The 144,179-nt window shown below is 36.5% G+C and overlaps 1 long non-coding RNA gene across 1 annotated transcript; it reads right to left on the bottom strand.

The window, feature by feature from the left end:
- Nucleotides 1-46,735: 46,735 nt before the first annotated feature.
- LOC134757137 (uncharacterized) lies at nucleotides 46,736-136,975 on the bottom strand. The gene is made up of 3 exons (XR_010130809.1): nucleotides 136,871-136,975; nucleotides 79,969-80,135; nucleotides 46,736-47,413 (listed from the first exon to the last, which is right to left on the bottom strand). It is a non-coding gene; the product is annotated as an uncharacterized lncRNA (long non-coding RNA).
- Between the last annotated feature and the right edge of the window lie 7,204 nt (nucleotides 136,976-144,179).

The raw sequence follows: 144,179 nt of genomic DNA, 5'->3' as shown, positions 1-144,179 counted from the left end.
CCTCGGCCGCCTCACAAGTAGCTGGGATTACAGACATTCGCCATCACACCCGCTAATTTTTTGTATTGACCTGCTGGCCAGGCTGGTCTCGAACTCCTGACCTTAGATGATCCACCTGCTTAGGCCTCCCAAAGTGCTGGGATTACAGGTGTGAGCTACCACGTCAGGCCCGCAAATTTAATTCTTGGTTTCTCTTGAACCCACATTTGAATGCTTTCCTTACAAGTTTTTAATTTTTACACTGCACCTGGAGTTGATGAAGAGCAAGTAAGCCCCCAAATTGGGGCTTAGCTTGTGATATGGTTTGGTTCTGTGCCCCCACCCAAATATTATTCAAATTGTAATCTCCAGTGTTGGAGGAGGGGCCTGGTGGTAGGTGATTCAATCACAGGGGTGGACTTCCCCCTTACTGATCTCATAATAGTGAGTGAGTTCTCATGAGATCTGGTTGTTTGAAAGCATGTAGTACTTCCCCCTTCGCCCTCTTTCTCCTGCTCTCACCATGTGAGATGTGCCTGCTTCCCCTTGCACCATAATTGTAGGTTTCCCGAGGCTTCCCCAGCCATGCTTCTTCCTGTAAAGCCTGCAGAACAGTGAGTCAACTAAACCTCTCTATGAATTACCCAATCTCAGGTAGTTTTTTATAGCAATCCAAGAACAGACTAATAACAGCCCGGGAGGGCTCTTGGCTTTGCCCAGGAAAGAATTCAAGGGCAAGCTGGTGGTGTTAGATAGTAAACTGTCTAACTTTTATTGAAGCGGCAGTGTACAGTACCAGCAGAGGTCCTGATCCTTGCAAAGCATGGCTACCCCACATGCGGTGTGCCCACAGCAGCAGCTCAGAGGCATGTCTGCACTCATATTTATACCCACTTTTAATTGTATGCGAAGTAGGGGACAGATTTTGCAGATATTTCTACAAAGAGGGTGGTAAGTTCCAGGTTATTGGGTCATTGCCATGGAAAGGGGCAATAACTTCCTGGTGTTGCTGTCACAATGGTAAGCTGATGGGGCACACTGGCGGTCATGTCTTATGGAGAGTGGCTTCTGCCGTGTCCTTGTTTTAGCTTGTTGTCAATTTGGTCTAATATCTGAGTCCTGCTTCCAGAGTTGACTCCCTCCTGCTACCTCAGATTCATTTGATTTTTAAAAAGAAAGGGAAAGAATGGGAAAGGAAAGCACTTAGTATTAAGCCATTTTGAAAACTTTCTATATTATTGGACATGTGCATGACAATTCCTAAGAAATTATTCTAAGATCTTTCATAGTGTTGTCAATCTCAGAATTCAATAATCGAACTTCGCAATTATATAGTTTAGGGGCTACAGAATCAGTTTCTTTTTCTACGAATTGATAATTAGACAAAACAATAATTCAGACATTTTGTGGAAAATACTTCAAGCTATTTGATTCTCAAAACAAGGAGTTAATGACATAAGAACTTACAAAGTACTGTAGGCCATTAACTAATGAGAGGCAATCAATGATTTCTTCAACTAGCATTGTGTCTCCTCTTCTTAATTAAAAGAGTTAAACTTGCAGCAAATATCTTGAACTTAGGAAGATATCACTGTCTTCTTTGTATACTAAATGAATGAGGGTAGAAGAAAATAAATGCAAGAAAATGTTTCAGATGAAAGCACTGCAAATAAATAGAGCATTTGGATTATCATCAAGTAACCTTTCCTGTCTCTGTCATGTGTGGCTCTGGGAATGTATTAATCTTTAAATCCTTTTCACATTATAAATATTGCTTATGGCACAAATCATGCAAATTTATCCCCCCTCATTACTTCAGAGCTTCCTAGATCAAGAGTTATCATTCCGACCACATCAACTGCTTCGACTAAACCGTATTATATATCTGTGTCAGCTCCTATTCAAACGCATGATGTAGCACCATGATAAATCCCTCCTAGCCTTTGGCAAAGGTAGCAACGTGAGGGTCTGTTTAGAAGAGAGGCTTTTATGGTTTAAGTGCACAGTTCCCAGGGAGTTAAGAAAATAATAAGCAACCTCTATGACCAGAGAACTTTAAAAATAGAAAGAAACAATGTCACCAGTGATAGGACCACAATGTGTTAAGGAAAATTGTGCTATGGCTACCCATTAGAGAGGGTGGGAGAATTTTCAACTTATAATGAGCTGTCAAGATGTCTAGAGAAAAACAACATACTACAGTAAAATTTATGGTAAAATGGAATTCAAAAACACTATCTACAATTGCTGTTAAAAATTTATGAAACTGTCATGTCGAGAGTCAAATATTCTCTCACACATATTCGTCATCTCTGGTGTCTCAAAATACACGAAATCAGGACCAACACCCAACTTCATCATTAAACATTTTAAATTTGTTTAAATCCTTTCTAGATTAGCAGCTCCAAGATGGCAGAACAACTTTGCTCTCTTAAGCAGTATGTAGAAATTGTAACTAAAAAGTTTAAAATAGAATTTATTAACCAGTGAATCGATAGGATACTTGTAACCCATGTTATGTCTTTTAGCATCATGATCTTGGATGTCCATATACTTGTTCCAACTATGCAATTCGTTTCGTAGATTATTCTTGAAAAATTCTTCTAATGTATAAAACAAATTCAAGAAGTAAAAGCATCTTTTATTCAACTTTAGTATTACTGAACCTACCCCAAATTACCCAACTTGACTTAGAATGATTAAACCTAACACTTAATTACCTTGATTAGGGACTGGTCACTCTATGAAGTGATTTCCACGTGTTATATTTCCTCCTGTATTACTTCCTACACTCCATGGGCTAACTAATCTTGATGTTATCATTTTGCAAGTGACATTAGTGAAGCTGGGGAATGTTGAGACAAAGTCAAGGCCGCACAGCCCGTACATATAGTGACTGGGATTGGGTCCCAGGAACTGGAGGCCCCATGACTCTGATCTCATCTCTATATGCCCTCAAGGGAACCATAACAAAGTACATATTAAATGACAAAAATTTACCCTCTTTGAAGATATTAAAAATAATTTATTGAAGTCAACAACTAAGTCCAGGGCAAGAACTGCCTCATTGGAGTAGGTGCCTAGTTACTGATAGTTAAAGATAAAACTCATTAGAAGATGTAAAGCTTGATATCTTTTTGAAGGAAAGAATTATATGACCTTTTATGTGCATTTCTTATAGTTCTAGGTTGGCATCACACACGTCAGTGCTAGAAATATTTTTTTCCAGTGATGATGATATAATGATAAGGCAAGCGAAAATGACAAAAAAAAAAAGCTTCTCTTTCTTAATTATGAACTAACATATACATGGTTTGTTGGACGACATGAAACAAAAACATTGGCAGAGAATTAATCTTTCCATTTATGTTTGTGGATGAGAAAATACCAGAAATTTGAAGAGCGAAGCTGAATTAAATGTGGTCCAAAATACACAATATTTTAATGACCGGGGACTTCTTTGCAAAAGCTTATCAGTGCAGTAATTTAATTTATTGTAAAGAAGATAAACTGGGCTACGTTTGTCATATGAACCTTAGGAGTAGGGCTGCATCCCAAACAGAGGAACTCTATATCTTTAAATATGACTATGTGGCCTGGAAAGCCTTTGTAGCAATTCCTGGTGAGATTCAGAGATCAAACAGAAAATACAGCAAAAATACTAATAATAACCTTTCTATTGGCGATTGGCACTTAGTAGGCTGGTCTTATTTTCAATTTCTGTTACTGCATATGGGCCAACAATACAAATGGGAGTAACACATGATTTTACTTTAAAGCAACTGATCAATAACATCATAATTATTTTCTGAGCACACATTTAATCCACTGCTATATTCAATTAAAGGATCTTCTTAGAACTATATAGTTTCAGTTTCAAGTTTGGTTCAGAATATAGTTTAAATTGAAAATTCTCTAAAAGCTTTCTGCAACAATTCTTTAAATAACTTGAACTTATACTGTAACACTGATGACCCCCCAGACCTTCTTGCCACAGTAGGGCCAGCTTCATCTTGTAACATTAAACCTGAAGTTAGCATCACACGCAAAAACAGTCTTACAGGTCCCCATATTTTGTTCTCTGACTCCAGAGATCCTGCAGAGAGCATACAACTGGACTAGATCCAGAAGTCTCAGAGGCAGTGACAGCTGGGAAGCCTTGCTAGATTTCCACCCTCTGCACATGGATCCTTATAGAGCAAAGAGACCAAGAACCACTTCCCCTTCCTTATCACTTCTCTGAAACCACTCTACCCCACTCCACCTCTAAGACCTTCTGCTTACACACATAAAGGGACTTCCTGCTGGTCACATGAGTCTACAGCTGTGTGGACTTTAGAAGTAATGTTAATAGGCACTTAATAGGCATCTCTCATTTCAAAAAATGTAACTGAAATGTAGGGTTCGAATATTGGTGAAGTTCTTATTTGATATATAATAAATATAACTGCTTTACATTAAATATATATTTACTTTTGTATTATTACTCTACAGATGTGTTTGTTCTCTTCCAGATTGCTTTTAAAAACCAGTGAGTCAGTAAAGCAGTATCTCTCTTACACCTTTGAGTGTTCAAGCCAATTTCTCAAGCATATATCTTCCCAATGTTTATCCTGTTTCCTTTCCTTCCATAAAGCTACCGGAACATACCGCTACTTAAACCCCTTCTTCGTTTAACATTATAATAAGTCACAAAAGTCCAAAACTCCTTGAACTAAATTTAGTTTCAGTGACTGTTAATTCTGGAGACACGGAGTCCTAGAAATCAAGTGTTGGGTTGCTCAGTAACCATGCACTACATATTTAGGTTTCTGTTAGCCCTGAGAAAAGGCAGGGATATTTTTCAGTACAAAAGTAAATTACATGAAATCCATGAAAGTTAAACTAGTGAAAGGAAGAAAAAAAGGAAAAGGAAGGGGCTTGTTAATTTACTCCTTCAGTAGCTCAATAATTTGTAATTTCAATACATTTACAAATTTATTTGAAACCTATTTAGATAGAATACATTTCTATATCTAAAGGGAACTACAGGCATACCTCCAAGATGGATAGGTTTGGTCTAGAGTACCACAATAAAACAAACATTGCAATCAAGCAAATCACATGAATTTTCTGGTTTTCCAGTGTATAAAAAAAGTATGTTTTCATGATACTGTAATCTATTAAGTGTTTATTAATAGCATTATGTCTAAAATCAATGTGATACCTTAATAAAAAATAATTTATTGCTACAAAATGTTAACAACCATCTGAGGCTTCAGCAAGTTGTAATCTTTCTGTTGGTGGGGTGTCTTGCCTCACTGTTGGTGACTGCTGACCGATCAGGCTGGTTGTTGCTAAAGGGTGGGGTGGCTATGGCAATTCCGAAAATAAGACAACAAATGAAGTTTGCAAATTAATTGGCTCTTCCTTTCAGGAATGATTTCTCTGTTGCATGCAATGCTGTTTGATAGCATTTTACCTAGAGTAGAACTTCTTTCAAGTTCTACTTGAAAGTTGTATTTGGAGTCAATCCTCTCAAACTGTGCCACTGATTTATTAAGCAGTGCTTTATGTTATAGTAATGGTTTATTTCCTAGTGACATAAGTTTATGTAATATTTAAAATCCTGTGTTGTCATTTCAACAATGGTCACAGCATCTTCACCATCAGTGGATTCCATCTCAAAAATTTTTTCTTTTTTCTTTTGCTCATTAATAAGAAGCAACTCCTCATCTGTTCAATATTTATGTTGAGATTGCAGCAATTCTGACACATATTGAGGCTCCATTTCTAATTCCAGTTATCTTGCTATTTCTACCACATCTGCAATTACTTCCTCCACTAAAGTTTTGAACCCCTCAAAGTCACCCATGATGGTTGGAATCAGCTTCTTCCAAGCTCTTGTTAATGCTAGTGTTTTGGTATCTTTTCATTAATCACAAATGTTCTTAATGACATCTGGAATGGTAGATCCTTTATAGAGGACTTTCAGTTCACTTTCCCTAGATCCATCAGAGGAATCACTATCTATGGCACTTACAGCCTTACTAAATGTACTTCTCAAATAATAAGACTTGGAAGTCAAAATTAATCCTTGATCCATGAGCTGCAGAATGGATGTTCCCTTAGCAGACAGGAAAACAACATTAATCTCCTTGTACATCTCCATCATAGCTCTTGAGTGACTAGGCATATTGTCAATGAGCAGTTCAATTTTTAAAGGAATCTTTTCTGAGTAGTAGGTCTCAATCATGGGCTTAAAATAGTCAGTAAACCATGCTGTAAACTATGCTGTCATCCAGGAATTATTGTTTCATTTATAGAGTACAGGAGAGTTGATTTAGCATAATTCTTAAGGGCCTTTGGATTTTCAGAATGATAAGTGAGCATTGTCTTCAACTTAAAGTGACCAACTACATTATCCCCTAATGAGAGAGTCATTCTGTCCTTTGGTGATTTAAAGCCAGGCACTGATTCCTCTTCTCTAGCTATGAAAATCCTAGATGTTATTGTATTCTCACAGAAGACTGTTTCATCTATTTAATATATTGAAGAAACTACACCAATTAATGGGCAAACTAACCAGCTAACGTCATAATGACAGGATCAAATTCACACATAAAAATATTAACCTTAAATGTAAATAGGCTAAATGCCCCAATTAAAAGACACAGACTGGCAAATTGGATAAAGAGTCAAGACCCATCAGTGTGCTTTCTTTAGGAGACCCATCTCACATGCAGAGACACGCATAGACTCAAAATAAAGGAATAGAAGAAGCTCTACCAAGCAAATGGAAAGCAAAAAAAAGCAGGAGTTGCAATCCTAGTCTCTGATAAAACAGACTTTCAACCAAGAAAGATCAAAAGAGACAATGCCATTACCTAATGGTAAAGGGATCAATTCAACAAGAAGAGCTGACTATCCTAAATATATATGCATCCAGTACAGGAGCACCCAGATTCATAAAGCAAATCCTTAGAGACCTGAAAGAGACTTAGACTCCCACACAATAATAATGGGAAACTCTAACACCCATGGTCAATATTAGATAAATGAGACAGAAGATTAACAAGGATATCCAGGACTTGAACTCAGCTCTGCACCAAGTACACCTAATAGACATCTACACAACTCTCCACCCCAAATCAACAGAATATACATTCTTCTCAGCACCACATTGCACTTATTCTACAATTGACTACATAGTTGGAAGTAAAGCACTCCTCAGCAAATGTAAAAGAACAGAAATCACAACAAACTGTCTCTCAGACCACAGTGCAATCAAATTAGAACTCAGGATTAAGAAACTCTCTCAAAACCACACAACTATATGGAAACTGAATAACCTGCTCCTGAATGACTACTGGGTAAATAACGAAATGAAGCCAGAAACAAAGATGTTCTTTGAAACCAATGAGAACAAAGACACAATGTACCAGAATCTCTGGGACACATTTAAAGCAGTGTGTAGAGGGAAATTTATAGCACTCCATGCCCACAAGAGACAGCAGGAAAGATCTAAAAATGACACACTAACATCACAATTAAAAGAACTAGAGAAGTAAGAGCAAAAAATTCAAAAGCTAGCAGAAGGCAAGAAATAACTAAGATCGGAGCAGAACTGAAAGAGATAAGAGACGCAAAAAACCCTTCAAAAAATCAATGAATCCAGGAGCTGGTTTATTTTGAAAAGATCAACAAAATTGGTAGACTGCTAGCAAGACTAATAAAGAAGAAAAGAGAAAAGAATCAAATAGACACAATAAAAGAATGATAAAGGGGATATCGCCACCAATCCCACAGAAATGCAAACTACCATCAGAGAATACTATAAACACCTCTACGCAAATAAACTAGAAGAAACTACAAAAATCTAGAAGAAATGGATAAATTCCTGGACACATACACCCTCCCAAGACTAAACCAGGAAGAAGTTTAATCTCTGAATAGACCAAGAACAGGCTCCGAAATTGAAGCAATAATTAATAGCCTACCAACCAAAAAAAGTGCTGGACCAGACGGATTCACAACCAAATTCTACCAGAGGTACAAAGAGGAGCTGGTACCATTCCTTCTGAAACTATTCCAATCAATAGAAAAAGACGGAATCCTCCCTAACTCATTTTATGAGGCTAGCATCATGCTGATACCAAAGCCTGGCAGAGACACAACCAAAAAAGAGAATTTTAGACCAATATCTCTGATGAACACCAATGCAAAAATCCTCAATAAAGTACTGGCAAACCAAATCCAGCAGCACATCAAAAAGCTTATCCACCACGATCAAGTCGGCTTCATCCCTGGGATGCAAGCCTGGTTCACCATATGCAAATCAATGAACCTAAACCATCACATAAACAGAACCAATGACAAAAAACACATGATTATCTCAATAGATGCAGAAAAGGCCTTTGACAAAATTCAACAGTGCTTCATGCTAAAAACTCTTAATAAACTAGGTATTGATGGAATGTATCTGAAAATAATAAGAGCTATTGATGACAAACCCACAGCCAGTATCATACTGAATGGGCAAAAACTGGAAGCATTCCCTTTGAAAACCAGCACAAGACAAGGATGCCCTCTCTCACCACTCTTATTCAACATAGTGTTGGAAGTTCTGGCCAGGGCAATCAGGCAAGAGAAAGAAATAAAGAGTATTCAATTAGGAAAAGAGGAAGTAAAATTGTCTCTGTTTGCAGGTGGCATGATTGTGTATTTAGAAAACCCCATTGTCTCAGCCCAAAATCTTAAGCTGATAAGCAACTTCAGCAAAGTCTCAGGATACAAAATCAATGTACAAAAATCACAAACATTCCTATACACCAATAACAGACAAATAGCCAAATCATGAGTGAACTCCCATTCACAATTGCTACAAAGAGAATAAAATACCTAGGAATCCAACTTACAAGGGATGCGAAGGACCTCTTCAAGGAGAACCACAAACCACTGCTCAACAAAATAAAAGAGGACATAAACAAATGGAAGAACATTCCATGCTCATGGATAGGAAGAATCAATATCGTGAAAATGGCCTTACTGCCCAAGGTAATTTATAGATTTAGTGCCATCCCCATCAAGCTACCAATCACTTTCTTCATAGAATTGGAAAAAAACTAAAGTTCATATGGAACCAAAAAAGAGCCTTGCATTGCCAAGAGAATCCTAAGCAGAAAGAATAAAGCTGGAGGCATCATGCTACCTGACTTCAAACTATACTACAAAGCTACAGTAACCAAAACAGCATGGTACTGGTACCAGAACAGATATATAGACCAATGGAACAGAACAGAGGCCTCAGAAATAACACCACACATATACAACCATCTGATCTTTGACAAACATGACAAAAACAAAAAATGGGGAAAGGATTCCCTATTTAATAAATGGTGCTGGGAGAACTGGCTAGCCATGTGTAGAAAGCTGAAACTGGATCCCTTCCTTAAACCTTATACAAAAATTAATTCAAGATGGATGAAAGACTTAAACGTTAGACCTAAAACCATAAAAACTCCAGAAGAAAATCTAGGCAATACCATTCAGGACATAGGCATGGGGAAAGGCTTCATGACTAAAACAACAAAAGCAATGGCAACAGAATTGAACAATGAGAACACAGGGCGGGACACATCACACACTGGGGCCTGTCAGGGGGTGGGGAACGGGGGGACGGATAGCATTAGGAGAAATATCTAATGTAAATGACAAGTTGATGGGTGTAGCAAACCAACATGGCACATGTATACCTATGTAACAAAACTGCACGTTGTGCACATGTACTCTAGAACTTAAAGTATAATAAAACAAACAAACAAAGCTCATGTGAAACACGATTTCTTTGAAGGAGTTTTTTTTTTTTTCTTTTTTTCCCTATTCCTCCCGGCAGGAATAGTTTTTCCATCTTAGATCTTAGCACCAGATATCTTTACAGCATTTATCAAATCATGCTGTTATCATTTATCAGCATGGACAATAGATTTTAAAAGCAGAATGCACTTTCTCCACATCTGATTTTTTAAAACCTAATTTTTTCAAGCTTGTAAGTGAAAGAAAGAAAGAAATTAATTAAGGCTGAATATGAGAAACAATCGCATTAATTGAATGAAGCGCTATGCATTTAACAGTATTAACATTGTTTGGTTTTCAGACACTATAGGTGATATTGTTAGTCACTCTGTATGTACAAGATAACATTTTAATATAAAACTTTTTAAGGAAGTTAGGTTTAGAATATTGCTCCTAATTATTTCATAGAAAACCGTTGTAAAAATTATCAATAATCACAAATGGTGTGTTTTTTAGTGCTATTAATTCAAATAATTGATTGAGAACAAAATTTTTTTATTATTATACTTTAACTTCTAGGGTACATGTGCACAATGTGCAGGTTTGTTACATATGTATACATGTGCCATGTTGGTGTGCTGCACCCGTTAACTGGTCATTTACATTAGGTGTATCTCCTAATGCTATCCCTCCCACCTCCTCCAACCCCACGACAGCCCCCGGTGTGTGATGTTCCCCATCCTGTGTCCAAGTGGAGAACAAAATGTTTTTTAAGCACTTTCAGTACTCAAATTTTTTGCCAGGACAGATAGGTTTGTTGGCAAATAAATTCACTTACCAACTAAACATCAAATTTCTCTGTTCTATTACTCTTAGGCTGAATAAATAAACTTAAATACTTAATCATTTTGTTATATCTTCAAGTGTTTTCTTCCAAGATTATCAGTTAAGTAGAACTAAGATGAAGAAATAATAAATTAGATGATTATTTTTAAGGATATATTTTTAGTACATTGAGCATAAAAATCACAAACTGATAGAAAATTTGTTTATCTTCTAGTTTCAAAATTATTTTAGGCAGCTGAGAAACTAAAGTCTGAAAAAAGTACTCCAAGTAATAATATTTGTTTTATAACTTTATTTTTTCTCATGTTTCCTACTTTTTCTCTTTATGCTATTTCCAAAAAATAAAATATACCGAAGATAGCTGAATGCTGTTAGTTATTTAAAATAACAATAATAATGGCAATAATAAAGAGAAACTAAACATAAAAGTCACCTAGTAAATCTGCCTTTATCCAATTCATTCCCTGGGAAAATAATTCCTAAAACAGTATATTTACAGGGTTGTTGTCCATCTTGAAACGATATCATAATAGATTGTTAACCAAAGACATCTTACTGGTTTTCTTGCTATTCAAATTCTAGTGTACCTGAAACAGTTGCATATCAGGAAACCAATGTGACAGAAACCTTATCAATATAATTTGTCATAAAATTTAGCAGTCTCTCTCTCATCCTTCCTTATCTGTGTATTGACTACGATTGTAAACATTGCAGAGTTTTCACTTACTTTTAGTGTGTTTAATTTATCTTCATGCTTTTTAGTCTTGGGAAGTACAATAAAAATGTTTTCTTCTCTAGAAATGTGTCCCAACCTTTTTCCAGGTGATCTTAAAATTCCAGCAGATAGCTGCATTCAAAAAGCGCCTGGCTATTAGAATGCTCCCTGGCATAATATCCACGCAGGTTGGGAGCAGACTTTTGAATCTCATTCCACTCTCAAAAGATGTTGAGTTAGCAGTTCTTGTTGGCTGCCTGCCACTCATTTTTCTTAGTGCTCAGGGCTTGCATTTATGCTGAGCCCACTTTCTATTTTACATTTCAAGCCTTTATCTCTTCTTCCTTCAGTGATTTTTATGGATGAACAAACCAGGTCACCTAAGATAAGCCACTGTCGCTCTCCACTCAATCATCCCACTTTTTAAGAACTGTCCTAAAACTGAACTTCTGCTAAGAATTTCTGATTAGGACAGGGACACATGACCGTATTTTAGCAGTGTTGTCCTGCATTAAGGAGAGAAGTCAGGGGTCTCAGTTTTAGCCATGCTTAATACCTCTTTGACCGTCAGGACGTCAAACTTCTCTGTGCCTCAGCTACTTGATTACAAAGCAAGAATAACAATGCCCATCTTGCTCATCTCCCCAAATCCTAGAAAGACTTAAGTTATATATATATATGTACATACTCATAAACTATAAAACACAAAAGAACAGAACAGAATTTACTTTTTCAACTTTCTGATCAATCAGACATGAAGAAATAAACTGCACTCCTTAAAGATTCAATACTATTTTGTAGTTTCAAAGAGGTTTTTTTTTAAATCTTTTTAAAGAATAAACTCAAACATATCCTGTTTAAAAGAAAAAAAAAAAACGGGAAGCCTGGAAGTTAAATTAAACCCTGTTTTTGATCCTAGTAACAAGAAAATTATTGAATTTTTAGGTGCTGTCTCTAACTTTATGTTGTATCTTTTATGTTTCTGTTTGTATTACTACCAGTGAAGACCAGAAAATGTGACTGCTGTCAGAAAGACTCTAGTGTCAAACTCTGCGGTGTCAGAGCTGATGACAGAATCTACTGACAAAGAATATTGTGTTTGTGGCTATGTGAAATAACAAAGATTTCTCTTAGCTAAAGTTCACTCCTTGAAAAAGATAATGAAGGCCAGGTGCAGTGGCTCACGCCTGTAATCCCAGTACTTTGGGGGGCCAAGGTGGGCGGATAACCTGAGGTTGAGAGTTCGAGACCAGCCTGACCAGTATGGAGAAACCCCAACTCTACTAAAAATACAAAATAAACTGGGCGTGGTAGCACTTGCCTGTAATTCCAGTTACGCGGAGACTAAGGCAAAAGAATCTCTTGAACCCGGGAGGTGGAGTTTGCAGTGAGCCAAGATAGTGCCAGTGCACTCCAGCCTGGGTAACAAGAGTGAAATTCCATCTCAAAAAAAAGAAAAAGCAAAAGAAGAAAAGATAATGAAAATAATAATAAGTTAATTGATTCAATTCATGTAGCTAGTCACCACCTGAATATATCATGATGAATTCCACTCATATACAAAATTTTGAATTTGTTTACTGTTTTTTATACCTTTATTAAGGTATAATTGACATATAATGAACTGCACATAACAAAAATGCAATTTGATAAAATATTTCTTATATATACAGCTTTAAAAAGATAATATACTTAGAAGATATATCTTTTTTCCTGTATCCATCCACCTATTCGTTTATTCATATCTTCATTCATTTATTTACTATCTATTGAGCATTTCCCATGGGTCAGGCACTGACCCATGGTAAGCAAAACAATGTTCCTACCTTGTTGCAGCCTGCTTTCTATTAGGAAAAATGAGGCAGTGCTAAGAGAAATAGAGGAGCTAGAAAGGGAGTAGTGGCTACTATATTACATAGAGAAATCAGGAAAGTTCTTACAAATGTAAAATCTGAGCAAAGAACTGGATGAAATGGAATAGTGAGCCATGTGACTTTTTGGTGTTAGTGTAAACAGCAAATGCAAAGGCCCTGAGGCAGTTTTGTGCTTGTGGTTTTTGGAAAGCAACATAAGGCCAGTGAAGCTGGAGTGAGAGATGAGGAGAGAGATAGTTGATGCGAGCAAGGGATCATGGCAAACCAGATCATAGAAGGGGTTTTTGAGCCTTTGGGAGAACTTTGTCTTTTACTTTGAAAGCAATGAAAAACTGAAAAGTTTTGAGCAAAACAGTGACACAGTGTTACTTATATTTTAACTCATTACTCAAGGCACTTAGTTGAGAATAGAAAGACTTAGAGAGGTTGCTGTTGCAAGGATCCAGGTAAAAGTTGATGGTGACACAAACTGTGGTATTTACAATGCTGGAGGTGGTGAGGGTAGCCTCAGTGTGGATAGTCAGATTAGTTTAGTTTGGTTTTCATTATTTAGAAGATATTATATTAGTTTCTGTAATCAAATCCATGTATATAAGACCTTACCCACCACGCCCGACTAATTTTGTTTTTGTATTTTTAGTAGAGACGGGATTTCACCGTGTTAGTCAGGATGGTCTCGATCTCCTGACCTCGTGATCTGCCCACCTTGGCCTCCCAAAGTGCTGGGATTACAGGCTTGAGCCACGCAAGTAATTCTTAAGTAGATAAATCTTGAAGACAAAAATGGGTTTATAAATGTTGAATTTCTGATAAGGGAGCAGAAAAACATAGAAAGAGAAGTAGGCATAATTAATTACCATTGTGTACTTTATACATTACACTAAGATATTCCCTTAAGAGACATTTAATGTTGCCCTAAATAAAACGACATCAGTATGGGCTTCGATTTCATACATGCTTAAGAGAGAATGACCATAAAATAATTATTTTCCAAATTACTAAAGTATGAATGATTTTTCTTCAGATAAAATTCCACAGCACATAATATTCAGTGGAATTATAAAGGAAGGAGAAGGGAAGAGGATTTAGACTGTGAGTCAGAGCAAGACTCAGTCTCAAAAAAAAATTACTTGATGAGCTATATTCTGGAGGGAATTATGGAAGAGTGAGTATTATTGAAGGAGGTTGCTAGAAGACATTGCCATCTTTCGAATGAGTAGGAACTTATCCTGATAAAGTTGATGAAAAAATATCCCTTGCTGATTTTAACATGGGTAAATATTAGGCCAGTTTATCATGAATTTATTAGTGACATAATCATCCTAAGCATAGTATGTTAGACCTTGAATGAAAGTATTTGCTTTTGATTTTGTCCCTCCAATAATAAATATTATTTTTTCTGCCTTGTGCAAAAATATATCAAGAGAAAATAATAATAATGACATCAAGGAAAAATCAGAGAAGGCAAATACATTGATCTTATGCATCTCTTTTCAAGGATGTTGTCATAAGCATTTTTTAAAATGTGTGCATATAATTTTAGATTCCCAATGAAAAACCACAAGAAAACACAATTTCTTTCACAAAGAAACCTGGAATGGGTTTAACCTTCCTCTTTCAGAGTGTGTATGTGTGTGTGTGTGTGTCTGTGAAACTTTTTAAAATTTTTCTTTGCCGCATTCCTAATATATTTTTAAGGGAATTTTATCAATCTCTAAAATCATTTTAGCCTTAGCAAAAGAAATATTAAAATGCAAAATTAGTTTTTACCATTCTTGGTTATCAGGGACTTTGCTTTTCTTTTGTTTCTGTATTACAAAAGAGCCACTTGTATTTATTTATTAGTTTCTATTGTGAATTACTATATTTGAAAACATTTGCTTTCTTCCTAAATCTATTTGGTGACAGCTAATTTTATGAAAACACACCCTATCAACCAATCTTAAAGAAACAGAAAAATATATGTGAATGTCAAATTGAAAGGTATTGTTTGAAACTATAGGATTGAACCACAAAATGTTGGCTCATGCCATTGTTTTCTATCTGACGTAAATACTGAGCTTATTATCAGGATGGTTCTGCATGCCATCCATAGACATTTCCTTGGAGTTGGAGTTCCCCACCCCTCTGCCCCCAGCTAGACATGCCCTTCTGGATTGACTCTGTGACACCGGAACTCTGTATTCTTTTTCATCAAATCTTGTCCCAGTTTTCCTTATTTTCACAGAAGGTTCAGGTTGTACCTGCTCATGCATTAAACGTGGTGACACCCGCAAAGACCCACTTTTAGACTACTTCACCTCTTTCTTGACTCTTAAGCAATCACAAATGTGTCTGAAACATCAGCCATAACTTCTGGGAAAATGCTTCACAAAATTTAAGGTTCATTAGAAATTCTCTTCAAAGTTGTGAACTCTTTTGGAAAGACTGCAAGATATTTCCATTTTAATATTCAGTATACTCTCCAAACTTTACGTGTCTCCAAGTATATTTTCCCTCTAATACCGCATAAGTACTGAATACAAATATGATGATTAATTTTTTTTTCACCAACTTGACTGAGCCACAGAGTGCCCAGATTGATCAAACATTATTTCTGGTTATGTCTGTGAGAATACTGGGTATGTTTGTGAGAATACTGGGTATGTCTGTGAGAATATTTCTCTTCAATACAGATGGGCCTCATGCAATCCTTTGCAGGCCTGAATAGAAAAGGCTGACTAAGAAAATTTTATTTCTCCTTGCCTGTCTTCAAGCGGGGACATTGTTGTTGTTGCTGTTTTCCCCCAGCCTTCAGACTTGAACTCAGACTGAAACTTACCTGCTTGATTCTCCTGGTTCTCAGGCCTCAGACTTGGGCTGAAACTATATTATTGGCTCTCTTGCATCTCCAACTTGCTCACCACAGATCTGCGACATCTCAACCTCAAAAATCATGTGAGCCTGTGCTCACATAGTCAGTCCCTTTCTATACACACACACACACACACACTCACACAGTTGCATATATGTAAACTATTAGTTTTTCTTTTTCTGGAAAGCGCAGATTAATACAACAAATATTCGGATTTCCTAAAATATGATTTGACTGTCACACAGTTTCAAATTTTTGAACAGCTTTTCCAATAGTTCTTCAAGTAGCTCCTGAAAACAATAACAGTGATGAATTCTTTTACTAATAAACGATGACCTCAGAGGCCTGGGAATGAATCATCCTATGTTAAGGGCAAGGAGATATCAGGAAAGTTCTTTATCTAACTTTATGCTTTAATGTATTTTAACTCTAAAACACACTTTCCCAAAACTAATATTTATATACATGCTGCCTTAAGATAGTTTAATTTTAACGATTGGAATGTTTAGCTTTGCTGTCACTTTGCAAACGTAAATGATTTGCCATATGCTTTGTGAAAAATAGATTGACTTTTGTCCAAGTTTCCTGGATAATTGGGTCTCAAGTAATTCAGATTAGTTTTTTTTTTTACTTTTAAATTAAATCTCATTTGATTACGCTTGTCTGTATTTTTGAAGGGTCATTTATGTTATTACTCAGGCTAATTGATGTTCATGATGTCTATGAATAAGAGGCAAGCTGCATCTTCCATTATAAATATTCTGATTACCCCAACTTCATATCATTAATAAAATGTTTAACAGAGATTTAAGCTGTCAGCTAATGCTTGAAAGAATGATAATTTTAAAAAGAAAAAAAAGGAAATCAAATCTAATCTTTGCAATCAGTCAGTAAACCAAGCATTAAATTGTTTTGCTTTTGTTTTTTTGGTAAATCAAAGTAATGCATAGATTTGCATCTTCATGTATCAGCGTTTGCATCACCAACACTGACAAAAACATAATGGAACACTCTATATATATCTTCATACTCCAAAAAAGGATATTTTTAAAATAAAAAAGTGTCTACATAGAACTATTTATCATATTCCATAGAATTACAAGCCAAAAGACCAGCCAATAACCAAACAAAGCAAAAACAAATGCTCCACATGTGTGATACATTTTGAAATACTTTTGAAACATGAGGTGGCAAAAATGTGCTAAATAGCTAAGATTCCTAAGAGACTACCTGTTATTTCTTCAAATATTCATCAGCCTGTGTAGTAGTAACCCTACTGAATTATTCAGGAGGCTCTTGACCTTCTCAAGCTATGGAAGGAGATAATTAATACTATCTCAGTTTCTTGACTGGATAGGTTTATTCATGATTAGAAGATCTAGATAAAACTGGTATGTAACTGTACTTTATGTGATCTGAGTATTATATAAAATTTGACATCAAACTCCTCTCATGTAAGACTAGTGAGCAAAATTATGATGTGAAATAAGATACATAACCTCAAAATATCTTCTCACAAAACCCTTAATAGTTTCATAGCAAAAAAGAGAAACATTTTAGTGCAGAAAGACAATGCCTTACTCAAGTGATCAAAATTAATTATATGTGTAATAAGATCATGTGCCTCCTGATAGGATGCACGAAAAAGAGCAAAAACATCACCACTCTGGTATTTCTGCCCAAAAGTGCACAACCTGAATACAATCCTAAGCAAACATCATGCTAACTGAGGGACATTGTACAAAACTCCCTGGTACTCTTCAAAATTGTCAATACCTTGAAACACAAAGAGAAACAGAAAAACGTTTCCAAAGTAAAGGAGATTAAGGAGATATGGTAATTAAATGCAACATATGATCCTGGATTGGTTCTGGAACTAGAATATTTTTCTGTTACTATAAAGTACATTTCAGAAAAAAAGAGAGAAAGATAAAGATAGAAGGAGTAAAATTGCAAAAAAAAACGAGTGCGAATGTAATAACATTGTAACATTTGGAGAATCTAAGTGAAGATTATATGGGAAAAACTTGCATTATTTTGAGACTTTGGAAGTTCAAATTTATTTCAAAGTAAAAAGTGAAACAAAAAGCATTAAAAATATTTACATTGGAATCCATTGCACTTCTGCTGTGCACAAATAGTTTTTCCTTCTGTGTTACCACAAAAACATATTGCAAGTGATTCTCACTGGACTTCCAGGCCGGAAAGGATTTTTGACTTTATTTAGCCCATTCCTCCTCCACCTCATCATATTTTTATTCTTAGAGAATAAAGATACATAGGCCTACACAGATAAAGCCACTAGCTCATGTTCATTCAAATATTAAATGAAGGAGTCATAACAATATATATTATTCATTTTTCATGTTTTCTTTAACAGAGTTTGATCTTTATAAAGGTAATGTTAGAACTATTTATCTCTGTATTTACATTTCCCTAACATCTAACCTAAGATTTTGCATAAAGCACACAAAATGATACCCCTGACCATTGTAATTTATGATAGTCCTTTTACTAGAATTCCATTTCTTCATTATTTTAGAAAATCATCAAGTATGTGTGGAGTATTTTCTCAATAGTAAACTCCATGCCAGGAACATTATTAGTATGTCACGTTTCTCTCCCTCACCTTCTTAAGAAACCCTCAACTTGGAGAAGATAGTTCTGTGAACCAAGAGTTAAAATATGAGAAAAGTAACATGGTGGGACCAAAAGATAAAAGAAATATCTGAGACAATAATTAATACTCTGCTAACTTAAAGAACTAACACGTTGGTTAGCATGCTAATGTATGACTACATTGAAAACAAAGTTATGGTGGGACGTGGTGGCTCATGCCTGTAATCCCAACACTTTGGGAGGCTGAGTCAGGTGAATTGCCTGAGCAGAGGAGTTCGAGACTAGCCTGGGCAACATGCCGAAACCACATCTCTACCAAAAAGTATATCTTTCTATATATACATTAGCCAGCTGTAGTGGCACATGTCTGTGGTCCCAGCTGCTCAGGAGGCTGAGGCAGGAGGCTCGCTGAAGCCTGGTAGATAGAGGTTGCTGTGAGCCAAGATTGCACAACTGTACTCCAGCCTGAGTGACAGAGTGAAACCCCATCTCAAAATAAAATGAAATAAAATTACGTGAAGTGAACCTAAATGTCCATCAATGATAGACTCGATAAAGGAAATGTGGTATATATGCACCATGGAATACCATGCAGCCATGAAAAAGAACGAAATCATGTCCTTTCAGGGACATGGATGAATCTGGAGGCCATTATCCTCAGCAAAATAACAAACAGAAAACCAAATACCACATGTTTTCGCTTTATAAGAGGGAGCTGACTGATGAGAACACATGGACATAGAGAGGGGAAACATGCACACTGGGGCCTACTGGTGGGCAGAGGATGCGATGAGGGAGAGGATCAGGAAAATAACTAAAATAACTACTGGATAAAAATAACTAATGGATACTAGGCATAGTACCTGGCTGATGAAACACGTGCAACAAACCCCCATGACACACTATGTAATCTTTACCTATATAACACACATTCTGTACATGTATCCCAGAACTTAAAATAAAATAAAGTTGAGCAATACATGTACTATTATGGTAGAGGATAGTTTCAGTAATCTCTAATGCCGGCTTGCAGACTGAGACTGGGAATTAGCATAGTTTTGTTGGTCTAGGACAGCACTTTTTTTTTTTTTACTATAAGTTTTAGGGTACATGTGCACAACGTGCAGGTTTGTTACATATGTATACATGTGCCATGTTGGTGTGCTGCACCCATTAACTCGTCATTTAGCATTAGGTGTATCTCCTAATGCTATCCCTCCCCACTCTCCCCACCCCACGACAGACCCTGGTGTGTGATGTTCCCCTTCCTGTGTCCAAGTGTTCTCATTGTTCAATTCCCACCTATGAGTGAGAACATGTGGTGTTTGTTTTTTTTGTCCTTGCAATAATTTGCTGAGAATGATGGTTTCCAGCTTCATCCGTGTCCCTGCAAAGGACATGAACTCATCCTTTTTTATGGCTGCATAGTATTCCATGGTGTATATGTGCCACATTTTCTTAATCCAGTCTATCATTGTTGGACATTTGGCTTGGTTCCAAGTCTTTGCTATTGTGAATAGTGCCACAATAAACATACGTGTGCATGTGTCTTTATAGCAGCATGATTTATAATCCTTTGGGTATATACCCAGTAATGGGATGGCTGGGTCAAATGGTATTTCTAGTTCTACATCCCTGAGGAATCACCACACTGACTTCCACAATGGTTGAACTAGTTTACAGTCCCACCAACAGTGTAAAAGTGTTCCTATTTCTCCACATCCTCTCCAGCACCTGTTGTTTCCTGACTTTTTAATGATCACCATTCTAACTGGTGTGAGATGGTATCTCATTGTGGTTTTGATTTGCATTTCTCTGATGGCCAGTGATGATGAGCATTTTTTCATGTGTCTTTTGGCTGCATAAATGTCTTCTTCTGAGAAGTGTCTGTTCATATCTTTGCCCACTTGTTGATGAGGTTGTTTGTTTTTTTCTTGTAAATTTGTTTGAGTTCTTTGTAGATTCTGGATATTAGCCCTTTGTCAGATGGGTAGGTTGCAAAAATTTTCTCCCATTTTGTAGGTTGCCTGTTCACTCTGATGGTAGTTTCTTTTGCTGTGCAGAAGCTCTTTAGTTTAATTAGATCCCATTTGTCAATTTTGGCTTTTGTTGCCATTGCTTTTCGTGTTTTTGACATGAAGTCGTTGCCCGTGCCTATGTCCTGAATGGTATTGCCTAGGTCTTCTTCTAGGGTTTTTATGGTTTTAGGTCTAACATTTAAGTCTTTAATCCATCTTGAATTAATTTTTGTATAAGGTGTAAGGAAGGGATCCAGTTTCAGCTTCCTACATATGGCTAGCCAGTTTTCCCAGCACCATTTATTAAATAGGGAATCCTTTCCCCGTTTCTTGTTTTTCTCAGGTTTGTCAAAGATCAGATGGTTGTAGATATGTGGCATTATTTCTGAGGGCTCTGTTCTGTTCCATTGGTCTATATCTCTGTTTTGGTACCAGTACCATGCTGTTTTGGTTACTGTAGCCTTGTAGTATAGTTTGAAGTCAGGTAGCGGGATGCCTTCAGCTTTGTTCTTTTGACTTAGTATTGACTTGGCAATGTGGGCTCTTTTTTGGTTCCATATGAACTTTAAAGTAGTTTTTTCCAATTCTGTGAAGAAATTCACTGGTAGTTTGATGGGGATGGCATTGAATCTATAAATTACCTTTGGCAGTATGGCCATTTTCACAATATTGATTCTTCCTATCCATGAGCATGGAATGTTCTTCCATTTGTTTGTATCCTCTTTTATGGTCTAGGACAGCATTTTAACACAACTTGATTTAGACTGAACCTGTTCTCTTCAGTCATAGTCCTCACCACTCCCTATTGCCTGTACTGGATGCTTCATTCATTTATAGGATGGCACCTGAGGACATTTGAATCTGTGAAGCCTAGTGTAGCAGGATAAGAAAGACAGGCACATATATAACAATGAAAACCAATTTTAAAAGGATCAGAAGTAAATATTCTATACTTATTTATAAAGTATCTTTTAAATAAAAAAAAAAGAGATTACTTTTAGCTTGAGAGAAGTGAACATAGTACTTCCTTGAAGAGGTAGAATTTTTTTCCCAGGACTTGAAAGACATTGATAAAGGTGGGTGTAGGTGTTGCTGAAAATAATGATAAAGGAAACCAGGAATAAACTTTAAAGATCTATAATTTCCTCATTCTGGAATTTGTATGAGGCCATTAGAGTTTCTGTAAGATTTCTATGGAAAAGTTTCAGACTTTAAAATAAAATTCCTTATATTATTCTAAATTTGATATTATAATACAGCCATAGAATTTTATGGCTTTAGTAGACTGCAGGTGAGTGAAAGAAAAGAAGAAAGAGAGAGAGAGAGGAAAGAAAGAAAAAAATAAAGAAAGAGAGAGAGAAAGAAAAAAGGAAAGAAAAAGAAAGAGAAAGAAAGAAAAAAGAAAGAAAGAAAAAGAAAGAAAGAAAAAAGAAAGAAAGAAAGAAGGAAAGAAAGTCAGGAGGCAGGGAGAGGGGAGGGAGGGAAGGAAGGAAAGAAGGAAGAAAGGAAGGAAGGAAGGAAAAAAGGAAGGAAGGAAGGAAGGAAGGAAGGGGGAAGGAAGGAAGGAAAAGAAGGAAAGAAGGAGAGAAGGAAAAGAAGGAAAGAAGGAAGGAAAGGAAGAAAGGAAGGAGGGAAGGAAGGAAGGAAGGAAGGAAGGGAAAGGAAGGAAAGAGAAGAGAGATAGGGACACATGGCATCACTACTGCCTGCAGATGAAATTACATCTAAACATCTTGGAAAAACAGGGGCTCTAGATTCTTCCTGGAAGATCTCCATAAGTAGGAATTCCATGCTCTTCTCTGCACTCACATTCCAGAGTCTAACAGGTCACTACCCACCTACTTACTCCCACTCATACAAATGTAGATATGGTCAACACACACTCACACACAACTAAACATACACCCCACAAATATTAACATACATGTCATTTTAGGCTCACTAACGTTCATATAAATGTAAAATGCCAACAAATTTACAGTTAAGTATACAAGAACCAGGGCTCTCAGGATTACTCAGCTAGTTTTAGAAACCAAAGAGGCTACAATATAAAAATCACCTTAATATATCAGAAATACTAGTGTTTAAGATTTTAGTAAAAATGACTATGGAACAATGCAACAATGCCAAGGAGATAAAAAGTGTTTGTGAAATGTTATCTCTGGCCAAATATATGTCACTGGGGATAACAAAAATAAGAGAATGCTTTACGTTCTCATTGTTCTTCCATCTTTATTCTGAGAGAGAAGACAAAATATTATGAAGACAGCAGAAGAAGGCATAATTGCTATCATATTTTCTTTCTTACAACCATGGAAAAATAAACATTGTATAGCACTCCTTTCTTGACATGATTTTCTTTGGCTGAGTCTTGGATCAGATCTATCATGGATACGAATAATGGCTTTTAAACACTATTTAAGACCAAAGCTCAAAATTTTGTGAATACTATCCATTCATGTTTAGAAGAAATAGCCACATATTCAGAGTCAACAGAGGAAAAGAAAAAACATTTACTCATCACTACTACTCGAATATAAATGGAAACACACATATCTTATCCAAGGTTTCTGTGTCACAGGCCTCCATGCTCTGACACATTCATTAAATGAAAGACTTCACCTCTTTCTATTCAAAGCCTTACTTTCTTAACCATCAGCAAAATGCAAAAATTATAACTCAAACTACAAGTAATCATTAAGTATCCCAATATCCTGCTCAAATTCTCCATTTTGGATTTGTTTTCAATACAGGCTTTGTCTGTTCAAACCCGTGGCATGTAACTAGGACATGTAATTGTTAAACTGGTCTCCATCATTTGTGCCATCTGCACCTCCTGAATAATAAAACTATTACACAATTAAGAGGCAGTCAATTAGGGATGATTACTAATTACTCTAGACACCTATTAGAGTTGCTTCAGGGAGACCATTGACTCATTTTATGGATGCGTTATGAATGCTTTTTTGTATCTCTCCATGAGTACAAGTGAAACTGTGATTTTCAACAACTGCACAAATAATTCAAATTATAATTTAAGATAGCTTATTTCAATATGCTCATTTACCTGGGTCACACAAATATTACAAAACTGAATTTCTAGTTTATGATTATATAATAAACCAAATCAGAATCAGTGAATTTATTCTGAGTCATCTTCCTTTTTTTCTTCCACCTTGCCTCCCTCCCTTTTTCTCTACCCCTTTCTCTTCCTTTCTTCCTTCCTTTCCTTTCTACACATTTCCTGTGTGACTCAAAGTTTAGAAATTTAGCTGTATAAGAATTCAGCAAATTGAAATCAAAAGATTTGATCCTAACCTTTTCTCATTTTATTTTTCACTTTTTATGTTAAAATAAGTAAAACATGCACATTGTAAAGTGTTCAGACAATACAGAAGTAACACGCTCTGGTTAAGCACTGTTAAATTTTGGATGTATGCCTTTTCTAACTTTTTTGAAGTTTTTTATTGGATCAAATTAAATAACATTTATTAAAAATCTAAATTGCACTGGACTCTGGTAAATACCAAAGGTGAATGGGATTATCCTTGACGTCAGATGCCAGTCACATAGTACAAGGAAATAGATTTATTTACACTATAATAAGTGTGTTTGCTAAAAAGTATACTGAAGAGTGGTGAATTAAATGGGTTTAAGTGTCAGAAATGATACTTTCATGACACGTTTGTATAGAAGGTAAACGTTAATTCTGTAAAGGAAAGAACATGACTTCTTCCCTGCAACCCTTCCTCTGTTAGACTGTATTTAAAAATATACAGTTTAGGTGCTATGTGAGAAATATAGTTGAAAGTGTGCAAAATTAGCACTTTGGGAGGCTGAGGCAGGTGGATCACAAGGTCAGGAGATCGAGACCATTCTGGCTAACACGGTGAAACTCCGTCTCTACTAAAAATACAAAAAAAATTAGCCAAGTGTGGTGGCAGGCACCTGTAGTCCCAGCTCACCACCCAGCTCAGCTGTACTCGGGAGGCTGAGGCAGGAGAATGGCATGAACCCGGGAGGCAGAGCTTGCAGTGAGCCGAGACGGTGCCATTGCACTCCAGCCTGGGCGACAGAGAGAGACTCCATCTCAAAAAAAAAAAAAAAAGTGTGCAAAATTAAAACACTGGACAAAATTTAGTCTTATCTCATTTCTGATCTTCATCCTTGCCTAATTGTATCCATGACTGACAATTCATCAAAGGCATCGTGCATCACCAACTCCTAATTCAAATCCCATGTTACCATCTAGTTGAGGATCACCAAAGGATTGACATAAATCAGGGATGAGAAAAGACTCAGGGTAGGGATAAGTGTTGACGTGGGGATAAGTGTTGACTTACGCCAATTAAAAGATTTTAAAGGACTCCCTATTCAATAAATGATGCTAGGGCAACTAGCTAGCCATATGTAGAAGATTGAAGTCATACCTCTCCCTTTCACCATGTACAAAAATTAACTCAAGATGGAAGAAATATTTAAATGTAAGACTTCAAACTATAAAAATCTGGAAGACAATGTAAGAAATACTCTTCTTGACATTGGCCTTGTCAAAGAAATTTTGGCTAAGTCCACAAAAGTAGTTGCAACATAAACAAAAATAGACAAGTGGGACCTAATTAAACTGAAAAGGTACCTCATAGCAAAAGAAACTACCAACAGAGCAAAAAGACAACCTACAGCATGGAACAAGATAATTGCAAACTATGCATTCAACGAAGACCTAATATCCAAAATATATAGGGGCCTGAAAAAAATCAACAAGCAAAAAACATATAACCCCATTCAAAAATGGTCAAAGGACATGAATGGACACTTCTCAAAAGAAGATATATAAGTGGCCAACAAACATATGAAAAAATGGTGAACATCACTAATCATCAGAGAAATGCAAACCAAAACCACAGTGAGATGGCCATCTCACCCCAGTGAGAATGGCTATTATTAAAAAGTCAAAAAATAACAGATGCTGGCAAGGCTGCAGAGAAAAGGGAACACATACTCTGTTGGAGAGGGTGTAAATTAGTTCAGCCACTGTGGAAAGCAGTTTGGAGATTTCTCAAATAACTTAAAACAGAGGTACCATTCAACCCATCAATCCCATTACTCAGTATATACTCAAAAGAAAAGAAATAATTCTATCAAAAAGACACAAGCAGTTTAATGTTTATCATTGTGCTATTCACAATAGCAATGACATAGGATCAATTCACATGCCCATCAGTGGTAGGTTGGATAAAGAAAATGTAGTACAATGCACCATAGAATACTACACAGCCATAAAAAAGAATGAAATCGTGTCCTTTGCAGCAACATGGATGGAGCTAGAGCAATAATCCTAAGCAAATTAGTGCAGAAACAGAAAACCAAATATCACATGTTCTCACTTATAAGTGAGAGCTAAGCATTGAGCACACATAGTCATAAATATGAGAAAAATAAAAATTGTGGACCACTAAAGGGTTGTGGTGGGGTATAAAAACTACCTATCACATACTGTGCTTACTATCAGGGTGACAGGATCTGTGCTGCAAACTTCACCCAACACCCAATATTCCCATGTAACAAATCTCCATGTCTCCCTGTATCTAAAATAAATTTGAAATAAAAATAATAAAGACTTTTATTAGTCTGTATCAAAATATCTTAGATGAAACTGTCTACATCCAAATGGCCACTAAAAATGATTGCTTTGAAATGTGATATACACAGTAACTGTTTATTTATACAGTATCAGTCAATGAATAAACAAAGAACACTATTGTATCAAATGTTTTACTAATCATTGCCACTATAGAGACATTTATATTGGATAGCTCAAAAAATTACAGAGATAGAAATAACATAATTCTTAAAACATGGCCCAAAATGACCTTAACAAAACATGGGTGAAGGCTATGAAGTTTACATGAGAATGAGGAAGAAATGGAGATGATAAAAATGAAGGGAAGAGAAAGAGATCTCATTCTTAAAATTTACATTTAAAATATCCCCAATTCTAAAAGGTTTTGGTAGGCTACTAAGCATGGGACAAAGGGCTATTCTTCAGGGTACCCACCCCTTTCTCTGTCCTTTAGCCTGGGGCTCAGAGCCCTTATGTTATCAAGATTTGCATATACAATTGAACTAATAAGTTTCCTAGGGCTGCCTTAAAAATTTCTACAAAACAGGTAGCTAAAATAACAGGAATTTTTGGTCTCACGGTTGTGGAAGCTAGAAGTCCTAAATCAAGGTGTTGGCAGGACTCGGCTCTCGCTGATCGCTTGAGGGGAGAATCTATTCCATTGCTTTCTCTTCGCTTCTGGTATGGGCAGCGGTAATTTTGCATGCCTTGGCTTGTGGGTATATCACTCCAATCTCTTCTATTGTCACATGCCTCCACCTGCATGTCTCTTTTCTTCCCTTTCCCCTTCCCCTTCCCCTTCTTCCCCTTCCCCTTCTTCTGCTTCTGCTTCTGCTTCTGCTTCTTTAGAGAGATGGAGTTTCTCTCTTGTTGCCCAGGCTGGACTGCAGTGGCACGATCTCGGCTCACTGCAACCTCCGCCTCCCGGGTTCAAGTAATTCTCCCGCCTCAGCCTCTCCAGTAGCTGGGATTACAGGTTCGTGCTACCACACCCAGCGAATTTTTGTATTTTTAGTAGAGACGGGGTTTCACCATCTTGGGCAGGATGGTCTCAATCTCCTGATCCCGTGATCTGCCCGCTTCAGCCTCCCAAAGTGCTGGGATTACAGGTGTGAGCCACCTTGCCTGACCTCATTTTCTTAAGAGGGCAACAGTCAGATTAGATTAAGGGCCAACCCTGTCACAGTTTGACCTCATCTTAATTAATTACATCTGCAATGAACCTACTTTCAAATAAGTCACATTTTGAGGTTCCAGGAAGGACATGAATTTGTGGGTGGCAAGGGGGGACATTATGCCACCCATACACGGACTAACTTTGCTCAACACAAGTTCAACTTAGCTCCAATAATCTTCCTTAACTCATGGGCATTTGCTTTTAAATACTAATCTCTAACAGTAGAATAAACATGAATAGTAAAATAAAATACTTTTTTCTACCTGTTAAAACGCTTTGAAGTATCAATAGGGAATTATCTTAAGGTAGAAAAGAAAGGACAGAAGGGCTGTCTTAGGTCCTTAAAATCACACCATTGATGCTCAAATCCTCTCTACCTAATTGTTCATTGTTAAAAAGAGTGTGTATATGTCCCCAGGCCACACTCTTAATCAAATAACATAGAGAGCAGCCACATCAGAGAATTCACAATGGCCTGCGGAATAATTGCTTGACCCCATGGCTAGATGGTCTGTAAGCAGACTTGCAAATTGGCAAGCAGAGCTTAAGTGTCAAAAATGGATAGTGATTTCACAGTAAATTATATCGGATCACAGAGGGTAGGGCCATCATCAATTGTAACTTACAATGCTTCTCTGGCAGCAAGAAGAGAATATAAGCATGACCCTTATGTCTTGCACAAAAGTGTCAGTCGGGAAACAAAGCCTCCATTTTCAGGGCATGACCACATGAGGCTGCATTTCAAAGACAAGCATAGAGATCGTTAAGCTCATGGAGGATGAGTGATGGACTAAGATTTACCTAGCTCTGGGGAACTAGAATCCAAAATAAAATTAAAAAAAAAAAAAAATCTTGGCTTCCAGTACCTAGTTGTCAGTTTCTAGTCAGCACTCTTGCAACACAAGGAAAAAAAAAGAAAAAAGCTACATAAAGCTCACCATTTATAAAATGGTCCTTGCAGTTTAAAACTAAATTAAGAAAAATGTAAAATTGAAAGAAGAAAACATCGTAGGATTGGTGCAGGGGTTTGGGACAGAGTGAGTTAGTTTTGGCAGAAAGATTGCTTCAGAACTCAGGTGACAGTGACTGCTAACAAATGCTTTGAGATTCTTGTTAAATAAATGCTTGTTTGGTGGGTGTGTTTGAAGTTGGAACTGAAAAGTGCTCCAGTTGGCTGGATGTTTAACAAGCCTCTCTTTGGGAGTTCAGCATCTGTCAGGTGAATCAGAACAAGGGTTCTACTTACATGAAGCAGGAGAAAAATTATATCTAATGAGCTGCTAACAACAAGTGTTTATTGAGTTCTCCGAGGCATGTTCAAATCAGGCACAAGTTAAAAGGCTAATGTGAGCTTTTGATGATCTGAGAAAACTTCACAGAAAAAAAAACTAGATGGAAATTTTTATTAACTAAAATATTTGTTGAAAGTGTATTACATGATTGGTAGTCTACCAAGTGCTTTACTGATACTATTTAATCTTCACAACTGCGTTAGCCTGAACGTTTTTTGTTCCATTTTACAGATACGGATACAGGTCATGTGTAATAGAGTAATTTGTCCATAGTCATATCACAAGTATATTACACAGTTGGAATTAGAAAAGCACCAAGTTCAATTATTTTGGGGCTTAATCTACACTAATGTCCCCTGACCTGCCCCAGAAAATGATGCAGCTAACAAAAAGAGTTAAGGAAGTATTCGATCCTGCCTCTCTCATTCTACAAATAAGGACATTTAAAACCTAGGAGTTAAGTTATAGTACAAAAGTCACATGGCACAAAGGACTGAAAATATATTTTTTTGTGTGTTCATATGTGTGTGTGTGTGTGTGTGTGTGTGTGTGTGTATTTATGTATTCTGACTCTATCAGAGGAACCATATTTCTTTTCTTTTTGTAACACTACTTAATACGGGACCTACATAGAGATTTAAATGTTTTCATCAGAACCAGACTGAACCATTATGGATATAGCCAGTTCATAAATTTAGAGCTAGTAACAAAAATACACTCAGTCGTTTTAAGCCATGCTAATATAGACCAACAATCCTTTCTCACCTCATACTTGGCTACCTGATATATGATGGTTGCCTTATTGAACATTATCTCTCATAGGCTTTTAAAGCATTACCACCATTTTGGATCTCAGATGCAAAGAGTTGATCTAATCTCACTCCTCTGTTCATTGCCACTGGTCATCTCGAATTATATAAATACGTTTTTCCCCTTATCATCTCAACTTTTCTCTTTCTCTCCCCTGTAATAAGCACACACTACGTTGTTTTAAATTTCTTATTTGATATTGCTGCATAATATGAAATGCTTTGTATTTATGTTTTTAATCTACAAAAATAATGCTGTAATACAAAATTTCTAATTTTATCACTCAACATTTAATTATAAGACATGTCAAATGTATAGCAAAGTTGTACAAAATGTACTGTGAGTATCCATAGACCCATTACCCAGATTCAACCATTAATGTTTATTATCCATCTATTTATTCTTCTTTCCATCCATTAATCTATCATATTGGGGTCATTTCAAAGCACATTGCAGGTATCAGCACACTTTGGTCTATTTATATAATATGTGTATCATTACCTAGAGTTTAGTATTTGCCTACAGTATTTAACATAAAACTTTAAAAATAATGGGCAAAATTTTTAATTGTACATTCGCTGAGTTTTGGCAAGTGTATATATGTGTTTAACTGAAAAACTGTATCAAGATATAGAACATTAGTTTACCTTAAAAAGCTCTCCCATCTTTCTTCCCAAACATTACTATTCTGTTTCTGCTAAAGACAATAATTTTTCTGATTTTTTTATACTCTCCTATTCTAGAATCCTAAACAACAGATTCTTACAATATGTGCTTTTTCAGGTGAGAGATCTTTCTCACAGCATCTTGTAGTGTATTTGGAATTTTTGTGACTGCTCCATGGTTCCTTGAGGTTTTGACCATTGTTTTTGATCTCGTTTCATATTAGATGCATTCTATAAATCTACCTTCACATTCACAGATTCTCCATTCTATTATACAGCTATCCAGTGAATTTTTAAATTTCTGATACTGTTTGTTTTCAGTTCCAGAAATTTTCTTTTCTTGTTTTTAGTAGTTTATATTTATCTGCTGCATTTTTTCTTATTTTTAATAAATTTAAGTACGTTGCACATTGTAGCTTAATTAATTGAGTATAGTAATAATATGTGCTTTAAAACTCTAATTCAAAATCTGGAGGCATTTAAATATTTATTTTGGTTGATTGTTTTATCTCTTGAGAATAAGCCACATTTTCCTAATTATTAATTTGAGTACTTTGGATTGTGTCTTGGACATTAGGAATGTTTTGTTGTGGAAACTCCAACATCTAACCTAGTTCTCTGAAGAAATTTTTGATACATTGTATATGTACATAATTATGTTATAGGCATAGAATGTGTCATCATCAAGTCAGGGTATTTAGGGTACCCATCGCCAGATTATTTACCATTTCTATGTTTTGGGAAAATTTCAAGTACTCACTTCTCTAAATATTTTGAAAAATGAAATACATTGTTTTTAACTATAAATCCCCCTTACTCTGTAATATGGTTTGGCTGTGTCCCCACCCAAATCTTATCTTGAATTGTAGCTCCCATAATTCCCACATGTTGTTGGAGGAACCTGGTGGGAGATAGTTGAATCGTGAGGGTGGGTTCCCCACACTGTTCTCATAGTAGTGAATAAGTCTCATGAGATCTGATGGTTTTATCAGAGTTTTTTCTCCTTTCACGTGGCTCTCATTCTCTCTCATCTGCTGCCATGTAAGATGTGCCTTTCACCTTCCGCCATGATTGTGAGGCCTCCCCAGCCACATGGAACTCTGAGTCCATTAAACCTATTTTTCTTTATAAATTACCCAGTCTCAGGTATGTCTTTATCAGCAGCATGAAAACGGACTAATACAATCTGCTATCAAACATTACAACTCATTCCTTCTACCTAACTGTTGGTTTGCTTTTCCCATTAACCAATCTCTATTCACCCATCTCCCCCCAACTCGCTCCCCCCCCCGCCCCGCCCACCACCCACATACACGCTCTCCAGTCTCTGGTGTCTATTATACCACTATGTACCTCCATGTCATCAACTTTTTTAGTTCCCATATATGAATTACATGTTCTCTGAAGACTTGTGATGTTTTTATTTTAGAAGGGAAATAACCCGGTTGGACTCAGACTGAAAGTCTGTGTCTTGAGCAGCAGGACAAACAGAGTTCAGCTCTTTTTATCTCTAACTGAGCTGTTTGCAGTCAGCTGTACCCCAGGCATGTGTCAGGGGTCAGTCAGAGAGGTGGTCACAGTTTAAACACAGGTTGTCAACCTCTCTGGCTCTCTTATTTTCCTAGGTGTCCTCTTCACTTTCCAGCACCTGTGGGCTACCCCACATTCTATCCTCTGGTTCTTCAGGTCAGAAAGACTGTAAGTTTTCTATCAAAGTTGCAATCACCCTTTGATTAAATTTTGGCCTGCCTTCATGTTAAAAATCATAAAACAGAAAACTCATTCTGCACTAGTTCTTTCTCCCAAATTTGAACTCTCCTTCCAACTCTCCATGCTTTTGTTTACTCTCAAAGAGCTTTCCTCTTTGTTTATTGTTCAGGGTTTATAGTTATTATCTTTGTGAGGGTCAGCCATACCAGAAATGGCAAAAGTTTATTTTGTGTATTCATTTTACTGTATGTGCAAATATTTTGTTGCTTCAGACTGTTTTTTAGTACTGCATATGGATTGAAATTTTACTAATTTTTCCCATAGCAAATCTTTAATACCCATAATTATGTTCATTTTCCCCTATAATTTATTGACTTTGTGAATATTCTAGACTTTTCTATAAACCAAAAACAAAACAAAGAATCCTATAAACTTTCTCTGCTATATCCTATAAACGAAACTGACCACGATACCCTAATATTGTGTAAAGTTTTATTTCTTATTATGGATTTTCTTTTCTCCTCTCTCCCTCCTTTCTCTCTCTGCCTCCCCCCCTCCTTTCTCTCTCTGCCTCCCTCCCTCCCCCCTCCCTCCCTCCCTCCCTTCCTCCATCCCTCCCTCTCCCCTCCTTCTCTTCCTCCCTCACTCCCTCCTTCCCTTCTTTCCTCCCTGTATTAGTCCATTTTCACACTGCTGATAAAGACATACCTGAGACTGGGCAATTTACAACAGAAAGAGGTTTAACTGGACTCACAGTTCCATGTGGCTAGGGAGGCCTCACAATCATGGCCGAAGGCAAGGAGAAGTAAGTCACATCTTACGAGGATGCTGATAGTCAAAGAGAGTTTGTGCAGGGGCACTCCTTCTTATAATACCATCAGAGCTTGTGAGACTTATTCGCTATCATGAGAACAGCATGGGAAAGACCCGCTTCCATAAGTCAGTCATCTCCCACCAGGTCCCTTCCACAACACATGGGATTTATGGGAACTAGAAAATGCGATTTGGCTGGGGACACAGAACCAAACTATATCATCCTGCCCCGGACCCTCCCAAATCTCATATCGTCACATTTCAAAACCAATCATCCCTTCCTAATCATCCCCCAAAGTCTTATTTCAGCATTAACCCAAAAGTCCAAGTTCAAAGTGTAATTTGAGATAAGGCAAGTCCCTTCTGCCTGTGAGCCTGTAATATCAAAAGCAAGTTAGTTACTTCCTAGATAAAATGGGGGTACAGGCATTGGGTAAATACAACCATTCCAAATGGGAGAAATTGACCAAAACAAAGGGGCTAAGGCCCCATGCAAGTCCAATATCCAGCAGGGTAGTAAAATCTTAAAGTTCCAGAAAGATCTCCTTTGACTCCATGTCTTGTGTCTGGGTCACACTGATGCAAGAGGTAAGTTCTCATGTTCTTGGGCAGCTCTGGCACTGTGGCTTTACAGGTTACAACCTCCCTCCTGGCTGCTTTCATGGGCTGGTATTGAGTGTCTGCAGCTTTTCCTGGTGCACAGTGCAAGCTGTTGGTGGATCTACCATTCTGGGGTCTGGAGGATGGTGGGCCTCTTCTCACAGCTTCACTAGGCAGTGCCCCAGTAGGGACTCTGTGTTGGGGCTCCAACTCAACATTTCCTTTCCACACTGCCCTAGCAGAGCTTCTCCATGAGGGCCCCACTCCTGCAGCAAACTTTTACCTTGGACTCTAGGCATTTCTATACATCTTCTAAAATCCAGGCAGAGGTTCCCAAATGTCAATTATTGAGTTCTGTGTACGGCAGGCTCAACACCACGTGGAAGCTGCCAAGGCTCGAGGCTTGCACCCTCTGAAGCAACAGCCTGAGCTGTACCTTGGACCCTTTTAGTCACAGCTGGAGCAGCTGGGATGCAGGGCACCAAGTCCCTAGGCTGCACACAGCACAGAGACCCATTAAACAAGTCTCTAGGAAATTCCAGACTTTCCCACATTCTTCTTTCTTCTTCTGAGCCCTCCAAACTCTTCCAACCTCTGCCTGTTACCCAGTTCCAAAGTCACTTCCACATTTTCAGGTATGTTTTCAGCAATGCCCCACTCTACTGGTACCAGTCCACCGTATTAGTCCATTTTCATGCTTCCGATAAAGACATACCAGAGACTGGGCAATTCACAAAAGAAAGAGGCTTAATTAGACTCACAATTCCACATGGCTGGGGAGGTGTCACAATCATGGCGGATGGCAAGGATGAGCAAGTCACATCTTATGTGGATGGCAGCAGGTAAAGTGAGCTTGTGCAGGGAAACTCCTCCTTATAATACCGTCAGATCTCTTGAAACTTATTTGCTGTCACGAGAATGTCACGGGAAAGACCCACTCCCATAATTCAATCATCTCCCACCAGGGCTCTTCCACGTGTGGGAATTAGGAGAGCTGCAAGATGAGATTTGGGTGGGGACACAGAGCCAAATCATATCTATCTCTCCCTTCCTTCCTTCCTCCCTCCCTTCCTTTTTCTTTTACCACAATAAACTTTTATAGGTTATGTATTATATTCATTTATTTTTATCTCTTAGCCCTGTATAGGACGTGTTTGTCTTCCTAGTGGAGATCTTCATCTAAAAGTGTTTTTATTTTCACCCAAGATTGTCTTTTTACAGTAAAACTTTTGAAACTTTGTATGTGTTGATACTAAGGTCAAAGTTAAGTTTACACCTATTTGAAAATAATACTCTTTATTGAGTTACCTTAAGTATTAATGTTATTCTTTGTAAGAAATCTGTGTCTAATTTTCAGAAACTCGATTTTTCTTCTGTTCCGATAAACATATTTAACTATATTATATCTAGGTACGCATTTCCTTTTCTATTATATTTTGCTCTCCACGCGTTTTCTAGGGATTTTCTTCTTTATTTAATAATGTTAAAATCCCAGTAATAGTTTTTTCAAATACTTCCTCCCCTACTGTTATTTTATCCTCTTTTGGAATTCTGTTTACACCAATACTTTTTTTTTTTTTTTTTTTTTGAGACGGAGTCTCTGTTTGTCACCCAGGCTGGAGTGCAGTGGTGTGATCTCAGCTCACTGCAAGCTCCGCCTCCCGGGTTCACACCACTCTCCTGCCTCAGCCTCCCAAGTAGCTGGGACTACAGGCACCAGCCACCATGCCCAGCTAATTTTTTGTATTTTTAGTAGAGACTGGTATTCACCATGTTAGCCAGGATGGTCTCGATCTCCTGACCTCGTGATCTGCCCACCTTGGCCTCCCAAGGGGCTGGGATTACAGGTGTGAGCCACCGTGCCTGGCCACACCAATACTTCTAGACTGTTACTCTTTCTCTCTCTCCGTATGTATGTATACTTTTGAATTATGGCCTTACTTCTTCACACTGACGTTTTGAAATTTTCTAAATGTAATCTTCCATTTTACTGGTGTGTTTTATGGCTATATTTTTCAATGTAATAGCTTCTTTGTTAAAAATAGTGTGTTTTAATATCAAGTATTTCCACTGGAGTCTTTATTTTTAACTCCACATCCTCCTTAATATAATCAATATTTTTTTCATAGCAAGCTGTTCAGTAACAGTTTATTTTTGTCTGTGAAAATATTTTTTTCTATGCAAATATCAGGGAGACTGATAATTAGTTTAAAAAATCACTGTTTCAGACATACCAGTAATTTCTGGCTGGCATCAGTTTGCAGTGTTCGGTAATGTTTTGTAATTTGTGTCAGTGCCTTGTGTTACTAGTTGACACTTTCTTAAGCTCTAATTATTTTATTTTATTTTATTTCAACAGATTTTGGGGAACAGGTGGTGTTCAGTTGTAAGCATAAATTCTTTAGCAGTGATTTTTGAGATTTTGGTTAACTCATCACTGGAGCAGTGTACACTGCACCCAATGTGTATTCTTTCATCTCTCACCCACTTTCCACACTTTTCCCTGAGTCCCCAAAGTCCATTGTATATTCTTACGTTTTTGCATAAAACTAATAAGTGAGAACACATAATGTTTGGTTTTCCATTCCTGAGTTACTTCACTTGAAATAATAGTCTCCAAATCCATCCAGGTTGCTGTGAATGCCATTATTTCATTCCTTTCTATGGCCAAGTAGTATTCCATAGTATATATATACCATAGCTTCTTTATCCACTCAGTGATTGATGGGCATTTGGGCTGATTCCATGTTTTTGTAATTGTGAATTGTGCTGCTATAAACATGCATGTGCAAGTACCTTTTTCATATAATGACTTCTTTTCCCCTGGGTAGATACCTAGTAGTGGTATTGCTGGATCAAATGCTAGGTTTACTTTTAGTTCTTTAAGGAATCTCCACACTGTTTTCTGCAGTGGTTGTACTAGTTTACATTCCCACTGGCAGTGTACAAGTGTTCCCTTTTCACCATATTCATGCCAATATCTGTTATTTTTGATTTTTTGGTTATGGCTATTCTTGCAGGAAGACGGTAGTATTACATTGTGATTTTGATTTGTATTTCTCTGACAATTAGTGATGTTGAGCATTTTTTCATATATTTGTTGTCCATTTGTATATCTTCTTTTGAGAATTGCCTATTTATGTCTTTAGCTCACATTTTGATGGGATTGTTTGATTTTTTTCTGGCTGATTTTTTGAGTTCCTTGTAGACTATGGATATTAGTCCTTTGTCAGATACATATTTTGTGAAGATCTTCTCCCAGTCTGTGGGTTGTCTGTTTACTCTATTTACAGTTTAATTCAGTTTTAGTTTAATTAAGTCCCATCTGTTTATCTTTGGTTTTGTTGTATTTGCTTTTCGGTTCTTGGTCATAAAGTTTTTGCCTAAGCCAATGTCTAGAAGGGTTTTTTCTGATGTTATCTTCTAGAATTTTTATGGTTTCAGGTCTTAGATTCATGTCTTTGATCCACCTTGAGTTGATTTTTTATAAGGTGAGAGGTGAGAATCCAGTTTTATTCTTCTGCCAATTATCCCAGCACCATTTGTTCAATAGGGTATCTTTTCCCCACTTTATGTTTTTGTTTGCTTTGTCAAAGATCAGTTGGCTGTAAGTATTTGCCTTTATTTCTGGATTCTCTACTCTGTTCCATTGGTCTATGTGCCTGTTTTTATACCAGTACCACACTGTTTTGGTGACTATGGCCTTATAGTATAGTTTGAAATCAGGTAATGTGATGCCTCCAGATATGTTCCTTTTGCTTTGTCTTGCTTTGGCTATGCAGACTCTTTTTTGGTTCCATGTGAATTTCATAATTCTTTTTTTCTAATTCTGATATGATGATAGTATTCTTCTAATTCTGAAGAATGATGATAGTATTTTGATGGGGATTGCATTGAATTTGTAGATTTCTTTTGGCAGTGTGGTCATTTTCACAATATTGATTCTACCCATCCATGAGCATGGGATGTGTTTCCATTTGTTTCTGTCGTCTATGATTTCTTTCAGCAGTGTTTTGTAGTTTTCCTTGTAGAGGTCTTTCAACTCCTTGGTTAGGTATATTCCTAAGTATTTTTTTCTGCAGCTATTGAAAAAGGGGTTGAGTTATTGGTTTGATTCTCAGCTTGGTCATTGTTGGTGTATAGCAGTGCTTCTGATTTGTGTATGTTGATTTTGCATCCTGAAACTTTACTGAATTCATTTATCAGAACTAGTAGCTTTTTGGATGAGTCTCTAGGGATTTCTAGGCACATTGCTATATGTGCAAATAGTGTGTTGCTTTGTGTTTTTTAGTACTGCATATGGGTTTATATTTTATTCATTTTTCCCATAGCAAATCTTTAATACCCATAATTATGTTTTTTCCCTTATAATTTATTGATTTTGTGAATATTTTAAACTTTTTTATAAACCAAAAACAAAAAAATCCTTTTTTTCTCAGATACATCCTGCAAACCAAACTGACCATGTTAATATTGTGAATTTATTTATATGATCCCTAGTATGAGTTTAGTTATCTGCTTTCATCAACAGAATAGAGGGGCACATCTCTGGTTCTGTTTTTTGTGGATGCTAGTAGATTTAAAGGGGGTCATGATTTCAGAGTAGCCGCAGAAGTTCTACAACTTGCCCTTATTAATCTGTTTTGCATTACTATGAAGGGATACTTGAGGTTGGGTAATTTATAAAGAAAATAGGTTTATTTAGCTCACAGTTATGCAGGATGTGCAAGAAGCATGGCACCAGCACCTGCTTCTAGTGGAAGCTTCAGAAAGCTTCCGCTCATGTTGGAAGGTAAAGGGGAGCAGGCGTCACATGCGGAAGAGGAAGGAAGCAAGAGGGAAAAGAGAGGAACAGCCAGATCATGTGGGAACAAATAGAGAACAGCCAAAAGTTGTGTGAACAAATAGAGAACTCAGTCATTACTGGAAGAACAGCACTGTATTAGTCCATTTTCACACTGCTGATAAAAACCTACCCGAGACTGGAAAATTTACAAAAGAAAGAGGTTTAATGGACTCACAGTTCCATGTGGCTGGGGAGGCCTCACAATCATGGTGGAATGTGAAAGGCACAGCTCACATGGCGGCAGACAAGAGAAGAGAATGAAAGCCAAATGAAAGGGGTTTCCTCTTATAAAACCATCAGATCTCATTACCATGAGAACAGCATGTGGGAAACCAACCCCATGATTCAGTTATCTCCCACTAGGTCCCTCCTACGACATAAGGTAATTATGGAAGCTACAATTCAAGATGAGATTTTGGTGGGAACGTAGTTAAACCATATCAAGCACCAAGCCCTTTTTGTGGGATATGCCCCCATGATCCAAATACCTCTCACCAGGCCCCCCATATAATACTGTGGATCACATTTCAACATGATATTTGGAGGGGACAAATATAAAAACTATGTCACTGCCTTTAGCAAATTTGTTGTGCTGTACTCTCAATAGTTTGCCAGACCCCTTCTGCAAAGCCTTCCCTATTAATTCCTCTGTAGTTGCTCCCCTCGGAGTTCAGTCCTTCCTTTATTGAAGCTAACAGTTAGACTTCATCTGTCAATATCCTTCTCATGCTGTCCAGGTGTCTGTGCTCTTTTTTGGATGCACTCTTGACCCCAAGGATATTAGGCTAGTTCTGCTGTTTTTCTTCATTTAAAGTGGTAAAGGGCAGGGAGGGATGTGTCCCGTGCTATGTGGCAGAGAGAACAGAATACAAGCCAATGCTCTCTCTTTCAGCCATCACGTAGCTGTGATAGATGACCTCTTTAGCACTGAGTTGTTGCACCCTTAAAATGCTGAGTCAAGACTGCCTTCCTGCTGAGAAGGCAATGACGAGCAGCTTCTTGTCCCTTGCACAGTAGCATAAGTGTGGCCTTGGGCCTGAGACATTTTCTTTCTTTTTTTGTTTTTGTTTTTGTTTTTGAGATGGAGTTACACTCTTGTTGCCCAGGCTGGAGTACAATGGCACAATCTAGGCTCACCACAAACTCCGCCTCCCAGGTTCAAGTGATTCTCCACCCTCAGCCTCCTGAGTAGCTGGGATTACAGGCATGCGCCACTACACCCAGCTAATTTTGTATGTTTAGTAGAGATGGGATTTCCCCCATGTTGGTCAGGGTGGTCTCGAACTCCGACCTCAGGTGATCCACCCACCGTGGCTTCCCACAGTGCTAGGATTACAGGTGTGAACCACAGCGCCAGGCCTGAGACATTTTCTTATAAAGAAATGAGGAGTCCTCATAGACTGTGCTCTGCACGTGACCTTGTTTGGAAGGAACTTTCTCTGTCTGGATGTGTACTCCTTTGTTTTGCTGATGGGTGTGTGTCATATGACACGTGGCCATCCTCGGTGCTATATCCGTTCCTGGCAGGGAGGCAGTAGGGTTCTTCACTTGCAGCACAAGAGGGATGCATGCAGAACATGTCCCTGAGATGGCAATGAGCCAGGACCTGCTGGTCACAGGGGACTGGTGGTCACTACTGAAGATCTTTCTCTGTGTTTTCTCTATTGATTCACCCAGTGCTTGTGTGACTTGTGTCTTTCTTGGAAACCCCAACACCTGCAAATTGTACAGTGATGACACACTGGAACTGATCCTCTAGAGGGTAGGCAAAATGTGTCGCTTGCATGCTACTTCCCTTACCCCACACATTTCTCAGAGATTTCCCAGTTCATACACTGAACTTTCAACATCTAAGGCACCTCCAAAATTGGGTTGGAGAGCATCACACTAGCCCATTATTAATTTCCATCTAGTTAGAAAATGGTTATTATAATAAATAGTGTTTTATTTCTTTTTACCATTTGAAATTACCATTACATAGATTTTGTCAATTTTATTACTAATTATGGGTATTTTCTGTCATTTAAAATGCATTACAAATTTTACTCCTACTGGCAGAATAATATCCAATTGGACAAATGTACCATAACTAATTTAACCATCTATATAGTTTTGGAATTTGAACTCTTTGACTTTTTTTTTTTTTTTACTTTTATAACTGATGTTGTGATGAACATTTTTATCAAAATGTACTAGTTTGCTGTGCCCACTGTTATGAATTACCACACACTTGCTAACTTAAAACAACACAAATTTATTATTTTACACTTCTGGGGGCCAGAAGTCCAAAATCAGTATCAGTGAGCTGAAGTCAAGGGGCAAGCAGGGCACCGCTGCCTCCGGAGGCTCTAGGAGAGGACTTGCACGTAACCTCTTCCAACATCTGGTGGGCGCTGTCATTCCTTGCTTGTCACCACATCACTGCAGTCTTCAATGTCAACATTTTTTAATCTCTCTCTGCTCCACCTCCACCTCACCTTCTCCTCTGTTCTTGTGTGTGTGTTTCTGCTGAATCTTCCATTGCCTTGCTCTTATAAAGAATACACTTCAGAGAGCATGTGGGACTCACCAGATAATTCAGGTTAATATCCAAACCTCAAGATCCTTGACTTCACATTTGCAAAGTCTCTGCCGCACAAGGTAACATTTAAAAGTTCCAGTGATTGGGATATCTTTGGAGGTGGTTTTTCAGTCTACTGCACTGCCCTTACAGTTTTACTCGTTATTTCTTCTCAGAATTAGCAAAACCAGATTGATGGGGGCTAAAACTTTAAGGCACCAATATACATTGCTATTATGTTTTCCAAAGTCATAATTCTTATGTACATCCAGCACAGCAATGTATAAAGACACTCCTTTTATTGTCTGCACTTTGATTTTTATAGGTGAGAAATAAGGTATAGATTTTATCTTTTTCATTGTCAATAAGGAGGACTAGTTTTCTGTGTGCTTGCTTATTAATTTTCTGCTTTTTAAACATCATATCTTTTGTCATCTCCTTTCTCAGTATATTGTACAGTTTTTTAATTGGAAATTATTGAAAGGATATTCTAATTTTTACATACACTGATCCAGGCTTTTGTCAAAGGCTAAAAATATCTCTTATCTTCAGAGATCAGAGGCATTGTATTTCAATACTATTCTGTTCAGTTTTTTCTTCAATTATATTTTGAATGGATGAGAATGTGCCCAACATGAGATAAACTAAGTACTATCTTCATTCACAAATCTGACCTTATACAAACAGAAAGAGGCACCAGAGGTCTCTCTCTTTCTGCACACATCATGAAAAGGCCATGTAAGGACACAGTAGAAAGGCAGCTGCCTACAAGCCAGGAAGAGAGGCCTCACCAGAAACCAACACTGCTGGTGGCAACTTGTTCTTGGACTTCAAGCCTGCGAAACTGTAAAAACATAAGTTTCTGTTATTTAAGCTACACAGTCAGTCATTGGTATGTAGTTATGGCAGCCTGAGCAGACTAATACAATGTATATGCTCCAAATAGAACTGTACTTAAATATATCTTCTGCCTATTAGGATTTCACAGTTCAATTGTGGGTGTGGAATGCAAACATGTTAGCCACTTAATAAAACATAAAACATGATCTGTTTTCTTCTATTTTTGTATCCATGTGTCCTATTTACCCATGGTGTCTGTATCTAAGTGTATGTTTGTCTGATTCTTTGCATTATCTAATCCATTATTTTGAACGATGCAGTTGTCCATTCCCTTATTCCTGAGACTTGTCTTAAATAAAAAAGACATTTTTGAATTTGAAAAAGAAAGAAGAAAGTTAATTTATGTTGATAAGTTTTAAAAATATGTTCCTAGGATATTTGAGCACACTATTATTGCAGAAAAAAAAATCTACAGCTGTAATATTTTGCTTACCTTAGGCATTTCCCTAATGTTCCTGACTCTGTAATAAAAGGCATTTGACTCAAAAGTCAGTTCTTTTAACTCTCTTTTTCCTCACTTCTTTAATAATGTCTATTTTCTCATTTCCTACAGTAGTGTTATTTGATTCGTAGCAGCAGTTCTGCATAGTATCATTTACCTGTAAGCTAAACCAACAAATTCAAAGAGTTTCAAATTGTGAAATTTGATTTTGTAGCATTATGCTAAATGGCAATCAGATGGAAAAGACATTGAAATAAAAATGTACCAAGAAAAGTGAACCAGGAGGTGTTGCGTTATTTTCCTCATAAGCAGAAATTTCACTGCCAGAAAACGATAGCAAAAAATCTAATAATGTCAATCACAGCTCTAAGGTTTACAAGAGAATTTTTAAAATCCCATTTTAAGTTGGAGAATATTAAGATTTAGAGAGTTAGGCTATAGTAGAAAGACCACAACTTATGAATCACAAGTCATGAACTAGGTTTATGGGCCAGTTATACCAATTATAATGAAAGGTTATAGACAATGTCCTTAACTTTCTGTGTCATGGTTTCCTCTAACTACTGAGATGACTTGTTGTAAAATAGTAGTATGCTATATTATACTGCATAACAAATAGCGTGGAAAATGGAATCAGCTCTGGGAAGGCTATGACGTTGTTGGAAGAGCCAAGGCTATAAAGGTCAGGGGAACTGCTGATAGCATTTCAGAAATTTTGAAGTACAGAAATCACGGATGAAACCAAATAAAGGTCTTAGTTTTAAGTGGGTTGATTCACATTTTGACACTGGAAAGCTACTGGCAAAATCTATTACCTGCTGTCTTCCAAATTCCTCATGCCTGCCCACTAATGCCAATGCAACTCTCCATCTCTTCAATTTTTGTTTAAATCGTCAACAGGAGTTTTTCATTTGCAGAGCAAAAACTGGAACCCCAATGGCAAGAGAGTCTAGAAAATGTAGTTTCCAGGCTTTTAGCTCCTCTAACAGAAGTGATAGCAGAGAACAGTGTGGGAATTGACCTGAGACTTCAATAGACTATTCATGAAACAAACTCATTCCACATAGGAACCACTTAACAACCCAATCCAATCCACCCACTAGTTTTGTGTGGTTTACCTACAAAATGCAATTTAAATTCACTTTACTTTGACCTTCTTACACTGCAACCACTGTAATTCAAGACTGTTTCTCACTTGGACTAGTATGATAGTTGTCTTGCTTTCTTCTTTCCAATTTGCTCTTTGTATTATCTGTATGTTTGGTTACGCTGCAGTTGCCAACAATCCTTAAATTGCAATAGCTTAACCCAACTAGTATTTATTTCATGCTCATGTATTATGTCTCATATAAATTTTCAAGAGACTCTGCTGCACATAGTCACTTAGAGTCTCAGAATGACCGAGACTTCACCTCCTTTATTGCCACACCATTAGAAGTGAAGAATAGAGAATCTTTGCTGACTGAGCCCACAAGTGACATGACCCTATTCAACTCCAAGAAATATAACAAATTGAATATTTGGTTGAAACTACTGTTTATGCCATACCTCCTGTAATCAGGTTTCTACATTTAGCCAGAGTAATAGTTATAAAATGTAAATCAGATTATATTGTTTTCCCTTTTGGAAACCTTCAGGGTGACCATTGTGTACAAAATACAACAAAACTGATTATATCCTACCAGTCCCAACAAGATCTAGAGTGCCAATTTTTTCATCATGCTTCTTATCACTCCCCTTCTTGCTCACTGCAGCTTAAGATGTTGGTTTTCTTTATGTCCTTTAAACAGGCCAAGGTAGTTTTTTGTAAGCTCTTGACATCTGTCATTCTACCTGAGCAGAGTTGTTTTCAGTGAAGTTTCTGAATAACTCCTTCCCATTCCTCGGGACCCTATTTAATTGTCAGCTCCAACCTTTACTCTTAAGTGTAACAACTTTACATCACTTTTTCTCATCTACAAATTTACATTAAGCTGAGACTATTGAGTATCTATTTACGTGTCCTTCTTTCAGGGTTAGCCAACTTTGAAAACCCTGCATGTTTTCTTGGTTGTTAAATGATGATAACGTCTGTCGGTATTTCTTATACAGACACACACACACACACACACACACACAAACTAGTTAAGAAATCAATATGATAACCTTCCCCAAATAGAAAAAAAGTCAAACAAAAATAATATATTTGCTAATTCAAATTTATTGTGTATCAAAACACAAATTATCATATTTAGCAATTAGCTAACATCTGTTGATAAGGGTGATATCATTTCCTTTTTTCTAATATCAGCTAATATTTATTTCTCTCTATATATGCACACACGCACATGCATCTTATAGATGAGTGTATACACACACACACACACACACACACACACACACACATACCCTTACATGGCGTAGCACTTAGCCATTGTGGTCTTAGTTGGGTTATTAAGGAATTATCTGGAAAGTCTGACAAGTAATATTTCGTTGGTTAATACTAAATTGAGTCATCCTTAGCATTTTATTAATAAAATAAGGCATTATTTTACAGAAATATGATCACATACTTGGACTCAGACAAACTTGAATTACAGGCAGGGCTCTGCTCCTTTCAGCTGCCTGATATTAGGCAAGTTTTAGGGCCCCAGACTTTACATCTATATACTTCCAAGGTATGGAAGGATTTCTGGGACATTTTTGGATGATATCACTATCATGATTCTTGTCTCAACAAATATTGATTCTCTAATAATGTCTCCCAAATATGAACTGGAAAGGATTTATAATGTAGTATATGATTAATTTTGAAAGAAATATAAAGAAAATACATCAAAAATCATTATTTCTCCAAGTATTTGAGAATGGAGGTATTTTTATTTAAAAATGAACTTGAATGGCAAAAGAAAGGCCAGAAATCTCAAATTAGAAAAAAAAGAAGAGATGATCCCAACATGGGATATATGAAGTTTTTGGCAACTTTGGGGACACTTCAAGACATAATGAGCAAGACAAAGCAAGTTTGACCAAGCTCATACGAATCTAATACTTCATGTCTTTGGAACAGAGCAAATTTTTTAATATAAAACAAAGATACATTAATGACTACACTTCAAAAAATTGTTTGAAATCTTTTACAAGTGTATATATGGCTAAATTGAAGAACTCTTGACCTAGAAGAGATCTTAATGAATTTACATATTGAAAAAGAAAATTTAAGCTTAATTTATGAAAAACTATCAATCCTTAAAATGTTACACAATATACATAGTACAAAAGAATACCAGTTTAAACATATAACTTGAAGATATATATTAAAAAGGTAGAGAAATATATTTTTGATATTTAAACTTCAACTTTAATTTTAGGGGCGCATTAAAAAGTAAAATGCATGCACAAGTTTTCTCCCTAATAGGATTGGTTTTCTCATAGTTGATTACTAGATGGGCCAATTAAAATAATACAAAAATGCGAGATGATATTAAACATACTAATAGCTTTTCAGTGACACATAAATTGATTTGATTACATGCCAACAAAATATCAATGCAGATGAATTATTAGCTACTTACCCCTCTCTGATTTTGTCTAGTGGTAATTTAGGAAGCAAAATGCTTTCCTTAGAAAAAGTGCTATGGATTATGGTTGTTTGATGAAGTTAAAGCTTCTTTTCATAAACCATAAATTAGAAAGCAAAGTTCTTAAAGAACCTCAAAAACAACAGAAAGGTGTTCAATAATCAAATGAATTTAGGAGACCGTGAGTTGGAGAATATTAATATGTTTTCTGCTTCAATTTTGATTGACTTACTATTATTGGAGACTGATCTCAGAGGATGGTGTAGTATGCAGTGCTTTCCAAACCTATTTGTCCATGGAGTATATTCTGTGAAATAGAAACATGTATTCTACAGAATATAATCCATGAACAAATATCTTTCAAAAGCTCGTGGCATACTGGAACTATTTAGTAAAAGCCAAATTGGAGTTTGTTTCTCAAGCTGTGAGAAAACTTTTTCATCAGAAAGGCCCCTGGAGAATTCTGAAGATGTGTGTAAGAGAAAGCTTTCAAGAAATCAAGATAAATAGCATTGTATACCAAATGGAGGCAGGGTAGAGGTGAGATAGCTCCAACTGCTATAACTTTATGGCATCAGGGCATTCAGAGCAGGAATTGCAAAATAAGCTCAGGAAGCACCTCTTAAAACATTTTGCTTTGGATTTGCAGCCAGCAAAATAATGGAGTGCACACAATGCCCTCCCAGGATATTCTCAATGGCTTTAGTGAGCATCAAGCTTATTTACCCCCACAGATCATTTATGTTGTGCTTGTTGTACAAATTCTTTCCTTTCTTTTAGTCTATCTGCATCCTACTCATCTTTCAACACCCCACTCAAATCCTGCCTCCACCATTAAGCGTGCCCATTAAGCTTTTCTTGACAATTCCAATCTCATCATTTACAGTGTTTAGATTACTTGCCGCCTACTCTTCCACTCCGTTTTTTTTTTCTTTCCAATGTTTATCTTAGGCTCAAAGGTTATATGTGCAGGTTTGTTTCATGGCTAAATTATGTGTCATAGGGGATTGGTGTACAGATAATTTTGTCACCCAGGTATCAGCATAATATCCAACAGGTAGTTTTTTAAAAAATTTTATTTCAATGGCTTTTGGGAGCAGGTGGCTTTTGGTTACATGGAAAAGCTCTTTAGTGGTGATTTCTAAGATTCTGGTGAACCCGTCACTTGAGCAGTGTACACTGTACCCAGCGTGTAGTCTTTTACCCCTCACTTCCCTCCCAAACTTCCTCTCAATTCCCCAAAATCCATCATATCATTCTTATGCCTTTGTGTCCTCATAGCTTAGGCCCCACTTATGAGGGAAAACCTACAATATTTGGTTTTGCATTAATGAGTTACTTCACATAGAATAATTGTCTTCAATCTCCATCCAGGTTGCTGTAAATGTCATTGTTTTTTTTCTTTTTTGGTTGAGTAGTATTCCATTGTGTAGATATACCACATTTTCTTTATCCACTTGTTCACTGAGGGGCAATTGGGCTGGTTCCATATTTTTTCAATTGCAACTTGTGCTGTTATAAACATGCATGTGCTTATCTTTCTCATATAATAAGTTGTTTTCCTCTGGGTATATACTCAGTAGTGGGATTGCTGGGTCAAATGGTGATTCTACTTCTAGTTCTTTAAAGAATCTCTATACAGTTTTCCATTGTGGTTGTACTAATTTCCCTTCCCACCAGCAGTGTAAAAAGTGCTCCCTTTTTACCACATCCACACCAAAATCTGTGACCAGGATCTGAAAAACAAATGCAACAGAAACAAAAATAAATACATGGGACCTAATTAAACTAAAAGGATTATGCACAGCAAAATAATAATCAAAAGAATAAACAGACAACCTACAGAATGGGAGAAAATATTTGCTAAACTATGCATCCAACAAGGGACTAATATCCAGAATCTACTATGAACTCCAACAAATCAGCAAGAAAAAAAAAATAATCCCATCAAAGGCCAAAGATATGGATAGACAATTCTCAGAAGAAGATATGCAAATGGCCAAAAAACATATGAAAAATACTCAACATCATTAATTATCAGGGAAATGCAAACTAAAACCACAATGAGATACCACCTTACCCCTACAAGAATAGCCATAATTAAAAAATAAAAAAGAATGCTTTATTATTATGTAATGCCCTTCTTTGTCCTTTTTGACCATTGTTTGTATTAAACTTGAATGCAAACTGGTTAAGCTCTTCACTTAAATGGCACAGAGAGTCTCACTAAAAAGTCCACCCAGTTCCATCAAGGATCTCAAATTGGTCTTAATCTCCTCCCTAGAATCCCATTGCTTTAGTGTGGCAATGTTTAGTGAGGGGTAGGAAGAAAAGAAAACTAATTTTGTTTTAATTACAATACTTCTGGTATCTACAATGTGGAGAAGAAAATGCACACAAATATATTAGTTTTATTAATGCAAGTATAGTCAATTTCAACTCCTTTGTAGGTGCTGTTGTTTGTAAAAGTGATGCTCAAATTGTAGCTGATACAATTGGGTGCTTAAATTCATAGCAGAAAAAAAAGTTCAAGCCTTTGGAAGAAAAAAAGCTTGAGGCACATCAGCTCTGCCTGAGCATCCACTCACATCTGTCCTAAATCAGTAACTCCCTTAAACTCTCCCAGCTTTATTCAACCATCTCTTCTTTAAATAAATATTTATTGAGAATGTGTGATGAGACAAAACCTGTGGATAAGACAGTGAAAGAAATACAATCCCTAAGCTCAAATAATCTCTGGGAGCAAAGAAGAGGTAAAGCTGACAGAAATGGGGAGAACACTCATAGCTATTTTTTTCAGGCTGAGTTTCCTATGCCATGTTTTGCAGCACAGTGTAATAAATACCAGAGACTTGGGAAATATCTGATAAATACATTAATCAGTTTAAATTGATGTAAAATTTGACAAGACATATAATTAAAAACCCATCAAAAATCACATACAATACAAATAATACTTCCTCTTCAAATATAGCCAACATTATTTATATAACCATACACCAATGCCTATTTATATTCAGCTGACATTCATTGGAAATTAACCATGAAGCAGGATTTTCACAATTAATGTAACATCATATAAGAAGAAGATGATGTCCAGTGGAGTAATGTCATGTAGTTGAGATAAAGAGATTAAAGGTGAAAACTTTCTTAATGTTATGAAGTAATAAATGGTGGGATAAGACTTCAAATTTAATCATTTTGTTCAGTGCTACCACCTTCACACTTACACAATGCTTTATACTATACAACTGATAAAAAAAGAAGGAGATCTGGGGAAGGAAACCAAAGTTTAACCTTTTGACAAAAGACAAGGTGCAAGAAAGAAAGGAAAGGAAGGCGGCTAATTTTCAAGAAAAATCAAGAGATAGAGCTAATCTGTGAAATTGTTATCTGTCCTTGTATATGCCACCCCCACTCCCACCACACATACTCACAAAAGCTTCTTGATACCACCTGGAGTACTTTTTGCCCCGTCCTGACATACATAATCTGTGTTGGAAATTTCCCTTATTCAGCCACTTGAAGTAGAGGCGGTACCATAGAGGGTTGCTATATGTTCACCCAGAGCTGTAGTAATGAGCAACACTATACTTTTCTTTTAAAAATAATTTTAAAAAGAAAGTGTGGGTGCAAAATTAGGTTGCAGGACAAAAGTAATAAGGTGAAGTTATAAAATCCCAAGAGACACTTTATAATATGGGGATGAAGCTCTAGTCATACACATACAGTAGGAAACTGTCTATTTTTCTACAGACTAGTATTTTCAACTGTAATTGAAATACTCAAATTATTATAATTTGCTTTCAAGTGTCATCACTACTTAAAAGAAGTAACTGTTGGTAGTTTATTTTAAAGGCCGCTATTAGCATGCTGACAGTTTGATTTGACTGGAGCCAGCACTTTTTAATGTTTTATAAGAATTACCTAAAACTTGTTTGAATTTAAAAATGAGTAAACTCGGTACGCTAAGAAAATAATCATCTTAAATCATTCATTTAAACTTTTAAATAAATTTCATTGAATTAAAAATTAGCATATAATAATATTAAACATTAAAGATAATAACATGAATAAGACAGGTATATACAACATCCTTTAATTATTACAGACCAATCATTTTCTGTACTTGCATAAATTCTATCTGTAATTTGCAGATGAGGAAAGTCACTGACTAAAGGACTCATTTCCCCATGTGGACCACACTACTTGGTAATATGGATAGAATTTGAATTTTCTTAGTATGAATAGATAGAACATTTTAGAATTCACAATGTTCTGATATAAACAACTCATAATAACAGTTTAAGGAAAGATCAAATGAGGTACTTATTGAGGGGATTACTTGAAAGACCACATCTCTGGCTGGGCGCGGTGGCTCATGCCTGTAATCCCAGCATTTTGAGATGCCAAGGCGGGTGGATCACCTGAAGTCAGGAGTTCGAGACCAGCCTGGCCAACATGGTCAAACCCCGTCTCTACTAAAAATACCAAAAATTAGTCAGGCATAGTGGCGGGCACCTGTAATCACAGCTCAGGAGGCTGAGACAGGAGAATTGCTTGAACCCGAGAGGTTGCAGTGAGCCGTGATCATGCCACTGCACTCCACCTGGGCAACAAGAGTGAAACTCAGTCTCAAAAAAAAAAAGAAAATCTCTTATGACCATAGTGGCGACTGAGGGCCTCTTGAAACAGACCTTCTCGTGTAGATAATATTCATTAGCCATAGAATACATAAAAAAAATCTCATCTCTACGAAAATGCAAATAATTAGCCAGCTATGGTGGCATGCACTTGTAACCCCAGCTACTCAGGAGGCTGAGGCAGGAGAATCGCTTGAACCCAGGAGGCGGAGGTTGCAGTGAGCTGAGATCGCACCACTGCACTCCAGCCTGGGTGACAGCAAGATTCTCTCTCTCTCTCTCTCTCTCAATCAAATTTAAATTTGACTGTGAAAACTTTTTTTTATTAGTGTTTTGAAACGGAGTCTCACTCTGTCACCCAAGCTGGAGTGCAGTGGAGCGATCTCTGCTCACTGCAACCTCCGCCTCGCGGGTTCAAGCGATTCTCCTGCCTCAGCTTCCTGAGTAGCTGAAATTACAGGTGTATGCCAGCAAGCCCAGCTAATTTTTGTATTTTTAGTAGAGACGGGGTTTCACCACGTTGACCAGGCTGGTCTCGAACTCCTGACCTCAGGTGATTCACCTGCCTCGGCTTCCCAAAGTGCTGGGATGACTATGGAAACTTTTGATGAGGTTACCTGAGATACTTACCTTCTGGACAGCTCAATTTGCTTCAAATCTCAGTGACTCCTAAAGTACAAGATAGCAGATCCTGCTTCCCAGAATGAAAATTTGCAGTGAAGCAGAGTGAACCCAATCAAAATTCAATGACAGAATCCTGAAATAAAATGTTTTGAGTAAATAAAACTGACTAGTAACCTAGGCTCATTACAATGGCTTAAGGGTCCAGGGTGAAGATTAGTGTTGTCACCCAGCACAGCTGAGGCAGAGGAGTCCTCTGAATACAGCTGTCAGGCCAAGATGTTGTACTTTGTGGAAGAATATGAATGAGAACTGAGAGAGAGAGAGAGTGAGAGATAAATGCAGACCCTGTGTTTGGTCCCACGGACCTGGCATCTTCAACGAGTAGACGAGGTTTATGAGATGAGGCACTGTTAGTCTTCAATGCAGACTCTTTTGGACAGTGAGAAAAAATGGAAATGTATCCAAATTGCTTTCCTCTCTGCCTGCCTCAAAAAGACAGGCACAAATAGAAGTGACCCTTTTACCAGGTACCTGGAATTCTTGGACAATTCAAGAGTAGAGCAGCTCGATATTGCAGTATTAGATTCTCTCTTCATAAGTTATAAAGGAGCTATGGCAGTTAATGCTATGCTGCTATATTTACTTCTTGAGTTTATGGAGCAGTTTATGAAAGTAAGCAAAAGAGTAATGAGTGGGAGGAGTTTTACCACACAAATTTTGAACCTTTTTAATCAGTTTTCAAAGGCAACAAAGAAGGCATAAAAAAGTCAAGTGGTTTATTTAGGGTCACAAGTGACAAATGGGTCAGTGCTGTTCCTACTTGCCTAAGCAATCTCAAAAATTATAAAAATAAAACAGTTGTTTCCAGAGGGAAAAGATATGTGGGTAAAAGGTAAACTTGACAAGTGAAAAACTTTCTCTTAAGTTTTATTAATACAATTAAAATATTACCTTCACAAAATATATAGGATAATTTTCTTGAAATCTACTGCTCATTTCAATACCTAAATATGCATATGTCACTAACAGTAAGTAATTTCAATCTGAAAATTTAGACATATGATAGATGTATTCACTTGCTGAATAAATATTGACTAAAATGTTATGTATCAGGGATTATTGAATTATTTAATTGATCACTAGCTTTAAAAGGTATCTAATTTTTTGTCTTATAAAAGTATTCACTGTAGGATCTTAGAAAAAGACTCAATCAATGCCTTTAACATTGTATTGTTTACATAAAGATCCAATTTGTTCACAAAATTTAATGATTATGACTGGTCTATTAGGTATAGATTAACACTTACTTGTGTTTTAATTAAACCTATCCAAGAAGATAGGGGTCAGGTGCTGGCTCTTGTTCCAAAAGTTGTATTTCTCAAACCGTTCTAGTATTTTCCGCTCAAGATATTTCTATGCCTTGCCCATTATAAATATTAAAGTATTTTGAAACACATTTTACTTGAGTATTAATGAACTCAAGTGGTAGATTACGCGAGTTATTAGCCATTTGATTATTTACCAGAGGCCAATTACTCTAACTTAATACGTAAAATAATTGGATAACTTAGTGAAATGGTACCTAGAAAGTCACAATAGTTGAAAAGAATACCTTTCTAATATTCACCATTTCAGAATAAATAACAGGATTATATATATTTATTTTTACTTAGTTATTTTAAAGTGACTATTTAGAAAATAAGCATAATCATAATTTGATGTGTCACCAACATGCCTTTTTTACCAACAGGAACTTTGTGTTCATAGAATTATAATTAAATTAAATATTCAACAATTTTTATTCCATCCAAAAACAGATTCACTTATTTACAAAGCTATGTGAATATGTGTTTCATTGACTTCAAGTTTGTGCTTCTAACAATATTGCCGGTTCAGCAAACATAGTCTAAAAGAATGGAAATTGCTGGTAGGTTTTTTTTTTTAAGTTTATACAGCTTTGACCTATCTTGATGGACTGAAGGGATGGTGATGAAAATTGTAATCTTAATAAATCTCCCACAGCTAGAGGTTTAAAACTCATACTGTTTCAAATTAGTGAGGACAGCAATATTTATTTGCTGCCGAATTCCAGTCAGCGTGGCATTTCAGCAGGAAACACTTTATAAGACTTAAACTTATGAGTAGCAAAGTTGAAAACTCATGTTAAAGAAAAGGAACAGAAACTAAGCACAGTCAGTGATTCATTCTAAATAAAAAAATAAATAAACTTTATAATTCCCTTTTCCTTGTCTTTCTTCACTACCATTATCTTCTTTTACAAATATAGCAATGAATCCTGGCATTACTTATAATATTCCAAGAGCTTTGAAATGTATCATCTCATTGGACTAGCATGGATTTAGTTAGAAAAGCACAATGATCCCCAACCGTAGAAGAGGTAATTCAGGTAACATATCCAGTTGTTCAAAATTGCATCTTATATTCTTTCATATGTTAGAGATAATAAAAAACTATCTCAGGTGAAGTTGTCAGAGGATTGGCTCTCTGCCAACAACTCATTCTGCTAGTGAACATAGAATCTACCAGAAGGTCAATTAGCCATAGTAATTACATGGTGAGAAAGAGAGACGCAGGTAGAATGGTTGGATAGTACCTAGTAAGAGAGAAAACAGTCGAGCAGCCTCTTCTCATGGCTTCAACCTTCACATGTATTTCCTTACCAAGACTGAAAACCATTCTTGGTTTTCCTTCCATCTCAATGGCTTATTGTCTCAGTCTCATCATTTGTCTTATTGTCTCAGTCAATATCATTTTCTTCCTCTATGAAGGAGAAGCCCAGAATTAATCCTCTAGCCTCTTTCTCAGCTACACTTCTTGTGACTTTATTCAATCCCATGGATTTTTAACACAATCTCTACACAGATGTCTCTCAAATTGACAGCTACATACCCATCTTTTTCTTGAACTCTAGATTTACATAGAACTACAAATCTACGAAACATCTCAAACTTAACATGTCAACACTGAACTCCTGATTTTCTAGCCAAATCAACTATTCCCCTTTTAAATAAATAACATTGCCATTTACCATGTTGTTGAGAAATGGTAAGAATGGTAGAATCATTCTTGATTTATCTTTCTCTCATAGCCCATAACTAATTCGTAAGCAAATTCTGCTGGTTGTAACTTAAAAATGTATTCCAATACTCAACATCTTTATGATTGAAGATCATAACCATTATCATCTCTTGCCTGGACTACTGCAGGAGCCTCCTGTCTGGTTTCTTGCCTCTACCTTTGCCCCCTGACATCTGTGGCTTACACAGTAACCAGAGCAATCCTGTCAGAATGTATATCGGATTAAGCCATTTTCTTGTCAAAACATTTTAATCTTTTTCTGTAAATTTATAGTAAAATACAGAGGTCCTACATGGTCTAACTACTGGTTACATCTCCAACAGCATTTCCAACACCTTCCCTACTTACTAAGCTGCCATCCTTGTTTGACTTGAATATGCCAAGCACACTGGCACCTCAGGATACTTATACTTCCTGCCCCCTTTGCCGGGAATGCTTTCTACTAATAGAGATCTGTGGTTCCCTCATGTATTTGGTTGCCTGTCTTTTCTTCTTGAATGCAAGCTCCACTAGAGCAGAAGGGTTTTCTGTCTTGTTTGCTGTTCTATCTCTAGTGGCAGGAAGGCAGAAGTGCAGGAAATAAGAAAGGAAGGCAGGGGAGGAGAGAGAGAAGAAGGGAGAAATGAAGTGAATGAGTGGAAATGTGGCCTATAGTGGCAAGGGACTATGAAAAAGATTTTTGTACCAGTAAAGTAGAAATCAGGGCCCAAATATCTAAGACAGCTTGCTAAATTGTAGAAATGGTTGACGACTGGAACACTGTTCTGTCAAACCCAAGCTTGCTAGACTAATTGGTTCTGTTACAGAGAAAATAAGTTCCACTGGAAGTAGAAATAAATAAGGACAGCATCTTTGAGAGACTTTTCCTGAGCATTCTATTTAACGTGAAAACCAATGAAGAATATAGAAATTCTATCTCAAAATGATAACCATAGCAGAAATAATATTAACTATATGTATGATGTAAATAACTGTATTGAAGATGATGGGGTATTTCATCAATTCATTTACCATCCGATACATATTATCTATCATGATTCAGGCTTTGTTCTGCCCTCACTTTTTGATAAACAAGACCAACTTCCATGGTCTCATAGAACTTATAGTCCAGTGAGAAAGAAAGATGGCACTATTAAATGGATTAAATAGTATCAGCTAATGAGTTAGTTCTAAATAGAAAAGTCCTGGAATAGAGCATCTGAGTGAATGGATAAAACCTCCATAAGTAGGTGATATTTAAATTAGCATCCTACAGATCAAGGACAATTATACCACGTGAAACTGAGCAGAGTACAAAGCCTCAGAGATAAGGAACACAGGGGTATGTTCCAGAGGCAAAGACAAAAGCCTCCGTGGTTGAAGGGCAATAAGAAAGAAGGAAAATGAACAGAATTGGAGTTATTAATGTGGACACAAGCCCAATCAGGAAGCACTCCTCAGGTCATGTTCAAAAAGTTGAATTTTATACTAATTAATAAGGGGGAAACTTTGTATATTATAAATGGTATCTAATAAAAGTAAAAATATAATCCCAGCACTAGGAGAGGCTAAGGCAAGACCCAGTATTTACGAAAATAAAAAATACATATATTCAGGCCTGGCATGGTGGCTCAAGCCTGTAGTCCTAGCACTTTGGGAGGTCGAGGCGGGTGGATCTTTTGAGAGTCGGGAGTTTGAGACCAGCCTGACCTACACAGTGAAACCCCATCTCTACTAAAATACAAAAATTAGCCCAGCATGGTGGTGGGCACCTGTAATCCCAGCTACTCAGGAAACTGAGGCAGGAGAATCGCTTGAACCTAGGAGGTGGAGGTTGCAGTGTGCCAAGATCGCACCATTGCACTCCAGCCTGGCCGACAGAGTAACTCCCTCTCAAATACATATATATATATGTATGTATGTATACAGGCATGGTGATACATGCTTGTAGTCTCAGCTATTAGGGAGGCTGAGGTGGGAGAATCCCTTGAGTCCAGGAGTTGGTTCTTTGGTTTTGAGCTGTGATTGCGCCACTGCACTCCAGCCTGTGCAAGACAAGGAGAGACCATGTCTCCAAAAGAAAAGAAAAAAAAAAAAAATAAATTTAAAACCATAACATCTCAAAAGAACTTTAAATAATAAATTTTATTATGTATAGAAGGAAATTGAGAGGGAGAGGTTACACAACTTGTCTAAGATCGGAGTCAGTTAATAGTGGAGCCAGGATTCTCAGTATTTTCCATAGTCTCTTCTTGTAAAAGGAGATTACATTCTCATTCCCCAAAACTGCACTTATTATGTATAAAGTATACATTTTGAGGTACATAAATATAGCTAAAAACAGGAGTAAAACTAGATTTATGACAAAAACTTTTAGGTGTAATTCTGAAGGAGTTCAGCTTTTTCTACCTCAGCATCCATTCTCTCTTCACTGTTCCATTTGTAACATCTTAATATTATTTTCTTGGAAACGTTAAGTATTAGACTAAATTTGGCATCTTTCCATAAAGACCTAAAGGGTATAGGCTCTAGTGACTCAGAAGAAAGACTAAATTATCCATGAAACTACAAATTCGTTTTGGTTCTAAGTATCACAGTGATCATCGAAGTCAAATGGACTAGAACATATCTCTTAATTGTAACTGATTTCAAAAATAGTTGACCCTCAGACTTTCTTCATCTCACAATCCAACATTACCATTCTATTACATTGATTGTGATATTCTTATGCAATCCCAGATTTCTCTTATTTTCTTACTTCTTACATCCAACCCACCGTAAAATGTTGTTGATTATACCCCCAAATCTATAGAATCACTCCAACATGACCCAAATCTGGGTCATCATAATCTTTCTCTACTATTGGGATAGACTTAACAAGTCACCGTGTTTTCACTCTTGTCACTTTGTAATCAATTATTCCTTGAGCGGCCACAGTGAACTTGAACTTTTATAAATGAAAATGCTTCCTGGAAGCAGAAAGGAAAATTTGCTCCATTGGACAAGAGCTGGTCAAGCTTCCTCGTGTGTCACAATTGCTACCATGCCATTGGCCAACACATGCGTGAGTCCAAGCCCAAAACAGACAGGAGGGGCACACCGAGCATACAAAAGGAATTACGGATACCTGTATACCAAGAATTTGAGACCTAATTTACAATTTGTCATGACCTTAAAATATGATCCAATCTTTTTATTTTGATTTTCCCCATATAAACCTACCACAACTGTGATTTCTGCTTTATTTCATACCACTCTTTATCTAAGCTATAAGAGTACAATCATTGTAGTCTTCTTTGGATTTCTTTTAACATGTCAAGTTTGTTTGCATGTTAGGACCCTTATGCTAGCTCAGGGATTGGTAAACTACAGCTTGAGAGCCAAATCAAGCCCACTGCCTGATTTTGTAAATAACATTTTGTTGGAACACAGCAGCACCCACTTATTTTTGTATGTTTGATGGCTAATTTTGTGCTACAACAGCAGAATTGAGTGGCTGTGACAGATACTGTCCCATCACAAAATATTTCCTATCTTGCTCTTTATAGAAATAGTTTGCCAGCGTCTGCGATGGCTGGCCCCTCTATCTGTAGTGCAGTTCCCTCAACTCTGCATAGTTTTTTTTTTCTTTTTTCTTCATTTTATTCGAATTCCTGGCAAAATATATTGCCCTATAGAGATTTGGTTGAACAGTCAATATAAAGCTACTCTCTATCCACTATCTAATTTAAATCTATGCATAGGATATTTAATTATATACTTGTATGTTATATTTAACATTTTAATTATTCATTTATCTATGTATTATCTCTTCTTCTTGAAATGTAAGTTCTCCTACAGAAGAAAGTTTTTGGTCTTCATAACTTCTTATAACAATGCCAGACACATAGGAGATTCTCAAGAAATATTTATTGAATTAATGGATAAATAAATAGAATGAACATAACAACCATCTCAGAGGGCATATGCTGCTTTAATCCAAGTGACTTCTTTAGGTATGTATTAAAGAAGCAATATACGAGGCAAAATAATTAATTAAATGATAATTTGAATAAACAAATTGGTTAACTGATAAACTAAACAGATTCCCAAATTCCAGAAATGTCTGGAAATTTAACACCATAATGAAAGTTAGAAATGCTCTCACAGGCACCTTAAAATGTTCGCTGAAAGTTTACTTCAGTCATTTAAAACATGGTAAGGCAACAGGCATCAAGTCCAGATTCAGTGGCTCTTCAACTTAATTGAAAGTGAAATCCCCTTGATGTAGAGAACAAATCTGCAAATCAACAGCTGACCTAGGTGGCTCAGATTCACAGACATTGACAAAATGTCAAAGTGACAGTAAAATCATCTTGGCTTTCACATAGGTCCTGAGCTGTGATAGATTTGAGTCATTTAATTGTTACACTGTTAAGCCCTGAGGTAAAATCATTGACTCCAAAGCAGTAGATCTATTCCAAAGAAGGCAATCTGGAAAAGCAAGTCACGCTTTCTGTTCAAGAATACTATAAAAGTTTAGTCTCACTGTGCACAAAATGAGCTAGGCTGTTACTCATTTATTTATTCATTCATTCATCTGGCTTAAACATCAAAAACACAGATGTAGAAGAACATTCCTGCCTCTAAATATATTTGAACCACAGATTGTTGACAGCTTAGCATCATATTCTCTCCCTTTTGTATTTTCCTCTGCAATTGAAGAAAATTAAATAACATACGTGGTTGGTAAAAGAATGTGACATGCATGCCAGAGCTGAGTGAGAAGCTAAAACAAATCAAGAATCCCGCCATTTTGGTGAAGTTTCTAGGTATGTGGTGATGTGGGGCATGTCACACATTTCGAAGAAGATATCTTCTTCAAAATGAGGGATAGATGCTGAAATTTCCAATCTCATTGCTGAGCAAGAGGCACAATGCTTGATATTCTTGGAGTGTATGTAGGGAACATGTATTTTGGTGTGGTGAATAATCACTTATACTATGAGAAGCAAGAGAAGATTCTAAACTAGGCTGAGACTCAGTGAACATTGATTTTTCATTTAGGCCTTGCTATGGTTTGAATGTGTCCTCCCTAAAGCATGTGTTGAAAACATAATCCCCAATGCAATAGTGCTGAGAAGTGGGGTCTACTGAGAGGTGTTGAGGTCATGTGGGCTCAGCCACCTTTGATGGATTAATGCTGATTACAAAAGGGCTTAAGGCATCTAGTTCTGTCTCTCTTTCCATCACGTGTTCCTATTCTCACATGTGTGCACATGTTCCTATTCTCTTGCCCTTCTGCCTTCTGCATGAGATGACACAGCAAGCAAGGCCTCACCAGAGATGGGCCCCTCAACTTTGCACTTCTCAGCCTCCAGAATTGTAAGCCAAATAAATGTCTGTTCCAGTCTCAAATAAATGTCTGTTCCAGTCTCAAATATTCTGTTACATCAGCCCAAAGCAGTCTTAAACAAGTCTTATAACCAGGAGATTCACTGGTGGTTAGTGTGACCCAAGCAGATATGGATCCTTCTGTCAAGCCACAATTGTGGGATCACAGGGCACACTCCCTCTTCTGAATATCATTTTACTGCGAAACTTTTGTTACATAGCATCTGGCATACTGCCAGGTCCTGGTTAAGATTAATCTTTGTCTCAGAGATACCAAGCTTATGGAAAATGAGCTGTCCATCCAGAATGGAGTGTTATCTGATCTAATCTACAAAACTATAGACTTGGCCATGGCAACAGAATTTCATTGCCAAAGTAGAAATCATATATATGGTGTTGGGTTTCACTAGATACTATAGACAGAAGTAAGTTGCATGCCTTAGATTTCTATGGTTCCTAAACCACCAAAATCGCCATCTTTTCTTCTATCCATACGTAATGTGACCTTGGGAATTTTCTTTCAATAAATTCACTAATAAAGTTTAAAAATGAATAAAAATGCAGATAAACTTCTCACATCACCCAAAAGCAGTCTACTTCAACTTTACAACCCTACACTGGAGAAGAGAAACCAGTGGGAGAACATTGAACAGCACAATTAGTTATCTCCTCTCTTTCAAAGAAGAAATAATGAGAGTTAAGTTTCCACTTTGATTCATAGCAATGATGAGTGTTTGTTGGAATGGTCAAGGAAAAGACAAGAACAAGATGGAATACTAATAACAATAAGCTCTGTGGGAAGATCGGTATGAATGGGCTCTCTACAATGGGCATTGGGTGTGAGGATCTTTGTGTTCTATTTCAGTTACTCACAAAAACCATTACAAAAGATATCCAGTGTAGAACTGGTGGTCAGAAAAACTCATTCTAAATGTGTAAACTTCTTTCCCTGCTGCCATCCCCCCATTCCATGCTTGTACAATGGGCTCAAGAAAGTTACACTAGGAAAAACAGAGATGACCCCTGGGCTACGTGGCATATATTTCTTCTCATCATTGTTGATCTTTCTATTGTCATCACTTAGAACTAACTTATGGTAGGCTGAAAAATGGCCCCCAAATATGCCTTCTTCCTTACTCTCAGAACTTGTAAATATTACTTTATATGGCAAAAGAGAATTTGTAGATATGATTAAATTAAGGATCTTGGAATAGGGAGATTACCCTTGATTGTCTGAGTGAACCATTACCAGAATATGGCTCAGAAACTAGAAAGTTTTCCTACCTGTCTCTGCAACTTTGGCTTAGGATCCTGTTATTTTAGACATCTTACTGCACAAAGGTGGAATATTTCCACAAATAAATAATGGTTCTAGTCAACTGAAAGTTTAATCTGTCACCTGACCACTTTAGGTTCCTCACAACTTTAAGGGTGATTTTCCTGACAGAGGGACAAAGAAGAATTCCTGTATTTCAGAGAAAGCTCTAAAGTGCATTTAATTTTTATCACATAATAAATGTAAATAAAATATCACAGTAACTAAATATTAGCAGAACATGTAATGGCTTATAATCTTTCAGAACGAAGTTTTGGAAAACACTATTTTTATAGTGTTAGATACATAGGAACTCTATTTACTAAGGAAAAAGGACACAAATATGAGTTTTTGTTAAATACCAGGCACTGGCTAATTACTTTACAGAGGCACTATCTTATTTTTTTCAAAGATCCATGTATTGTGTTATATCTTAGGCTTAAATTAAAACTTTGGTTCTGGAATTAGTTTCAACTTCATTGACTATCACACCTACATTAATGTGTGCATGATATCTATTAATTTGCAAGATGTCTACAATAAAAGACAACTGAAAAATCTCCCCTATTGCTGTATATTTATTATCTTGCTTTGCTACCTCAAAATTTAGTGTGGTGCTTGGGTTATAATGAATCATCAATATTAGTTGATTAATGAGTTAAAGAAAATACTTGCCCAATTATTTTGTTTCAAAGAAATCTACTCTTTTCTTAAAATTTTGGAGAAATTATCATCAATTGGCATGGCTGTCACATTATTTAGTGTTGCTGTCCAATTTTACACAGCCCCCAGGACCTAAGGCAGTGCTTTGCATAAAGAAAACACTCAATGTATTTGAATAGATTGAAGGGATAGTTCAGATATGAAGTCTAATAGGTCAAAATGATAATGAAAGCAATGATATAGAGATATTACCATAAATAGACATTGACTCAATGATTTGCCAGAAATGAATGACATAGCTTCTCACTGGTGGAAAAAAAAAAGGCAGTCCTTCAGAAAAAAAAAAAAAATGGATTTTAGCCAAACAAGACACATCATGTTGGTCAGTATCTATCTATCTATCTATCTATCTATCTATCTATCTATCTATCCATCCATCCATCTATCATCTGTCTATGTATTAGTCCGTTCTCACGCTGCTATGAAGAAATACCCAAGACAGGATAATTTATAAAGAAAAGAGGTTTAATTGACTCACAGTTCCTCATGACTGTGGATTTCTCAGGAAACTTACAATCATGGTGGAAGGGGAAGCAAACACATTCTTTTTCACACAGCATTAGGAGAGAGAAGTGGGGAAAGACCCTTATAAAACCATTAGATCTTCTGGGAACTCACTATCATGAGAACAACATGGGGGTAACCACCGCCTTGATTCAATTACCTCCCACCAGGTCCCTCCCACAACATGTGGGGATTATGGAAACTACAATTCAAGATGATTTGGGTGGAGACACAGCCAAATCGTATCAGTCTACTACTTATCCATATACTTGGTATGTTTTATAAAATGCTATTCAGTGCTTTATTAAAGAGTATCTTACTGAGATGACTCAGCTAACTTACTTACCCAGAACCTATCACCCTTTATTGGACTGAGGCAGTTAAATTTCAGCACTTGCTGAAGTAAGTACCACCCTAGTGCTACACAGAAAAACTGAGTCCCAACCAGAGTCTGTCTTGTTACTCTTAAATACAACAGAAACCTCCAGGGTAAAATCCATTGCTTTGTATTATCTTAGTTTTCCTTCTAAAATTTCAGCATTTCAAAAAGCTTAGGTACAAAAAGTCTTCTCTAGATGTGTCATTATCAGAATATGTTTTCTTACTCTACTTAACATTCTTTTATCTTCAGTAGTCAGAATTACTAAGGTAATACAATTCCTACTGAAAAGAAATTGAACCTAACTCTAAAAATTGAGGTACCTGTTCACAATTTATATTTATTATGGGCTTAAAAGAGAGCACTGTGATCAACCTATTTCATTTTCCCTGACCCTTCTTATGAGTCAAACTCTTTATATTACATGCGTTGCTGACATTACTAAGGACAATTTAGAAATAGTACATACACAGCATAAGTTTGAAGCTTAAGGAATGATTAAATTCAAGAGAAATAGAAACCACTGTCTCAGCCAGTGAGCCATTTACCATTATGTGGCATTATCAATCAATGGAAAGTCAGCCAAGATATTCATTACATTTTTCTTATTATCAAAGATCACATAAAGAGGCTATAGGATACTTTCCTAATCCCTAAATATGAGGTTGTTTTCTATTTTCTTCATAGTTTTATACATTGAACAATATGATTGAATTCAACTGAAGAAATATCATTCTTATTGTACTTTAGTGCTCATTGAAAATACATCCTAGGGGTTCTTTTGGTCAATGTAATCTATACCTAATGTCAGTGAAGAAAAAAAGTCATATTTTGATACTCACTGTCCCAGAAAGTGATTGGCTCACTGATATTGTTTGAAAAATAAAAGTACCAGGAATTTCATGGGAGGGACTCTCTTGTTTCTAAGGGCAATGATCTGCCAGAAATTCATTCGTTTCTCAGAATTCATTAATTTACTGACAAAAACATAATCATTTCTCTACAAGCTGTGGAGAATCAGTTAAGACGATAATCCAACTGGAGATTTATAAACCAGCGAGTTAGAAGTGATTGTCGTAAGTATTCTTACTCATCTGTTCATTGTTAAGAGTTCTCTGGCATACATAGTTAAGAGTGGAATTGCAGTAACAGTACCATACCTACAATCAGCTAAAAGCATTCATTAAAAGGATAGAATCCATCAAATTAGAATTCCCTCTTTTTCCAAACATCAAGTTCACAAACGGCTTGCTTCTGCTCCCATAATATTCCCTTCTTCTATTACTCTTAATGAATTGTCTCTTTCCTTTCTGAAGATAACAACTTCATCTACTATTTGGATTTGAGGTTCTATCTATCTGTCTATCTAGATTTTTTTTCCCAGAGAGGGTCTCCCTCTGCCACCAGGGTAGAGTGCAGTGGCATGAACACAGCTCACTGCAGCCTCCATCTTCTGGGTTCAAGCAATCCTCCAGCCTCAGCTTCCCAAGTAGCTGGGACTATAGGTGCATATCATCACACCTAGGGAATTTTTTTTTTTTTTTTCGGACAGAGTCTCGTTCTGTCGCCCAGGCTGGAGTGCAGTGGCACTATCTCGGCTCACTGCGACCTCTGCCTCCCGGGTTCACGCCATTCTCCTGCCTCAGCCTCCCGAGTAGCTGGGACTACAGGCACCCACCACCACGCCCGGCTAATTTTTTTGTATTTTTAGTAGAGACGGGGTTTCACCATGTTAGCCAGGATGGTCTCCAGTTCCTGACCTCGTGATCTGCCCGTCTCAGCCTCCCAAAGTGCTGGGATTGCAGGCGTGAGCCACCGCACCCGGCCAGAATTCTTTTTTTTTAATTCTAGTTAGAGACAAGGTTTCACTATGCTACCCAGGCTGGTTTTGAATCCCTGAGCTCAAGCAATCCTCCCACCTCGGCTTCCCAAAATGTGGGGATTACAGGTGTCAGCTGTAATTTACCGTAGCTGGCCAAAATCTACATTTTTTTTTTTTTTAACAAATACACTTCTTAACCCCTTTTACCTTTTAACTCTTTCTTTGTGCATTCTCTGCATTTGAACACATTTTAAAATTTTATTGCAAAAATTATTTGCTCCTTTTTACAGCCAGGCTTTTTTCTCAGTTAGGATAATATTCAAATTTATAGGATAGAAAATTCAAAAATATGAGAGATTTAGCAGATAGAAATGTACTTCTCTCTCTTAAAGTGAAATTGGAATGCTTACAATCCAGGGCTGGTATTACAGCTCTGTAAGATTGTTAGGGAACTGTGCCCTTCCAATTCACTGCAGTCACAATGACAGGATGTGGTTCTCATCATCTTGGCCAAGAACAACAGCTCCATATTCTGCCATTGCATTGCATTTCAGATGACAGGATGGAAGACAGGACAAAGGACAAGGACAACAATCAGTGTTTGGCAGTGTTCTTTCAGGAAGACTTTTTGGATGCCCTCACCCAACATTTCTTCTTATAACTCAATGGCCAATTGTTGGTTACAAAGCCATAATCAACTGAAAAAGAAGATGGAGAAGGAAATCTGTATTCCACGTAACCATGGGGTTTGCCCAGTTTAGTGGGTTGAGTTTCTAAGAAATAAGAGAAAATATGGAGGCAGTAACTATCATCTTTACATCACTTTTCTGAAGATACATTTTTACTTTTCCCTCCACCTCTCCTCTGTCATTCTCTCCCGGACATTCATCCCCACTCCATCATTGAAGCTGTTACTGCGAAGGTCACTAGTAATCTCTTTGTTACCATACCTCTCCATTCTTTTCCTGCCAACTAGTTTTCTCAGTAGCAGATAATTGATGATTAGCTCCTTCTTGAGAGGACATCTCTTGTGACTTGTCAAACTCAATACTCCTCAGACATGCACACGTTTATTTTTTTATCTGTCTCCTATAATGGCTCTTTATCTTTCCAAACTTTTAAAGTTAGAATTACCCCAGGGGTAGGTTCTGGGCCCTCTCTTCCCTCTACACTCTATCTTAGCATCATCTCTTTCATTTATATGTATATATATAAGTATATATATATATACACATATATATGTATATACAAAAAAAAACCGTGTGTACTTTTCTTAAGCTTCAAAAAACTTCCTCCTTGTTATCACAACTTTGTTGACTCAGAGACACCTTAAACTAAAGCATTTCGCATAACATTCTCCCTTGGTCCAGCTAAACTGTATTTGAATCAGGTTTCTCAATTACAGTGCCTATGGTCTTGTGTTTTTCCTTTAAATAAGTTACCGTAATTTTGAATCATGTATGTGTGTATGTATGTATGTATGTATGTATTTAATATTTGTCCCATTCTTCTCAGCTCAAAAACCCAAAAAAATGAGGACTGGTTCTTGCTCACCTTGCTATCAAAATCTCCAAGCACAGGACCTGGCATATAGTGTTACTCAGCAAGTATTTGCGGAATGATAAAATGATTTAACCAGTGACATAAAGCAAATTTCATGATGAGCTTCCACGGAAAGTACACAGGGCACATGTGTCAGAGGAACTATTTAAAGTCAGACTCAGGAAATTATGCCATAGGGGAAGGAGTGAGAGCACTCAGCAGGACAGGAAAACACCATTGTAAAAGAAAAATAAATAAGCTTTTCCAGAGAATGGAATGAAATGTGTCTAATAAAATCATACAGGAAACAAAGATCGTGAAAAGGGCTTTTAGAAACATTGGCAGGCTGGGCAGTGAATGTTCTCATAAGGAGACACCATGCTAACAACTGAGTGTGTGAACACCCCATACAACTTGTGTGAGAAGAGAGCCAGTAACTGAAGGCAAAGGGTTGGGGGCAGCCAGCCACAGAATTGGCTCCATCCAGAGCACTCACCAACTTGCTGTCAGAGGAGGGACTCGGGTGGACAAAACCATAGAACACATTTGCAAGTTGCCATAGGATTCATTTCAACTATTCATAAACTGAAGTTGGAGTTTTTGCATTTGATATGTTCATGCTCTAGAAAATCATGAAAACAACTTTTTGTTCCAAATCCCAAAATTGTAATTATACCTAACATTGATTGGCAATTAACCTTTTTCTTGGAACTATTCTAAGTGCTTTATTTGTATCAATATATTTAATTCTCATAATAACTTCATGAGGAAAGTGATATTATTCTCCCCATTTTACAATCAAAGACTAGGACTGAAGCACAGAAAAGAAATTTGCTTTTGGTCACACGGGTAGTAGAAGAAAAAATCTTTGAACACCAGCAGCCCTAATTCCACTAATTGGTCTCTTAATTATCATGTTTCAGAAAAAAACATTGAAGAATTAGAAATATTTTTAAATGCAAATATTAGAAGATCCTAACTTGTCATTCACATTATTCACCTGAGCAGTGATATAAAATGCACAGTAAAATGACATCTTCTAACTCCGCAATCCCACTTTGTATAATACCGAATTTAACGAATAATAATTTAAATAAGGCTAAATATTTAAACAGCATCCCAGCCAACCAATAATTTTCATCAGCCTAATTAGCATGTCGTAACCTTAAAATCTGTTTAGGGGAATAAAACATACCCTCATGAAACAAGGAGTAAGCAAGAGAGCATACCATATATATTAAGACGGTAGGCTAAGTTATCATAAGAGGACAGTTACCACTGAAAGAATTAGAGAGACAAGACACTAATTCAAAAGAAGCCCATATGGGCAGTCTTCACAGATGATGGAGAATTTTAGCTTGTTAAAATACGAGATAGATTTAGATACACCAAAAGAACAGGGTCGCGGAAGAATACATGAACGATAACAGTGACTATTTCCATGAATGAAATAAGAAAGAAAAGGAACTTTGGTTCTCAAGATGGACATTATCTTAGCTACCCTGGCTGCAAGGCAGCCCTGGCAGTAAGAAAATATAATAACTCTACTGGTTTTTGTATTTTTCATTTATATGACCACATGTGCATATTCCTCTTACCTTTGCAAGTTTCATTAAAACATATATTATTAAAATGTTAATGAGTTTTACTGTTTCCAGTGATAATTAGGCTAACCATATGCTGAGCCTATTTGCTCTTTTAGTTAAACTGCCTCCAGTGGGAGAGATTATCAGCAGGATTCAAAGACATGGCCACGGCTGGGCGAAGGACACTGCCTATTCTTGTATCATGCTGGGAGATTTTCTCTTCCTTACCTGACCCCTGCCATTTTATTGTATCCATTAAGAGGATATGTTGGCAGTATAGGGTTGGTGACCATTTTGTGTTCACATATTCAAAAATTAACAATAATTTTTCTAATAATCTGTGAGATTTACTTAATCTCTGTATATAATATTCTTTAATATTTCAAATTTCTAAAAAACAGCTAGTCAATTGTATTTTGTAAAAGAATTACAAACTTTATGCAACTTAAAATTTGAGCTGTGTTTGTCTCCTCCACTAGAAAGTGGTTCATGAGGACAGGAACCTGGTCACCAATGTAGCCTCAACGTGTTCTCAAAATGTCAAAGGCCATTAATGAATATTTATATTGAATTCAAAACAAACCTAATTAAAGGAAGGCAACAAAGATCTTAAAACTCTCAACATATTGCCCTTTTCAAAAGTAAGAGCAAAATATATAAAAATAAAAGGAAATTCAAATAAAATGAAGATAAATTTAGTGGCATTGATGTAAAGATGACATGAAAGAAGCATTAAAGTATAGAAAGAGCTTGGAAACTGATTTAAATTTCTGATTTTTCAGAGAAATCAGAAACTCAGAGAGAAAAGTGACTTGCTCAAATACACAAATATGTCTGCCACAACAGGGATTACAAATCAAGGTTTCAACACTCTTTGTCTATTCAATGTGTCATCAAAAGTACGCTGTGCTTTCAGCTTCGAGCATATGTGGCTTTTTTCACATCTGTTGAGATGGGAGTTGCATATTCCATCTGCTTTACCTGGGGATACTATGTGAGCAGTTTATATTTTCCTACTTGCCTTTGACTTTGCACTCTGCATGCATCAAAATAATCCCATTTATACATGCCCTCATCATCCCACATAACTGCCTTGTTCAAGTAACTTGACCCAGGTATATAAATTGTATTTTTTAATTTAATTTCCTCAGTCCCATCACTTCTCTACCTACTTCTGTCCTCCTATCCCCAATCCCTATTTATTTATTTTTATGAATACACAATAATTTTACATATTTATGGGCTCCATGTGGTATTTTGATCCACGAATACAATACATAATGATCAAATCAGAGTAATTAGGATAGCCATCACCTAACATATTTATCATATCTTTGTGTTTGAAACATTTCAGATCTTTTCTCCTAGTTATTTTAGAATATACAACAAATCATTGTTAACTGTCGTCACCCTACTTTGCTATTGAACACCAGAATTAGTTTCTTCTAACTGTATGCTTGTATACATCAACCAACCTCTCTTCATTGCCACTCTTCACTAACACCCTCTGGTCATCAGTACTCTACACTCTACCTCCATTAGGTCAACTATTTTATGAGTGACAGTGGGTGCTTTCTGTGCCTGGCTTATTTCATTTAACATCACAAACCCTTGTTCCATTATGTGGCTGCAAATGACAGGATTATTTTTAAGGCTGAATAGTATTCCATTGTGGAGATACACCACAATTTTTATCCATTCATCTGTTGATGGACACCCATGTTGCTTCCATATCTTGGCTATTGTAAAGAGTGCTGTAATAAACGTGGGTGGGGTGCACATACACATACTTTTTTTGCATACACTGTTTTTCTTCTTTTGGATAAATAAGGAGTAGTGGAATTGCTAGATCATATGGTAGTCTATTTATAATATTTTGAGAAACCTCCCTACTGTTTTCCATAATGGCTGTACTAAATTACATTCCCACCAACAGCGTCTAAGAGTTCATTTTTCTTTGCATCCTTGCCAGCATTTGATATTTTTGCCTTTTTGATGATAATCATTCTAACTGGGCAAAATGTCTCATTGTGATTTTAATTTGCATAACCATGATAAGTAGTGATGTTGAACATTTTTTCATATACCTGTTTGCCATGTCTCTGTCTTCTCTTGAGAAATGTATTTTCAGATTCTTTGCCTACTTTTTTTTTTTTTTTTTTTTGAGACAGAGTCTCACTCTGTCTTTCAGCCTGGAGCGCAATGGCATGATCTCGGCTTACTGCAACCGCCGCCTCCCGGGTTCCAGTGATTCTGCCTCAGCCTCCTGAGTTACTGGGATTACAGGCATGCACCACCATGCCCAGATAATTTTTGTATTTTTAGTAGAGACAGGGCTTCACCATATTGGTCAGGCTCGTCTCGAACTCCTGACCTCATGATTTGCCCATCTTTGCCTATTTTTTAATGGTAAAATTTGGGTTTTCTTTTTGCTATTGTGTCACTTGAGTCATTTGTGTATTCTGAATATTAGTCATTGTCAGATGAATAGATTGCAAATATTTTCTCCCATTCTATAGGCTCTCTTCACTCTATTGATTGTTTCCTTTGCTTTACAGAAGATTTTTAGTTTAATATATTCTCATTTGTCTATTTTTTCTGTTTCGTTTCCTATGCTTTTGATGTGTTAGCCATAAAATCTTTGTCTAGATCAATGTCCTGAAGTATTTTCTCTATGTTTTTTTTTTCTCCTAGTAGGTTTATAGTTTGAGGTCTTGTATTTAAATCTCTAATATATTTTGAGTTGATTTTTGTATATGCTAAGAGGTAGGAGTCTAATTTCATTCTTCTGCATCTGAAGATACAGTTTTCCCAGCAACAATTTATTTAAGAGTATATTATTTCCCCCAATGCATCTTCTCTGTTGAAACTCTTTTGGCTGTAAATAATGTAGATTTACTTCTGGGTTCTCTATTCTGCTTCGTTGGTTTATGTGCCTGTTTTTAAACCAATATCATGTTGTTTTGATTACTATAGCTTTGTACTATGTTTTCAAGTTAGATATTGTGATGCCTCTGGCTTTGTACTTTTTGCTTAGTATTGCTTTCGTTATTCAGGGTCTTTTGTGGTTCTATACAAATTTTAGGACTTTTTTTCTATTTCTGTGAAGAATGTCACTGGTATTTTGATAGTAACTGCATTAAATCTGTAGATTGCTTAGGGTAGTATTATCACTTTAACAATATTTTTTTTAATCTATAAGCATAGGAGGTCTTTCCATTTGTTTCTTCCCTCTTCAATTTCTTCCATTAATGTGTCATAGTTTTTGTTGTAGAGGTCTTTTACCTCCTTATTTAAATTTATTCCTAGGTACTTTTTGTAGCCATTGTAAGTGGGATTGCTTTCTTGATTTCTTTTTCAGCTAGTTTATAACTGGTACATAGAAAAGCTACTGATTTTTTCTTATTGGTTTTATATACTGAAACTTTACTGAATGTATCAGTTTGAAGACTTTTTTGGTAGTCTTTAGGATATTTTATATATAAGAAAATTTCTTCTGCAAAGAAGGACAATTTCACTTTCTCTTTTTTAGTTTGAATGCTTTTATTTCCTCTTCCTTGATTGTTCTTTTCAAGACTTCTAGTAGAATGTTGATTAAAAGTGGTAAAAGTGGGCATTCTTTTTCCAGGTCTAGTTCCCATTTGGTAGGATATTAGCTGCGGGTTTTTCATATGTAGGCTTTATTAGATTGAGATACGCTTCTTCTATGCCTACATTGTTGAGAGCCCTAATTATGAAGGAAAGTTGAATTTTCTCAAATTTTTTCTCTGTGTCTGTTGAAATTATAATGTGGTGTTGTAGTTCATTCTGTTAATGTGATGTGTCACATATTGATTTGCATATGTTGAATTATTCTTGCATCCCTGGTATAAATCCCACTTAATCATGATATAGTCTTTTTAATGTGTTGTTGGATCTGGTTTGCCACTATTTGGTTGACAATTTTTGAGTCTATGTTCATCACAAATATTAGCTTTTGTTTCCTTTTTGATTGGCCTTGTCTGGTTTTGGTATCATGGTAATTTTGACCTCTTAGAATGATTTGGGAAGAAATTCTTCCCCATCTCTTTTTGGGAATAGTTTGAGAAGAATTGGTATTAGTATTTCTTTATAAGTTTGTTGGAATTCAGTAATAAATGTATCGGTACTGGACTTTTCTTTGTTGTAAAACCTTTTATTACAGATTCAATCTTGTTACTCATTATTGGTCTGTTCAGATTTTTTATTTATTCCTGGTTCTATCTTGGTAGCTTTCCTATGTCCAGGAATTTATTCGCTCTCTCTAGGTTTTACAATTTGTTAGTGCATAATTGTTCACAAAGTTTGTAGTGAGTCTTTGAATTTCTTTGTTATCAGTTGTAATGTCTCCTTCCTTATGTCTGATTTTATTTGTTTAGGTCTTTTTACTTATTTCTTGGTTAGTATAATTAGTAGTTTATCAATTTTATCTTTTTGCAAAACCAACCTTTCATTTTGTTGATTCGTTGTATTTTTTTAAGCCTATTTTGTTTAGTTCTGCTCTGATCTTTACTCTTTCTTTCCTTCTACTAATTTCAGGTTGGTGTATTGATTTTTCTAGTTCCTTGAGGTGCATCATTAGGTTGTTTATTTGAAATCTTTCTACTTTTTCTATGTAGAGGTTTATTGCCAAACTTCTCTCTTAACACTGCTTTTGCCATATCCCATGGTTCTGATATGTTGAGTTTCTATTTTCATTGCTTTCAGGAAATGTTTTAATTTTCTTCTTAATTTCTTCATTGAGCAAATGATCATTCAGTAGCATGTGTTTAATTTCCATGTATTTGTTCAGTTTCCAAAGTTCTATTTGTCATTGATTTCTAGTTTTACTTCATTGAGGTCTCGAACGATACTTGGTATGATTTCTAATTTTTAAAATTTGCTAAGACTTGTTTTGTGGCCTAACATATCGTCTGTTCTGGATGTTGTTCTATGTGCTGATGAAAAGAGTGTGTATTCTGCAGCTGTTTAACTGAATGTTCTGTAAACGTCTGTTAGGTCCATTTGGTCTATAGTGCAGACTAAGTCCAACATTTCTTTGTTGATTTGCTGTCTAGATGATCTGTCCAGAGTGAAAGCAGGGTGTCAGGGTCCCCAACTATTATTGTAGTGAGGTCTCTATCTCTCTGTAGTTCTGATAATACTTTATTTATATATCTGGGTGTTCCAGTATTGGACATTTATATTTACACTTTTTACATCCTATTGCTGAATTGATCTCTTTGTTGTTATATAATGACCTTCATTGTCTCTTGTTATTTTATTTGATTATAGTCTACTAATATAAGTTTACTTACTCCTAAAACGTTTGATTTCTGTTTGTGTGGAATGATGTTATCCATCCTTTTACTTTCAGTCTATTTGTGTCTTTACAACTGAAGTGACTTTGTGTAAAAAGCATATAGTTGGGTCTTGGTTTTTTGTTGTTTTTTTTTTTTACCATTCAGCGCATCAGCCCATCTATATATTTTTTTCGATGATCAAGGCCTTATAAGCCATATTAAGTTTAATAGTAAATAATACACAGAGGGAAATTTCTTCCTCTGAGTCATATGTGTTTATCAGTTTTCTATAGATGTTGATTGCCTTTGCCATACATAAAATTTTATGCTTTTATGAGACTTTTCTTAAAAATATCTCTCGGTCGACCAGGTGCGGTGGCTCATGCCTGTAATCCCAGCACTTTGGGAGGCTGAAGCAGGCGGATCACGAAGTCAGGAGATCGAGACCATCCTGGCTAACATGGGGAAACCCCGTCTCTACTAAAAATACAAAAAAATTAGCCGGGCGTGGTGGTGAGGCCCATCTATATTTTTTTAATGAGGAATTTTAATCATTCATATTCAAAGTTGTTATTGATAGGTAAGGACTTACTTTGCTCATTTTGTTTATTGTTTTTGATTGTTATAGGTATTCTTTGTTCTTTTCCTTCTCTTCTTTTTTTTTACCTTTACAATGTGGTGGGTTTTTGTTGTGATGTTTGACTCCTTTCTCTTTTTCATTTATGTACATTATGTAACATTTCTGTTCTAGAGAGTTTTGTACTTTCATGGGTTTTCAAGATGGTAGTATTGTCGTTCCATATGTAGGAATCCCTTAAGCATTATCGTTCAAGTATAAACATTTTAAATTTTGATTAAAACCAATTTATCATTCCTTTTTATTTATGGATAATGATTCTTTGTGTCTTATCTAAGAATTCTTAAACACGCTTAAGAACACAGAGATTTTCTCCTAAATTTTCTTCTGAAACTCTTTTAGCTCTTATATTTAGGTTTATAAATTGGTTAATTATTGTAAAGTAATAGTGGAAGTTCATTTTTGCCCATACAAACACACAGGTGTTCCATTATCTTTTGTTAGAAAGACATTTGTTTTTTTTCATTGAACTGCCTTTGAATGTTGTTTAAATCAAGTGACTATATGTTGTGAGTGTATTTCTGGATTCACTATTCTGTTCCATTAATCTATATGTCTATTCTTATCCCAAGAATGCACCATGACTATTGTGATCTTATAGTTTTATATTAAATCTTGATATAAGGCAGTATATATCCTTCACTTCGCTCTCCTTTTAAAAAATTGCATTGGGTATCCTATACCATTTACATTGCTGTATAATTTTTTTTATTGTGATTTCTTTTTTGGGGGTAACAGATCTCTTAAGATATAATTAACATACTATATAATTCACCCATTTGAAGTGTACAGCTATCACCACAGTCAACTGTAGGACATTTTCATGACCTCAAAAAGAAACCCCATATTCATTAGCTATCATCCCCAACTTTCCTATTCTCCCAGCTTTAGGCAAGCACCAAGGTACTTTCCATCTCTGTAGACTGGCTTATTTTGAACATGTCACATAAATGGAATCATTTAATATGTGGTCTTTTGTGACTTGTTTCTTTCACTGCAAACATTTCAGTATAATGTTTTCAAGGTACATTCATGTGGTAGCATGTACTAGTACTTTTTTATGGATAAATGATATTCCAGTTTATGAATATACCACATTTTGCTTATCCATTTATCGGTTCATAGACATTTGGATTGTTTCCACATTTTAGCTATTATGAATAATGCTGCTATGAACATTTCTGTGTAAATTTTTGTGTACACATGTGTTTTAATTCAATTTTAAAATCAGCTTGTCATTGTTTACCAAAAAGAAAAAAAGTAACTGGGATTACATTGAATCTATGGTTCAATTTGGGGAAAATTAACATCTTAACAATATTGAGCTTTCCAATTCATGAATGCAGTATATTTCTATATTTATTTAAGTCTTCTTTAATATCTATCAACAGAATTTATATTGATAGAGTTGTCAGGGTACAGTTGTTGCACAAATATTTTTGAATGTATCCCTAAGTATTTTCATGTTTTGATACCCTCTTATATTAAATAGCTTTTAAAACTTCTAATGATTTGTTTATTAGTACACAGAAATATTATTGATGTTCGGTTATTTACCGTATGTCCTAGAATCTTGCTAAAATCACTCTCTGATAGTTTTTTCTTTACTTGTTTTTTGAATGTTTCTTAGGCTATTTAATATGATCATTCCTGTCATCTATGAATAAAGAGGTTTACTTCATTCATTCTGTTTTTTTTTCTTATAACAATTACTGGGACTTCCAAATAATGTTGAATAAAAGAGAAAAGAGGGGGGATCCTTGCCTTGTCCCAATCTTAAGAGGAAAATCTTCTTTTACTTTTAAGTACATTTCCTGTAGATTTACAGATATCTCTTATAAAGTTGAGAAAGTTCTCTTCTATTTTAGTAGGCTTTTATTATGAATGAGTATGGTCAAATACATTTTATACATTTATAGATAGGCTCATATGTTTTTTCTTCTGTTTTTCTTCATTAATTTTGTGACATGCATTGATTAATTTTCAAATACTAAACTAACTTGCATTCCTGATATAAATTCCATTTGGTTATGATGTGTAATTCCTTTCATATAGTATTGCATTTGATTTGCTCATATTTTGTTTAGGATTTATATATCTATGCTTATGACATTATTGGTGTATACTACTCTTTCCTTGTAATGTCCTGATCTAGTGTTACTGTACAAGAACATGAACTTTACAAACAGGGGTTGGTAAATATATTTTTATTCTGAATAATTTGTTGGAAAATTTATTTCTCCCATAAATGTTGAATAGATTTTGAGTATGAAAGCATTTGGGCTTACAGTTGTCTAAGCCAAAGTTCTGAGGTTTTAATTTAATTGATTTAATATATAGAGTGAGCTATGGTAAACAGAATAGTGACCTCACACAAATGTCTACATCCTCATTTCCACAACTTGTGAATTGCTACTTTTTATAACAAAGTAGAATTATGAGAGCAATTTTAATATTAACCAGCTGATTTTAAGATAAGGAGTTTATCTTGGATTATCTGGAAAGGCTCAATATAATCACATGTGTCCTTAAATGTAGAATAAGAAGATAGAAAAGCCCGTATCAGAGTGATGCAATTCAAGAAAGGCTTAATTGGTCATTGCTGGCTTTGAAGATAGACAACGGGACCATGAGCCGACTAATTCAGATCCTCTCTAGAAAATGGAAAAGGCAGAACAGTTTTTTCCCTAGTGTCTCTAGAAAAAAGTCAGTCGGGATGACACCTTGATTTTAGTCCACTGAGACTCATTTTAGATATTGACCTACAGAACATAAGACAAATTTTTGTGTAGTTTCATGTCACTAGGTTTGTGGTAATTTGTTATACGAGCAACAGGAAACTAATACAAGAATTATTTAAATTTTCTATTCATTATTATATGTATTTTGGTAATTGTGTTTTCTCATTGTTCATTTCATTTAAGTTGAAAAAATAATTGGCATAAATTTATTTATAGTATTTAATTTTTAATCCCTACAGAGTATGAAATGGTATCCCTGTCTTCATTCCCAATATTGGTAACTTGTATTCTCCTTGTTTTTAAATCTTGAACTATCTAGCTAGACTTTTATATATATTATTTTTTAAATTTTTCAAAGAATTACTTTTTTATTGATTTTTCTATAGCATGAGTCATTTCTATTTTTTTGTTCATTACCTATTTTTTTCCTTGAGTGAGTTTAATTTGATATTTTTTGTACTTCCCAAAGATGAAAGTTTGTATCTTTGACTTTAGTTTATTATTCTTTCTAATATAAGAATTTAAAGTCACAAGTTCTGAAATAAAGCACTGCTTTAACTGTATTCCACTAATTTTGATGTGTTGTGCTTTTATTAATATTTGGTTAAAAAATACTTGCTAATTGCTCATAAGTTCTTTAGAAATGAGTTAATTAATGTCTAAATGTTTCGTTCTTTTCAAAACATTTTTAAGGTTATGTTTCCTATTATAACTTTACTGTGGTCAGAAAACTTACTTATTTTATTTTTATTTTGTTTTTGAAATTTATTGAGATTTGTTTATAGCCCATAATATGGTCTATCATGATGAACTTTCTACATGAGATTGGAAAAAATATTCATTCTGTAGTTGTTGGGTGCCACGTTCTATAAATAAAAACTAGGTTAAGGAGTTGGTAGTGTCATTTTCATCTTTCATATCTTTATTGGTTCTTTGTCTAGTAATGTATTCATTATTGAATGAGAGAAGTTAAAGTCAACAACTATAATTGTGAATTTCTATACATCTCTCTTTAATTCTGACAGTTTTTGCTTCATTACATTTGATAATCTTTTATTGGGCTCATATATTTATACCTATTATACTTTGAAAATATATCCATCCTTTTATCATTATTCCAATGTCCTTCTTTCATATTCCTCTTCATCTTGAAGTTGATGTTTTTCCAATATTGGTATTGTCATCCAACTTTCTTTAACTTACTGTTGTTTGCTTAGTGTATCTTTTTTCATCTTTTTGCTTCAATCTTCTTGTATTTTTGTTTCTAACATGCATCTCTTATAGACAGGATAAAATCGATCCTTTTAAAATTCTGTTTAGCAATCTTTTCTTGGTATAATTATGATCATTGTTTTATTTAGGTCTCTAACTGCTATTGTTTTTGTATATCTGTCTGTGTGTGTGTATGTGTGTATGTCCTAACTTTTCTGCCTTTTTGGGGATTAATAAAACTTTTTAATTACTCTATTAGATTTCTAGATAGATATAATAGTATTGTATTATTTTTAGTGGTTACTCCAGGCATTGCAACATATACCTTTGACTTATCCCAAGTTAATGTCTTAAATTAGGCAAGGACTGCATACATTTGTGTTCGTTTGTATATCTAATTTATTTTTATTTCTTGAGGTCTAAGATAAAATTTATCTTGAAGAACTATATTCAAAAATATAAAATTAAACCCAATCCAAATTCATTTATATGTCTCATATAATAAATTTCTGCAGTTAACAATGATAAATTACAAAACTCAGAGAAACCATACTAGCTTTGCTATTTTTATTTTATTTTATTTTTGAGACGTAGTCTCGCTCTATCACCGAGGCTGGAGTGCAGTGGTGCGATCTTGGCCCACTGCAACCTCCACCTTCTGGGTTCAAGAGATTCTCCTGCCTCAGACTTCCAAGTCGCTGGGATTACAGGCATGCACCACCACACCAGGCTAATTTTTGTATTTTTAGTAGAGACGGGGTTTTGCCATATCAGCCAGGCTCATCTTGAAACTTTGCTATTTTAGCAACTTGTAAATATGTTCAAAATGCAAATATTAGAATTAATACAGGATACTGGATACAGGCTACCAGCAGCCACATCAAAAAACCCTAAATTTGACGACACACACACACACAAACCCAAAACACTGCTTATAATCAATGCAATGATCCACAAAGATCAACACCGGCAGTCTAATTAGACAATTATAGTCTATTATTAAGTAGGAATATAAAACAATGCACATCTTATGGTTGTGAACAAATGCTTGATAATTTTTGAATTACTAAAACGTTAACCATTGAAATATATTTCTTTTAAGATTAAGAAGGAAAAGGCAACCTCGTATTTTTAGCAAAGAATTTTGTTGCAGGACTTTTCCTTAGTTCAGCTAAAGATGGGGTCCTTGTTCCATGGTCATGAAAATTTAGGCTTGAAGACTATTTGAAGAGTGAGAAAAATGGGATTTATTAGGCATAAAGGAAAAAATGGGGAAACAGAGACTCTTAGTGAAGTGAGAGCCTGTGCTTCCTGCCCTTGGCCTTCCATCCTCACAGATTAAATCCCAGGTTCCATACAGGAACAGGAAGAGGAGGGGCCAGGCTCCTCCCAGGTGCAAATGACCCGGACTTCTGTGGCTCCACCTCAGTGCTCAGGCAGATTGGAGTTTTGCCAGGGAACTCTTCCCCCCTGGATGTCTCAATTTGATCCTTTTTTCATTCTTTAATCTAAGATTAGAAACAGGCAAATATTTGAATCATTTTCATTCTTACATAATATATTAACTTATTACTTACCAAAAATAGAAAAAAATTTATTGTTTACCTATGCAAATATAATTATGCATTTATATAACTCATAAAGCTTTACTCAACATGCTTTATTTTTTATTTCTTTATTCTAGCAATCATTGAAATATAGCAATACTAGTTTAACTTTCAACAACTGAGAACACATCGACTTGTGCTAATCCTGATTAAAAACCTAAATTCATTTTCAATTAAAACAACCCGACTTTACTAAAGAATAATTACCATCTAAAAAAGGCACAGAAAAGGCCATTGTTTTGTGTTCTCAAATGTATTAAGCAACGCTTGATAATAAGAAGAATTTAATGAGCCAATATGTGTGAAATCACTGTTTTAAAAGACAGGAATTTAAAATACTATGTTGAATTGTCATTCCAAGTAAAGCAAATGAGCTATCCACTTTGTTTTGTATGGCTTTTAGTTTAGTTTTTATTTGTGCCTTTTGAAGTAGGAAGGCAGTTTTTGCTAACCTGGTTTTATAGATGAGGATACTGAGAAATACAGTCATACAATTAATAATCTGTAGAGTGAGGGTCAATTACTGATGTTTGACCCTGAGCCCATTACTTTTTTAACAGACTTACATAGATTCAACTGAAATATAAATTCTCTTGATTTTGACTTTAATCTCACCCAAAATTGGAGAAGTCCTTTATAGAATCTGAAGGCAGCAACAATCTCATTAACTAGCTCTGCAAGACAGAAAAGCTCCTGCGCAGTTTTCATGCTGATCAGAAACATGCTAACCAAAATAAAAAGCATCAAAAACAGAGGAGGGAAAACGGGAAGGAATAACAATAGAGCCAGTGGAAAAACAGCCCTATCTGGGAAGAGTTTTGAAGATCAAGTTCAATACTGGTGAGAAGTTGGTAGTACATAGGAATGATACAATTAGTAATTAGTGCTGCCCAGCCAATGTTTCTGTTAAGTTAGAAATGTTTTAAAAATTAAAATAATAATAATAACATGCTTGGTAGTTTAGAGGAGCTCTGTGTTTAATTGGCACATTTGATATATGTTGACATTATACCCAACATAAATATATTTCTGGTGGGGTTGTATATGTTTGGGGAGATGAGGAGAAATCAATGGGCATATTTTTAAAGGCTAATTTGTGTTTTGTTTGTTTCCTCCAAACAGGGTGGAGGCAGTCAAAAGGCCACTGATCAAGGCCTTTGGGTAGTCTGCAATTTAATTAAGACCAAATTACAAATTCTAATTACCTGGCACCAAAGAAGCCAATGTGTGAATGCTTGACTAGAATAGAATACACTCTTCAAGGGCTTCTCTTCTTGGATTCAGCTAGTCTGTCATCAGAAAAGACATGAAAAGATTTTGTGTTAATCAATTTTCTCATCCTCGATGAATTAAAAATATAAACGATGCAAGTCTGAAAAACATAAAATGTAAGCCAGTTAAAACATTATCTTTATAAAGAAAATTGCATTTATAATTGTAAATTGACTTTCTAATTTTATATTTAAGAAAGCAAAAGAAGGAAGATTAACATGTATTGACTATTATATTACCAAACATTTGGCTAGAAACTTAAGAGGTCCGTTCTTTTATTAAAATAACACCACAAATGTATGCAGTAGGGATGAGAAAACTGAGTATGGGAGTAGACATGTATATTAAAAATTATTTAGCCAAGACTTACATCCCAAAGACATCTACCTTCAACGCCCGTGATCCTTTTAACCTATCACCATCTTACATTCCTTTTCTCTTCTTTCTCTGTTCCATACGTAATAATTAATTACAGTAATTGTGAATGAGATTTTTTTTATTTCCTTGAAGAAATAAATAGAATCCATTCACGTCCACTCTTAACTAAATCAGATTATATTGGGGTGAGGAGGGAAAGGAACACAGAGAGAGCTTAAAAAGGAAAGCTTTGTCTTTTAAATAGCAATTCCAAAACCATATGGATGCAGTCATTTAGCATGTAATCAAGATTCCTTTTGAAAGGTGACAACATTATTTTATTAGAGTCAAATGATTGCTTATATCATAGAAATATCATAGAATCAGAAATTATAGCTCACAAAATCCTTGGTTTCTCTGGGGGCAGATTAGAACATAAACTCAGGTGCTCCTTCCTACTTATTCCAAGTCGTATTCTCCATTTCAACACTAATATCAAAGCTATTGTTACACTCTTAGTTTACAGTTTGTTTGTGTCACATTTTAAAAATATAAATGGTTAGGTGGCCACACGAATGAACGGGGCTTTGTAGCTGAGATTGTCACAAATGGCTCAATCTGGAGAAAAAAGAAAACTGGATCCTTATCTAATACCACATTCAATGTTAAAATTACAATATATTCAATAGATTAAAGGTCCACAAGTGAAAAGTCAGACAACAAATTTAACAGAAGAAAAGATAGTGTAACACCTTGTGATATAGGAGTGAAGTAAGACTTTCTAAACAAAATCCACAAACACTGAACTATAAAAAATTCAATTACAACTCAACATGAAGAATTTATCTTAAACAAAAACACCATGAATAAAATCAAACAAGTGATGATAAGAGCTAATACCTATATAGTGTTTACTGTGTGCCAGGGAGTACTTATGCTCATTTTGCTGATGACTCAAAAAGAAAACCAACAAAAATCTAGTTAAGTAACTTGTCTAAGCTTACTTGGAAAGTAAATGAAGAATCCATCTTCTTTACCCCTATGCCATACATTTTCCCTCCGCCCAATTGAGAGAAATATTTGCAATATCAAAAAATATCAAGGACTGACTAAGAATATGCAAAGAGCTCCTGCAAATCATCATTATCAACAATAATCAGAAGAAAGATGAAAACAAATGAAAAATGAATAAAGCTTACATTAAAGCATTTGACAAAGCTGAAAGCATCAAAACAACAGACTCTAAACCACATTAGAAATGGAAAACTGTAAATTAAAACAAGCAGATATTGCTTTATACTTCTTAAGCTCGCACATTTTAAACAGCTGGATAAGTCAAGTTGGTGTTGGAATATAAGCAGATGTTGAAATACAGGAACACTCTGTATTACTGGTGGGATTCAAGTCTGGTGCAACATTTTGGACAATTTACGGCACGATTTTGAGTAAATTGAAATATTTGCTTACACCTGGGTTTACATCCCAAAGAAATTCTCATATTGGCCCCTCGGGAGACATGAGTGTAGATATTAATCACAGTTTTATTTTGGAGAATGAGATGTTGTAAGTAGTGTGGTTGTCTATGACTGGGGAAATGTATTTGAAAAACGTGGCGGGTGCACATCATTGAGGATAATGCAGCAAGAGTAGATAGTGGTCATATAGACGTAGACAGAGCTAAAGAAGGAAACAATGGGGAGATGAAAAATAATAATAACAATGAGAAAGAGATAAAATCTACAATACAATACCATATTTATAAATTAAAATAATATGCACCAAAACCAACAATAGACATGTTATAAAAGCATATATCAACAAAATGATGCATAGAAAATACTTCTGAAAAGTAAATGTTGACTGAGAGTAGGGAATGAAGTTAAAAATGAATAAAACATTTAGTCAACAAGAGATGGGTCTTGTATAGATCAATGTTGATAATTTTCCATGAAATGAGAGATGTAATTACTTCAAGCAGTTACACTCAAAGTCTAACAAAAATAGAAAGAAAAGGTAATTTTTTCATTGATGTTAGACATTAGATGAATAAGGTTTTATTAATCACCATGCAGTTTTTCTACATTATAATTTGCATTCTTCTTCTCAAAAATACCTGTAATAGAAATATTACTTGCCATTTACAGATAAGAGAAGGTCTAAATATGAAATAATCTGCTAGGAACTGACAAAGCTAGAAGACAATCTCATGTACATCATGAGTTTCAAGAGTATACTTTTTTCACTTCATTTATGTAATACTTTCAAAAGGACTCATGTTCAGATTTTAGGAAATATAAAATAAGGTTTTATTACTGCAGGGCTTCCTAGTACCTTTAATATCCCAGTATCAAGAGTTTGTAACATTTCCAAGGAAAAACAGCACCACAGACATAAATACAACTCCCATTTAGCCAATCTGTTAAAAGAGCAGAACTTATTGGATGTAATGAAAAAAATAAAAAGCAAAAAACATTTTTTTTCTTAATTCTGGCTACCATTCAAGCTCTCTTGAAACTGGTTTTCTCTTGCCCTCAGATAAAATATCAGTTGAATCTCATAGCTTATGTCCTCTCTTGAGAAACTAAATATATATATATATATATTATATATATGTATTTATATATATAATTACATATATATGTAAAAATACATATATATATATATATTTTTTTTTAGACAGAGTCTTGCTCTGTTACCCAGGCTGGAGTGCAATGGCGCTATCTCAGCTCACTGCAACAGTGCCTTCTAGGTGCAAGCAAGTCTCCTGCCTCAGCCTCCCGAGTAGCTGGGATTACAGGCACTTGCCCCATGTCTGGCTAATGTTTGTATTTTTATTAGAGACAAGATCTCACCATGTTGCCCAGACTGGTCTCGAACTCCTGGCCTTAAGTGATTTCCCTTGCCCCTCAACCCTGCCTTGGCCTCCCAAAATGCTGGGATTACAGACAGACATGAACCACTGTGCCCGGCCAAGAAATTAAAAAATATATCTATGGTCAGTTATAGTCACAAGAACGGTCTCAGTTTATTTATTAATTAATTTAATCCAATGTAATGATCAAAATAATCCAAACGTCTCTTAAACTGAAGCTCTTTCCTGCCCTCAGTGTGGTCTTGCTTTGAGCTGGCTGCCTGAACTGAGACTCTACATTTGACTTCCACATTCTTTCTTTCACTTTTAGTTTCTATCCAACATCACTGATTGAGGAGAAGAGAGTAAGAAGGACAGTTAAAGGGAGCAGGGACTATATGTAATGTTCCAGGTGAAACATGATAACGGTTACCACCTGGGCCAGATATCATAAATATCTCTGGAATTATTACACTAGTCTTCCCCTCCACTTCTCTCTCCTACTTTCCATGCTCAACACAGAAGCTAGGGCGACCCATTTCAAGCATAAATCATGCCACTCATCAGCTCAGAATCTTCTAACTGCTCCCCACTTTCCGAGTATAAAAGCTAAAATCTTTGGAAGTCTATAATCTGGATGCTATCACCTTTCTCACTCAGCTTCTACAACCCCAGCCTCTGTCTCTTCAGTCTCTGTAAATGTTCCCACCCTGAATGTCCTTCCTTGAACACATGACATCAAGTATAGCCAAAACTTGGACACTTAATGGGAAGAGTTCAGTTATCCCTCAAATCACAGGCTTCTTCCCACTACCACAGTCAGCCTCTCACCCTTAGATTTTTTTGGTCAACTTTTCACATGTTCCCCAGGACACATATTAATTTTTTTGGCTGGATCTTTTTGAAATTTGTCTTTCATTATGCTTAAATGAAAGGGGTACAGTCCCTACTCATCCCTCATGGTGGTGAGAGGAATCATTCAAGTGGTGCAATATTCTCATTAATAATTTATTTTTTCAGCTGTATTTATGTATCATTGAGAAGTAAAAATTGAATATATTCAAGGTGCAGAGTGTGATGATTTGATATATGTGTACATTGTGAAATAATTACCACAATCAAGTAATATTTCCTTCACTAATATAATATTGGATTATTAAAGATTCCTTCAATATGCCTTAGGGATTTAAAAGAAAAAGACAATAAAATGTAGGCTCACAAATTATAGTTTATGCATTGATGTTCAATGTTAGATTTATTTATTCATTCAAATCATACTTCTAGAGGTCTCTATTATGATCCTAGCCCTATCCTGGGAGCTGATTATTTGTTACTCAAAAAAATTCACAGGAAGCTCACATTTTAGTTGAGGGTAGACAGAGAATAAGCCAGTAAACCTACTTGTAAGGAAAGAAGCCTTTCAGATGATAATAAGCACTTTAAAAAAATCAAGTGAAGTGAGCTGATTAAAAAATTACAGGGCATGCCTGAGAACTGAATTCAAGACATTTTAACTCTTTTTAAAATTAGAACATGCTCATATTGTATATAATGTATACATTAATTTCATACATGTGTGTATATACATATATGCAGACACATATATGCACATATGCATATATTGATTTTTCTTTAACAGTACATAGTATGAATGTCTATATATATTTTATATCATATACATGCAATTATTTAAATTTCTAAATAAATAATGTATCAATAATATTTTACACTATGTATATTTCCTAAGAGTTAAGTTGACTCACTTTTCTACTTCTATAAATTGACGACCTTTATAATGAATTTACACTTTTACAGACTGATGATTTTAGGAACAACTTACAATTTATAGGTATATGTTATTTTTAATCTTTCATTTTCATCTCTAGTTATGATGTCAAATAAATAAGTTACTGACTTAAACTTCTTGCCTTCTAATTTAAAGTATGATAAACTTAAAATTTTTCTCACTACACAGACACATATTTAAGGATACAGAGGAAAGTCTTGCTTATAGTGAACATTCTTTCAATTGAAATATAGATTCTCCATTTTTAACAGTAAGTAAAATGATATTCTGGCTCCAGGATATGTTTTATAATTCACTTCTAATGGCCTGTTAATCATGAGAATGTCTTCATTTTCTCAGCTTGTATCTATCTTCTTTCTGTACCTTTTCCCCTCCAATCCCTCTAACTGACACCAAGACCAGGAAATTTCCAGGTTAGAAATTATTTTATCACTTAGTTTAAGCTTTCCGTGAATTTATTATTTCCATTTTCTTTTTTTCATATATAATAAACACCATTTGAATTGCCATAATTCTACATTTTAGTATTCAGAAATGATTTAAGAGTTGGAATTTTTTTCTCCTTCAGTAAATTTTAGAAGGAAAAAGAGTTATAATGTACGAACATCTTTCATCCACATAATAAATTATAAATTCACACATCTTTGAAAAATGTTCGGCTTCCTAGCAAAACAAATGTGTACATTAACACTCATCATAGAGTAACACACAACTACATTCCCTATGAAAAGAATCTTTATGTACTTTACAGAATTTATGAAGAGAAGTCCTTTTAAACACCACTGAATGATACCATCTGTGGTTGGAAGTACAACAGATATTCAGTATCGCATCACAAAGAAGGCAATATGAGTTGCAGCTCCGAAGTGTCTTGTATTCCTGGATCGTTAGACTATCTTTCTATAACCTTTTTTTTTAAACCGAGTAACACATATTTATTCTAAAATACAGATGTGATACAAGAAAAAATATTCATAATATCACCAAACAGAGATAACCATTTCTTTTGAATATTATCTTAATTGAAATGCTTAGTATTGTGCTTGGCATGTGATAACCATTCACTAAAAGGTAGCCATTATTATTAATAATATAAACAATATTTTCCATAGAGTATAGTATGTTAAGTAAAATTTTTATTAACTAAGATAACCATTGCTCTTTTTTGTAGGAATAATATAAATCAGGCATCTTAGATGTTTGGTGACCTTTAGCACTGTCTTTTATCTTAATGCATTTATGAACGACCAAAATATAAATGGCTGATAGCAAGCATTCGGTACGTACTAGGAGATATAATAAACAACATACATTTATGGTTTAATGTATTCTGTATTATAAAGTGATCTCATTCATGTAGATATCATGGTAGAAACAAAGACACAGAGAGATTAATATCCTCAGTATTACACAGAAAATAATGAAGAAAGGAGCCAAAATCAAAATCCAAACAATGACTCCAGAGCCTATTGTCCCTTATACCATAAGGTACACTAATATGGTTATAGGCATAGGAAGCAGAGGAAGGAAGTGTTGATTGATCATGAAAAGCGCTCCAGTGTCTAAATGGGCTTCATCTGAAGACAGCCTTGGGAAACACATTATTTGAGCTGTACTTGAGACACATTGCTTATTCCAAAATATTAGTGTAAATATTTAGGTGAATAAAATCCAATATTCTATAATTCAAACTCATCTCTGCCTTCACTAGGTTATCCCCAAGATACCAGGGTGGCCATGATGACATGAGAAGAGGTTTTACCCTAGATGCCATAACTGATTCTGGCATAAACTAGCAGCTGAAGCTTGGGCAATGTGATTGTCTTTGATGTACCCTAACATCCTCTATCCAGACAAAGTGAGGATAGAGCCTGCCATTGAATGACTATATACTATTTTAGGAAAAATAATTATTAGACCCCATTATCTACTACATTTTACCTGCAAATGCTGTATCTGATACTCATCAAAGCTGTGTCTTCTTCAAGACTCAGCTCAGATCCTTTATTCTCCGAGTTAAATGTTTTCAGTCTATTTCAATTCTCGTAAATGTCTCCATATCTGATTCTTATAACACTGTGTAATGTTTATTCAACTATTATGATCTTCCTTCTCTCAGTCCTTGGGTTGCTTTGAATTTCAGTTTACCTGATGCATTGCTGTTTAACCAGGTAAAACTTTATTTTGCTTCCCAAAGTCTTCTGTGAGTATAACAATAACAAAAATTATGTTATATTTGTTTCTACACCAACATTATTGTCTCTAAAGTAGAAATTTAATATATAAATAAATCAAAATTAATTAACATATAATTCATTCAACATTGAAAATGAAATATTCTTATTGTTGCCTACCTCATTGAAGAGCTACATTTATAGCTGTATGTGTCACTAGTACTAATCTGATGAGATGCAGCAGTTGTTTTTAGTGAATAATTTAATACATCCTAATTATAACACACTCAGACTTTGAAAATAGATTTATAAGAAAAAAATCACTTTTACTAAACCAAAGTACTTTATTTTTCAAGTTTTGCTGTACTTTGGTTTGACAGCAATTGATTATGGGGAAAGCTATGAAAAAGTGACAACAAATTCTCTTCCCCAAATTGAGTTAGGACTTGTCTTTTAAAATTAAAGATGGCAGAAACAAGGTTCCTCTCTGGATTAAGCATATATAATTGTATCTAGGGTGACCTTGATTTCCCTGTCAAATTATATTTATCTTAAAATTTAAAACGATTCTCTTTGTCTTTAGAAACAATTTACAGTGGCCAGGAGCGGTGGCTCATGCCTGTAATCCCAGCACTTTGGGAGGCCGAGGTGGGTGGATCATGAGGTCAGGAGATCGAGACCATCCTGGCTAACACAGTGAAACCCCATCTCTACTAAAAATATAAAAAATTAGCCGGGCGTGGTGGCAGGCTCCTGTAGTCCCAGCTACTCAGGAGGCTGAGGCAGGAGAATGGCGTGAACCTGGGAGGCGGAGCTTGCAGTGAGCCTAGATCGCACCACTGCACTCCAGCCTGGGCAACACAGCGAGACTCCATCTCAAAAAAAAAAAAAAAAAAAAAGAAAAGAAACAATTTACAGTTTAGCAGAAGTGAATTAATTTTTAAAAAGAGGGGAAATATAAACTGCAAAAAACAAAAAGCAAAACAAAACACTGATAGAAACTATGTGGATAAAATGGACAGGCTTATTCTTTACCACTCAGTTATCAAAAGGTTGATGCAACTGAAGGAAATTTTGATGTGAAAAATCATACAAATGATTCAACAAGTCCATGAATTGGTTCTTTGGAACAATAAATAAGGTAAACAGACTATCAATTAGACTAATAAAGATAAAAAGAGAGAAGATTCAAATAAACACAATCAGAAGTTACAAAGAGGACATTATCACCGACCTCACAGAAATACAAAAACCCTCACAGACTACTACGAACACCCCTTTGCACACAAGCTAGAAAACCGTAAGAGATGGCTACATTCCTGAAAACATACCTCTGAAGAGTGAACCCTGAAGAAATTGAATCCCTGAACAGATCAATAATATGTTCTAAAATTGAATCAATAATAAAAAGCTTACTAATCAGAAAAAGCCATGGACCAGATGGATTAATAGCCAAATTCTACCAAATGTAAAAAGAAGAGCTGGTACTATTCCTACTGAAACCATTCCAAAAAATTGAGGAGGAGGAACTCCTCAATAACGCATTCTATGAGACTAGCATAATCTTGATACCAAAACCTAGCTGAGACACAACAAAAAATAAAAACTTCAGGCCAAGATCCTTGATGAATATCTATGCAAAAATCCTCAACAAAATACCAGCAAACTGAATCTAGCAGCACATCAAAGCCTTAATCCACCATGATCAGGTAGGATTTATCCGTGAGATGCAAGGTTGGTTCAACATATGCAAATCAATAAATGTGATTTATCACATAAACAGAACTAAAAACAAAAACCACATGATTATCTCAATAGATACAGAAAAGGCTTTTGATAAAATTCAAAATCCTTTCATGTTAAAAAAACCTCAACAAGCTAGTCATTGAAGGAATGTACCTCTAAATAATAACTTTGTCATCTATGGCAAACCCATAGACAACATCATACTTTATGGCCAAAAGCTAGATGCATTCCCCTTGAAAACTGGAACAAAATGGGAATGCCCTCTCACACCATTCCTATTCAACAAAGTACTAAAAGTCCTAGCCAGAATAATCAGGCAAGAGAAAGAAATGAAAAGCATCCAAATAGAAAAAATAATAAGTCAAATTATCTCTGTTTTCAGATGCTATGATTCTATACCTAGAAAACTTCATACTCTCTGCCAAAAAGCTCCTTGATCTGATAAACAACTTCAGCAAAGTTTCAGGATACAAAATTAATGTACAAAAATCAGTAGCATTTCTATACACCAATAAAATCCAAGCTGAGAGCCAAATCAAGAATGCAATCCTATTTACAATAGCCACAAAAGGAAAAAAATGCCTAGGAATACAGCTAACCAGAGAGGTGAAAGATCTCTACAATAATAATTACAAAACACTGCCCAAAGAAATCAGAGATGACACAAACAAATTGTGAAAACATCCATGCTGATGGGTAGGAAGAATCAATATAGTTAAAATGGCCATATTGCCCAAAGCAATTTATAGATTCAATGCTATTCCTATAAAACTATCAATGACATTCTTCACAGAACTAGAAAAAACTATTTTAAAATGCATAGGGAACGTAAAAGAGCCTGAATAGCCAAAGCAATGCTAAGCAAAAAGAAAAAAGCTGGAGACATCACATTACCAAACTTCTAACTATGCTACAAGGCTACAGTAACCAAAACAGCACACAACTGGTACAATAACAGACACATGGACTGATGGAACAGAATAGGGAGCCCAGTAAAAATGCCACACACCTATAACCGTTTGATCTTCAACAAAGTTGACAACAAGTAGTGGAGAAAGGGCTCCCTATTCAATAAATGGTGCTGAGATAACTGGCTAGCCATAGGCAGAAAATTGAAACTGGACCCCTTCCTTTCACTGTATGCAAAAATCAACTCAAGATGTACTAAAGACTTAAATGTAAAATGTAAAACTATAAAAACCCTGGACAATAACCTAGGAAGTACCATTCTGTACATAAGATCTGCCAAAGATTTCATGATGAAGATGCCAGAAGCAATTTCAACAAAGCCAAAAATAAACAAATGGGACTTAATTAAACTAAAGGACTTTTGCACAGCAAAAGAAACTATCAACAGAGTAAACAGGCAACTTACAGAATGGGATAAAATATTTGCAAACTATGCATCCAACAAAGGTCTAACATCCAGAATCTATAAGAAACTTAAATTAACAAGCAAAAAACGATCCCATTAAAAAGTAGACAAAGGGCATGAACAGATAAAAGAAGACATACAAGCAACCAACAAACATGAAAAAATGCTCAACATCACAAATCACACCAGTCAGAATAGCTGTTATTAAAAATTCAAAAAACATAATAAAGGTGCTAGTGGGCTTGCAGAGAAAAGAGAATGCTTATACACTGTTGGTGGGAATGGAAATTACTTTAGCCATTGTGGCAAGCGGTTTGGTGATGCATTAGTCTGTTTTCACACTACTATAAAGAACTACCTGAAACTGGGTAATTTATAAAGAAAAGAGGTTTAATTGACTCACAGTTCTGCAGACTTAACAGGAAGTATGACTGGGAGGCCTCAGGATACTTGCAATCATGGCAAAAGGGGAAGGGGAAGCAAGGACCTTTTTCACATAGAGACAGGAGAGAGAGAGAGAACAAAGGGGGATGTGCCACACACTTTTAAAACATCAGATCTCCTGATAACTCACTCACTATCATGAAAACAGAAAGGGGAAATTCATCCTGGATCCAATCACCTCCCACCAGGGCCCTCCTCTAATTTGACTTGAGCTTTGGGGAGGGACAAAAATCTAAACCATATCATTCCACCTTTGGCCCCTTGCAAATTTCATGTCCTTCTCACATTTTTAAATACATTTATTCATTCTCAACAGTCCCCCAGCCTTAACTCACGTCAGCATAAATAAAAAGTCTACAGTCCAAAGTCTCATCTGAGATAAAGTAAGTCCCTTCAACCTATGAGTCTGTAAAAGCAAAAGCAAGTTAATTACTTCCAAGATACAATGTGAGTACAGGCATTGGGTAAATGCTCCCATTCAGAATGGGAGAAATTGGCCAAAACAAAGGAACCACAAGCCCCATGCAAGTCCGAAACCCAGCAGGGCAGTTATTACATCTTAAAGCTCTAAAATAATCTCCTTTAACTCCATGCCTCACATCCAGAAAATGCTGATGCAATAGCTGGGCTCCCAAGGCCTTGGGCAGCTCTGATGCCATGCTTCTGCAGGGTACAGCCCCTGCAGCTGCTTTCACATGCTGGGGTTAGTTCCTGCAGCATTTCCAGGCACACACTGCAAGCTGTTGGTGGATCTACCATTCTGGGGTCAGGGTATTAGTGGATCTACCATCCTGGAGTTTGGAGTACGGTGGCGCTTTCCTCACAACTCTCTTAGGAAGTGCCCCAGTGGGAACTTCGTGTGGGGGCTCCAACCCCACATTTCCCCTCCACACTGCCCTAGTGTAGGTTCTCCATGAAGGCTCTGGCTCTATAGCATATTTCTGCCTGAACATCCAGGTGTTTTCATACACCCTCTGAAATCTAGGTGGAGGTTGTCAAACTCTTTCCTTCTGCACACCCAGAGGCCCAACACCATGTGGAAGCCACAAAGGCTTGTGGCTTCACCCTGTAAAGCCACGGTTCAACCTGTACCTTGGACCCTATAAGCCACAGCTGGATTTGGAGCAGCTGGGACTCAGGGCACCATGTCCTGAGGCTGCACAGGCCTGGCCCACAAAACCATTTCTCCCTTCTAGGGCAGGGGCAAAATGTCACCAGTCTCTTTGCTAAAGTATAGCAAGAGTCACCTTTATTCCAGATCCCAACAAGTTCCTCATCTCTATCTGAGACCACCTCAGCCTTGACTTTTTTGTCCATATTACTATCAGTGTTTTGGTCAAAACCATTAAACAAATCTCTAAAAGTTCCAAACTTTCCCACATCTTTTTGTTTTCTTCTGAGCCCTACAAACTTTTCCAACCTCTGCCAATTACCCAGTTTCAAAGTTGCTTCCACATTTTCAGGTATCTTTATAGGAATGCCCCACTCTTCTGGTACCAATTTTCTGTGTTTGTCTGTTTTCACACTGATATAAAGAGCTACCTGAGAATGGGCAATTTATGAAAAAAAAAGAGGTTCAGCTGAGTCACAGCATCATAGGCTTAACAGGAAGTATCACTGGAGGGCCTCAGGACACTTACAATAATGGCAGAAGGCAAAGAGGAAGCAAGCACCTTCTTCACGTGGTGGCAGGAGAGACTGAGAGTGACATGGGAAGTGCCACACACTTTTAAACCACCAGATCTCGTGAAAACTTACTTTCACAATAACAGCTTGGAGAAATCTGCCCCCACAATCCAATTACCTTCCACCAGACCCCTCTCCTGACACATGGGGATTACAATTTAACATGAGGTTTGGTTGAGGACACAGAGCCAAACCAAATCAGGTGATTTCTCAAAGAACTTAACACAGAATTACCGTTCAACGCAGCAATCCTGTATCTATATCTATATCTACATCTATATCTATATCTATGTCTATATCTATATATCTATATTTATCTATCTACTGATCTATCATCTATCAGTAGATAGATATCAGTAGATATATAGATTGATAGATGATAGATACACACACACACCATATATATATATGATATATATATATAGATACACACACACACACCATATATATATATATATCTTTATGGTGGAACAATTTATATTCCATTGGTTGTGTGTGTATATATATATGTATATATATGTATATATGTATATGTGTATATATATACACATATACACACATATACATATACACATATACACATATACACACATACATATACACATATATACATATATACACACATATATACACATATATACACATATATACATACATATACACATATATACATACATATACACATATATATACATATATATACACATATATATACATATATATATACACATATATATATACATATATATACACATATATATACATATATATACACATATATATATACATATATATATACACATATATATATACACCCAATGGAATATAAATTGTTCTACCATAAAGATGCATACACGCATATGTTCATCACCCCACTATTCCCAACAGCAAAGACATAGAATCAACCCAAATGTCCATCAACTGTAATCTGGATTAAAAAAAAATAGTACACATACACCATGGAATACTAGGCAGCCATAAAAAGAATAAAACTATGTCTTTTGCAGCAACATGGATGGAGCTGGAGGATGTAATCTTAAGCAAACTAAGACAGGAACAGAAAAACAAATACTGCGTGTTCTGACTTATAGGTGAGAGTTAACCATTGAGTCCACATGGACACAAAGAAGGGAACAGACACTGAAGCCTACTTGAAGGTTAAGGGTGGAGGATGTTGAGGATCATAAAACTACCTATTTGATACTATGCTTGTTACCTGGGTGACAAAATAATCTGTACACCAAACCCCCATGACATGCAATTTATTTGTATAACAAATCTGCATGTGTACTCCTGAACCCAAAATAAAAGTTAAAAATAAGGTTAATGCATCAACCATTCTCACTTCTAGAAGTATAATATTTTTGCGACTTCGAGTCACCTAAATTTTTGCTTATCTTGACACTGAATAAAACAAATCATCTCAGGGTTTGAAGGTCTCATACCTCAGATATGAGGCAATCACCTTGTAAGTTTGAATCAGCTCCTTAAGGACACTTAGGGGTTAAGGAAGCAGCTTGGCATGATGACAGTGCCACTATAGTGGGAACTGTTTTGGAATCAATTGTTAACCTCAGAGCTTCAGTTTTCACTATGCCACTCTAGGAGTACAGTGGGATTCAGCGACTGATGATGGTGAGGAGGAGGAGGAGGATGTTGATATTTTGAGGTAATATATAAGACATGGATGTAACACAAGAACTTCTGTCCCCTTATTAAGGACCACAGCACTTCAGCATTTTGGCATAAAAAACTTCGTCAAGGAATTCAACTTCAAAACATAATAAAAATGTAAATCATATTCGTGAAATAAAATTTTAAAAAATTGTATTAATATCAGCAGGTTGATCTTCATCCACTAGCACTGAATTCATTCACTGATTTCTAATGTTTTCTATTTTCATCAATTTTGTGTGTTCCTTTTATTCTTCAATTTTTAAGTTGTCTAGTTCTAGTTCTGTTAATTAAGAGTATAGGTAAACACTATAAGGAGGCACAAGGGAACTTTGTTGGGGATGAAAATATTTTATAACTTGCTTGTGGTACTGGTGATGTGCTGTGAACATCTGTGAAAATGCATTGAACTGTATGCCTTAAAAGGTGACTCTTACTGTACTTCAATTATGCCTCAATAAATCTGACGCTGGAAAATTACAATATCAAAAATATATGTATTTCAGTTACTTGTGTCTGTGCTCTTACATATCCTCCAATATAAATTTTATTAATTAAAATTTTGTGTATTTTACAACATTTATAATATCACATTTTATCAATTCACTTATACTATGTTTGCAATGGATTGGCAGATTTTTTACAACATCCGTGAAGCATCACCAGTGAGAGCTATATTAACAATTATTGGTCAGATAATCAAGAGGGATAAATGCCTGGTAGCTTTCAAATTTTCAGTTACTACTCAGATGTCCAGAAATATATTTTTCCTAATTTTCTGGTAAGTAACTACAAGTAACTCTGTATTTTACTAATGACTCAGATTAACGGCATTTCAAGGGAATTCAATAATTCCAAATTCAATATACAGTCACTTTTTTGTAAAAGTATTAATCAAATTTAACATATTTCTTGCCCCTTTTCTTTATCTGTCCCCCAAAGGTGATCAATTTTACTGAACTTGGTGGGAGAGGCTATCAGAAGAGCGAAGGGAGACAGCAGGAAATTGATACTGTTCTGAAATCAGTTTTCATGCCATCCTATGTTCTTTCTGACATCTGCTGTCTTATATTTTATTTCACTGGAGTATCCTGTGCCGGCATCAGTTGAAGTGATAGTGTTTTGATAGTGTTTCAGCATTCTGCACTGGTGTCAGTTACTGGTGTCAATGGTCCCTGTTGTGGCCCTCAGTAGTGACTGTGAGCTCCATGTCTTCCATGTCCTCTTAGTCCCACCCTCTTCTGAGATACACTCCCTCCCAACTCTTCCTACTGTCCCATTTTTTCAGGAGCTTAGAAATTACTGGCTACATTTGCCTATACAAAGTTAGAGTATGTATACATTCTTTGAGACTATTCACTTAGACACACTAGATGTGAATTTTATCACCAAGATACCATGTTGCTCTGGGATCTTGGTGAATATCAAGATTTCCACTAAGTCTGCAGTCTTCTTAATACCACAGGTGGAAAACGTTAACAATCTTCACCCCATCTTTTCCTTGGAAGGGGGCTGGCTAGCTAGCCCCTTTCTTAGGTGCCGATCCACCTGCAACTATGATTCCTCTATCATGGATGGTGGTTGTAAAGGTTAAAACCAGAGTTTTGAAATACTTCCAAATACTTTTACGTTTTTCCACTGGTAACATATTTTACCATTCCAGTCATTGCACTACATAGGCAGCCTATAGTTCCTCATTTCACAGTGGATGGACTTCTTACAATTTTACAAGTACTTAATTAATCAGTGTATTTGATTTAAAATTTTGCTTTCTTTGTGTTTAAAATGTAAATTATAAGATAATTGGTTATCTGAAAGACACCAGTTTAGGAGAGCAAATTTTATTTGTTTTTACTGGAAATATATTTACCTTTAGTGGCTTAAGAATATAAAACTCAATGAATTATTACACATGAAACATAAATTTTGACAACCAAGGGTATATTTTTTATTCTAATGAATGTTGTGTTCTTTGTAATCTCATAACTCTGTCCTGGTAGATTGACAAATACAACAGTAAATTAATTGCAGATATATGAAACTTGCCTTTCCTTTAAAAAGTATGTTAATAATATAAAGAATGACAGAAATATTTGTCTTTAGTATTTTATATTCCATTCAAATTTGAAGTTTACTTTGTTTTTCTAATGGATTTTCTGCATTATTATATTTCCATGATATTGAAATATTGATATTCTACAAACTTTTCTATAAAAAGTTTCATAGGTGTTAAATAACATTTCTGAAATATTTTGAAGCAACTTTATTCAGTACATTAAAATATTTTGAAAATGTCTTTGTAGGCTGCACCCTTTATCAATATAAAATGACTCATCATTGTCCCTTCGAGTGGTTTTTCTTTGAATTTAATTTTATATGATGTTGATATTGTATGGCAACCACTACTATATTATATTTGCATTTGCTGAATATATATTTTTTCACTTTTAACATTTTTTGTCTATGATTTTGTTTTACTTCTACAAAGAGCATAACCGTTTTTATGTGTCCTTGTATGAATGGTACTACTAAAACTTTAAATCCATTATATTTATTATTCTGCCTGGTATATTTGACTATTTGGCATCTTATTTTTTTTCTCCTCAAGAATTTCCTGAATCGAGGAGCCAAGATGGCCAAATAGGAACAGCTCCGGTCCACAGCTCCCAGCGTGAGTGACACAGAAGACGGGTGATTTCCGCATTTCCATCTGAGGTACCGGGTTCATCTCGCTAGGGAGTGCCAGACAGTGGGCGCAGGTCAGTGGGTGCACGCACCCTATGCGAGCCAAAGCAGGGCGAGGCATTGCCTCACTTGGGAAGCACAAGGGGTCAGGGAGTTCCCTTTCCAAGTCAAAGAAAGGGGTAATGGACAGCACCTGGAAAATCGGGTCACTCCCAACTGAATACTGCGCTTTTCCGACGGGCTTAAAAAACAGCGCACCACAAGATTATATCCCGGACCAGGCTCGGAGGGTCCTACGCCCACGGATTCTCGCTGATTGCTAGCACAGCAGTCTGAGATCAAACTGCAAGGCAGCAGCGAGGCTGGGGGAGGGGCGCCCGCCATTGCCCAGGCTTGATTAGGTAAACAAAGCAGCCAGGAAGCTCGAACTGGGTGGAGCCCACCACAGCTCAAGGAGGCTTGCCTGCCTCTGTAGGCTCCACCTCTGGGGGCAGGGCACAGACAAACAAAAAGACAGCAGTAACTTCTGCAGACTTAAATGTCCCTGTCTGACAGCTTTGAAGAGAGCAGTGGTTCTCCCAGCACGCAGCTGGAGATCTGAGAATGAGCAGACTGCCTCCTCAAGTGGGTCCCTGACCCCTGACCCCCAAGCAGCCTAACCGGGAAGCACCCCCCAGCAGGGGCACACCTACACCTCACACAGCAGGGTATTCCAACAGACCTGCAGCTGACGGTTCTGTCTGTTAGAAGGAAAACTAACAAACAGAAAGGACATCCACACCAAAAACCCATCTGTACATCACCATCATCAAAGACCAAAAGTAGAGAAAACCACAAAGATAGGGAAAAAACAGAACAGAAAAACTGGAAACTCTAAAAAGCAGAGCGCCTCTCCTCCTCCAAAGGAACGCAGTTCCTCACCAGCAACGGAACAAAGCTGGATGGAGAATGACTTTGACGAGCTGAGAGAAGAAGGCTTTAGACGATCAAATTACTCTGAGCTATGGGAGGACATTCAAACCAAAGGCAAAGAAGTTGAAAACTTTGAAAAAAATTTAGAAGAACGAATAACTAGAATAACCAATACAGAAAAATGCTTAAAGGAGCTGATAGAGCTGAAAACCAAGGCTCGAGAACTACGTGAAGAATGCAGAAGACTCAGGAGCCGATGCAATCAACTGGAAGAAAGGGTATCAGCAATGGAGGATGAAATGAATGAAATGAAGCGAGAAGGGAAGTTTAGAGAAAAAAGAATAAAAAGAAATGAGCAAAGCCTCCAAGAAATATGGGACTATGTGAAAAGACCAAATCTACGTCTGATTGGTGTACCTGAAAGTGATGCGGAGAATGGAACCAAGTTGGAAAACACTCTACAGGATATTATCCAGGAGAAGTTCCCCAATCTAGCAACGCAGGCCAACATTCAGATGCAGGAAATACAGAGAACGCCACAAAGATACTCCTCGAGAAGAGCACTCCAAGACACATAATTGTCAGATTCACCAAAGTTGAAATGAAGGAAAAAATGTTAAGGGCAGCCAGAGAGGAAGGTCGGGTTACCCTCAAAGGGAAGCCCATCAGACTAACAGCAGATCTCTTGGCAGAAACCCTACAAGCCAGAAGAGAGTGGGGGCCAATATTCAACATTCTTAAAGAAAACAATTTTCAACCCAGAATTTCATATCCTGCCAAACTAAGCTTCATACGTGAAGGAGAAATAAAATACTTTACAGACAAGCAAATGCTGAGAGATTTTGTCACCACCAGGCCTGCCCTAAAAGAGCTCCTGAAGGAAGCACTAAACATGGAAAGGAACAACTGGTACCAGCCGCTGCAAAATCATGCCAAAATGTAAAGACCATCGAGACTAGGAAGAAACTGCATCAACTAACGAGCAAAATAACCAGCTAACATCATAATGACAGGATCAAATTCACACATAACAATATTAACTTTAAATGTAAATGGACTAAATGCTCCAATTAAAAGACACAGACTGGCAAATTGGATAAAGAGTCAAGACCCATTAGTGTGCTGTATTCAGGAAACCCATCTCATGTGCAGAGACACACATAGGCTCAAAATAAAGGGATGGAGGAAGATCTACCAAGCAAATGGAAAACAAAAAAAGGCAGGGGTTGCAATCCTAGTCTCTGATAAAACAGACCTTAAACCAACAAACATCAAAAGAGACAAAGAAGGCCATTACATAATGGTAAAGGGATCAATTCAACAAGAAGACCTAACTACCCTAAATATATATGCACCCAATACAGGAGCACCAAGATTCATAAAGCAAGTCCTGAGTGACCTACAAAGAGACTTAGACTCCCACACATTAATAATGGGAGACTTTAACACCCCACTGTCAACGTTAGACAGATCAACCAGACAGAAAGTCAACAAGGATACCCAGGAATTGAACTCAGCTCTGCACCAAGTGGACCTAGTAGACATCTAAAGAACTCTCCACCCCAAATCAACAGAATATACATTTTTTTCAGCACCACACCACACCTATTCCAAAATTGACCACATACTTGGAAGTAAAGCTCTCCTCAGCAAATGTAAAAGAACAGAAATTATAACAAACTATCTCTCAGACCACAGTGCAATCAAACTAGAACTCAGGATTAAGAATCTCACTCAAAACCGCTCAACTACATGGAAACTGAACAACCTGCTCCTGAATGACTACTGGGTACATAACGAAATGAAGGCAGAAATAAAGATGTTCTTTGAAACCAACGAGAACAAAGACACAACATACCAGAATCTCTGGGATGCATTCAAAGCAGTGTGTAGAGGGAAATTTATAGCACTAAATGCCCACAAGAGAAAGCAGGAAAGATCCAAAATTGACACCCTAACATCACAATTAAAAGAACTAGAAAAGCAAGAGCAAACACATTCAAAAGCTAGCAGAAGGCAAGAAATAACTAAAATCAGAGCAGAACTGAAGGAAATAGAGACACAAAAAACCCTTCAAAAAATTAATGAATCCAGGAGCTGGCTTTTTGAAAGGATCAACAAAATTGATAGACCACTAGCAAGACTAATAAAGAAAAAAAGAGAGAAGATTCAAATAGACGCAATAAAAAATGATAAAGGGGATATCACCACCGATCCCACAGAAATACAAACTACCATCAGAGAATACTACAAACACCTCTATGCAAATAAACTAGAAAATCTAGAAAAAAATGGATAAATTCCTCGACAGATACACCCTCCCAAGACTAAACCAGGAAGAAGTTGAATCTCTGAATAGACCAATAACAGGAGCTGAAATTGTGGCAATAATCAATAGCTTACCAACCAAAAAGAGTCCAGGACCAGAAGGATTCACAGCCGAATTCTACCAGAGGTACAAGGAGGAACTGGTACCATTCCTTCTGAAACTAAACTATTCCAATCAATAGAAAAAGAGGGACTCCTCCCTAACTCATTTTATGAAGCCAGCATCATTCTGATACCAAAGCCAGGCAGAGACACAACCAAAAAAGAGAATTTTAGACCAATATCCTTGATGAACATTGATGCAAAAATCCTCAATAAAATACTGGCAAAACGAATCCAGCAGCACATCAAAAAGCTTATCCACCATCATCAAGTGGGCTTCATCCCTGGGATGAAAGGCTGGTTCAATATACACAAATCAATAAATGTAATCCAGCATATAAACAGAGCCAAAGACAAAAACCACATGATTATCTCAATAGATGCAGAAAAAGCCTTTGACAAAATTCAACAACCCTTCATGTTAAAAACTCTCAATAAATTAGGTATTGATGGGATGTATTTCAAAATACTAAGAGGTATCTATGACAAACCCACAGCCAATATCATACTGAATGGGCAAAACCTGGAAGCATTCCCTTTGAAAACTGGCACAAGACAGGGATGCCCTCTCTCACCACTCCTATTCAACATAGTGTTGGAAGTTCTGGCCAGGGCAATCAGCCAGGAGAAGGAAATAAAGGGTATTCAATTAGGAAAAGAGGAAGTCAAATTGTCCCTGTTAGCAGATGACATGATTGTATATCTAGAAAACCCCACTGTCTCAGCCCAAAATCTCCTTAAGCTGATAAGCAACTTCAGCAAAGTCTCAGGATACAAAATCAATGTACAAAAATCACAAGCATTCTTATACACCAACAACAGACAGAGAGCCAAATCATGAGTGAACTCCCATTCACAATTGCTTCAAAGAGAATAAAATACCTAGGAATCAAACTTACAAGGGATGTGAAGGACCTCCTCAAGGAGAACTACAAACCACTGCTCAAGGAAATAAAAGAGGATACAAACAAATGGAAGAACATTCCATGCTCATGGGTAGGAAGAATCAATATCGTGAAAATGGCCATACTGCCCAAGGTAATTTATAGATTCAATGCCATCCCCATCAAGCTACCAATGACTTTCTTCACAGAATTGGAAAAAACTACTTTAAAGTTCATATGGAACCAAAAAAGAGCCCGCATCACCAAGTCAATCCTAAGCCAAAAGAACAAAGCTGGAGGCATCACACTACCTGACTTCAAACTATACTACAAGGCTACAGTAACCAAAACAGTATGGTACTGGTACCAAAACAGAGATATAGATCAATGGAACAGAACAGAGCCCTCAGAAATAACACCGCATATCAACAGCTATCTGATCTCTGACAAACCTGAGAAAAACAAGCAATTGGGAAAGGATTCCCTATTTAATAAATGGTGCTGAGAAAACTGGCTAGCCATATGTAGAAAGCTGAAACTGGATCCCTTCCTTACCCCTTATACAAAAATCAATTCAAGATGGATTAAAGACTTAAACATTAGACCTAAAACCATAAAAACCCTAGAAGAAAACCTAGGCATTACCATTCAGGACATAGGCATGGGCAAGGGCTTCATGTCTAAAACACCAAAAGCAATGGCGGCAACAGACAAAATTGACAAATGGGATCTAATTAAACTAAAGTGTTTCTGCACAGCAAAAGAAACTACCATCAGAGTGAACAGGCAATCTACAAAATGGGAGAAAATGTTCGCAACCTACTCATCTGACAAAGGGCTAATATCCAGAATCTACAATGAACTCAAACAAATTTACAAGAAAAAAACAAACAACCCCATCAAAAAGTGGGCGAAGGACGTGAACAGACACTTCTCAAAAGAAGACATTTATGCAGCCAAAAAACACATGAAAAAATGCTCATCATCACTGGCCATCAGAGAAATGCAAATCAAAACCACAATGAGATACCATCTCACACCAGTTAGAATGGCAATCATTAAAAAGTCCGGAAACAACAGGTGCTGGAGAGGATGTAGAGAAATAGGAACACTTTTACACTGTTGGTGGGACTGTAAACTAGTTCAACCATTGTGGAAGTCAGTGTGGCGATTCCTCAGTGACCTAGAACTGGAAATACCATTTGACCCAGCCATCCCATTACTGGGTATATACCCAAAGGACTATAAATCATGCTGCTATAAAGACACATGCACACGATATGTTTATTGTGGCATATTCATGATAGCAAAGACTTGGAACCAACCGAAATGTCCAACAATGATAGACTGGATTAAGAAAATGTGGCACATATACACCATGGAATACTATGCAGCCATAAAAAATGATGAGTTCATGTCCTTTGTAGGGACATGGATGAAATTGGAAATCATCATTCTCAGTAAACTATCGCAAGAACAAAAAACCAAACACCGCATATTCTCACTCATAGGTGGGAATTGAACAATGAGATCACATGGACACAAGAAGGGGAACATCACACTCTGGGGAGTGTTGTGGGGTGGGGGTAGTGGGGAGGGATAGCATTGGGAGATATACCTAATGCTAGATGACGAGATAGTGGGTGCAGCGCACCAGCATGGCACATGTATACATATGTAACTAACCTGCACAATGTGCACATGTACCCTAAAACTTAAAGTATAATAATAAAAATAAATAAATTTTAAAAAAGGAAAAAAAAGAATTTCCTATAAAAGCTTCATATTTCATAACAAATACTTGCTGGGTCACTGCCCAACCCTGCCTCGTCTTCCCTCACAGGCATGCTGATACTAGTTGTCAATCTCATTGTAGAAGTACCTTCAGTTTACTTAGCCTACCACCCACACGTGTAGACACTGAGAACAAGGGTAACAGCCATTCTTTCTGTTGTGGCAAACTTGTACTTTCCAGGAAACACAAGCATATTTTATATTTGCTTCCTAAACCAATGATTCACAACCATTTTTACACACATACAGTCATCTGGAAAGTTTTTACAAAAAGGCAATGTGTGGGCTACTCCCAACCTCACCCCTCTTCCCGACCAAGATTCTGATTTAATTCCTCTGGGGTGAGCTCTCAAAATGAGTATGTTAATAAAAATGTCTTCAAGTGATTTAATTGTAGCCAGAATCTCCATTATAGACTATTCACCAGCCTTCCCTTCTGCCCTGGCAGCTCTCACTTTGTCCTTCCCACCCACTCTGAGCTCTGGAACAGATTTCTTCTCATGTTGTAGCTTGCATGTTTGCTGACCTTTCTGCAAAGTTTTCCTCTAAACAATATATTCCCAACATTCCTTCTGGCTTTCAGGCTTAGAGATGTCATCTTTTGCTAGTTTCCAACTCTGCTATCAATTTTTCTTTTTATGCAGTCATTGTAGTGTTCAGTAAAAATTCTGCTAACGATGGGGTAGGGAAGATATAAACAACCGGGTTGAGTTTTGAATCAGAACCAACTCTCCATATGGAATTGTTATCAAATAATTACTATTTGATGATACTTTCAAAGTTGTGATGTAGAAACTGATTCCTATGTATTATTCATGCCTAGATAGTAATGACTAAACATCCAAAAAATTAAACTAGATTAAAAGAAAATTAAAATGTTTTCCATTTATAAGATAATGTGCATTTTAAAGAATATTTCATAATATAACAGAAAAAGATCAGAACATATAGTTTATACAGTTTATGATATAATTTTTATTGAAGTTATATCTTTAATTGCTCTAGGATTAATCCAGTGAAATTGTTGATAACAACAATACAAGTAATAATAGTAGTAGCATTCATTGATTTAAATTCAAGAAAAGTAACTGTCTTTCAATTGCCAATATCATCGTCATCATCATCACCACCACCAACATATTTAAAACCTACTAAGTAATTATTATATGCCAGGCTCCGTTCTAAATTCATTAATTTTTAAATCTTTAGAATAATACAATTATGTGAATATTGTTGTCAAATGTTGATGAAACAAAGAGAGAGTTTAAGTTGATAATTTGAGGTCATGGTGTTAGACGCAGGCAGACAAACTCTTTTACCCTTGTTCAAAGCCACTGTGAAGTCCTGTTCGCATGAATGATCTTTATTTTCTTCAGTATGCCTTTGGTTTTATTGTCAACATTTTACTATAATAAATGACTATTATTATTAACAAGAATAAAATGTGAAGTAATAGTTATGAAAAATTTTTAGCTCAAGACAAATAATTACTGGAAGCATTTATGTGGACAATAAAAATATTAAAACATTTGTCAAGTTCATTTGAGATTCTTCATGTGCAAATGTCACATACAAATTTCTCAGACAAAAAAAAAATCTTTTCCATTACTCTTCCAAATGATATTTATTTTTTCTGCTTTTTAAATGTTGATTCTCGGTCTACATTACTTGGGACTATAGGGCCTCAATTTTAGTTTTATGGAAATTAGATTAAGCTTGCCAAACACTTAATAATCAATTGCCTTGCAAGGAATAGAAATAATCACTTTCATTAATAAATATTTCCCGAAGGATCAGATTTCAATGCAACAACACCCTATGGTTTGGACTGGTTGATGCAAATGTTTAATGTTTGGCAAACAAAGAACCAGCTCTTTCATTTTATTAAGACAGATATCTGTACATATCTTAAATGTGTGTTTCGAGGCATATGGAAGAAGAAAAGAGGTGACGAGTTGCAAATCAAGATAGTATTGAAAATGGTATGTCCACAGTGCTAGATGTCAAGCACTGTGCTTGTTACTATTGACTAAAGATACTGAGATAAGCTCATCTAGTAGAAAGAGAAACTCACTAATAAATAAATGATAATTTGGCATGATTTATATGATTCCTGGGTATGGAGATGGTGTTTGGAGGAAGCACAGAGAACGGAGATGCTAACTCGATACTGGAAACAGTGGAAATACTTTGAATATTAGAACAGGAAGTTGACCATGCCCATCACCAACATTTCCTATACCCTGAGCTAGAGTACAAGTGGAAGCATATATATCATATGTCAAAATATTTAAAACTTACAAGTCAAAGTAACAAGCTGTTAAATAAAATAGATTTCACTGTATATCCATAACAACATAATAGCAAATACATGTACATCTATGGTGTTTACATAACACACTCAGTCAAACATCAGCAATAACTAATTATTACTACATTTGTCTTGCTGTTCAGTGGATAGGCCAACCGTGTTCTCATGAGTAATAAAATGTTTACAAGATATAGGAAGGATTATATATTTTGTATTTGCTTTTTGTTGCTACATAGCAGATTAGCATAGACTTAGCAGCATAAAACAACACAAATTTCAGATGTTACTTTTTCTGGGGGTCAAAAGTCCAGAAACTAGTTAGTTGGGTCCTCTGTGCAGTCTTACCAGGTTGAAATTGAATTCTTGGCCAAAACTGCAATGTTATCTGAGTCCCCTTCCAATCTCAGTATTATTGCCAGAATTCATTTCCTTGTGGATGTAAGACTAGGGTTCTCATTTTCTTGTTGACTCTCAATCTGAAACCATTCTCCAGCTCCTAGAGTCTGCCTGCACTCCCATCCACATATACAAAGTATATTAGCATGTTTGGCAACCAAAGAACCAGCCCTTTCATTTTATTAAGATGGATTTCTGTACATATCTTAAATGTGTGTTTTGGAGCATATGGAAGAATAAAACAGGTGACAGGTTAAAAATTAAGATTGCTTTTAATGGCAAAAACCGCAATTATTTTTGCATCAAATTTATATATACATATATAGATATATATATAATTATAGATAGATAGATGACAGATAGATAGATGCTTGACATCTAGCACTGTGGATATACCATCTTCAATACTATCTTGATTTGCAACTCGTCACCTCCTTTCTTCTTCCATATGCCTCAAAACACACATTTAAGATATGTACAGATATCTATCTTAATAAAATGAAAGAGCTGGTTCTTTGTTTGCCAAACATGTTAAACATTTACATCAATGTTAAACATTACACCCTGGTGTGTGTGTATATATATATATATATATATATATATATATATATATGCAAGGAGACTAGAATACAGCAAACTCCTTTAAAATAAGTGACTAGATATTTGAGCCAAGATGGCCGAATACGAACAGCTCCGATCTACAGCTCCCAGCGTGAGCGACACAGAAGACAGGTGATTTCTGCATTTCCATCTAAGGTACCGGGTTCATCTCACTAGGGAGTGCCAGACAGTGAGCACAGGTCAGTGGGTGCACGCACCATGCTTGAGCCAAAGCAGGGTGAGGCATTGCCTCACTCGGGAAGCGCAAGAGGTCAGGGAGTTCACTTTCCTAGTCAAAGAAAGGGGTGACAGACGGCAACTGGAAAATCGGGTCACTCCCACCCTAATACTGCGCTTTTCCGACGGGCTTAAAAAACGGCGCACCAGGAGACTATATCCCGCACCGGGCTTGGAGGGTCCTACGCCCACGGAGTCTCGCTGATTGCTAGCACAACAGTCTGAGATCAAACTGCAAGGCAGCAGTGAGGCTGGGGGAGGGGCGTCCGCCCTTGCCCAGACTTGCTTAGGTAAACAAAGCAGCAGGGAAGCTCGAACTGGGTGGAGCCCACCACAGCTCAAGGAGGCCTGCCTGCCTCTGTAGGCTCCACCTCTGGGGGCAGGGCACAGACAAACAAAAAGACAGCAGTAACCTCTGCAGACTTAAATGTCCCTGTCTGACAGCTTTGAAGGGAGCAGTGGTTCTCCCAGCACACAACCAGAGATCTGAGAACGAGCAGACTGCCTCCTCAAGTGGGTCCCTGACCCCTGACCCCCAAGCAGCCTAACTGGGAGGCACCCCCCAGCAGGGGCACACTGACACCTCACACGGCAGGGTACTCCAACAGACCTGCAGCTGAGGGTCCTGTCTGTTAGAAGGAAAACTAACAAACAGAAAGGACATCCACACCAAAAACCCATCTGTACATCACCATCATCAAAGACCAAAAGTAGATAAAACCACAAAGATGGGGAAAAAAACAGAGCAGAAAAACTGGAAACTCTAAAAAGCAGAGTGCCTCTCCTCCTCCAAAGGAACGCTGTTCCTCACCAGCAACAGAACAAAGCTGGACGGAGAATGACTTTGACGAGCTGAGAGAAGAAGGCTTCAGACGATCAAATTACTCCGAGCTACAAGAGGACATTCAAACCAAAGGCAAAGAAGTTGAAAACTTTCAAAAAAATTTAGAAGAAGAATGTATAACTAGAATAACCAATACAGAGAAGTGCTTAAAGGAGCTGATGGAGCTGAAAACCAAGGCTCAAGAACTATGTGAAGAATGCAGAAGCCTCAGGAGCCGATGTGATCAACTGGAAGAAAGGGTATCAGTGATGGAAGATGAAATGAATGAAATGAAGCGAGAAGGGAAGTTTAGAGAAAAAAGAATAAAATGAAACGAGCAAAGCCTCCAACAAATATGGGACTATGTGAAAAGACCAAATCTACGTCTGATTGGTGTACCTGAAAGTGATGGGGAGAATGGAACCAAGTTGGAAAACACTCTGCAGGATATTATCCAGGAGAACTTCCCCAATCTAGCAAGACAGGCCAACATTCAGATTCAGAAAATACAGAGAACGCCAGAAAGATACTCCTCAAGAAGAGCAACTCAAAGACACATAATTGTCAGATTCACCAAGGTTGAAATGAAGGAAAAAATGTTAAGGGCAGCCAGAGAGAAAGGTCGGGTTACCCTCAAAGGGAAGCCCATCAGACTAACAGCGGATTTCTCAGCAGAAACCCTACAAGCCAGAAGAGAGTGGGGGCCAATATTCAACATTCTTAAAGAAAACAATTTTCAACCCAGAATTTCATATCCAGCCAAACTAAGCTTCATAAGTGAAGGAGAAATAAAATACGTTACAGACGAGCAAATGCTGAGAGATTCTGTCACCACCAGGCCTGCCCTAAAAGAGCTCCTGAAGGAAGCACTAAACATGGAAAGGAACAACCGGTACCAGCCACTGCAAAATCATGCCAAAATGTAAAGACCATCGAGACTAGAAAGAAACTGCATCAACTAACGAGCAAAATAACAAGCTAACATCATAATGACAGGATCAAATTCACACATAACAATATTAACTTTAAATGTAAATGGACTAAATGCTCCAATTAAAAGACACAGACTGGCAAATTGGATAAAGAGTCAAGACCCATCAGTGTGCTGTATTCAGGAAACCCATCTCATGTGCAGAGACACACATAGGCTCAAAATAAAAGGATGGAGGAAGATCTACCAAGCAAATGGAAAACAAAAAAAGGCAGGGATTGCAATCCTAGTCTCTGATAAAACAGACTGTAAACCAACAAAGATCAAAAGAGACAAAGAAGGCCATTACATAGTGGTAAAGGGATCAATTCAACAAGAAGACCTAACTATCCTAAATATATATGCACCCAATACAGGAGCACCAAGATTCATAAAGCAAGTCCTGAGTGACCTACAAAGAGACTTAGACTCCCACACATTAAAAATGGGAGACTTTAACACCCCACTGTCAACATTAGACAGATCAATGAGACAGAAAGTCAACAAGGATACCCAGGAATTGAACTCAGCTCTGCACCAAGCGGACCTAATAGACATCTACAGAACTCTCCACCCCAAATCAACAGAATATACATTTTTTTCAGCACCACATCACACCTATTCCAAAATTGACCACATACTTGGAAGTAAAGCTCTCCTCAGCAAATGTAAAAGAACAGAAATTATAACAAACTATCTCTCAGACCACAGTGCAATCAAACTAGAACTCAGGATTAAGAATCTCACTCAAAACCGCTCAACTACATGGAAACTGAACAACCTGCTCCTGAATGACTACTGGGTACATAACGAAATGAAGGCAGAAATAAAGATGTTCTTTGAAACCAACGAGAACAAAGACACAACATACCAGAATCTCTGGGACGCATACAAAGCAGTGTGTAGAGGGAAATTTACAGCACTAAATGCCCACCAGAGAAAGCAGGAAAGATCCAAAATTGACACCCTAACATCACAATTAAAAGAACTAGAAAAGCAAGAGCAAACACATTCAGAAGCTAGCAGAAGGCAAGAAATAACTAAAATCAGAACAGAACTGAAGGAAATAGAGACACAAAAGCCCTTCAAAAAATTAATGAATCCAGGAGCTGGCTTTTTGAAAGGATCAACAAAATTGATAGACCACTAGCAAGACTAAAAAAGAAAAAAAGAGAGAAGAATCAAATACACGCAATAAAAAAATGACAAAGGGGATACCACCACCGATCCCACAGAAATACAAACTACCATCAGAGAATACTACAAACACCTCTAAGCAAATAAACTAGAAAATCTAGAAGAAATGGACGAATTCCTAGACACATATACCCTCCCAAGACTAAACCAGGAAGAAGTTGAATCTCTGAATAGACCAATTACAGGAGCTGAAATTGTGGCAATAATCAATAGCTTACCAACCAAAAAAAGTCCAGGACCAGATGGATTCACAGCCGAATTCTACCAGAGGTACAAGGAGGAACTGGTACCATTCCTTCTGAAACTAAACTATTCCAATCAATAGAAAAAGAGGGAATCCTCCCTAACTCATTTTATGAGGCTAACATCATGCTGATACCAAAGCCGGGCAGAGACACAACCAAAAAAGAGAATTTTAGACCAATATCCTTGATGAACATTGATGCAAAAATCCTCAATAAAATACTGGCAAAACGAATCCAGCAGCACATCAAAAAGCTTATCCACCATCATCAAGTGGGCTTCATCCCTGGGATGCAAGGCTGGTTCAATATACACAAATCAATAAATGTAATCCAGCATATAAACAGGACCAAAGACAAGAACCACATGAATATCTCAATAGATGCAGAAAAGGCCTTTGACAAAATTCAACAACCCTTCATGCTAAAAACTCTCAATAAATTAGGTATTGATGGGACGTATTTCAAAATAATAAGAGGTATCTATGACAAACCCACAGCCAATATCATACTGAATAGGCAAAAACTGGAAGCATTCCCTTTGAAAACTGGCACAAGACAGGGATGCCCTCTCTCACCACTCCTATTCAACATAGTGTTGGAAGTTCTGGCCAGGGCTATCAGGCAGGAGAAAGAAATAAAGGGTATTCAATTAGGAAAAGAGGAAGTTAAATTGTCCCTGTTTGCAGACGACATGATTGTATATCTAGAAAACCCCATTGTCTCAGCCCAAAATCTCCTTAAGCTGATAAGCAACTTCAGCAAAGTCTCAGGATACAAAATCAATGTACAAAAATCACAAGCATGCTTATACACCAACAACAGACAAACAGAGAGCCAAATCATGAGTGAACTCCCATTCACAATTGCTTCAAAGAGAATAAAATACCTAGGAATCAAACTTAGAAGAGATGTGAAGGACCTCCTCAAGGAGAACTACAAACCACTGCTCAAGGAAATAAAAGAGGATACAAACAAATGGAAGAACATTCCATGCTCATGGGTAGGAAGAATCAATATCGTGAAAATGGCCATACTGCCCAAGGTAATTTACAGATTCAATGCCATCCCCATCAAGCTACCAATGACTTTCTTCACAGAATTGGAAAAAACTACTTTAAAGTTCATATGGAACCAAAAAAGAGCCCGCATCGCCAAGTCAATCCTAACCCAAAAGAACAAAGCTGGAGGCATCACGCTACCTGACTTCAAACTATACTACAAGGCTACAGTAACCAAAACAGCATGGTACTGGTACCAAAACAGAGATATAGATCAATGGAACAGAACAGAGCCCTCAGAATAATGCCGCATATCTACAACTTTCTGATCTTTGACAAACCTGAGAAAAACAAGCAATGGGGAAAGGATTCCCTATTTAATAAATGGTGCTGGGAAAACTGGCTAGCCATATGTAGAAAGCTGAAACTGGATCCCTTCCTTACCCCTTATACAAAAATCAATTCAAGATGGATTGAAGACTTAAACATTAGACCTAAAACCATAAAAACCCTAGAAGAAAACCTAGGCATTACCATTCAGGACATAGGCATGGACAAGGACTTCATGTCTAAAAGCAATGGCAACAAAAGCAATGGCAACAAAAGCCAAAATTGACAAATGGGATCTAATTAAACTAAAGAGCTTCTGCACAGCAAGAGAAACTACCATCAGAGTGAACAGGCAACCTACAAAATCGGAGAAAATTTTCGCAACCTACTCATCTGACAAAGGGCTAATATCCAGAATCTACAATGAACTCAAACAAATTTACAAGAAAAAAACAACCCCATCAAAAAGTGGGTGAAGGACATGAACAGACACTTCTCAAAAGAAGACATTTATGCAGCCAAAAAACACATGAAAAAATGCTCACCATCACTGGCCATCAGAGAAATGCAAATCAAAACCACAATGCGATACCATCTCACATGACGCCAGTTAGAATGGCGATCATTAAAAAGTCAGGAAACAACAGGTGCTGGAGAGCATGTGGAGAAATAGGAACACTTTTACACTGTTGGTGGGACTGTAAACTAGTTCAACCATTGTGGAAGTCAGTGTGGCGATTCCTCAGGGATCTAGAACTAGAAATTCCATTTGACCCAGCCATCCCATTACTGGGTATATACCCAAAGGACTATAAATCATGCTGCTATAAAGACACACGCACACGTATGTTTACTGCGGCATTATTCACAATAGCAAAGACTTGGAACCAACCCAAATGTCCAACAATGATAGACTGGATTAAGAAAATGTGGCACATATACACTATGGAATACTATGCAGCCATAAAAATGATGAGTTCACATCCTTTGTAGAGACATGGATGAAATTGGAAATCATCATTCTCAGTAAACTATCGCAAGAACAAAAAACCAAACACCGCATATTCTCACTCATAGGTGGGAATTGAACAGTGACAACACATGGACACAGGAAGGGGAACATCACACTCTGGGGACTGTTGTGGGGTGGGGGGAGGGGGGAGGGATAGCAGTGGGAGATATACCTAATGCTAGATGACGAGTTAGTGGGTGCAGCGCACCAGCATGGCACATGTATACATATGTAACTAACCTGCACATTGTACACATGTACCCTAAAACTTAAAGTATAATAATAATAAAAAAAAAACAAATGAAAAATAAAATAAAATAAGTGCCTAAATATTACATTAGTATTTAGGAAACACATAATTCCTTGGATCCTTTATGTAAAATAAGAATGTTGGCAGGGCATGGTGGCCTGTAACCCCAGCACCTTGGGAGGCTGAGGTGGGTGGATTACAAGGTCAGGAGTTCAAGATAAGCCTGACCAACACGATAAAACCCCATCTCTGCTAAAAATACAAAATTAGTCAGGCATGGTGGCGGACGCCTGTGGTCCGAACTACTCAGGAGGCTGAGGCAGGGGAATTGTTTGAACCCAGGAGAAAGAGGTTGCAGTGAACCAAGATCACGTCACTGCAGTCCAGCCTGGGTGACAGAGCGAGACTCCATCTCAAAAAAAAAAAAAAAAAAAAAGAAAGTTGATAACAATTTTAATGTTTGAGGAAGAGTAATTTTAATATTTAGATAGAAGTATCTCCAAGATGTCCCAAGAAGAAAATGTCATTGAAAGTAAAACATCAAAATATAAATTCATGGAAAGAAAATTAATCTATGTACTTCACTCTGATTTTGAGAAATAAACTCTCCTCATGATCAAATTCTCATCTTCCGTATACTTTACTTGATTCTTGGGCTAAGCCTGCTAAAATAAAATGGACCATAAACATTATTATTCTTCATGCCTATATTTTACATTTTTGGTAACTGTTGACAATGTAATAGCTGTAAAACAGATTTTTCACATTTTTGTAAAATACAATGGATTTGTATTCTCCCAGAAAACCAGATAAGCCAGCAAGATTGGCCTAAAAGGTCAAGTCTAGTAAACATTCAGTCAATCTCATATCAAATGTTTAAAACTAATTCAATAACTGCTCTTAGGATTAATAAAGAAAAAACCATTCAGCATACAATTGTGTTGCCTTCTTCTTTAGTAGTTTTACCACATCAAGGAGCTGTGTTGAGTTCTTGGTTAAAACAAAGAAAAATATTCAAGTGAGAGCTGACATGTCCACAGAAGTATGACACATTAATTGGTTGATTAATGATGAATATTTAGCTATTGATAGGCTACACTTTGCTATTGGTGACTTTTAATTCAGCCTGAATAGGTGCAACTCTTTTAAAATAGACAGTGACATTATAGACACTAAAGCTGTCAGAATTTGATGAAGAGGAAATGTGGCCTCTGCCATTGGCCTATTAATGGCTTTGCCATGTAAGTGATGTCATACACTTCTCTCTACTATTTCATTTAATAATGCACAAAATGAGTGTCATAATAAATGCACATCCTTCTGGAGCTCAGTGCAGGAGGCATCAAAAGAACAGCTATTTATAAACACCTTTGTTCCTCCCAGGCAAAGGTTGGAGCCAGTTTATAACAAAATCTCACCTCATCTCTCAGATGCAAGCTGGAGGTCAGCAACAGAGTACACAGCGACTGTGGCAACTAAAAGATCTATTAAACATCTACATACATGTTTGAAAAGATTGTAGACCTATCTTTTACTCATCTGGACTCTATGGTTGAAAATGTTGAGCTGGGGTTATCAGTCTCTCATTACAAAACTCACCAAGTAAAAAGGCCTAAGATTAAAAGTCATCAGGTCATCTTTGTTCTAATAATATTGCTTCTGATTTCATGCTTGAAGCTTATTTTGTTAAAATTGAACAAATGTTGCACTGTGTCTCAATGTAATTTATACAAAATGCTCAATTTTGTATTCTAAAGACATATAAATATACATATTTTTATTACAACTATGCATGCCACTGTTTTGCTAAGTTATATTCTCAATAATTTCTCTTGAAGTTGATGGCATTTTAAAAGTCTTAGAAATGCAGTATGTGGAGATTAAACCATAAAGGTTGTTGTCTGAGTTTTTGAAGATGATTTCAAAGTCACTATTAATTTTCAGTTTATCAGGTAAAAGATAAACAATGAGGGAGGTTATTTCTTAGAACTCATCATTTATCCAGACTGACCAGTACCTTAACAACTCCAAAAAAGTTAATTAGAAGTTAAGGGAAACTAGACAGGTTTTTGATTGCTTAAAATTTTTTTTTTAATTCGCATCCTCTACCACGATGTAACAAGTGAATGTCAATGTAGAGAAAACATATGTACACAAGACTAGATGGTGCAGACTATTCTCCATGAAACTGAGACTGAGCTGTTTTCAAGCTGATCATCAGTTTTATATAATTATCTCTAAGGCTTACTAGTCAGAAGTTCAAATTCAATGTTTCAGAAAAATTATATGAGATACTTCTTTATTTTCAATTTAATTTTAATTTTGTATTCTGTTTTTCCTTAAAACATTAAACAATATCCATTGAAAATAGCATGATCAAATAATAAAAGAAATGAACCCAACACATCAATGACTTCAGTTGAGAAGCTCACACTCTGACCCATTTGGAAATTCGTAGGTGGTAAATGCTGAATTAGTCTATCCTTATGCTCACTCATGAAGTATACTATAATCTATGTATTATCTACCCCCATAGCTTTATACCAAACTGCTCAATAAGCTTCCTCATATTCTGATGGTTTTCATGTACTATGATCTTATATGATTTTTGATAACTCCAGTGTTCTTTTGGTTTCATTCTGTGTTAGTCAGTTTTCACACTGCTAATAAAGACATCCCTGAGACTGGGTAATTTATAAGGAAAAAAAGGTTTAATGGACTCACAGTTCCACATGGCTGGGGAGGCCTCACAATCACGGCAAAAGGCAAAGGAGGAGCAAAGTCATATGTTACATGGCAGCAGGCAAGAGAGAACTTGTGCAGGGGAACTCCCCTTTATGAAGCCATCAGATCTCATGAGACTTATTCACTATCATGAGAACAGCATGGGGGTAACCGCCCCCATGATTCAATTACCTCCCACCAGGTCCCTCCCACATGTGGGAATTACGGGAGCTACAATTCAAGATGAGATTTGGGTGAGGACCACACCCAAACCATATCACCTTCCTTCACTCATCTTGTTGTTTACTCACCATGATTCAATTACCTCCCACCGGGTCCCTCCAAGAACATGTGGGAATTATGGGAGCTGCAATTCAAGATGAGATTTGGGTGGGGACACAGCCAAACCATATTACCTTTCTTCACTCATCTTGTTTACTTATCCCTATAATAGAATGTCTTTTTTTTTCTTTTTTGGGGTCTGCGTATCCTCATGAGAGTTCTAGTGAAAGCCAAGAGCTAAGCCTCTGATAAAAGAAGCTAAGAAACCCAAAAAAGTTGACCTTTGGCATTTAGTAGGAAGAGGCCAGAGGTTAAAAGAGATGATCTGGATATAAATTTTGACTCTGCAGCTAGTGCCCAACATAGACTCTGTGTGACCATTTAGAATTTGGAAGTGGGTAATGGTACATTATTTCTAGAATCAGTGGTCACAGTGGAATCAGAGACAGTTTCTGACATCTGTGGTAGTGACAGTGGCAATTTAGCCAGACTGTTCCTGTGCTGTGTCCTTAGCTATTTTTGTAGCCACCCAGTGAGGGTAACCAGTGGTTCTAGTTTGCAAAGGACTGAGGGATTTTTCAAGGTATCAACTTTCAGTGCTAAAATAGGGAGATCCCTGGGAAAACCAGGATGAGTCATTACCTTGCATCCAGCTCCTCAAGTTTCTTTCTCATTATCTGAAGTTGATTCTTCAGCCTCCCAATGGATTCTGTGACCTATCTATGTTACTTCCTTAAGAAGTCCTTTCTTATTAAAATTAGCAGCATCTCTTGTTGATGTATGCATTAAAAAACCGTCACTGGTATAGAAATTGGGTACAGAAAGCGGGTTGCAGGCAAGAAACCCTCAGGGAAAACAGGTAATCTGGTATTGTTTACCTGCCAAGTGAAAATATAATTACTATTTAGAGAAAAGATAGGAGATGAAACAGAAAGCTAAGTTCTCACTGGTTATAGACAGAAATTAAGTGCTTACTGAGGGTTGGCCTTAAGAAAACAAAATGATAGTTGCTATAGAAAGAACATGAAATTTTGAGAACTCTGATTGTGGAGCATTGCTTTGAACAAGTCTAAACAGCTGAATACCCCACCATGCTACAACCTTTAACTACCTGGTAAAATAACTAAACTCTAAGAATCTTCCAGGACTATGATAAAGAATCTCTCATTCTTAGCAGCTACAGAATAAAAGTGATAAAAATCTAAATGCAAAGTTCAAGGCTTCATGTTGCTGAATTATAAAAGCAGTCAAATTCATAGTCTTTCCTAATATCGTCTGCAAAATTTCAGATATTGATAAAAGGTGGGATCCTGATATTGACACAGAGTTACAAGGCACAATGTAGTGCATTTGGGATGCTCCAATGCCCAGACTCCACCAAACCGCCTTTGTCACCCAAAGAACTTCTGCTTTGCTTGAAAATGTTTATGACTTCCTCACTTGAAGGAATTACCCTGAATCTAGAACCAAATCTTCTTCATGAGTTCTCAGCCAGTCTCCCACTCCTTTTGTCTCCATTTCTATAGCTAGAATAAGCTCCCAGTTTATTTTGGAAACAAATGTTTACATTTTTAAAATGTTAGGCCGAGCACTCTGGCTCACGCCTGTAATCCTAGCACTTTGGGAGGCCGAGGAGTGTGGATCACCTAAGGTCAGGAGTTCGAGACAAGCCTGGCCTACATGGTGAAACCCCGTCTCTACTAAAAATATAAAAATTAGCTGGATGTGGTGGCAGGGGCCTGTAATCCCAGCTACTTGGGAGGCTGAGGCAGGTGAATCACTTGAACCTGGGTGGCGCAGGTTGCAGTGAGCCAATATCGTGCCATTGCACTCCTGCCTGGGTGACAAGAGAGAAACTTCGTCTCAAATAAATAAATAAATAAAATGTTAGTGGAGTTTGTTCATTTGATTTGCAAAATTCTGGTGAAAACATCAAAATAGATCCTGAGAGTATTTGATGAAGGATAGGAGAATATAATGTTTTGGTTAAGTTGAGTTAAGTTGACTTCATCACCATGATTGCACTTAACAAAGACTTGATTCCACGTGTTGATTTTAGCAGTTACAATCTGGATTCCATCATAGCTCATTACATCACTGAGATGATAAATACCATTTGGTAGATCACAGAATAAGAAATCAAGAAGCCAAGAAAGATTATAAAAACTGAGTGAAATTTTCTTGCTCAGTCATTCAACCATTAACTATGGTTAGTGAGAACCCAGAATGTACCTTCTACACCAAAGCCTTTTAAAATGCATTGGTAGGAAAAGAACAAACGTTTCTAAAAATTATTTTAGTAGCTGGTAGGTGATGGGGCCATCAAAATGGTCTCCCTGACATAATGGGAATAAAAAGATTCCAGAGTTGAGGAGGTCGAAGACCAACATGACTTTCAGAGGTAAGTTGAGTGTGGGGGCCATGAGAGGCAGCAGACCACCAAGGGAACCTAAATGTTGAGGCTTGCAGAGGTAATTGACAGCACTTAAGTAATTATAGGGGCTGTAGAGCACGTATCATCAAGATGGGCATCCCATCGAGGTCCTACTTGATTTTTATAACCAATCATGGTAGATGCTTGTGACTTCTCACCCAATTTCTATTTTAAAATTATTCCATGTACCTACAAACCCAGAAAAGGCCTGGTAACTTTGAGAAAGTAACTGTTATCTTCACAAATGGTAATGATAAGCTTCTATAAAGGTTCTATAAATCTTCTTCCTTAAGGAAGGAGATGGAGAAATACAGAGAAAATGGGTTTTTTTTGTTTGTTTGTTTGTTTTTGTTTTTGGCAGTAGGGGATGCTGGATCTCCTGGCTTCCATTAACTCTTGAGATTACAGAAAGTCAATGTGACCTAGAGATGCAACTTATAAGGGGTAGCAACAAACTGCATTATAATATTTGTCTATAATATTATAGGCTTACTAGGAGTCAAAAAATATCACATGCACACTTACTCAATTCAAAAATGCATGTTTGAAGTATGTCCTTAGAAACTGGCAGGTTCCCATATTAGCCCCCTGGACCATAAGCTGTTCTGATGTGAAAGGTTATAAAGAAGTTTCTGGAATGTTTTTTAAAAGTCAAAGTAAATAATACTATAATAGAGTTGACTCTTGGATAACATGAGTTTCAACTGTATGAATCCAATTATACATTGATTTTCTTCCACTTCTGCAACATGTGACACAGCAAGACCAATTCCTTTTCCCATCAGCCTACTCAACATGAAGACAACAAAGATGAAGGCCTTTATGATAATACACTTTCACTTAATGAATACCAAATATGTTTACTCTTCTTTTAGATTTTGTTAATAATACTTTTTTCTAGCTTACTTTATTGTAGTAACACGGCATATAATATATATAAAAACTATGTTTTAATCAACTGTTTATGTTATCAGAAAGCCTCTGGTCAATAGTTGGCTGTTAGTAAAGGTCTTAGTCAAAATCTATACACAAATTTTTGAATGTCAAGAGGTCAGTCCCCCAATGTCTGCATTGAGCAAGGGTCAATTGTGATTATATTTCTAGTGGAATCACAAACATTACCACCAATATCAAAGATGTAAAATTTGCAAGGCAGGACTCCAATCACATTCCTTCTAGCTCTCCAGCTTAGCTGGTACAGAAGTAGACAGGTTTCGGAGACCAGCAAGGACTATCAATAAACATAGTCAGATAAAGACTTTAATTGCAGCTGATGCTGCAAATGAGTAAAATCTTGATACCTGGCATGAAGGAAGTATGTTCTTTTTTCTATATCTACTTTACTGTCATTTCGAAGGAATATATATTTTGATTATTTTGTCTCAGGATCATCTCAGCTCTCTTACTCTGAGACACAATTTAGTTGGCAGGAACCCTGACCATTTCACAATCCAATCCATAGAACCTTGTACAAGTCTTCATCATTTACCATATTATCTTAATTGTATTTTGAGACTGTGAAGAAATCAAGTCTTAGACACATTCAAGAGGCAGAGTGATTAAACATCATGAAAAAATAGAGGTGTTTGCTAGCTCTAAAGTTTCTGGGGATCAAGGAATCTGTGTTGTGTCAGGATACTATCTGTAAAGTAAAGGACTCATCGCTGCTCCTGGACCACTTATTGTTATGTAATGGTCTCCTTAATTTAGAGTTAACATGCAACGCATTTGGATGAGAAGCTTGGTTACATTAACCAGTAACCAAGAAGGCTGTCAACTATGGGTGTGACCCAGGGCCAGAAAAATATCTTCAGCTGGTTTTGATTAAAGTGCAAACTGCCCTTCTTTTTGACCCAGCTAATTCTATGACTGATGAAAATGCTGAAAAAAAGGCTGTATGAAGTTTATAAGATTATGAGGCAAAGCTATGCTTTATTGGGCATGAGTTTATTTTCTTTTTGAGACAAAGTTCTGGCTCTGGTAGAGGCTGCATATAAGACCACATAGCCTCAGCAGTCAGCCAAGAATGGAATGCTCCCCCACCGAACTAGTTGAAGTTCAGCATAAATATCTTATTTATGTTGTAAATAAGTTGTATAAATACTTTATTTTACTTTTATATTAGCCTACTGAGGTAGGTGATATTGCCCATATTCTTTGCCCAGAAACAAATAAAAGTTAATAAAGTTATACATACATACATACATATATAAAACTCATAAAAGATCCCAACAATGCAAGTTAACTGCATTCCAAATGAACTGTTAACTGAAGTGAGAAAAAACTCCTCATTTGCAGAATAACTAAAGTTGGTTTCATATACCATGATTTGTTTCTGTTGTTGTTGTTTTTTAATCTCTTTCATTGTCTCTGTTTGGTTTCATCTTTTGCTTTTCTCTGTTCTTCTAAATCCAAGGAACAGAAGGCATCCTGGGAGGTGTACTTTTTACAAACCCTTTAAACCTTTCTGAGGGAAACTTTGAATTCTTCACAACTAGGCACACGAAATTGAGATAAAATATCTTTGAAAACAGCAAAAGCTCTTGCCTCCGGAACTGAAAGCGGTGTTGGTAATGAAACACAATAGCTTGTTTTTTTGTGGCTTTCATAGAAGTACCCAACCTACTTCCCAAACTGTCATGCATAATTTGATACAAATGGGGTATCTGCCTTTTTGGATGAAACACAGAACAGAACTGGCAGGGAGAAAACCTGTAAATTATTGTGAAGGTGGTCGACTCCCTGGGACTCAGGATAAGAGTAATTAGCTGGGAAGTTCATACTTTAATTTGCCTGAAGAGAAACAAATGAAAAAAATTATACACTCTCTGTGTGTGTGAGTGTGTGTGTGTGTGTGTGTATTCACATTTTCAGCATGACCGTTGCTTTAATCTGCCAGGGGTTCAGTTTTCTCTCCCCCAAAAATCCAGGTGCTGCTGCCAATATTATAATACTTATTTAATAGGCAGCAGTGGGTGGCAGCCACTTTTTTTAACCTCCTGGATCTCTCTTATTCCTTGCCAGACAAAGCGTTCACCCCTTACATTCACTGAACTTTGCAGAACGAGTCAGCTGTAAGATGATTTTGCATGCCTCTTATTTTGCAACTCCTAGTAATTTGCTCACCAAATAACAGAAAGCCCAGTTATTTGCTGCTAGCATGAAGGCAGTTTCCTCTAGTTGGAAATACAGAATTCATCACATAGATCTCAAATCTTAAGTATAATGCTACATTTTTCAACATTTTAATTTTTTCTGTGCCAATTAAGGTCATAGTATATTTTCGTATTTCACCCTTCACATTTTCTTCTCATTGCTTTTCTGAGAGCAATGCATTTTGTATTTATTTTTCATTGGAAAAATGTTGACAAATTTTTTCTCCTGTCAAATCGAGGTTGTGATAGAAAATAAAGTGTAAATGCATATCTGTGTAAATTTTATAAAGTAGTCAAAATGATAAGACTGCATTTTAATAAAATTGAGAAATTAATGTGATGGGCGAGTGTACTTCTCTCTCAAAGATTGTTTGAAAGATAGGCATGGAATCTAATAGAGTAGACTCTTAATGGAGTCGACTCTTTAATTCATGGATACCAACACTGTCTTGCATTTTAAGGTGAAATTATATGCTAAAATATAACTTCAAATGGCCTCATCCCCCTCAAAGGCAGCAGTACAGAAGAAATAGAAACGTATGGACACATATACACCATGGAATACTATGCAGCCATAAAAGGATGAGTTCATGTCCTTTGTAGGGACATGGATGAAGCTGGAAACCACCATTTTCAGCAAACTATCACAAAGACAGAAAACCAAACAACGCATGTTCTCACTCATAGGTGGGAATTGAGCAATGAGAACACTTGGACACAGGGCGGGGAACATCACACACCGGGGCCTGTCAGGGAGTGGGGGGCTGGGGGAGGGATAGCATTAGGGGATATACCTAATGTAAATGAAGAGTTGATGGGTGCAGCAAACCAACATAGTACATGTATACTATGTATCAAACCTGCATGTTGTGCACTTGTATCCTAGAACTTAAACTATAATAAAAAATAAAAATAAACTAAAATAATAAAGTATGTTCTATGCATACGAATATACTTAGCTTTTAAAATTATAATATATATATAATTTTTGAACTTGCTTTTTAAAAAATATAAAAGTAAATATTTCCTTGTTGATACAAAAAAAAGGAACATATGTAATGCAGATGTCTCCTCCCTGGCATCCTTGTCAGACCCTCCTCTTTCTGGAGCCCCTCTCATGGGACTGGTACCCAGGGCTTTACTCCCCATCCTCTCTCACCAGTCTGGTACAGCTATCAATATCTCCCACATTAATCCCAAACCAGCCACATCTTTACCCATGATTTCCAACTCCTGCCCTCTGACAAGAGAGTAGCCCTAAACATATTGCCTTTCTCCCAGCTTCAGTGAGAAAGGATATTCCAAATATCCCCCCACACCTTGTCTGCCCCTTTCAGTATAGTGAGAGGTAAAGTGGGGACACTCTAACTTACCAGGCCCCTCTCTTTTCTTTTTTTTTTGCCAACAGTCACCTCTCACATTGTACCCTCTGCTCATATTCACTAGGAAAGTGAATCCTTCCCTCTCGTGCCTGGAAGCTCAGGATTCATATTCATGTCTTGGGGAATGGCAAATTGCAGGATGTTACACACCTTGGGGGAGCCACATTAAAGAAAAGAGGAATGGTGACTTCTCTCTATGCTGTCTGGAACAAGTTCCTTACTACCTTATGATAGTACCTCATGACTTGAATGACTTCTAGAGGAGTCAGCACCTAAGAAACAAGAAATTTTGTTTTCTTCTGTTTTTTCAATGAACAAATAACTTGTCCAAGATTTTTTTTGTGTCTCTCATTGTGTATAATACTATATTGGACATATGGCAGGTGCCTAATGCTTAATACCTTTAAAAGAAAGCAGAACATCAGGTGGAAGGAAGAATTTTAGTTTTGAATCTTTAAGTATCTTGATTTTCTTATATCCCTGAAAAATAAAGAAAGAAAACATTCTGTCTTTGTAAATATTCTCTATTTGTAAATAGAGAGTAGTCAAAGCATGAAACACTGTCCAGTTTATACTTATCAATGAAGAATCTTTATGTTTCTAATATATGCATACATTAATGTAATACCTTTATTTTGAATTAAAAAAAGATTTAGGAAGAAAAGAAAAAGGAGTAGTTCTTGTCCTTTTAAGAAGTAGAAATATACTTCTCTACTTCATTTTCCTGCAGGGCAAGACACTGAGAAACCGAGTTTAAAATCACGGGAACTACTCTGTGAGTGTTTTAGCCCCTCTAAAGCTGAAATATGTTAATTAGGTGAGATAAAATAAATAGTTCTATAGACACTGCCCTCAAAAGCATCTGTTAATTCTAACTGGGAAATAGTTAAGGGAGATGAATATAGGTTGATTTTTTACATATTTGTTTAGACATCTTGTTTACAAATTTATTTAGAAGTCTTTGTTTAGGAACAAAGAAATTGACTTTTCCTAATCAAAGTTGAATTCAAATGAATTATTAGGCATTTCATAAAAAATGTTACTAATTTTTTTGTAGTATACCTGACATTCTGTCATAGAAATCTGACCTAAACTCTCAACAGAGCACTGTAGTGGTCCACCTGCTAGGGTGTCTTTGTACTCATTTCTAATTACATACATACACATTCCAAAGAAAATGGAGTTATAATCAATATATTTAGGCAGAGAGCGAAAATCATTCACAAAAATTAGTAAATTTAGTCTTATGATATGCGTACATCAAAATACAGCTGGTTGACCAGATGTTTCACTTATTTTCCTGGATGTATTATGATTGTGGTTGGCTCTTTTTTTCCAGCACTAATACAGTTCAGTTTCTCTTTCTAAAAATAACCTTATCAGATGCCAACTATAAATGTGTATGTCAGTTTTGGGGAATTGAAAATAACATATGTTTGACTATGAAATAATGTTTGAAGGACAAGTAAGAAATTTACTGATAGTTTTCTAGAAATACCATTGGAAAGCCTCTGATCCCAATTCTTTATTTTAAAAAATATTTAACAATTACCCAGTTCTGAATTTCAGAGACTGTAACAGCAAATGTGTTCAATTATCCCACAAATGTTAGAGAACACAGAATCCAGGCACCTGGAATACTGATGCTTTTGCCTTCATGCTTCTTAAGCTTAAGGACCCCTTCTCTTTATGTCTTATCACCTCTCGCTTTCTCCTTTAAACCAGAAAGGAAGGGGCCCCCCCCAGTGTGATTTACTCCAGGCCTTAAACTTACCTCAGGTTTGGCCCTGAATTGTGCCTTTGAAGGCTAAAGGAGGTCCAGATGAAAGAGAGACTGGCTGAAAAAGCCCACAGAAAAATGTATTACAGAGATTAACATGCCACAGCCTCTTCATCAAAGACTCTGGGCAAAAATCAACAGGCAACAGAGCCTGCATCCGGAAGTTGTAGAAGTTAAGAATGCAGAGAAAAAAGACATCTGGACAGAGGAGGGGTTGAAATAATTTCTGGATCTCTGTTCTCACTAAAGGATAGTTAGATAATGCAAAAGTGTAAGAAAGTTGAGAAAAATTTCAACTACAGTATATAAAGTTAATTATATACTGTAGTTGATATTGTTTTACATGGATATATGTATTGTACAGCATTTTGTTAAATAACTATTTTTGGTATACCTATTATGCTTTAGGCACTGTTATTTGTTGAATAAATACCTTATTTCACCTTTATATTAGTATACTGAGGGTAGGTGATATTGGCCCGTTTTATGAATGAGAAAACATGCTGTTAGAGGGAAATGGACTTGATCAATCTTAATTGTGAATAGAAAGAGCTGAGAAGGATTGATATGGTCTGACTCTGTGTCCCCACGCAAATCTCTCGAATTATAATCCCCAGGTATTGAGGGAGGACCTTGGTGGGAGGTAATTGGATCATGGGGTGGTTTCTCCCACGCTGTTCTTGTGATAGTGAGGAAGTTTTCATGAGATCTGGTTGTTTAATAAGTGTCTAGTGCATCCTCTTTCACATTCTCTTTCTCCTACCACCAAGTAAGACATGCCTTGCATCCCCTTCACCTTCTGCTGTGATTGTAAGTTTCCTGAGGCCTCTCCATCCATGCAGAACTGTAGGTCAATTAAACTTCTTTTTTTTTTTTTTTTTTATAAATAACCCAGTCTCAGGTAGTATCTTTATAGGAGCATGAAGAATGAAAACAGACTAATACAAGGATTAGAGCTAAAACCGGATGACAGCAGATATTCAACTTGAAGTCTGGTTCCAAAGTCTAGGATCTTTGCACTAAATCCCATTACTTTCCAAACTGCCCTACAGTAAGCTGAAAATGCAAATTATAAGCACATTCTTGAAAGAGACTCTAAAAACTATTTTTATATAAATGTGACTTTAAAATAATAGATCCATATATTTACTATGCATCAGAATCACCTGGCCAAAAATAAATGCAGATTCACTTGTCTACTTTCAGACAATCTTACTCAGTAGGTCTAGGGTGGTCTTTGGTTACACTAAGCACACCTGAAACTCAGGTGTTTCAATCATTGTTCTTCACTGAAAACAACTGAAGCTGATTTTGGCTGATGTAATCAGAAAGTAAACTTGTTGGAGGGTATGGTGATACATTTTGGATGTGTTTCCCTGCCCAAATCTCATGTTGAATTGTAATCCCCAATGTTGGGTGTGGGGGCTGGTGAGAGGTGATTGGATTAATGGTTTTGGACTGTCCAGTTGCTGCTGTCCTCATGTCTTGCTCCTGCTCTGGCCACATAACCTGCCTGCTCCCTCTTTGCCTTCTGCCTTAACTGTAAGTTACCTGAGGCCTCCCCAGAAACTGAGCAGATGCCAGTATCATGCTTCCTGTACAGGCTGCAGAACTGTGAGCCTATTAAACCTCTTTTCTTTAAAAATTCGCCAGTCTTAGGTATTTCTTTATAGCAATGCAAGAATGGCCTAATACATATGGTAAGGAGAATAATGGCCTCTCAGAGATGTCCAAATCTGAATCCCTGGAACCTGGGAATATGTTACTTTATGTAGATAAAAGACCTTTCAGGTGTGATTAAATGAAGGGCCTTGAGAATGGGAGATTTTCCTGGATGACCTATGTGGACCCAATGTAATCACCAGGGTCCTTGTAAGTGAAAGAAGGCAGAGGAGTCTGAGTGGGTGCAGGAGATGTAATAGGAAGGAGAGGAAGTAAGAAGCCCTTGAGGATGAAAGTTCAGATCAGAACAATGTAATTTCAGACTCTGATGAGAGGAGGGGACCAGGAAACCTCTAGAAGCTGGAAAAAGAACGGAAAGAGATTCTCCCCTAAAGCTTCCAGAAGAAGCCCATTTTGGACTTCAGAACTCCAGAACTGTAAGATCATAAATGCATGTTGTTTAAGCCACTATACTCGAGATAATTTCTTCTAGCAGCAACAAGAAACTAATAAAGAAGTGAATTGCATTCATGTTTCTCTGCACTTTTAAAATACAGAGTCATATTTTTGGGTGTAGTATCTGTCCGCTGAGGGATGTGAGAAGAGCTCTTCATATTTCTTTACCAATTAGTGTGCCCCTCCCCTAGCTTGTGTTTCCTTCTAATGCCTTTAGTACCAATGAACTTTGTCACAGGATTGCCCTTGGACTATCAGAGCAGAAGTTTATGCTGAGATTTTCAGTGTCCCAAACCCCTTCTAGATTCTAGACGCCAAGAAGCACACTATACCCTTCAGTAATGACGTCCTTATGAACATCCTCTTTTCCATGCAAATTTCCTCAGTTCCCCATTAGGTGTGATAACCACCCAATTACATCATACCACTTATATCAGATATTCAACTGATGTGTTTCAAATAAATGCATAAATGAATGAAAAAATGAATAGGAATATCCCCGGCATGACTAGCTCTTTTCATTTTGATTGGTGTAAAATCATTCCAATAAAGGCATATTATTCCAAGCAGAGTACTCTAAAAGAAATAAGACAATTCATCTCAGGAGTTTGTGTTTTTCTTTTACTATTAATGGGGTGTGATAAGCGGGAATATACTTTGGATCGCTCTCTGGCACACTTACACACATGAATAACATCCACTGAAGTTTCCTCTCAGCCAAAATTTGCCCTGAGAGAAATTTCATCACTGATGAAATGACAATAGTTGTCTGGCTGCACAGTTAGTTTGTAAATCATTCACAAAAGACCCATAAACTGTTCAGTGTATTTAGCTTTTAATATGGCAATTGAGGAAACCACGTCCATTTGAACAGAAACTGACAGAAAACCAAGAAAGAGCCTGACTTTCAAATTACACAGGCCAGCACAGGATAGAACCAAGCTTTTCTTGGCTTACTAGGAATGATTCAGCTTAATAACAAAAGAAAGTTAGACTGACTTTTAACTCGCCCATGTCTACCACACCATCTCGAATTTTGTTATTTTGCACTTTCAAAATAGATTTGTTTGAAGATATAGGAATATAGAACGGTTTATAAGCTAGTTGATTTCTTCTTATTTTAATTTAATGAAAAATAATATCACTATTATTACTTACGAGAAAAACAATAAATTACTTACTTACAAATGAGGGTATCTTTATAAAACTGCAGTATTGAGGAGCCAAGATGGCCGAATAGGAACAGCTCCGGTCTACAGCTCCCAGCGTGAGCGACGCAGAAGACGGTGATTTCTGCATTTCCATCTGAGGTACCAGGTTCATCTCACTAGGGAGTGCCAGACAGTGGGCGCAGGTCAGTGGGTGCATGCACCGTGCGCCAGCCAAAGGATGGCGAGGCATTGCCTCACTTGGGAAGCGCAAGGGGTCAGGGAGTTCCCTTTCCTAGTCAAAGAAAGGGGTGACAGACAGCAACTGGAAAATCGGGTCACTCCCACTCGAATACTGCCCTTTTCCGAAGGGCTTAAAAAATGGCGCACTACAAGATTATATCCCACACCTGGCTCGGAGGGTCCTATGCCCACGGAGTCTCGCTGATTGCTAGCACAACAGTCTGAGATCAAACTGCAAAGCAGCAGCGAGGCTGGGGGAGGGGCGCCCGCCATTGCCCAGGCGTGCTTAGGTAAACAAAGCAGCCAGAAAGCTTGAACTGGGTGGAGCCCACCACAGCTCTAGGAGGCCTGCCTGCCTCTGTAGGCTCCACCTCTGGGGGCAGGGCACAGACAAACAAAAAGACAGCGGTAACCTCTGCAGACTTAAATGTCCCTGTCTGACAGCTTTGAAGAGAGCAGTGGTTCTCCCAGTACGCAGCTGGAGATCTGAGAACGGGCAGACTGCCTCCTCAAGTGGGTCTCTGACCCCTGACCCCCAAGCAGCCTAACTGGGAGGCACCCCCCAGCAGGGGCACACTGACACCTCACAAGGCAGGGTACTCCAACAGACCTGCAGCTGAGGGTCCTATCTGTTAGAAGGAAAACTAACAAACAGAAAGGACATCCACACCAAAAACCCATCTGTACATCACCATCATCAAAGACCAAAAGTAGATAAAACTACAAAGATGGGGAAAAAACAGAAGAGAAAAACTGGAAACTCTAAAAAACGGAGTGCCTCTCCTCCTCCAAAGGAACACAGTTCCTCACCAGCAACAGAACAAAGCTGGACGGAGAATGACTTTGACGAGCTGAGAGAAGAAGGCTTCAGATGATCAAATTACTCTGAGCTACGGGAGGACATGCAAACCAAAAGCAAAGAAGTTGAAAACTTTGAAAAAAATTTAGAAGAATGTATAACTAGAATAACCAATACAGAGAAGTGCTTAAAGGAGCTGAAAACCAAGGCTCGAGAACTACATGAAGAATGCAGAAGCCTCAGAAGCTGACGCGATCTACTGGAAGAAAGGGTATCAGCAATGGAAGACGAAATGAATGAAATGAAGCGAGAAGGGAAGTTTAGAGAAAAAAGAATAAAAAGAAATGAGCAAAGCCTCCAAGAAATATGGGACTATGTGAAAAGACCAAATCTACGTCTGATTGGTGTACCTGAAAGTAATGGGGAGAATGGAACCAAGTTAGAAAACACTCTGCAGGATATTATCCAGGAGAACTTCCCCAATCTAGCAAGGCAGGCCAACGTTCAGATTCAGGAAATACAGAGAACGCCACAAAGATACTCCTCGAGAAGAGCAACTCCAAGACAAATAATTGTCAGATTCACCAAAGTTGAAATGAAGGAAAAAATGTTAAGGGCAGCCAGAGACAAAGGTCGGGTTACCCACAAAGGGAAGCCCATCAGACTAACAGCTGATCTCTCGGCAGAAACCATACAAGTCAGAAGAGAGTGGGGGCCAATATTCAACATTCTTAAAGAAAACAATTTTCAACCCAGAATTTCATATCCAGCCAAACTAAGCTTCATAAGTGAAGGAGAAATAAAATACGTTACAGACAAGCAAATGCTGAGAGATTTTGTCACCACCAGGCCTGCCCTAAAAGAGCTCCTGAAGGAAGCACTAAACATGGAAAGGAACAACTGGAACCAGCTGCTGCAAAATCATGCCAAAATGTAAAGACCATCGAGACTAGGAAGAAACTGCATCAACTAACGAGCAAAATAACCAGCTAACATCATAATAACATGATCAGATTCACACATAACAATATTAACTTTAAATGTAAATGGACTAAATGCTCCAATTAAAAGACACAGACTGGCAAATTGGATAAAGAGTCAAGACCCATCAGTGTGCTGTATTCAGGAAACCCATCTCACGTGCAGAGACACATAGGCTCAAAATAAAAGGATGGAGGAAGATCTACCAAGCAAACGGAAAACAAAAAAAGGCAGGGGTTGCAATCCTAGTCTCTGATAAAACAGACTTTAAACCAACAAAGATCAAAAGAGACAAAGAAGGCCATTACATAATGGTAAAGGGATCAATTCAACAAGAAGAGCTAACTATCCTAAATATATACGCACCCAATACAGGAGCACCCAGATTCATAAAGCAAGTCCTGAGTGACCTACAAAGAGACTTAGACGCCCATACATTAATAATGGGAGACTTTAACACCCCACTGTCAACATTAGACAGATCAATGAGACAGAAAGTCAACAAGGATACCCAGGAGTTGAACTCAGCTCTGCACCAAGCAGACCTAATAGACATCTACAGAACTCTCCGCCCCATATCAACAGAATATACATTTTTTTCAGCACCACACCACACTTACTTATTCCAAAACTGACCACATACTTGGAAGTAAAGCTCTCCTCAGCAAATGTAAAAGAATAGAAATTATAACAAACTATCTCTCAGACCACAGTGCAATCAAACTAGAACTCAGGATTAAGAAACTCACTCAAAATCGCTCAACTGCATGGAAAGTGAACAACCTGCTCCTGAATTACTACTGGGTACATAACGAAATGAAGGCAGAAATAAAGATGTTCTTTGAAACCAATGAGAACAAAGACACAACATACCAGAATCTCTGGGATGCATTCAAAGCAGTGTGTAGAGGGAAATTTATAGCACTAAATGCCCACCAGAGAAAGCAGGAAAGATCCAAAATTGACACCCTAACATCACAATTAAAAGAACTAGAAAAGCAAGAACAAACACATTCAAAAGCTAGCAGAAGGCAAGAAATAACTAAAATCAGAGCAGAACTGAAGGAAATAGAGACACAAAAAACCCTTCAAAAAACTAATGAATCCAGAAGCTGGTTTTCTGAAAGGATCAACAAAATTGATAGACCGCTAGCAAGACTAATAAAGAAGAAAAGAGAGAAGAATCAAATAGACGCAATAAAAAATGATAAACGGGATATCACCACCAATCCCACAGAAATACAAAATACCATCAGAGAATACTACAAACACCTCTACGCAAATAAACTAGAAAATCTAGAAGAAATGGATAAATTCCTCGACACATACACCCTCCCGAGACTAAACCAGGAAGAAGTTGAATCTCTGAATAGACCAATAACAGGATCTGAAATTGTGGCAATAATCAACAGCTTACCAACCAAAAAGAGTCCAGGACCAGATGGATTCACAGCCGAATTCTACCAGAGGTACAAGGAGGAAATGGTACCATTCCTTCTGAAACTATTCCAATCAACAGAAAAAGAGGGAATCCTCCCTAACTCATTTTATGAGGCCAGCATCATGCTGCTACCAAAGCCGGGCAGAGACACAACCAAAAAAGAGAATTTTAGACCAATATCCTTGATGAACATTGATGCAAAAATCCTCCATAAAATACTGGCAAAACGAATCCAGCAGCACATCAAAAAGCTTATCCACCATGATCAAGTGGGCTTCATCCCTGGGATGCAAGGCTGGTTCAATATATGCAAATCAATAAATGTAATCCAGCATATAAACAGAACCAAAGACAAAACCACATGATTATCTCAATAGATGCAGAAAAGGCCTTTGACAAATTTCAACAACGCTTCATGCTAAAAACTCTCAAGAAATTAGGTATTCATGGGACGTATTTCAAAATAATAAGAGCTATCTATGACAAACCCACAGCCAATATCATACTGAATGGGCAAAAACTGGAAGCATTCCCTTTGAAAACTGGCACAAGACAGGGATGCCCTCTCTCACCACTCCTATTCAACATAGTGTTGGAAGTTCTGGCCAGGGCAATCAGCCAGGAGAAGGAAATAAAGGGTATTCAATTAGGAAAAGAGGAAGTCAAATTGTCCCTGTTTGCAAACGACATGATTGTATATCTAGAAAACCCCACTGTCTCAGCCCAAAATCTCCTTAAGCTGATAAGCAACTTCAGCAAAGTCTCAGGATACAAAATCAATGTACAAAAATCACAAGCATTCTTATAAACCAACAACAGACAAACAGAGAGCCAAATCATGAGTGAACTCCCATTCACAATTGCTTCAAAGAGAATAAAATACCTAGGAATCAAACTTACAAGGGATGTGAAGGACCTCCTCAAGGAGAACTACAAACCACTGCTCAAGGAAATAAAAGCGGATACAAACAAATGGAAGAACATTCCATGCTCATGGGTAGAAAGAATCAATCTCATGAAAATGGCCATACTGCCCAAGGTAATTTACAGATTCAATGCCATCCCCATCAAGCTACCAATGACTTTCTTCACAGAATTGGAAAAAACTACTTTAAAGTTCATATGGAAGCAAAAAAGAGCCCGCATCGCCAAGTCAATCCTAAGCCAAAAGAACAAAGCTGGAGACATCACACTACCTGACTTCAAACTATACTACAAGGCTACAGTAACCAAAACAGCATGGTACTGGTACCAAAACAGAGATATAGATCAATGGAACAGAACAGAGCCCTCAGAAATAACGCCGCATATCTACAACTGTCTGATCTTTGACAAACCTGAGAAAAACAAGCAATGGGGAAAGGATTCCCTATTTAATAAATGGTGCTGGGAAAACTGGCTAGCCATATGTAGAAAGCTGAAACTGGATCCCTTCCTTACCCCTTATACAAAAATCAATTCAAGATGGATTAAAGACTTAAACATTAGACCTAAAACCATAAAAACCCTAGAAGAAAACCTAGGCATTACCATTCAGGACATAGGCATGGGCAAGGGCTTCATGTCTAAAACACCAAAAGCAATGGCAACAAAAGCCAAAATTGACAAATGGGATCTAATTAAACTCAAGAGCTTCTGCACAGCAAAAGAAACTACCATCAGAGTGAACAGGCAACCTACAGATGGGAGAAAATTTTCACAACCTACTCATCTGACAAAGGGCTAATATCCAGATTCTACAATGAACTCAAACAAATTTACAAGAAAAAAACAAACAACCCCATCAAAAAGTGGGTGAAGGACATGAACAGACACTTCTCAAAAGAAGACATTTATGCAGCCAAAAAACACATGAAAAAATGCTCATCATCACTGGCCATCAGAGAAATGCAAATCAAAGCCACAATGAGATACCATCTCACACCAGTTAGAATGGCAATCATTAAAAAGTCAGGAAACAACAGGTGCTGGAGAGCATGTGGAGAAACAGGAACACTTTTACACTGTTGGTGGGACTGTAAACTAGTTCAACCATTGTGGACGTCAGTGTGGCAATTCCTCAGGGATCTAGAACTAGAAATACCATTTGACCCAGCCATCCCACTACTGGGTATATACCCAAAGGACTATAAACCATGCTGCTATAAAGACACATGCACACGTATGTTTATTGTGGCATTATTCACAATAGCAAAGACTTGGAACCAACCTAAATGTCCAACAATGATAGACTGGATTAAGAAAATGTGGCACATATACACCATGGAATACTATGCAGCCATAAAAACTGATGAGTTCATGTCCTTTGTAGGGACATGGATGAAATTGGAAATCATCATTCTCAGTAAACTATCGCAAGAACAAAAAACCAAACACCGCATATTCTCACTCATAGGTGGGAATTGAACAATGAGAACACATGGACACAGGAAGGGGAACATCATACTCTGGGGACTGTTGTGGGGTGGGGGTAGTGGGGAGGGATAGCATTGGGAGTTATACCTAATGCTAGATGACGAGTTAGTGGGTGCAGCGCACCAGCATGGCACATGTATACATATGTAACTAACCGGCACATTGTGCACATGTACCCTAAAACTTAAAGTATAATAATAAAAACAAAAAAAAAACAAAAAATAAATAAAACTGCAGTATTTATCATTTTGGGTTGCAGTAAAACAAATCAACAAAGGAAATAGAATGAAATAAAACAACTTGTTTAAAGAGATTTAAATTTAAGATAAAGGGCATTTTAAATAATTTAAGAAATTATTTCTTAGTCAACAATTGGTGGAAAATTACTGCTATAAGTGAAGAATAAAAAATTGAGTTAGAACACTACTCCATGTTACACACTGCAATACACACTAATGGTTTAAAGAAGAGACAACTAAACAAACCACTGTTAAAGACAAATATCAAATAAAATTCTGAGTAGCTTTGAATTATGAAAACTCTACCTAAAAAGAGCCAAAACCAAAAGCCATATATCAACACATTTCACTATGTCAAAATTTAAAACTTCATTATGATAAAGTCAACTATCAAAAAATTAAGATATAAATTATGGCTTGAAGCCAAAATTGGTACCATATTTAATAAACAAAGATTTATTATCCAGAATACATAGTATCCTCATATATAACTTGGAAAATGAAATGTACTAAATGGAAAATGAGTCTAAGATTTAATTAGTCAATTCACAGTAGAATAAATATAAGTGAAAAAAATGAAAGTAGTTCACCTTTATTCATAATCAGGGAAATATATACTAAAAACACAATGAGGTATCTCATTAGAGAGATAAACATTTGGAAGAGTTGGAAAATGATGTGGGGAAACAGAACCTCTAACTAATATTGATGGAGAATACATTAGTAAACATTTCACTGAGTCTATTTGGTAATATACACCAATAATTTAAATGGTTCTATCTTTAAATCCAGAAGCTCCAATTCTATTCTTAATAAATATTTACACATGTGCACAATCCTATGAATATATAAGAAGGTTTATTGTGATATTGTCTCATCATTCTGAAATATTCGAAATGACCCAAGTGTCCTTCAAAAGGGGAACTGTATGTTATGTATCCATAGAATAGTCACAATATGGAATATGATGCAGGTATAAAAAAAAAAGTATGAATTGACATTAAAACGTCTCCAGAACATTTTTGTTGTATATCAAACCGAGTGTCCTAACACACATATTATGATCCTATTTACGTCTAAAAAATAGATTTTTTGTGTAAATTGTACACATGTAAATGCATAGAAAGAATGTTGATCAGTAGATATCTCTTGGGAGGAGATTGTATAAGGGAAAGAAAATGGAGAAGATTCCATATTTATGACTTTCAATATAGTTTGAATATTTTATAATGCAAAATATATGTATTTTACTATAAAAAGACAAAAACAAATCTATTTTAAAAAACATTTCCACAATTTGAAGCCAGGACCAAAACTCTGCTTTGAAGTGAAAATACTGAAATTTTTAATAACTTAAATACCCTTTGGTTCATACCATCTTTCCTTGCCAGGAAGCAGTAGCATGGCTGTGATCATTAAGTAAATTATGTAAATTAAATATATGATACGAAATACATAACAAAGACAACATTTTTAACATGATTGCTACTAATGTCTTATAGTCTAATTTGCAACACATAGTGTTTCACTTGAAACCATTCCAAGATTCCATGACTATATTCAATTTAATTGCAACTTTAAACTTTTGAAAGTGAGAAGAGTAATCCCTTGATTGTTCCTATTTCCCCTCTGTACTAGGTTTTTAAATTCTTGATCAATTGTGTTAGACACCACCTTGGGTTTGTCCTCCCCTTCCTCAGCAAAGAAATCCAGTAATGAGACTAAATTTAGGGGCATTTCCTTTCATTCTAGCCTTCCTTAGTTTGGTTTCACATCAGTGGGCCCATTATGCACTCCTACGGCCGTGTAAATAACTTCTTGCTTTGCTTTTGAGTTATTTGACTCTCCTGCATTTAGCCATCCTTCTAGGCTAATTCAAAGCATATCTAAGATAAAATTCAACCTTAAAAAATAAAGCACTTAAATGGACATCTCAGGATTAAAGAAAAATATCACTAAGTTGACTTTGCATATAATGTTTCTATGATTGCAGAAGCAGAAGGAAGAATTTCATTAAGACCCAGTGCGAGTAACAACAAAATAAAATGATTGTGGTGAGCCTCAGCCCAACGGCGACATCCAGGAAACTGACAGAGCTGAGGCAGCTCCTAGGATGTCAGCGCAAAGGTTGACAGAGCCTGCCAAGGAACCAGATGCTGATGTCAGACAGAGACAGGAAAAATGGACCACAGTTTGTTATCTGTTTCCTGTGATTAGAATCAGCATCACCCGTCACTCTCTTTTTCAGATTAATTAATAAAGTCTGGTGTGAAGAATTTCAATAAAATATTTGTTCAAAAGGGAGAAAAGAAACATCTGCTTTAGAATTGTTTTCCCCTTTAGTCAGAGTCTGTAAAATGTGTGTATGTTGGTTTTTTTCTGTGCCTACATTTGGTGGACATTAAAACAATGCTTAAGCACAGTAAAATGTAGTATTGTTTACCTCCTATTTTAGAAGATACTTTTCTCAATATTGGTGCCAGTGTCAACATTTAATATATGTTTTTTACCTTTTCCTCCTCTCTCTCTGTCCCCCCCTTCTTTTTCTTTCTTCCTTTATTCCTTCTTTCCTTTCTTCCTTGCTTTCTTCCTTCCTTCCTTTCCTTCCTCTCTTTCTTTCTCTCTCTCTTTCTCTCTCTCCCTTCCTTCCTTCTTTCCTTCCTCCCTTCCTTCCTTCCTTCCTTCCTTCCTTCCTTCCTTCCTTCCTTCCTTCCTTCCTTCTACTACCACAACAACAAAGCACATCTTTCTGTCTTGGATGTTTTCTTTAAGAAGTAAAACTGGCCGGGCGCGGTGGCTCACGCCTGTAATCCCAGCACTTTGGGAGACTGAGGCAGGCGGATCACGAGCTCAGGAAATCAAGACCATCCTGGCTAACACGGTGACACCCTGTCCCTACTAAAAATACGAAAACTTAGCCGGGCATGGTGGCGGGCGCCTGTAGTCCCAGCTACTCAGGAGGCTGAGGCAGGAGAATGGCGTGAACCCAGAAGGCGGAGCCTGCAGTGAGCAGAGTGTCCAGCCTGGGCGACAGAGCGAGACTGTCTCAAAATAATAATAATAATAATAATAATAATTAGAAGTAAAACTCTATATTAAGACCAATCACACCTTTCATGGCACCAAGCTCAAATGAAACCATGATAAACTGTGAAAACCAGAGGTGTCTGTGACCTAAAACAATTTTTTAACCTCTTAAATGCAAGGGCTATGTAAAGAATGCAGGTTTTCTTTTCCCCCCAACCTCTTGCATGACAGTTACTCGTCGATTAGAAAAAACACAGCATGGCCAAAGGCAAGTACAAATTGTAATCAAGTTTATAGTTTGTAAATTAAAAACTTATTACATAATAGAAAAGTTTCCTCTTTTCTATAGAAACATGATGAAAACAACACATACTTGAATAGTGATTTACAGTCTAGCTGTACATGTGTACATGTATACTACCTTATTTAGTCTTTATAACAAAATTGAGAGATGCAGAAACTGGATATCATAGACTTACCCAAAGGCAAACAGCAAAAAAGTCATGGAACTCAACTTCTGGATTTGCTTTTCCAATTCCAGGACTCTTACCGTTACACTACCAAAGCTTCAGAAAAAAAAGCACCTATTAGAGAAAAAAAAAATATGAAAGCTGTATACAAATATTGGTACAACTTTTCAAAATGCTGGGTCAAATACAGTTCTTTCTCAAGGAAGAAGAATTAGGTGAATAGACAAACACACATTATTCCAACCGGGAGTTTCATTATCTCCTTTTTCCCCATGTGTTTTAAAGGATGTGTCAGACTGCATTAGGATTATTTAAACAAGGATGTGCCATTTGAGTCACTAATATTAGATTACTTTGTCATCCATCATCTCATAGGTTTTACAATCGTATTTTCATAAAAAGAGAGTAACCGATGCGCTCAAGTTCAGTTAGGAGTAGCAGAGCCAGTACACAATTAAGGCATTCTTTATCTGAGTCCATTCACTGACTATCTCTTCCTCTACCTTAGCTATCTCTATTTATCTCTAGTCATCTACTTATCTAGCAAAATATAATTCACTGCAATATCCTTTTCTGGGAAAATTATATGCACCTTCTTCCACCACCTCTATGAGGGTGCACACAGACAATACCTCCATGACACAGTCTAGAGGGGTGGCCTCTGAAGACGTCTTACCTGTGGCGTTTTAAGATGGATGCCTGTGCTTTCTTAGTCAATAGTCAAAGACAGAAAAATAAACCAATTATGTATGAAATTGAGAATACCAATTATTTACTATTAACGTATACATAAATTTAGTTTATTTTAAAGGAGAGGTCATCATATAATTTTCTGAGAAAGGAGCACTCTCTCCAGATAGTTAAAATATTTCGAAGCATGATTTCTCAGTGAGAGTATTATTTATGGTTTGAAGATCTGCCCTGGAGCCATTTTGAAATCTGCTTATCAATCTTTTAAACCCAACTGAAATCTTCTATCTGCTTCTTGTGAGATTCGGTAGAACAATTAAGGAACTTGTAGAACATTTTTTCCTAATCCCAAGTCATGCTCCTTTTTAAGTGGAGAGGGCTCTATAGATGAAGAAGCTTCAGGATAGACTATTCCACATCTAAATTAAAATCAGAGAGGGCTAGAAGGTTTCTTTCACAGCTGTTGAAGTTAAGGCTAAGAAACTATATCTAGTGCCTAAGACAGAACCACATCCACCATGAATGATAACAGAATTTACCTGAAAATTTAAAGGTTGGGGACTGATGTGTAACCACTAGAATTACTTTTTTTTTAATCTAGTGGTTTATTTACCTAAATTCTTTTGTTAAGTAAATTATGAAATGTGTAAAGCATAAAACTATAAGGTGCTCTTTAATTTTAATGACATTATAATAAATTTAAAGATATCTTAAATTTACCCTATATGAGTAAGATATAAGACGAGATTCATCAACTGATGACAAATACATAGTTGTATTTACAACTGGCAACATATATTCAGGCACTTTGAAAATTTCTGGCCATATATGCTATGTACACTATGAACATGGAATCCAAGTGACAAAACTGGGGCAAATATGACACTTCAATCAGCTGTTAATGCAATATTGATATTTCACAAGTAGCTCAGTGGCTTTGCATAGCATTTAGTTTCAATAACCAGGTTTGATATTTAACTGAAGGATTTCATTTTTTCTTTAACATTGGCTTTTTTGAATATTTATTTTAATCTTACTTCTCTGTTACTGTATCTTTCTTAGTCTGCTCAAGACTCCATGGACTGGGTGGCAGGTTAGAAGCTAGAAATCCGGTGCCAGCATTGTTGGTTTCTTGCCAGAAATGCCTTCTGGCTATGTTCTCACATGGCAAAGAGAGAAAGAGACAGCAAGCACTCTGTCACCTTTTTTATGAAGGCCACCAATCCCATCGTTGGAGATTGAGGACATTAATCTCTACTCTCATGACCTCATTTATATCTAATAGTCTCCCAAAGACCCCATCTTCAAATACCATGACACTAGGGGTTAGGGATGGTTAGAGACTGCAGGTTTATGTCCTCTCAAAAGTCATATGTAGAAACCTAATTACCAATGTGACGGTATTTGCAGGTGGGTTCTTTGAGAGATGATGAGATCTGGAAGACAGAACATTCATGAATGGGATTAGTACTCTTATGAAAGGGATTCCTGAAAAGTCCCTCACTCCTTCTGCCATGTGAGGACACAGGGGAAAGACAATCATTTATGGAAAACAAAACGGGCCCTCACCAGACATTGAATCTGCTGGCACCTTGATATTGTATTTCCCAGCCTCCAGAACTATCATAAATAAATTTCTGTTGCTTATAGGCCAGCTAATCTATGATATTTTGCTATAGCAGCCTGAGGTGTCTAAGATAGATCTCAACATATGCATTTTGGAGAGATACAATTCAGTCCATAGCATTTCATCCTGGACTCCAAAATTCATGTCCTATGTCATTCTCATATCCAAAATACATCCTTTTCATTCCAATAGTCTTTTAAAAGTATGTTAACAATTCTGAACATTTATAGCAATGATTTTATGATATGTGGTCATAAAATATTATACTAAAATCATGATTAAATATATGGAATTAATTTCTATTTTTCCACTTAAATACAAAAATATACAGAATTATTCACATATTTTTAAATAATTTGAAATCAGTAGAAATGTGTTTAGCATCCCTACCTACGATAAGATTAAGAAGCTGATGAGCATGAGCAAGCATACATCTTGGATATTAAAGAGGTGAACTGTTAATATGATTATGCCAATGCTAGACATATTTAGTTCACATATGTTTACAACTAAAACAATATTGGAAACAACCTAAATATAAAATAATTGGGCTTTATACTTTCCTAGGAATATCTATTATGATTATCAAACTATACTTCTGCAGAATTTTAATTATTTAAAATCAAGCACAATATGCGGCGTTATGTCTTTACATGTTTGAACACAGAACACATGTTGTAATTTTACATGTGTGTATGTGATCTACTTAAGAATAACTGTTTTTTAAATTTAGTACCGTTAACCTTCAGCAACATTGCAGTGAGGGGCACTAACTCCGTAAGCAGTTAAAAACCTGTGTATAAATCTTGACTCCCCCAAACTTAACTACTAATAACCCACTGTTGACTGGCAGCCTTACTGATAACATAAACAGTCAATTAACACATATTTTGTATGTTATATGCATTACTTACTGGAATTCCTTTAAATTTTTAAAAATAAATTAACTTCTTTTTTCCTTCTCTCTACATACACACAAACATATGCACACACACACATATTCACACACACACACACACACACCCTACTGGTTTTGTTGTTCTCTAGAGAACACTAATACACTATCTTTCAGAGAAAAGCAAATGCTAAACTATTTATGTACCAAAACTCAATCCTTGATACGTGGTCTAAAATAAAGAAAATATTTGAAATTATAAGTTTCAGAAAATCCAAGATAACGTCTAAATAATTTGCCACTAGAAACAAGGAAAATATGTTCTCTGCAGACATGACTGGCCGAGGGCTTAATCCCCAAAACCTCCAGTTATGCTTCTATTGATATTTTGTTTCCTATAAAAGAAAAATAATGAATAAATAGAAACTGAAAAGTATTTTGTTCTGGCTCAATCCTTTGCTTACAGTTTCCATCATAGGTATGATTATCTATCTGTGAAAGATAAGGACCCATCTTGGTGAAATTTCTTACGAAGTTGGCAACTTTATGTTTTATCTTTTCCTGTTTGGTTTATCTTTCCCATTTCCTATAATATACATCATATTTTTTTCTGGCTGTGCACTTAACAGGCTTCCCAATTTTAATTTTTGTCTAGTGGGAGCAGTATGTTTTCTTGGTTTTGAGGTTGACGCTCTTGTTGGATACTGACCATATGTTTTTACAATATATATTATACCAAGTTTCTGTTTTCTCAGTGCATATTTTTATATGTAGGGGTTAACTAGAGTAAAATGAACAGATTAAATTATATTTCAGTCATAGCCTGGATTAATTTTCACTTAAATTTATTTCAAACTAAATGTTTCATCCCTATTCATCTTTATTCATTCAACTGTATCCCATGGATGCTCGCCATTTAAACACCTGGTAGTTTTCCCTTCTTGGCAGATTCTTGGACTCGTCCTAGCTTTTCAAATGTTTTAGTAGAATTAAGAACATTCTTATTCTCAAAGGCGAGGAGGGCTTGGGGGAAATTTTAATGTAACTTATTTTCATTGCCAAAGATATGCTATGGGTTTAAGAGGTAAATTTCATAGCTACAACCCACCACTCTGGGTTCCATACTTGTTATGAATGTGAATCTTTACAGTGCCTTTGTGAGGACTTAGAAGGTGGAAGTGTCATAGAGTTATTAACAGAAAGCACCAATAAATAGCGGTGGCTTCAATGTCTGAATAATGCTTTCACTATAAACTAAGAAGTTTGGAAAACCCAAAAATATAATTCATGTAACACAACATTAACATTGCATTTTACTTTTCTTGTGTACACCCTGAATACATAGTTTAATAACTTAAAAATTATGAGTTGTATTCATATGTTATTTCCACAAAAAGTGACAGCATTTTGATATTTTTCCCGTTCCATACTATGTTAATTTCTATCTGACTATGATGCACTTTAGCATGGTATGATCAGATAGACCATGCTATGTTTGGTAAAACTATTTTGTACAATTTAACAATCCATTCAATAAATTCTACTGCTAAACTGCAGTAATGATAGATTATTATCAATAATAATGATGGGTACAAAAACAGTAGTTAGAAAGAATGAATGAGATTTACTATTTGACAGAACAACGGAATGACTATAGTCAATAATAATTTAATTGTACATGTTAAAATAACTAAAATCATATAATTGGATTGTTTGTAACACAAAGGATAAGTGCATGAGGTGATGGATACCCCATTTGCCATGATGTGATTATTATGCATTATATGCCTGTATCAAAATATCTCACATACCCCATGAATAATACACCTACTATGTAACCACAAAAATTAAAAATTAAAAAGATCAATAATGATGGAAAAAAAAAACTACCAGCCTTCTCTCTGCATCACTGCAGTGACATGTCCTACTTTCTAACAGAGCAGAATCCCCTATTAGAGGTAGGCTTTGCCACAATCTAGATTAGTTTTTTCTGGATAAAGATTTCACACCAAACAGAAAAAGACAAGAGCAAATCACAACAGGTTTTGCAAACAGCTCCTGCAACCACAAATGTAATATGTTCAATGTGGAAAGCACTGTTAATGATGCGTACATTTTCTCAACCACATCCACAAGTTAATCAAAACCACTGTCAGTGGCATTACTTTTGCAAATAAAGATCATACACATGTACATACACATGTGACAAACTGTAGATGTACCACTCTGTAATACTGTATATTTAAATAAAGATTAAATATGTAAGAAAATTGGCCTAATTAAATAAATATGCACATGGGGAAATCAAGGTTACACTCTAAGGTCTGTGCTTCTAACTGCTAACTGACACTGAAGAGAGCTAGCCTAAAAGAGATAATGTCGTTTGGCAAAGCACTAAAATAGAGTCAAACTGTTTCCACAACACCATGAAAACACATTAATTTAGTGAGCTACAGGTCTATCAAACTTTGGCTTGGTACATGCATATAATAAATATTCTATGTCAATTTAAGCTAAAGAAAAAATTTATTTGGCAAAATATAGACAAAACCTCTGTTTGAATTACTATACCTCATCCCATTTCCCATTTTAATTGATTTTTCAGCAAATTTTGTCCTCCCTGGAAGTACACTCTTAATTTACAGCACTTTTTTTTTTAACTTTTAAGTTCAGGGCTGTAAGTGCAGGTTTGTTGCATAAGTAAACTTGTGTCATGGGGGTTTGTTGTACAGATTGTTTCATCATCCGGGTTTTAAGCCTATTTCCCATTGGCTGTTTTTCCTTATCCTCTCCCTCCTCCCACCCTTCACCCTCTGAAAGGCCCCAGTGTGTGTTGTTCCCCTCTATGTGTCCATGCGTTCTCATCATTTAGCTCCCACTTATAACTGAGAGTGTGTATTTGGTTTTCTGTTCGTGTGTTAGTTTTCCAAGGAAAATGGCCTCCTGACCCATCCACATTCCTGAAAAGGACATGATCTCATTCTTTTTCATGGCTGCATAGTATTCCATGGCATGTATGTACCACATTTTCTTTATCCAGTTTATCGTTGGTGGACATTTAGGTTGATTCCATGTCTGTGTACAGCACATTTCTTTAAGACAAAGTAAGTGATCAAGGATAACAAATATTTTATACATATAAATGTGTGTGTGTATATACATAAACAACAGTGATTTTTTTAAAACTATACTAGTACCAACTTACACACTTTGTGCTTCCACTAAAATTTGTTTCAAATTTATGTGTATCTAAAATTTGTGTAATTTAAACAAATCATAACTAAAAATCATACACAAAGTATTATGTACAAAAAATATACGTTTGTGTCTGTGTACGCATATTCAAATATTTAACTTAAAGTACCGAACTGTTCACTAAAAATATATAAGATAAATTATCTTTACATTCAGTTTAAGAGTTTCCTAAAACTTTAAGATGTTGAAATAACTGTTGAGAGTTATAATCATAAAACTGTATATGTAAATGGATTTCTACTTTTAAAATGTTTAAAAACTTCTTTTCTTGCTCACCATTGTCCATAATATTGAGCAAGGAAGAATATATTTTCCACATAACTCTGAGAATGCAATATTGAGCTTGTTTTCTATATGCAGAGGAAGGTGATGTCAATAGAGCCTATTAGATGGGGATGCTCTCATGTTTGATGTTAGCAGGTTGTTTTACCTTTAGTTTGGTTAAGGTTGGTTTCTGAGCTGGAGGTAAGCAAAAAGAAAACTCACATCAAATAACACAGTTGGAATAAACTGAAGATATACTAGAGCTTGACTCATCCATGCCATGCCTGTGAATTCAGATATAAACCATAAATTCAATTATTTTGTAAAGATATCACAAAGTTTGTTTACATAGCTGAAAAGATCTGATTTAATAAAATCCAGTAAGTAGGAAAAGAAACATTCTTATAGTTTTAAATCTGTTACCACCATAATAGGGTCCTGGAATGTTAAGATGAACCCAAATTTTCTCAATCTTACTTTATTATTAGACTCATTTTTGTTTGTACAGATACGTAATTCTGAAATACTCCATAATTCTATAAAAATTTAAAAATATTCCTTTTCTTTCTCTCTGCCTTATAAATAGT

This window comes from Gorilla gorilla, chromosome 15, assembly GCF_029281585.2.
Source record: "Gorilla gorilla gorilla isolate KB3781 chromosome 15, NHGRI_mGorGor1-v2.1_pri, whole genome shotgun sequence".
Lineage (NCBI taxonomy): Eukaryota > Metazoa > Chordata > Mammalia > Primates > Hominidae > Gorilla > Gorilla gorilla.
The sequence above is the reverse complement of the archived record's forward strand: the minus strand, read 5'-3'. Positions and strand labels throughout refer to the sequence as shown.